Source organism: Myxocyprinus asiaticus, chromosome 33 (assembly GCF_019703515.2).
Source record: "Myxocyprinus asiaticus isolate MX2 ecotype Aquarium Trade chromosome 33, UBuf_Myxa_2, whole genome shotgun sequence".
NCBI classification, from domain to species: Eukaryota; Metazoa; Chordata; class Actinopteri; order Cypriniformes; family Catostomidae; genus Myxocyprinus; species Myxocyprinus asiaticus.
This window is the reverse complement of record NC_059376.1, coordinates 16,973,446-17,117,624: the sequence shown is the minus strand read 5'-3', so window position 1 is coordinate 17,117,624 and position 144,179 is coordinate 16,973,446.

Here is a 144,179-nt window from a genome sequence, read left to right as displayed (position 1 = left end):
GGACATTTGTGAGCAATTTCTTTACTTGCCTTTTTTTTTTTTTATCTTCAAGCTCAAGCTCTCAGCACTGTTAAAAGAAGATTTGGGATCAGACTTCCTAATATACATTTGGTCTGGGGAGTTATTGTAAGGTTTGTTAATACTGGCTTTGAATAATAAAAAGGTGCTGGAAGTGATTCTTTTTATTTTTTCATGGAATATTATGCAAAAAAAATTTCCTACTCCCTTAAAGATATCAATGAAATAAGTGTCCTGAGATATCTCACCTGTCTCTGTGACAGCTGTAGACTTTGTAAACAGCAAACAAAAATGTGTCAGCAGAACGTGGACACTGACGCTTTTCACCTCGTTCTCATAGTGTTGTATTTGAAGTGGATCATTGAGGCTATGATTCATAACGTTTGTCAGTTGAGGGTGCTATTGTGCCACTGTTGAATTTGACAGCCACAGTAACATACAATGCAGCACTTCAGCTCGGTTTTGGTCTCAAAATTATCTTTGGAGTGCGGGGTTTTGGAATGAGTGGGCATGGCTAATTCAACAGCTCAGTGAGTGAAAGCTTCAGAATGCTAAAATCGCTTACAGCACCTTTAGGCCTTAAAAATGATAGCTTGTGCTATACGGTATGGTTATTATTTGCAAGCATATTTCTAGGAACATATTTTTATCAAGGCTCACACTCTGCTTGAATATCAACAATGGACTGCAGAATTTTAGGTCTTTTCATAAATTAGAGGCTAATTAGTTTCTACTGCATGCAAAATGTATTCATACACTATTCACTCAGTGTATGTGATGCCACTACAAAGCAGTCTGTTGATACTCCAGACCGCAATACTGCCTCATTTGCAGCAAGAGCTAATGCTCTTTTATCTAGAATGTTATTCATTTAATCAATCAAATCTAAAAATGTCTTAGAGAGTGGAGATGAGAGACACATGACGAAAAGCTTCCAACCAACATCAGAATACAACTTGTGATTTTGTCTGCACTTGTGTTTAATTGTGCTGTCAAAAGTGATAAAACAAAAGACAGGGCAATCCAGTCCCCCTGCTGTGCAGACTGTTTGCTTCAGCCTTTGACAGCAGTTCTCACTTCGGGTTTCACTCAACTTTCTATCCAGCATGTCTGTGCATTTACCACTTTTGATTGTACAGCATGCAAATTATGTTTGGAGACCTTTAATGTTTTAAAAAAAATAAATAATTCTTACCATTTAACTATTAACCTGTAAAATAATTCAGAAGTAAAAGTTACTAATTCTTATTAGAGAAGCGAACAAATGAATGGCTCATTCCTGTTATGCGGTAACTTTGAATTATATTGGATACTTATATGATTGGGATGTGTAAATGTACTGCATAAATGACCCAAATACTACGTAGTCACTTTTGCTCTGATACTGACAAGCAGTGGGTGACAAGATTTAAAATTTTGACTTCACTAAGATGTCTTACCATCTAAGCCAGGCTCTGCATTTCTGTGCCTCTGCTCTGTGCCAGCTTATACTTCAGAAACACTTCCTGTGCCTCAGCTCTAAAAATGTTCCACTCAGCCGTGCACTTATTCATAAGGTGATCTAGCTATTCAGATCTTCTCTCAAACCTGCGAGACCTAAGCTTGGGAGATGTACAAGATTATTCCAAAATTACACTTGTTTAATGTATAAAACAGTGTTGACCAATAAGTCTAAGATAGCATCCCAACCTCATACATGAATGATTTGAAACGTTCTATATAGGCAGCAAATCTGCATGGCACACAAATAGCAATCCACAGAGAAGACTTGACATGCTATTTATATAAATAGAATTTGATGTTAAATGTTGCTAAGCTAGCGGAGCAACACTCTAATTAGCATATAAATATACAGCACATGCACATTGGTTTCAATAATCTATTTTAATCACATTTAAATCACAAAGACATTTTCTGTATTGAATAACATACACATTTATGATGCCTTAAACTGTTGCCTCCACAGGCAGCTCACTAAGCATTGGAACAGAGCAAATGACCCAAAGTCTACAATGAAGGTGAGAAAAAATAAAAATAATATTTTCACTTGCTGTGATGTCATGGTGACGTATGCCACAAAAGTCTAGTGAGAGTGAGCCATGTCCAGTTGGATTTTTCCAGCTGTGTAAACTGAAAGCATGATGGGAAACGGCTTGCTGACAACACAGCCTAATGCTTATTGGCTTAAACAACCATGATGAAAAACAAATAACAAAAAAGCACTGAAAACATTTCAAAAACATTACAAAGTTTTAAAAGAACTAAAATATATGTAAAATATTGTTCTTGGCAATGTAACTTATGTTATTATGGTGACTATGTATAAATACCTCTAGTTCGTATGGCATTGAAGAAAAAATGTGATGTGACGTTTCTTTCTCTTCTAAAATGTTTGATTTTTTATCTCTAATATCATGTTTTACGTATATTAATTATATATATTCCAACACTCTGACGATCTCCGTATGGGATATGTGATTTTTATTCTGAAATATCTAAAATACGTCTCTTTATTAAACAAAAAAATGGATGGAAAGACACATTTTATTGGCTAAATTAAATAACAGGTACATTTAGTGTCTTTTTCATCATATTTATTTTCATTTTCATTTTAAAGCAACATAATTTAAATTATATGCTCTTTATCAGCTACACCGCATGCACGTGAATCCTACGATATCTGCATCTGATCTCAAAGGTGTCTGATCCACTATGAGATGTGAGAATTGTCCGACTTGACAACACACATTTCACTCCTCCCCTGACTGCAGCTGTCTACTCTCATCTACTTTCAAGGCGAGGCGTTTGGCATCTCAAATGAGCCTAGTGACCAATGAGAACAAAAACAAATGAAACATGAGGGTCACATGACAAGACAAGGAAGTCACATGAAACAGGAACTACATTTTAAAATAAAAGACATTAAATCAAAACATGAAAACATGAAAGTGAATAAAAACACACAAACACGTGACAGTCTCCGTTCAAGTGAAATTGCTTGGAAAGTATACAAAGATTTTTTTAACAATCCAAGTTTTGTTCCTTCTAAAATAATTTGATTTTCTATATATCTTCTGCACTTTCAAATACTTTTTTACAATCTCCAGAAAAGTATGTCATTCAATCTTTGAGGTAATTTGTTCTACTGACAAAGCCACATAACAACCTTCAACGTTCTTCTGAAAACACATTATTTTCATAACTGAGATATTTCATGATTCATATTTTACCTTAAGGAAATATCTGACAATACTGAACTTTTATTTTTGACAGGTGGAAGTGAAATAATTCTGTTAATGATGAATATATATATATAATTTTTTTTTTTTAGCTGTTAACCAACTTTGACATGCATTTATGTTGGGGGAACAGATATGCTATTTGTGATGATGCAGACTCCTTTGTACTTTAAATATTTAGCTTCACAGACTGTGCATTGTTATCAAGCAATATGTTTTTTACAGTTTATGACTCGACTGCACTTTCTCATCAAAAAACAACATGCAAGACTATTTCTAGTACTGACAGCGAATGGTGTTGTTGCATGACGAAGTGCAGTGTTGTGGCTTTAATGAGTGTATATGAATATATGCTTATGTATGTGAATAATGCAGTGCTGTTCTGGGTAGTGGATGGTGCAGACTAAACATGTTTTATCCAGCACAAAACTGAACTAATTAACACTTCATCTGCCCGCTGAAACAATTAAGCTGAGTCAGACAGATACAAACACACACACATGTGCGTTTAAGATATAACTTGATACACACTCACACAAACACATGCCACATTTCACACATATATGCAAAAATCAGCAGTTCTGTATCAGGCCAATCCACTATCTAAAATGCTGACAGACCAAAATTGCTAGAGTCTGTTTGCATTTCATTTAAATTCCATTAAAAGTTCCATAAAATAGTGTGTAATATACAAAATACACAAACCATATTCAAACCATTAAAGATCTCAGTTTCATACATTTCTGTACAAACTAATTTAATAAAATAAGAAGTGAGTGTAATAGCAATGTCAAAATATAATTAACGTTGAAGTGTGTAATTTCTGTACCACAAAGGCTACGTCCAAATTAATCTGGATTAATTTGAAAACAGCATTTTTGTTTTCAAAATGCTCCGTCCACACTTACGTTTTCAAAACTTTTCAAAAAGTTGTTCATCCACACTGAAACGTATGAAAACGTTTAAATCCCCTTAAATTGGGGTTCCATGTACAGTATAAAACACAGTCGTGCTTGTGTTTCTCCGCAGGACACCAATTCAAGTAAACTTCCCGTCACCTTTGAAGCATTGCAATGTTAAGCTTGTACAAGGTAACATTTATCTTTAACAATGCTATCAAAGTTGATATCATACACACCAACGTCACTACAACATTAGCCTCCATCTTGATTGTTTTGGGTTGGATGGATCACATTACTGCATTACATGACAACAAATATGTCCTTGATTTCTAATGTCTCAGTTTTTCCAGTCTGCACAACACTGCGAAGACTGCGTTTTCAAATATTTCCACTAGGGAGAGTGTTTTCAAAAAGCTAAATTTTTGCTGGGCAAAAATGTGTCTTTGTGGACAGAAGGCCAAAACATAGAGAAAAAAAAAAAAAATGTTTTCAAACAAAAATGTAATAGTGTGGACGTGGCCACATTAACAAGCAGAATTGCAAAAATGATGTTTTCAAACATGTTTCCCCACACATTACCCCATTTGTCATTGGCTGAAAAACAGATAGTCCCACCCCAAACTCATGCTATTGGTTGAACCAATTTTGCCATGTCAGACTGATATGATTGCCAAGTCTATGCTGTTCCTAGCTGTCGCTGCGGGTTGTTTTTTTATTTATTTTTTTTTAATTTTTTTTTATTTGAAGGTTTGATATATTGCCTAAATTACATTTTTATGAAATGTTTGCAATTTTGCTCCACACAATATATATTTCACCAATGGTGGGATTTTCTAGCAAGATAACTGGGAGTGTAGGTAAGTGGTCTGGTAGGGAGAGGAATTTCAAAGCATCTGAATAAGACACTGAAACTATAGTGTTTTAACAATGAAAAAATAAATAAACAGTTTAATTTTTCTTCAGTGTGATTCACTTTCTGTATTTTGCTTCATTGCACTCGAAATGGTAAATTTAAATTAAAATATTATGTCTTATGGCATAAGAAACACCCCCAACCAACACTTAATATATCTGCTGACAAGAGTCACGTGTACCTCTGGTTCACTCATTTTTGTCCCTAACAACCAAAAGAAGGAAAAGAGGAAAAGATCCTTCTCGTTCTCCACCTGTATCATAAATATCTCATGACATCTGCAGAACAACAGTCCTCTTTCTGAGGGCACTCCGGTCTCAGTTTGAATAATTGATTTGCGTTTAAGCCCGTTGGGAGGAGTGCATGTCATACTTTCTTTTAACGAGACTGATAGGCTATGTGAGCTTGAAAAATGTACGAAGCATCAGTGTGTAACTAGAGTCTCCCATCCAGTGCAGAAACAAGTAGATAAGCCCTATCATGTCCAGCTTACTCAACACATTTCCTCTTATTTACTTTATATTTGTCTCCTTTGTACCCCCATACCTCTGATCCACAACATACCACATCAGTGATGCTCTCTTGCCTCCAACAATGCAGCGTGACCATGTGTGGGGTATTTAGGAAGTGGGGCTGTACATTATCTGAAATGTAATCCATTTCAAAAGATGAGCACGTCCCCCGAAATAGGTTTGCTATAGTGCTTTAAGGTTAAAGACCCCATGAAATAAAAATTGGAGGGGGTTTTTTAGCTTCATGTCCATGTCTATTAGGTTTAAAGCTAGATATAACAAAATAAACATTTTGCACATACAGTGCATTCAGAAAGTATTTAGACCCCTTTATTTATTTATTTATTTTTTTCATATTTTGTTATGTTGCAGCCTTATGCTAAAATGCTTTATATATTTTTTTTCACACCAATCTACAATCCATACCCCATTATGACAAAGCAAAAACCAGATTTTTGATAACTGCAAATTTATTAAAAAGTAAAAACATCCTGGTTACTTTCGTAACCTCCATTCCCTGATGGAGGGAACGAGATGTTGTGTCGATGTAGTGACACTAGGGGTCACTCTTGGGAGCCCGAAACACCTCTGGTCTTTGAAAAAAGGCCAATGGGAATTGGCGAGTGGTATTTGCATACCACTCCCCCGAACATACAGGTATAAAAGGAGCTGGTATGCAACCATTCATTCAGGTTTTGTGCTGAGGATCCGAGACAAGGTCCCGGCCATTTCAGCGGGTAGTCCAGCATTGTGGCAGGAGGGACACAACGTCTCGATCCCTCCATCAGGGAATGGAGGTTACGAAAGTAACCAGGATGTTCCCTATCTGTCACTCACTCGACATTGTGTTGATGTAGTGACACTAGGGGTCCCTATACGAAATGCCACAACTAGCTGAACTGTGTTACGTGAACTGGCGGTGCGAGACGGGCAGACCAATGTGTGCCTCCTAGCCAGTGCACCAGGCCGACACGTTGAATGGCCCTTCGGGGACGAGTCGACTGGACAAAAGATAGGGCTAACCCAGTCGTGGCATCTTATCCTCTTTTTTTCTCTCCCCAAAGAAAGAGTAAAATTTGTTAACCAACTGGGTCTACGTTGGGGGGGGTGTCACTCCCAAGGGGAAGACACCGCGGAGACCACACCCCGCCCAGAGGGGGGGTTTTAGTGGAAATACGTCACGTGTTCTTGCTGAGCCTTGTCAGAAGTATGTCATGTGGAGAAGTCCCATGGTAGGTCCTACCCAACGGGGGAGGAGTTTCTACAAACATGGTGACTGGGGAAGAGGGGCCTCTGCTCAAGGAAGATGCGGTTTACCAACAGGGAAACGATTTAGTGGAAGATATATGTCTCATGGGGTCACCTATGGGGAACCAACACATGCGGAGCACCTACCGCAGAACAGGGCTTAGTTAGCACATGTACTGAGCCGGCAGCGAGTTTCTCCGCTGTCATCCAGGGAACACACTTTGTGAACACTACTGGGAGTCAACAGCGCACATCTTCAGCTCAGGGGAGGTGAAAGGTGCTACGTGCAAGCGATACTCCCGGCCAGCTGTCCCGGACTTACCTGCTTGTGCCTGCCACCTCACGGGACGAAACCGGCTCAACCCGGAGATTGTAGAACCTCGCAAAAGTGTTGGGTGTTGCCCAGCCTGCTGCTCTGCAAATGTCTGTTAGAGAGGCGCCACTGGTCAAGGCCCAGGAGGCCGCCACACTCCTGGTAGAATGGGCTAGTAGCCCTGCAGGGGGCGGCACATCCTGATTGTGATATGCCATTGCTATGGCATCAATGAGCCAGTGGCGATCCTCTGCTTGGAGACAGTGCTTCCTTTCTGCTGTCCAACAAAGCAGACAAAGAGCTGCTCAGAGACGCTAAAGCTCTGCATGCGATCCAAATAGATGCGTAAAGCGCACACCGGACACAGCAATGTCAGGGCTGGGTCTGCCTCCTCCTGGGGCAGCACTTGCAGGTTCACCACCTGATCCCTAAATGGGGTCCTGGGAACCTTGGGCACATAGCCCAAGTGAGAGTAGCCCGGACCGAACTCCAGGCAAGTTTTGCTGACAGAGAAAGCTTGCAGGTCTCCTACCCTCTTGATGGAAGTGAGCGCAGTCAGGAGGGCAGTCTTTAAAGAGAGTGCCTTAAGCTCAGCTGACTCCAGGGGCTCAAAGGGGGCTCCCCGTAGACCCTGAAGAACTACAGAGAGGTCCCATGAGGGAATGAGGTGCGGTCTGGAGGGATTCAACCTCCTGGTGCCTCTCAAGAACCTGATGATCAGGTCGTGCTTCCCTAAGGACTTACCGTCCACTGTGTCGTGGTGTGCCACTATAGCGGCTACATACACCTTCAAGGTGGAAGGGGACAGCCGCCCTGGCGTGTTGGCCACGCGATGTGTCCCGTGGCACCATGCCCATCTCGGGACTCGAGTCTGGAGCCAGTGCTGAAGCGGTCTCATATGCATCAACCCGAACGGTGTGGCCACCGCTGAGGATGCCATATGCCCCAGGAGCCTCTGAAACAGTTTCAGTGGAACTGCTGTCTTTTGTCTGAACGCCTTCAAACAGGTCAGCACCGACTGTGCGCACTCGTTCGTGAGGCGCGCTGTCATCGAGACTGAGTCCAACTCCAAGCCGACAAAAGAGACGCTCTAAACCGGGAGGAGCTTGCTCTTTTCCCAGTTGACCCATAGCCCTAGTCAGCTGAGGTGTGAGAGCACCAGGTCCCTGTGAGCATGCAACACAAGCAAATCAGGGTAAGTTTCTTGCTGGCATGGTGTAGAGTACACTACTAAGAACAATGGCATGGTAACTTGATGTTAATTATGTATTTAAATTAATAGGTGTCATTAATGTTCCTTTTATTATGTCAATGTTAATGCAATGTCAGTTTATTTATATAGCACAGTTTAAAACAACAACAGTTGACCAAAGTGCTGTACAATCATTACAACAAAAAATAAAGGCAGAGGCTATTTGCACACTAGTGCAATAGTGGCAGATACACTTACACCCCTGTTAAAATACTAACATACAGCAGAGTCTACAAACAAAAAGGGAAAATTACAGAGTCCGTAATAAAACCTGAATCAACATCGGCTTGGCTTTTCAGAGGAGGCAGCAACTCTGAGATCTGAAAGGATTTAAAAGCGACCCAGAGATGGCTTTTATCTTACTCAACAGGTAAGATATTTTATTGGTAAGGTTTATGTATAATTGTGTAATCACATACACATCTGCGTGTGTAGTGAAATACAATAATTATTCTGTAATCGGTGCAGAACTTTTCACTTGCTAGCACACGTGTTTATTTTTCTTTATTACAGCAATAATTTATATAAATAAATCCTTTAGTCCTAGGCTTGCCAAGGACATGTGAGTCTTGAAATGATGTTGACCACTGGTTGGTAACAATGACAGTCTATAAATTAGTTACTGCCGTGGTCTATTTGGCCAGAATATCCTGCAGTTATAGAAACTTTACAACGTTTGACCTTATCAGACTAGCAATCGTTATGTCTAATGTTAACAAATGTTGCCTGACTTTTGTAACGTCATTTATTTCAAAACATCAATGTTTCCAATAAGTCAAAACAACAGCATAAGATATGGCACTTACCTGCTCAGATGACATATTTTTGGATATCCGTCTTTTCCTTTCTTTGATTATTTATTTGTCCATTCGCTCTGATATGATGTCCTGTATTCATCTGCAGAGGAGCAGAGCCGAACCACAACCAAAACAATGTCCTTCCGCAAGACGTATGCAGTTTTATTTTCTAACCACTAGAGGGCCAAAAGTTACATAGTGTAGATTTAAAGAGAAAGATACTCTACAAGTCAAGATGTATATCTAAGAAAAAAAGCTATTGAAAATAAATGACTTTTTAACTTTGATTTAAAATCATGTAATGTAGGGGCAGTTCTAATGAAAGCAGGTAAGCAGTTCCACAACTTAGGAGCCACTAATGCAAAGGCACGATCACCTCTCAGTTTCAATTTGGACCTGGGGACACTCAAGAGCCTCTGGTCAGAGGACCTCAGCGATCTTCCAGGTTGGTGAGCAGACAATAGATCAGACAAATAGGAAGGGGCTAAACCATTTAAAGACTTAAAAACAAATGATATTTTTAATTCAATTCTGTAGAGAATCGGCAGCCTATTAGGCTACTATGAAAATTGTTAATACTTTAATATTACTTAACTAATAAACTAATTCATAATACACAATAAACTGTTAAGCATTGTAGCTAATATGAGTGTAGTAATGTTCATGTTAACACATAATCTAGTATTACCATATACAGTATAGCCTACATAAAAATGAATGGTTATTTGTTTTATTTGTGTACTATTATGTGCTTTTCTGTGTATAGTGAAATTGTTTTCCTACTTAGAAATTTAAATTGAAATAATTTGATATCGTGAGAAAAAGGCACCACTGACAGCAGTAAAAGGCAAAAAAAAAAAAAAAAAAGCAACAAAAATTAGCAGTGATGCAATGACATGCAGTATTTTCACAAAGTTTAATTGCATAAGTTACATTTAAACATTGCTTTTTTATGATTGTTTTGGTGCAGTGGCTTCTTCCTTGCTGAGCAGCCTTTCAGGTTATGTCAATATAGGACTCGTTTTACTGTGGATATAGATACTTGTCTACCTGTTTTCTCCAGCATCTTCACAAGGTCCTTTGCTGTTGTTCTGGGATTGATTTGCACATTTTGCACCAAACTCTTTTTGCACGTTCATCTCTTGGAGACAGAATGCATCTCCTTCCTGAGCGGTATGATGGCTGCGTGGTCCCATGGTGTTTATACTTGCATACTACTGTTTCTACAGATACACGTGATACCTTCAGGCATTTGGAAATTTTCCAAAGGATGAACCAGACTTGTGGAGGTCCACAATTTTTCTGAGGTCTTGGCTGATTTCTTTTGATTTTCCCATGATGTCAAGAAAGAGGCACTGAGTTTGAAGGTAGACCTTAAAATACATCCACAGGTACACCTCCAATGGACTCCAATTAGCCTATCAGAGACTAATTGGCTAATTGCATAAAGACTTGACATCATTTTATGGAATTTTCCAAGCTGCTTAAAGGCACAGTTAACTTAGTCAATGTATACTTCTGACCCACTGGAATTGTGATATAGTCAATTAAAAGTGAAACAATCTGTCTGTAAACAATTGTTGGAAAAATTACTTATGTCATGCACAAAGTAGATGTCCTAAACGACTTGCCGAAATCTGTGGAGTGGTTAAGAAATTAGTTTTAATGACTTCAGCGGAGTGTGAGATCCAAGTGTATGTACATTTCTGACTTCAACTGTATATATATATATATATATATGCACAACTCCTTCAGCGGTGCCGTGGCATCATATTAGTACACTGAAAAAGTTCCGGGTCAAAAGACTACTTGTTGTTCTGGTGGCTAAACATATCATCACTTATTACAGATGGGTAACAGAGCATAAGTCACCTATGCAAAAATAATGAGCAACTTGCAAAGACAAAGCCTCTTGTGTTTTATGCGACTAGACAAAAGTTTACAGATGATAAATTAGGTAGTATAAACACTAGAAAACCATGTTTTGAAGGTGCACTCAGTAATTTCTTGTACTGTATATGATGTCCTGGCAAATATGTCAGTCATCTTGGACTTATACTGACACCTAGCACTATGGATACAGCATCACACAATAGCAAATGTTTAGGTTACCGATTATGTGAGCAAAAGTGTCAAATAATTGAGCAGTTACTGAGAAAATGTGAGCAGTAAACTGTCAAATACACTTCAAAATTTCACCAAAAATGCCTGTCTTTGCTAGGAATAATGTAAATACAGTTAGTAATATCTAAAGTAAACATTAACAGTGGGACAAAAAAGTGGTTTTGTATCAAAATATCAGACTTGCAGTATAAATGTAACCTTAATGTGCTATATAAATAAATAAAAAACTGGCTTTGCCTATAGACCTGCCGCTGATAAGTATGTCCTTAATATTAATCAAACAACAATAACAAGAAAACAAGAATAAATTGGCTGAATAAATTTAGTAACTTTAAGAAGTGTTAATGAAATATAATCAAACAGTGAATACCAGTAGCCAGTAGTTTGATGTGACATTTAATTTAATTCTGAATGTTTACTTGAATACTTGATAGGCAACTGCTGTTATATTTTTTTTAAGCTGTTAAAAAAGCACTGTTTTCTTCATTTTCTCTGTTCTATTGTTTCTTTTTATAGTTTTTATTTTCTTCATTCATTTGTTTCTTTGTTCTTATTTGATAACATACTGTTGATATCTTAAATAATTACTTGAGAACTTGAAGCAATACTTACATAATTAAAAAATAAGTCTTATTTCTTGTTGTGGTCTCAAAATAGGTGTAGAGGATCGTCAAATTTCACTACCGACTATGTTTATATTGAATATGGTAGATCTTTATATTATAACATTATGAAAAAGTGGATTTCATTCCATATAAGTGTGAGCACCCCTGGTATATAACCTGGTTGTTTGTTTTGGGAAGTAAAGTCTTTGTTCCTAGAACATTCCCGGTTAGTTGTCAAACACAGTCAAAACAACAATGAGGAGTTCACTCATAGCGGTAACGTTAATATGATTGTCATAAAGTGTCAACATAAAAATTTGGATCATGTTTTTCAGTAGCTGGGTGCTTCCCTGAATGAAATTATCTAGAAAAAAGAAAGGAAAAAAAACACGATTGGATGGATGGATTTCAGCAGTGAAGCGAGACGGCTGGATAGATACTAACAATTGTAGGGTATGTTGCACCCATTTTATTTCTGATTAGTGAACATCATTTTTGCCAAATAACTGTAAGTATGATAGGTAGAGACTAGCTGGGATGTGTTTCCCAAAAGCATTGTAGCCAACTATGGTTGCAAACATAGTTCAACGATTTGGTGTTTTCCAAAACCGTTGTTCCAAGTTCAACAAACATTCGCAAACAGCACTGCAAAGTTGTGTGGTTGGAACTACAGCTCTTTACCTGACATAGCAGAGGCATCTATATCTTTCATTCCATATACAGTATATCTTTCATTCTGTCAACACTTTAACCACATTTTCATGTATTTAAGTAAACGGCTTATTCCGAGGGTTAACAGGGTTTTGCAACATGTTCTCACTTCCAGAGGCATCAAAAACTGACGCTTGAGCAAGAGCCAGCGCGTTAATCTATAGATGGCAAAAGTGCCCTCTGGCGTCAGTTCCCTATCTGTCACTCACTCGAAGTTGTGTCGATGTAGTAACACTAGGGGTCACTCTTGGGAGCCCAAAACATCTCTGCTTTTCTGAAAAAGGCCAATGAGAATTGGCGAGTGGAATTTGCATGCCACTCCCCTGGACATACGGGTATAAAAGGAGCTGGTATGCAACCACTCATTCAGATTTTCTCTTCGGAGCCGAGCGGTTCTATTCATTGAGCTGAATTCATCCACCGAGATCATTCACCTCTCTCTGCTGGATCTTACGGCGCATTTCAGCGGCTTCTCCCCCTCTGCATCTGTGGTTTGCAGAGAACGCCCCTGGGTACTTCGGCAGATCATTTAAAAGAGTATATTCTAAAAGAGTATATTTTCTTTCTAAAAGAGCAGCACACACGGAATGTCTTTTAAAAAACACGTCTCTTTAAAGATGCCTTTCCGTTTGTGTGTTATTCCTGGTTGCGGTCGTTATCTCTCCGATTCCGATGGCCACGATTGATGTCTTACGTGTCTGGGCACTGCCCATGCGGAGACATCATTCATGGATGAGTCATGTCCTCATTGCGAAAAACATGACCATGGCAACATTGCGGTCACGGCTAGCCTTCGTAAGAAAGCAAGCCACCCCAGCGGCTCCCCGCATTGGTCCTTCTACCTACGGGTTTGAGGCCGCGTCGGTTAGCACTGGGGGCGATTTGGGGACCTCAATGGGACCACCTCCGCTGGGTATCCCCCCACGGACCTCCCATTCCCCAGCATGCTCGCTTGCCCTGATCGGGCTCTCGCACGAGACCGGCGGCTCGTTTCAGCGCGAGTTCGACTTCTCGTTTGGAGCTCTGGAAGACAATGAGTTAACGAGCGCAGCATCGGAGAGTGGCTCATCCAGTCTGACACAGAGGCTTCGGCTCGGCTTCCTCCTTCGGGAACGGTCGTCCAGCCTCACGTGACACGGAAATGACGGACGTGCTTTCCCGGGCAGCCGCGAGCATTGGGCTAGAGTGGAACCCTCCACTCTCCCGAACCCTCGCGGCTCGACGATTTGTTCCTGGGAACGGGGCACTGGCCATGGCCATGCCCTGCCCCCGTTCCTTTCTTCCCGGAAGTGCGTGAGGAGCTGACAAGATCCTGGAGGACACCTTTTACTGCCCGGTCCCTGTCTTTCAGCTCCCCCGCTCTCGCTACCCTCAATGGCGGAGTGGCCAGGGGGTATTCGGTGATCCCCCAGGTGGCTCGCAGTGCACTTGTGTCTGCAGAGCACAACCACCTGGCGTGGGCACCTGAGACTCCCGTCTGGGGCCTGTAGGTTTATGTCATCCCTGACGGCTGGAACCTACGGTGCCACTGGACAAGCTTCCTCTGCCCTGCACGCCATGGCTCTCCTGCAAGTACACCAAGCCAAGATGCCTTAAGCAGAGGGCCCTCTGCTCCGGTCACCATGCTTGTAGAAACTCCTCCCCCCTTGGGTAGGACCTACCATGCGACTCTCCACATGACATACTTCCGACAAGACTCGGTAAGACCATGTGATGTATTTCCACTTGAAGTACCCCCCCCCCCTTTTGGGTGGGGTGTGGTCTCCACAGTGTCTTCCCCTTGGGAGTGACACCCCCCCAACGTAGACACTTAGGGCTCCCAGTCAGTTAACAAATTCCACTCTTTTTGGGGAGAAAAGAGAAGGAAAATAGGCCTCGGCTGGGCCAGCCTGTCCCTATTTGTTGAGCAGTCGACTTGTTCCTGAAGGACTGTTTGATGCTCATAAAGAGCATTGGGGGAGGTTACAGCAGTCTGCACATCACACACCGCCACTTCACGTAACACAGTTCAGCAAGTTGTGGCGTTTTGTATAGGGACCCCTAGTGTCACTACATCGACACAATGTCAAGTGAATGACAGATAGGGAACGACATGGTTACTTTCGTAACCTCCGTTCCCTGATGGAGGTAACAAGATGTTGTGTCCCTCTTGCCACAATGATGAACTACCCGCTGAAATGGCCGGGACCTTGTCTCGGATCCTCAGCACAAAACCTGAATGAGTGGTTGCATACCACCTCCTTTTATACCCGTATGTCCGGGGGAGTGGCATGCAAATTCCACTCGCCAATTCTCATTGGCCTTTTTTCAAAAAAGCAGAGGTGTTTCGGGCTCCCAAGAGTGACTCCTAGTGTCACTTCATCGACACAACGTCTCGTTCCCTCCATCAGGGAACGGAGGTTATGAAAGTAACCTTGACGTTTTACGACGCATCTGGCAAGTGCGTTCTTTTTAACGAGAAACCTTCAACGTCAACTGACTGATGCAATGGGCATTCAAATTTTAGCATCGTTTAATAAAATGTTGAGGTACAATTTTGTCATAGTGACATATTTTGGGGTAAGATTTTCATTTCATTTGAAATCAGCAACATTTATTCACAGTGGTTAATATTTAATCTGTTGTTTATCTGTCTATTTAATCTGTCTGTACACATCCTGCACTGCTGAAGTGACCCGTTTCATTCTGGGTGTATTCCAAGTCTTACAATCATTTTATGTGAAGAAAAACCTAAATGTACGTTTTTAGTCACCGATCACGGTCACCCAGCATCCACCGTAACACATCTTGCATAAGTTTCGTAATAACACATTAAAAATGTGCTGCCTCAAGCATAATGACATGAGTTTGACATTAGAGACTCAGCGATTATGCCATTGGCTCTCATGTGTCTTGTGACCGACTGTCACAAGCTTAAGTACTAATCATTGGCTCTCGCATGTCTTGTGACCGATTGTCACGAGCTTAAGTACTTGTCATTGGCTCTCGCGTGTCTTGTGACTGATTACAAAGACCTCAAGTTTGGATGTACATGTATTTTTTGAATGAGATGTGCCAGTAGAATCAGGATGACTTCACATAGGGGGAATATTTTTATAGATTAAAACTTTCAGTTTCACTCTGCTACTCACACAATGCTATCGTATGTTTTGGAATATTATTATAGTGCATTTTTATAAATAAATGATCGTGACTGTAATTTATCTGCTTGTTACTTCTTTTCTATTGTTGAGAACTGGTTGAGTTTAGGCATAAATGTGTGGTTGGATGCTTAAAAATATCTATAAATAGTGTAATGTATATCAAACATTGTCTCTTTCATGTTTTATAATGTTGATTATCGGTAAGGTTTAGAAATGGGGTTGGGTTAGGGCATCTAAAATATTATATATGATTGTATAATGTAACACCTTCGTAAGAAAGCAAGCCACCCCAGAGGCTCCCCGCCTCAGTCCTTTTACCCACGGGTATGAGGCCAGCGCGGCTAGCACTGGGGGCAATTTGGGGACCCCAATGGGACCGCCTCCACCGGGTATCCCCCTGCGGACCTCCCATTTCCCAGCACGCTCGTCTGCCCCGATCGGGCTTCCGGATGAGTCCGCCGGCTCGTCTCACGGCGAGTTTGACCTCTTATTCGGAGCCCGCGAAAGTGATGAGCTCTCGAGCGCAGCATCGGAGAGCGGGCTCGTCCAGCCGGAAGCCTCAGCTGGGCTTCTCCCTTCGGGGACGGTTGCCCAGTCACAGGCTGATGCGGAGATGATGACATGCTTTCCCGGGCAACCGCGATTGTCAGCTAGAGCGGAACTCACTGCTCTTCCCTGAACCCTTGCGGCTCGGTGATTGGTTCCTGGGCTTGCAGCGCCGCTCAAAGCCATGCCCCACCCCCGTTCCTTACTTCCCGGAAGTGCATGAAGAGCTGACAAGGTCACGGGAGGCACTTTTTACTGTCTGGTCCCGATCTTTTCAGCTTCCCCACCCTCACTACCCTCGATGGTGGGGCAGCCAAGGGCTATTCGGCAATTCCCTGGTGGATAAAGGCGCTCGCGGTGCACCTATGCCCGCAGAGCACCACCACCTGGCGCGGGTGCCCAAAGCCCCCGTCCAAGGGCCAAGGCCTACGGTGCCACTGGACAAGCTGCCTCCGCCCTGCATGCCATGGCTCTCCTGCAAGTCCGCCAAGGCCCTAAAGGAACTGCACGAGGGTAGTTCCGCCCCGGGATTGATGCAGGAATTGGCACTTCTCTCAGTCTCTCGGGCAGACGATGGCCACACTAGCGGTCCAGGAGCACCACCTTTGGCTCAACCTGGTCGAGATGGGCGAGGCCGACAAGACATGATTCCTTGCTGCCCCCATTTCCCAGGCGGGCCTATTCGGTGACACCGTCGAGGACTTTGCCCAGCAGTTTTCGATGGTGGAGCAGTAGACGGATGCTTGCCGGCATATCCTGCCCCGGCGAGGCTCAAGATCCCACACCCCGTCTACTCATTGCCAAGGGCGTCCACCTGTGGTGACTGCACCGGCTCCGCCGCAGCCCGCCCCTTCGGCCCGGCCCTGTCGTGGAGCCCACTGCAGGAAGCAGACGCCACCCGTCTTGCGGCCGCCCAGAACCCGTGAAAGGCTTCAAAGCGCCCTTGAGACGGGCGACCCAGGGACAACGAAACCCACTGCTTTGGAGCTGGTAAGCAGATCTCTCCATCTTTTTGTTACCTTTTTGCATTTAATTGCGCTGCATGCCCAAGCGGCTGCAGTACTCAAGAGCTCAGCAAGAGCGGTTTCCTTGTTCCCTGGGTCACGTATCCGGAGTGCACAGCCGTCACAACGACCACCGTCCACCACTCTATTTGGCAGGTTTGGCGCTCCAGCGGCAGTCTCCCGCCCCTGAGCGCCCAGCTGTGGCACAAATCCGCCCCCTATGTGACAGTCTCCACGGGTCACGAGGACAGGCCTCTTCCTCCCCATCCCAGGCTGTTCCGGGGTGGTCACAAGGAGCCAGGTAAGTGCTTCGATGTCCTTAGATTCAGCACGGCCACGACATGGTGTGGCACCTTGAGCTCCGCCCCGCTGCGAGGCCCCACCTGCCGGTACGTATGATGACGTTGTCCCTTTGGTCCCCCTTGCGCGGAACTTGGATACATGGCTTGCACTTTCCAATCCGTCACGAGGGCTGTCCGGACCGTCCGACTCGGCTGCGCGATTAACTTAGCCAGGTGTCCGCCCAGGTTCAGCGGTGTCCACTTCACCTTGGTGAAGGATGAACGCTGCTACCTTGCATGGAGCTCGCTACCCTCCTATGGAAGGGTGCGATAGAACCTGTCCCTCCAGCCAAGATGAAGAAGGGGTTTTTCAGCCCCTACTTCATCATACCGAAAAAAGGCGGTGGGTTACGGCCAATTTTGGACCTGTGAGTTCTGAACTAGGCTTTACACAGACTCCTGTTCAAGATGCTGATGCAAAAATGCATTCTGGCTAGCATCTGGCATCAAGATTGGTTTGTGGAGGTAGACCTGAAGGATGTGTACTTCCATGTCTCGATCCTTCCTCGACACAGACCCTTCCTGCGGTTTGCGTCCGAGAGTCAGGCGTATCAGTACAAAGTCCTCCCTTTCGGCCTGTCCCTGTCTCCTCACATCTTTACGAAGGTCGCAGAGGCTGCTCTTGCCCCGGTTATGGAGGTGGGTGTTCGCATTCTCAACTATCTCGACGACTGGCTAATCCTAGCTCATTCTCGAGACATGTTGTGCACACACAGGGACCTGGTGCTCTCACACCTCAGCCGACTAGGGCTTCAGGTCAACTGGGAAAAGAGCAAGCTCCTCCCGGTTCAGAGCATCTCTTTTCTCGGTTTGGAGTTGGACTCAGTCTCCTTGATGGCACGCCTTACGAACGAGCGCACCCAGTCGGTGCTGGCCTGTTTGAAGGCATTCAAACAGAAAACAGCGATTCCACTGAAATTTTTCAGAGGCTCCTGGGGCATATGGCATCCTCGGCGGTGGCCACCCTGCTCGGGTTGATGCATATGAGGCCGCTTCAGCACTGGCTCCAGACTCGAGTCCCGAGATGGGCATGGCGCCACGGGACACGTAACGACAGGTTACCCTCAGGGGAGAGTGGAGACTCCACCCTCAGGTGGTCCAGCTGATTTGGAGTCGATTCGACAGGCACAGGTGCAGCTGTTTGCCTCCCAAGAATCCTCCCCACTGCCTGCTCTGGTACACCCTGACTGAGGCCCCCCACGGCATAGACGTGCTGGCACACAGCTGGCCCCCTGGCATGTGCAAATATGTGTTTCCCCCGGTGAGCCTGCTTGCACAGACCCTGTGCAAGGTCAGGGAGGACGAGGAGCAGGTCATCCTGGTAGCACCCTACTGGCCCACTCAGACGTGGTGCTTGGACCTCACGCTCCTCGCAACAGCTCCCCCTGGCGAATTCCCCTGAGGAAGGACCTTCTTTCTCAGGGACGGGGCACCATCTGGCACCCGCACCCAGACCTCTGGAATATCCATGTCTGGCCCCTGGACGGGACCTGTGGCAGTAGACATGATCGCTCAGGCTAGGGCCCCCTCTACGAGGCGCCTATAAGCCTTTAAGTGGCGTCTGTTCACTAAGTGGTGTTCTTCCCGTCGGGAAGACCCCCAGAGATGCGCAGTCTGACCAGTGCTTTCCTTCATGCAGGAGAGGTTGGAAGGGAGGCTGTCCCCTTCCACCTTGAAGGTGTACGTTGCCACCATAGCAGCACACCATGACGCAGTCGACGTTAAGTCCTTAGGGATGCACGACCTGATCATCAGGTTCCTAAGAGGTGCCAGGAGGCTGAATCCCTCCAGACCATGCCTCGTTCCCTCATGGGACCTCTCTGTAGTTCTTCAGGGTCTATAGAGAGCCCCATTTGAGCCTTTGCAGTCAGTCGAGCTTAAGGCACTCTCCTTGAAGACTGCCCTCCTGACTGCACTCACTTCCATCAAGAGGGTAGGTGACCTGCAAGCGTTCTCTGTCAGCGAAACGTGCCTGGAGTTCGGTCCAGGTTACTCTCACGTGATCCTGAGACCCTGACCGGGCTATGTGCCCAAGGTTCCCACCACCCCTTTAGGGACCAGGTGGTGAACCTGCAAGTGCTGCCCCAGGAGGAGGCAGACCCAGCCCTGTCGTTGCTGTGGCCGGTGTGCGCTTTATGCATCTATTTGGATCGCACGCAGAGCTTTAGAGTCTCTGAGCAGCTCTTTGTCTGCTTTGGTGCACAGTGGAAAGGAAGCACTGTCTCCAAGCAGAGGATCGCCCACTGGCTCATTGACACCATAACTATGGCATATGTCACCTAGGACATGCCGCTCCCGGTAGGGCTACAAGCCCATTCTACCAGGGGTGTAGCGGCTCCCTGGGCTCTGGCCAGGGGTGCCTCTCTAACAGACATTCGCAGAGCAGTGGGCTGGGCAACACCCAACACCTGTGCAAGGTTCTACAACCTCCGGGTGGAACCGGTTTCATCCCAGGTAGTGGCACGCAACACAAGCGGATAAGCCCGGGATAGCTGGCCGGGTATATCGCTTGCACATAGCGCTTTCCACCTCCCTTGGAGCTGAAGACATGCACCATTAATTCCCAGTAGTGTTCACAAACTTTGTTCCCTAGATGACTTCCTCAGAGCCCTGTGGCAGTCGAGTTCTCAGAGAGACTCACTGCCAGCCCAGTACACGCGCTAACTACGAGCCCTGTTCTGGGGTAGGTGCTCCCCATGTGGCGGTTCCCTGTAAGGCTAACTCCATGTGATTATATATCTTCCGCTAATTCGTTTCCCTGTTGGCAAACTGTGTCTTCCTTGGGCAGAGCCCCTCTGCCCCAGTTTCCATGTTTGTAGTAACTCCTCCCCATTGGGCAGGATCTACCTTAAATATCCACTTAAATATCCCCCCTCTCTTTTGGCGAGGTGTGGTCTCCGCAGTGTCTTCCCCTTGGGAGGGACACCCCCCGACTAGACCTGGCGGCCCAGTCGGATAATCCCCCTTCTTTTTTAGGGAGTGGAAAAAAAGAAGGGGAAAAGAGGCCACGACTGGGTTAAGCCTGTCTCTGTCTTTTGGGTAGTCAACTTGTCCCCAAAACGGGCCGTTCTACACTCATAAATACGTTGGAGAGGTTACGTGTCGACCTGGTGTGCTGGCTATGAGGCACACAATAGTCTGTCCACCACACACCGCCAGTTCACGTAACACAGTTCAGCCAATTGTGGCATTTCGTATAGGGACCCCTAGTGTCACTACATAAAACCTGAATGAGTGGTTTCATACCAGCTCCTTTTATACCCGTATGTCCGGGGGAGTGGCATGCAAATACCACTCGCCAATTTTCATTGGCCTTTTATCAAAGACCAGAGGTGTCTCGGGCTCCCAAGAGTGACCCCTAGTGTCACTACATCGACACAACGTCTCGTTCCCTCCATCAGGGAACGGAGGTTACACAAGTAACCATGACGTTTTCTCAGTGAAAACAATGGGGTTTCTCACTGCGTCAATGAGAGGACACGAAGGGGCACCTTTGGTGTCATCATGCAGATGCGGACAGCTTCTGCACAAGCATCAATTTGGACGCTTAGTGAATGAGAACGGGTTGTGTTTGAAGAAAAAGTGCTTTATAACACACGGTTTCTGTCAGAGAATGCGGCTTTTATGTGTTTATTTTAACGCATATGTGGTGTTTATATGTTTTTGAAGAGTTTGCATGTGCTCAAGTGCATTGGGGGAACACCAAAGTCTGATGTAGAAGAAAACCCATCTATTGCAGGGTGTGTACTACAGAAATCTGTAGTTTTAAACAGTGCATGCAGATTTGCTGTCTAGAACTGCTTTCTTGCATTTATTCAGCTTTCAGGAGTACGTGCAAATTAGCTTTTTATAAATTAATATTTGCAGAAATTATTACTCCACACCCTGCATAACGTCATTAACATCAGCACTATGTTGTTGAACCAACGTGGTTGGATGTGCAATGTACATAGTCACTAGGGTGTCGGGAAACAGTCTTGACTTGCTAGTTCATTTCTCCAACTATGCATCATGCTTTGGTGGTTAAGCAGTGAGTTATGTCATTAGTTACAGTATTTCACGATGGTTTCAGAGGCATATGAAGTGCTTAGTCCACACCAATCACTTCCCAGAATACAGCTGCATTAATCACACATGCCAGCACATTTCCATAAACACTGATTGTAGTCACAATATTGCACTTCTTCACACAACACTGTTCCCTAATGTAAGTGTCAGAAAGTTTTGCTCCTTGGTGCATGATGAAAAATGAAATCAAGATGATGCTTAATCATCTTAAAATCACTGAAGACATACTTGTTCCTGCAAAATGAATGCATATCAAACTCTGACAGCATAAACTCTATCAGTAAAATGGCATATGGCTCAATTAATGAAGGAATTGTGCGAACAAGTAACAAGCTGCAGTTTCTTCAGTCATGTTGTTGTTTTTTTTAAGAGCATTTATTTTGATAATTAAATTGTTTTGAATGTTCATGAACCTGCAAACAAAATAAATATGTCAATATATTTTCTTAAACATTTCTTGGAAGAAATAAATCAACAAAGGTCTTCTCTAGGCATATGGAACTTTGTTTTGGTGCTGTTTGGGAATTCAGCTCTGCTGGTGGAACAAATTGCTTCCAGATCAAGCCAAATACTGTCTTACATGCCTCTCTGAAGATTTGGCACTAAAATGAATCATTTATATGGAAGGGAAGAAAGGGAAGGAAGGGAAATATAATTTTAAACCATATATGGATCAAATAATTGTCTTTGCCTTATATATTTATTTATTTTTTATCTTTGCTTTTCCTCTCTACATTTTTGCATCTTATAGAAGTGGAGCAGCAAAAGAAATTTGCTGTCCTTTTGGTGTAATTAAGTCTTTCAGAAAGTTGTCTTTGGCAGACCTCTCAATGCAACAGGAGGCTATGGAAGAACCAATTAATGAGACCCATTTGATCTCAAGTCACTAACTCCATCTATCACTTACCCATCCCACCATTAAATATGTTAAGGCAATTAGGCTAAATTAATGAGCAAAGCTGAGACGCTGCCTACCAGAAGTAATTGCCTGAACTAATCCACTGCCTCTGCATCTGAGACAAATGAAACATTGGAAAACTATGCTGTCAATATTTTGCTTTATACACAAAATAGAAAGTCTTATCACATTTTTGTTTTATTTGAAGGAAGGTAGAACGATCGATTGATGGATCTATCTCATCCATCCATCTACAAATTAGGGCTGCAACAGTACACAAAATTCACAGTTCGGTACATACCTCGGTTTTGGGGTCACGGTTCGGTACGGTTTCGGTACAGCAGGGAAAACAAATAATCTTTCTTTGAATTATTTATTTTGAAAACACAGTGACTGATGGGCAACAATTCTTATTGTGAAGGCTCGTTTATACTTGACTGCACTATGCATATTTCTTCAACAAAATGACAGTACAAAACTTAAGAGCCTCTTCTATGCACATTGTATAAAAACATAAGTGATAAAAGTAAAAAAAAAGTACAATTATAATAACTGTAGCAAAATTAAGACATTAGCAAAGACTGTGTATTTTGCCTTTCAGCTCACCACTTGTATTTATCACTCAATTATAAATACTCCTATGGCGTTCACTTTAACTCTGAGCTTGCAGCGAGAGGCTGCTTGAATGCCGTCGCACATGCTGTTTATGCTTTGCTCCCGTAAGCTCAAGAGACACATGTGGATAATGTCACTGCAAATGAGTCATGTTAGATGTGCTTCCTAAACATGGCTGCTGAGAAGAGGGGACAACTGGACCTTTTGTCCTGGGCCCGGGATTTTCCATATTGTATATCGCATCTACGCATGTTCAGCGGGAGACGCGGATGTAAACATGGAGACAGGGCGTGAAAGACGCCAGGGCAGCGAGCGTGTTAATGAAAGAACTGTCCGCATAAAATTCACATGCATATATCTGATCCACAGTTTCTAGTGTGGCGCTCTGTTCTGTTAAGTTTTGGTTCAGTAAGGTCCCGTGTTGCTCAAAAAAAAAAAAAAAAAAAAATCATTTTAGTTCTATGCAGTTTTTGTTGTTCATTTTATGTTGTTTTAATATTGGTGTCACTCATGCTAAGATATACAATCATTCGTGTGACTGCGTGTACTGTACTTAAGCCCCTGTATCTGTTCAGTTCAGTTTTTAATCTAATTTAAATTTTATCAATTAAAAAGAAATTCAGGTTATCTATGGCATCTCTGACCTTTTCTGATTTTTACAACTCTTGAAAATTCCAGGTCTTATTGTGGTCATATATTTTCATCTAATTTTAACAAGCATATTTTTGGTATTCTCGTTGGCCACATCAACATGCTCTGCACGATAATACCCTCACAAACCATGCATGAATATAAAACCTACTCCAGTACTTTCTCCCTCTGGGTAAGACAGAGTTGTTCCTGTGTGTCTTTCAAAGAAACTTCCCCTCACACCAATGAAGGGAAAAGCCCAGTGGGTCCTCATTAACTCTGGGTTACATTTATGCTACACCCAAAACCACTCCCCCACACTTAGAGTCAAGACCCTTGAGGCTTTTTTTACATACTCGCCATGCAGGGAATAGCTCTGGGGCAGAGAAGCACTAAAGGCCAAATTCAAACTTATGTTACCTCAGTGGTGTTAATTAAAAGTGTTAACTATTGTAAGTTATTATCTTATCAAGGGCTGAAAGTAATAGCAATTAGCTTTTTCTTTCCAAAATCTCTAGGACTGAATATGTGTCAATACTGTTTATATAATGACATGTTAGAACTATGCAAGTCTGTTGATTAATCAAAAGAGTTTAAAAGCTGTCAAAGGTTGTTTTTTCAAAAGTTTTTCAACTATTTTGTTTTTCTCCCTTTGAAGTCATTGTGGATAATTCAACCTCTGTTTAATAGACCTATACCCTGCAGCATGTTTTCAATATACTTGTATTTCTCTTTCACTGCAATGAACAGGTCAACATTAAATGTCTCAATGAAACTATTCACATACATGTGAATATAAACAATAGAAGGTAAAAAAAAAAATAAAATAATAAAAAAAAAAAAACAGTGATAGTGAAGTGAGAATACATTTACATTTATTCATTTAACAGACATTTTTATCCAACACAACAAGCACGGAAATGAAAATAACTCAAGCACCCAAAACTAAAAATGGTGTCAAAATGTACAAACCTGTACATTATATTTACAGTAAATTCTTCTGAAGGCATACAATGGGGTTTGGTGAGGAACAAACCAAAATTCATTTTTCATGAAAAATAATTTTTCATTGAACATTGGTGTCCGTTCATTGGTTTTTGAGAAAAGTTGGTTTATAATTGCATGTGTGTTCACGTGGGAAAAAGCACCATAAAGTATCATAAAATATAGTGTATATGACTTATTCCATATATGTCATATTCCAAATCTTCTGAAGATATACAACTTTTTTTGTGTGTGTGAAACTCTTGATGTTTGTTGCATGGTTATGAGCACTGCAGAACATCTATGGAATGAAATATGTGCCACTGGGACTTCAAACTTGAATTTGAGGAATTTAATTTGAACATGTTCACTTGAAATTGAATTTGCAGTTTTAAACTTCAATTACATCAAACTTGAAATTAAAATGCATCTGACATAAGTTGTGATTGGTCAAGGAAGAGTTTGATTATATACAGGCACAATTGCTCTAAGTACCCCGGATGTCTTCATCAAATTTATCCGAATCTGAATATAAAACCTGAATCAGTGTATTAAAAAATACAATTTCAAGTAAATATGTCCAAATTAAAGTCCTAAAATTCAAGTTCAAGTCCCAATGGAACATATTCCATAAACTTCCCTTGTTCTTAGCACTAAATAACACAAGTTCAACAGTGCTCATGAATGTGCAACAAACGTCAAGATTTTCACTGTAAAATGACTTAAATTTTGGGTTGTTTCTCACCAAAACCTATCGTATGCCTTCGGAAAACTTGGAATATGATGAACAAGTCCCATGCGCTATACTTTATGAAACATTTGGGTGCTTTTGCAAGCTCTAAAGTGAGGCACTATTCACTGCCATTGTATTTAAAAGACAGCAATATACAGTATTTGTTAAAACATCTTTATTATAAAAAAATAAAAACCAAAAAAAAAAAAAAAAGTTTACATGAAGGTGAGTAAATTATGACAGAATTTTCATTTCTGGATGAGCTATTTCTTTAATCCAGTGGCGAACACAGTACAAGTAGCGCTACATACCAAATTTCTATAAAAATCAGAGTAGCACAACAATAGAGCAAAAGTGTATAATATATAGATGAGTTTTATTATTTTTACTATTGTTATTATTAAGGTGCAAAGAGGTTAGTACATTTTGTCTAATGACTGCAATGGATTTCGATGTTTGGGTGAAGCTTGGGAGATTGTTCCACTACTGTACTGTTCCAAGGGACAGTCAGTACAAACACAAGAATACATGGAAGAATTAATGAGACTGAATTTTAATTTTCACTCTTCACTTTATTTTCAAAACGTTTTGAATGGTCATTATTGTGAGCAGAAAGGAGCAAAATACTTATCAGCAAACTTTAATTCTCTTCATTCAAAGTTCTGCTTAAAGATGTAAGATGACTCAGACTTTTTTTTTTTAAGGTAAACGACTTGTGCAGTGAAGTACAGTGCCTAGAGCTTTTATTATCAGCTAGCTGACATTGTGACAATTATGACAGTGTTTCAGTGGACTAGGGCTGGCCAATAGGATGATGCAATCGGATATCGACGATATCTTACAAAGATCCCGATGCCGATTGCGAACAGACGATGATCGACAATATCGGGAAATGACAAAACCATGGATCTGGGAAGTTGGCAAATATATTAAACAGTGGCCAGGGTGTGAAACTAGCACCCGCCAAATGCGACGAGGCTGAATCCAGTTCGCAAGTTCCTCATCCAAATATATTTCATGCGCGGGTAATTTTGCTCATCTACCTACGACAGGCGTGCGACCTGTAAGACGTCTCAAGTGACACATGACAAGAAATGCTGTTAGTCAAAAAGACACGAACTAGAAGAAACACAATTTATTATATTTTTAAGAACAGACAAAAGAGAAGCCGTCAATGCTTGTGTCTGATTCGCTGTTTGTTCAGAGGCGTGCAGCACGAGCCTGTCATGTGGAACAAACATGTAAAGAGTTTTACAGGGTGTGAAACTAGCACCCGCCAAATGTGACGAGGCTGAATCCAGTTCGCAAGTTCCTCATTCAAATGTATTTCATGTGCGGGTAATTTTGTTCATCTACCCGCAACAGGCGGGCGACTTGTAAGACATCTCAGGTGACACATGACAAGAAATGCTGTTAGTCACAAAGACACGTGCTAGAAGAAACAAATTTATTATGTTTTTAAGAACAGACAAGAGAAGCCGTCAGTGCTTGTGTCTGATTCGCTGTTTGTTCAGAGGCGTGCAGCACGAGCCTGTCATGTGGAACAAACATGTAAAGAGTTTCACTCTTTTTTTCTCTGTTTCATTCATCTGAAAACTGTTTGCAAGAATAATGTCATCTATGAGAATGCTGCAAATTATCTCCGATCATTTCGGGAGGTGCTGTGAATTTAATTCGCTTTATGTCCTCGTGGTTGGAATGCACTGCGGATGCTTGCGAGATGGCAAATGCAGTCATTGGAGATGGTAAATGTTTGGATTTGGGGAGGTGGTTAAATAAGATTTTTTGATCACTTTGTTGTTTTACTGCTTTTTTTGTTTAGTTTAAAGTGCAATTTGAATTTAGAAATGTCTTTTGTTTGTTTTTCGTGTTTCAATAAATTAATTAATTTTTTAAAGCAAAATCAATAAAGAAAAAAACAAAAACAAAAAACAAACACCGACCCTCAACAGGGGGGTTGACGATGTAATCAGATATCACGATTTTTTTAAGGCAATTATCGCTAAAATATTTTTTTACATATCGCCCAGCCCTACAGTGGACTGAGACTATCAGAATAGGGACTGAGCACTGAAGTCAAAATGCCAGTGTTTATTTAAACTCTGACTGATTGGAAGGGTAAAACTTATCTAAATTACTTTACATATTATGTAAATGTACATTAAAAACAAGCAATGCTTTTTCATCAGTTGTCCACTTATAAAAAGTAACATGGTAGAATCATGTTTTTGGACATGTAACATGATAATACCATGGTATTCTTTGAACAACTTTGAAGTAACATGTTAGTACCATGGTATATGAAAATGGTGATCATTCAGTACGATGGTATACAGTACTGTAGTATTCACTGGTCTCAAAATGAATCCACTTTTCTTTCCCAGTTATTGCAATATTTTTTTTCTGGCTGAGGACTTTTAATTGGATGTCAGTAGTGAGTTTCCTTTAAGCTGGTACATGTGTTCTAACAGAGTGGGCCATCACATTTACTATGGACATGTTTCACTAAGAGAGGTAACCAGAAAGCATCCAAATATTTTTGTCTTTTTCAGTTGATCTATTGTTTTATATTCAACACTTATCAAACCTTTTTTTTTTTTTTAGCTTTATTGTTTCTCTTGAGAAGTGTGCTCATGCTGTTTTGTTTTCTTTAAAATAAATGCCACTTGGTTTCATATTTTGTTATATATGTCAAGAAAATTCATGCAAATGTGACCAAGTGTCCAAATATTTTTTGAGGTTAATTTACATTTATCAAAGTACTGCCACAATACTTTGTTTTTCTAAAGGTCTATTAAAGTAATTAAAGTAGTAAATGTGAAATAAGAAACAAAAGTTAAATACTGACTGAGAAGAATATACTGTACTTTAATAACTTTAATTTATTTAATTTATTAATTAAAGTCACTAAGCCTCAAGAAGTCTGATAAATGTGTCTTTCCTGTGGGGATATAAAAAGACCCAAATCATCAACAGCTTTGAGGAATTAATGATAGATAGGAGGGGGAAAGAGGGTTGCAAGAAAAAAAAAAAAAAAAAACAGACTAATAACTACCCAAATGTGCCACAACATTCACCACCCCGTGACAAAGGATTTGTATTTTTACTCTTACAGAACAGGAAAGGCAGATAGGTGGGTGGAATATATTACCTGTACTATGTTTGTGTGGTAGATAAGAGCCAGCTGGAACCATATCAGACTGTATATATATATATATATATATATATATATATATATATATATATATATATATATATATATATATATATATATATAAATAAATAAAAATAAAAAATAAATAAAAACATTTCATTGCTGATGATGAGAAGGTGCTTGAGGGGTCTTATTTAAACCTCTTATGAATAAAAATCAATTAACCGCGTCATAATAGACAAAAACCTGATTGATGGAAACAAGCATTCTCCAGAAATTCTGATATTGTTGCTGAGAGAGTTTTCCTAAACAGGATTATTTTTTACTGACACTGATTCTTCCAAAGTGCAGAAGCACATTAGGATGTGATTACCATAAATAACTTCAATATGTAGTATTAATTGGTAAATATTTATATTCAGAATCATCATGCAGAATGACTAAAGACACAAGATACACTCCTGCCAGTTTTCTTTTATCTCTCTACATTGCATTTTTTTTTTTTTTTTTTTGCCAACGGCATTAATTAGAACTGACATTTGGATGGATACCAGTCACATTTCTGAAAAGTATATGCCTACTTTGTGGTAAAACCAGGAATACAGATGGATACAGCTTTAATATTGTCTGCCTACAATGTTTTGATTAGGTCATCATAGCATCTACAATAATTTTATGGGAAATTACTGTTATTATTATTTTTTAAAACTACATCATAATCTTCATCACTCCCTTAGCACATAATATCTTTCTTTTTTTCTCCAGACAACAGATTAGAACTGCAAGCAAGGTTAAAGGGTTAGTTCACCCAAAAAATTAAAATTCTCTCATCATTTACTCCCCCTCATGCCATCCCAGATGTGTATGACTTTATTTCTTCTGCAGAACACAAAGATTTTCTGAAAAATATCTCACCTCTGTAGATCCTTACAATACAAGTGAATGAGTAACAAAATGTTAAGCTCCAAAAGCATATAATGGAAGCATAAAAGAAACCCATACTCCAGTAATTAAATCCATGTCTTTAGAAATTATATGATAGACGTGGGTGAGAAACAGAAATGAAAGACAACCACTCATTTCTCTTTAGAGCTGACCTGATAACTGTGTGTGTTATTGACAGAGCAGTAACATCCAGCCAGTATGTGTGTAGGGAAGCCCAACTTACTGCAGCACAAAAATCCTTTACGGACACGCCCCAAAATAAAGCTGACAAGGTGGCCATGCCCCTAGTGGAATGGGGTCTTCATCCCTTAGGGGGTTTCCACCACTATGCCTGAAATCTCCCACTCTGGCCAGAGTAAGGAAGTATGGGTTATCTCTCCTATTAATAATCCCCCGTTGGCCTGGGAGGTTATGGTTAGCGGAGATTGTTCAACTCCAACAGGGGAATCCCTGGCCCCTCCCATTATGCAGGGATCTCCGGATGAGCCAGTGCATCCACACCCAAAGGTACACCATTGTCCTCTTTGTCCTGTGAGAAGTACAGTGGACAATGCGCATTTGCTCGCAAGGTGAAGAGATCTACAACAGCTCTGCTGTATGTCTCCTATATCTGATCAACCACTTGCGGGTGAAGTCTCCATTCTTTGTACAGAGGTTTTCCTCTTGAGAGGAGATCTGCTCCTGTGTTCAGTACCTGGAACATGAGTGAGCTAAGGTGCGCACTGATCTTGCATGCTTAATTGAGAAGCTGAAGAGAGCACCTGACGATTAATGTATGCAATGACTATCGCATTGTCCATGACCAGTACGTGACAGCCGTGCTGCCATTAGAGAAATTGTTTCAGGGCTAGAAACACAGCCAATAATTTGTGGTTTATATAGACATTGCAGAACCTGGGTGGCCAGAGGCCATTGACAGACATGCTCAAATAAATCATCTCCCAGCCTGACAAAGATGCATCTGTTGTCACAATTTTTTTTTCATCACCACCATTTTCTAAGACATGACCCCCAAAGGGTGCCAGTTTTGAACATCATGGGTCCCTCCACTGAAGGAGAGCATTCACACACTGCTGATATGGTTATCATGTGAGCAAAATAACGATGGGGACATAAATGTAGCACGGCCACTGAGTGCTGAAAGTCTCTTATTTTCAATAGACCCAGAAGAGCCACTGCCAAGGTGGGGCCATAATGCCCAGCAGACAGAGGCAGGTCTTGAATGGTACCGAATTCCCTCTGTGGAACAGACAATGGATTAAGCCACTATTCATCTCTTTGACAGCATAGTGCGATGCAAAAAAAGAGATTGTCCGCAGACCCAGATGCTCTATTCCTTGAGAGGGCACTAAACAGATTATGAAACCCTGAAAATTTTGAAAATTGAGCAATAAAAATTGCTGTGTCCTGTCCGTTGAGATCTTGAGATCGACTGTTGTGAACCAGTCTCCTGGATGGATAGAGCGTGAGAGTGCTTTGTGAGTGAGCATCCTGAATTAGTATTTTCTCAATTGCCTGTTTAGGCCATGCAGATCCAATATTGGGTGCACCCCATCATCCAGTCGCAACTTTGGACCGCGCCTCATTGCAACGTTGCAGATCTCCTCCAAGATGGCTGTGTTTGGATTGCCGGGGTCCAGTTGCCATCACAACTCTTTCAGCAGCTTGGCCTGCTAAGATGTCATGAAAGGGGTAGATTTAAGTGCTCTCAATGACAGAGCTGAAGATTTGTACATCTTGTAAACTAACACTGTGAAGTGATCCAATTTCCCAGGAAGAGACTGGCTGGCAAAGGAGAGAGTTGCTCTCCTGTATGGATGCAGGCGGTGGGCCACCGAAAGCTCAACGATAGGTGAACTACAGAGCTCTAGCTCATCCTTACCGTTCACGTTAAGCGATGAATATCCCTTTGACGGGCACGCGATGGGAGAACAGCTTATTCCAAAAGCACTTAATTTTACTGAGACAAGCAGGCAGTGCTGGCAGCAGTTGTTTCACAAGTGGGGGACAAGAGGGGAGTCTCTAAATCTCCCTAGACTCATGGATCTCCCCGAGACACTGGTCAATCAATATTGAGCCTAGCCATGGCCCTTTTGCAGACCTCGATAAGAACACAGTCCACAGTGCTGAACACCATTTCACCACTCTGCCTGCTCACCAGCCTGGAGACCAGAGGTGAGGGAAGGATCACATCATCCTTATCTTCATCCTGGTCTTTCCAGAGAAGACACTCTTCATCATCCTCCTCCTCATTGTCACTGTCTGCCTCCCCACTCTCCGCGAGCAACTGCGGATCGAACAGAAAAGGTAAATTGGGGGGTTCAATATCTATAATGTCCCCCCAACTGGCAGGGACTTCACACCCTCTGTTGACGGTCTAACAGAGAGACACAGATTGTCCCTGGAAAACTGTTACACAAAACCGCCTCTCCAGAATCCTTAATTATGTCCATGGTGACTTTGGACAAAGCCATGCAGAACACTGCAAGGTAAGCTCCAAACAGAAAACTAACTATCTCACCTTTACGAATTAGTTATGTGGGACCTGAGGAGCTGGACAGAAGATTTAAGAGAGGACTTCACAGAAAAACCTATATAACAATATGCCAGCATAAAATTTCCAACCGTAGGGAGATGGCGAGGAGACACCAAGGAGTCTGGAATCGCCTCCCATAAATGAGCTAAAACCGCAAATGGCAAATGTGACTGCCAGGAAAACAAAGGTCTATCTGATTGAACACATGATTTAAGACAGAGAGGGTTCCATCCCCAAAACCCTCACAACTGGCAAGAACATTTCAAGAGATACAGTAGAGAGAGAACTAAAAAAAAAAAAACTTTCATTCAGTCAGAACACATGAACATTTAAAATTACATACATCTCCGTTGACCATCTTCTGCACACATCACAAAGAACATTCTTCAGACAGAGTCATTTCTGATCTAACACAAAACCAATGCTTTTCTCATCTATCCAAATGTACAAAACAAACTTTTCTTGTGTTTTACAATGAATTTACATATATTATGAACTGACACAATAACAAGACTAATTGTTATCATCATTTTATACTGCACAATACAGTCCATTTTTTTTATACCAAAAATGGACAAATTCATCTTACACAAATGACTTAAAATGAGGTAACCTTTAAAATATGTGTAGTGTCTTTTAATCATTGTTATAAATGACAAATTTGAACATTGTCTTTTTTAATCTTGTTTTATTCATTTTGTATCACTAGTAAGGTAATCGTTTATTTTAAGCAGATCATGTTTACTACATGCTGAGTTTCATTATGCAAGTCTCGAATGCTAATGAAGGTTATTTTCTGATATACCTTAGCGTATTAACGATATTAAAATGCATGATTAAAACATACATTTTCGAGTGGAAAACAGAGGGAATATTCACACAAAGGATGGTAAATCACCTTTGAGGATGAGGGAAAGAGGTGAACAAGTGACATATCAAAAGGCACTTCTGATTGGCTGAAGGGGTGTGGCCAACCTCAACTCAATAACACCCAACTTCATCAGAACTTAAATACCACTGAAACAAACAAACTTCGCCAAGCCAAGGGACATCAAAGATTTCAATGCCAAACAACGTAATGCAAGTACAATAACATCCAGTCTTTCACTGAAATATGGTGCTTTCATATAATTGAAGTAACCAGATCTCAAATCACGGCATACTAAATGAAATATTGATGGCTCTTACGGCAAGGTTTATAGACTCCATAAAGTTAATTTTTCTGTTACAGATCATTTTCATTTCTGTCAAAACTCATTCATTAACCTTTATTCATGTTTGTCTATATGTGTTTAGTTGTATGCTGTAGATTAGTCAGTAAAGTTTTGTTTGTATTCGAAGAGAAGTTGACTGTGGTATATTTTGGATAAATGATTTGTCCCTTGAATCTAAAAGAAAAGGTTACATTCTCAAACAATATTTCAACATATTTGTGAAATTATTTTCAATGGCCATGAGAATAGTATTAATCAAAAGAGTTAGCAGATACGTCAGATCAACTCAGTGCGGGCCACAGGTTGAAAAGATGCAAACATACATTGTTTTAGTATTCCCCGAATTAATCATAATTCCCTTCTTGAGCTAAATTCCTTTCATATCAATTATGAGCAGATACAACAAATCTGTTGTATCACATATTTAATGGTGGAGAACTTTTAGTCAAATTTCTAATCTGATCATTGGTAATTTATCCTACATATATTGGTGGAGAAACGCAGACAATTCCAAAACGAATTATTTATAATTCCTACAGTTAGCAAAACAAACCACAGTTTAATGAAAAGCAGGGAAAGTGCTTAATGAAAAGCATAAAAACACTGTGACAGTGCTCAGCAACGCTAGTGATGATGGTGTGTCAGCAGACAGTCAAACAGTGTAGTTCTGGTGCTGAGAAAAAGTCTTCATGGAGAATAAAGCAAGAATTTTGCTTCAGAGCATTACAGCAGTTATTTTAGGGAGGATGCGGGCTCCTTTAACCAGCTGTGATTGGTCTGCCCTTCAGACAGATGTGGTGTCATTGGTGCTTCCATAGTCTGTCATCCCTGAGGCCTTCCCCATAGTGAGACATGGAACAAATGTTTGAAAGAGAAGCAAACAGCACGAATGAACTCAATTAAATTGAACATGTTGGAGCACGTGGACACAGATAAAACTGCTCTTTAAACTCAACATATACTCATAACATACTCAACCTGGTGAAAGCGCAAAGTAGCCTAAGCACTAATATGCAACATTAACCTTATAAACTAACTAAACAACACCCAAAATAGCTTCTTACAGATAGCACTACTTTCTTGTTTGGCATTAATGATGATTCTTTTAGTTCACCAAATTGGACTAAATCAGTTGGAACAGTTTGTGTCTGGAGTCAACACTGACCCACAAATTACTTAATCAATGAACTGTCTCTTGACATGCCCAAAACTCCAAGAACCAGGAGTATTATGATCCTCGAATCAGTGATGTCTGCTTTTGCTAAATTGTCTTTGTTATGAATCTCAACAATACACTGAACTAAGGGGGAGGGGGAGGGGAGGGGGAAGGGGGAGGAGGAGGAGGAGGAGCATGCTCATCTAATCTGACAATCAACCTGCAATGGCTCCAGTGTACAACACATGGTTAAGATGTAAAAATATATATTTAAAAAACTATTTTTCTTTTTTTTTTAAGACTTTTTTTTCTTTTTTTTTAATAGAATGTACTGTAGCACTTCACTCCTTTACTGAACACTATTGTTAGATAATTAAAGACTTTACACTCTGGTTGGATGGATTAAATTAAAATAGCATGCTTTTCAGTGTGTCTGATGGAGTTGACAAATGACAGTAAGATGTAAGATATGAAGTGAATAAATGTAAATCTTCGGGGGGGGGGGGGGAGTGTTTTTATAAAAATCTGTTCCCTTACATGGTTCACTGGCAGATACCTTTATCTACAAATACATTTCAAATTAATTTAGTTTTAAAAAACACATATTTTTAAAGATTTTAAACATATTTTGTCCCCTATCTCAAGAATCAGTGTTGGATATCCCATCACTATTTTGCCTCATCTTATTACTTATATCACCCTCTAGTAGTTCTTCTAATTGGTTTCAGCAATACATGGCTTATTACTTATTTGCATGTTTTTCAATCAGAAGAGTCATTTTTTAATATACCATACAAACATTATTGCTTTGTTGAGAAAGCAACATAAGATACTGTAATATTATAAACATGGCCAAGGTCTGTCACATTACCTATATAGCAAACAGCATGACAATTTTCATATTTATTTATTATGCAAATGATCTAAATCAGCATTTCCCAATCGGGGTGCTGCTTTTGAGATCAGGGGTGCCATGTGAAAAATCATCAAACATTTCTAAAATCCAAAAATGCATATAAAACATTTAAAACAATGGAATATCATACATTTATCGTCATATAGTAGCAATTGAAAATAATAATAATAATAATAATAATAATAGTACGTCTCTATCTCTCTCTCGCACGTGTGCAGCAACTCATTGGACACTTGACAAGTGTGAAGTGAGCCAAGGATGCACATTGCTATACTGTGTCTCTGCAAGTGAGAGATGAGATAAAACAATCACTCCTGTTTATAAACAACGAAGATGTCTACAATGCAAGCATGTGACATTGGACTGATCTAGTTTTGCCTTGTCAAACCTTGGTGCTCGCTCGTATTACAGCACCTTTGACAACAAAGGCAGAAATGTGTAAAATGCCACCAGAACAGCTGCAGGGTGAAGAGAAATGCTTAAAACAGACTACCTCATCATCCTGTTAAACACCTGATACATCTCTCATCTCCATCTGACCTATACAGGTATTTATCTGCCTCAGTCATTTTAATCATAAGTAGGCCTTTTTAAGTACCAATTAACATAATATAAATACTATATTATTAATAATATAAATGCATAATAATATGTAGCCTATAATAAAGATAGATAAGATGATATTTTGAATCTTATCTATTTTCAATAAACTGATTTAGTAGCAAGTTCCCTCTTTCTGGATTTCATCTGTTAATTGTCAGTGTATTTTGTCAACTTTAAACTGGAGAGCACTGATTTATTAGGAGTCAATGAAGCAGTTGACCTAAAAATGAAAATTCTGTCATCACTTACTCACCTTCATGTTTTTCAAACCCATATTAATTAATATAATTAATATGGGCTTGAAACCACATATGGTTGAGTAATCATGAAAAAAACAAAAAACAATTTGGGGTGAACTATCCTTTTAACTACCTGTTGAAGTATTTGTTAAAGGTATTTGCCAAGAACAACAATATAAATGTGAGCAAGTATGAATAAAACTAGAGGTAAGAATTAGGGGGTGCCACAAGATTTTGTAAATTCTCTAAGGGTGCCTTGACTGAGAAAAGTTTGGGAAACACTGATCTAAATAATTGCCACAATAAACTGTTGATGTCCTCCTGTTGTCCTACAGATAATAACAGACAGAGATATTCATGTACTGTATATCATTATATTGTATCAGCTAAACTTTCCAGTTAGCAGTGAAGCAGTGTGCATAGTGAATGAGACACTGATATAATGATGTCTCGATCACTTATAATCACTCAGTCACACTGTTTCTATTCTATTATGTCCAAAAAGAGATTCAGAGTCAGGATGCTACATTGCTTGACAGATGAATTATAAGAGTCTAATTACAAAATTTAACAACCAAACTGCAACAAATAGAGAGCAGGGCAGGCCAGATATTTTATGTCTTAATCCGAGTGACAGTCACTGTTTCTAAAAATGGAATGTGAGTTTGAAAGCTATACCACCATATCATAATTTATATTTACCCACAAATTTAGCAGAAAGTAAATAATTAAAATGTCCTTGAACATCACAGTGGCATTAAACAGGTGCATTAAAGGAACAGTTCATCATGCTCTTTTGCATGTGTTATGCCTCTGTTCAAACTACCTATCAAATACCAAAATACAACATCATTAAGTCATGCAATGCCTTCTTTAAATCAATTGTGAAGGGCTACAGGAACAATGGAAAAGACACCAGTGTTCATCAGCCATGTATTGCTGAGACCAGTTAGAGGAAAACGTCCTGGTTACTTGCATAACCTCCGTTCCCTGATGGAGGGAACGAAATGTTGTGTCGATGTAGAGACACTAGGGGTCACTCTTGGGAGCCCGAGACACCTCTGGTCTTTGATAAAAGGCCAATGAAAATTGGTGAGTGGTATTTGCATACCACTCCCCTGGACATACGGGTATAAAAGGAGCTGGTATGCAACCACTCATTCAGGTTTTATGCTGAGGAGCCGAGACAAGGTCCCGGCCATTTCAGCGGGTAGTTCAGCGTTGTGGCAGGAGGGACACAACATCTCATTCCCTCCATCAGGCCACGGAGGTTATGCAAGTAACCAGGACGTTCTCTATCTGTCACTCACTCGACGTTGAATCGATGTAGTGACACTAGGGTTCCCTATACAAAACGCTGCAATTGGCTGAACTGTGTTACATGAACTGGTGGTGTGTGATGGGCAGACCACAGTGTGCCTCGTAGCCAGCACACCAGGCCGACACGTAACCTCCCCCAACACAGTTATGAGTGTCGAACGGCCTTTTGGGACAAGTCAACTACCTAAAAGATAGAGACGGGCTAGCCCAGTCGTGGCCCTTTATCAACTTTTTTTTCCACTCCCCAAAAAAAGGGGGATTAACCGACTGGGCCGACCAGGTTTAGTCGGGGGGTGTCCCTCCCGACTAAAGGGGAGGACACTGAGGAGACCACACCCCGCCCAGAGAGAGGACGGGGGGGACGGGGTATTTAAGTGGAAATACGTCAAATGGCCTTGCCGAGCTATGTCAGAAGTATGCCATGTGGAGAAGTCCCAAGGTAGGTCCTACCCTATGGGGGAGGACTTACTACAAGCATGGAGACTGGGGCAGAGGGGCCTCTGCCCAAGGAAGACGCAGTTTGCCAACAGGGAAACGAATTAGTGGAAGATATACATTGCATGGGGTTACCTACGGGGAACCGCCACATGCGGAGAACCTACCCCAGTACAGGGCTTTAGTTAGCACGTGTACTGGGCCGGCAGCGAGTCTCTCCGAAAACTCGTCTGCCACAGGGTTTGGAGGAAATCAACCAGGGAACACAGTTTGTGAACACTACTGGGAGTTAACAGCGCACGTCTTCAGCTCAGGGGAGGTGAAAGGCGCTATGCGCAAGTGATACACCCGGCTGGCTGTCCCGGACTTACCTGCTTGTGGACACTATACGGGACAAAACTGGTTCCACCCGGAGGTTGTAGAACCTCGCAAAGGTGTTGGGTGTTGCCCAGCCCGCTGCTCTGCAAATGTCTGTTAGAGAGGCACCCTGGTCAAGGCCCAGGAGGCAGCTACACCCCTGGTAGAATGGGCTCATAGCCCTACCGGGGGCGGCACATCCTGGGCATGATATGCCATAGTTATGATAACATGAACCTACAAGCCTTGGACAGGAGCTTTGGGCATCCACGCCAGGTGGCGGCACTCTGCAGACATAGGTGCACTGCGAGCGCCTTATCCACCGGAGGAAATCGCTGAATAGCCCCTGGCCGCCCCGCCATCGAGGGTAGTGAGGGCGGGGAAGCTGAAAGATTGGGACCGGGAAGTAAAAGGTGCCTCCCACTTTTTTGTCAGCTCCTCGCGCACTTCCGGGAAGAAAGGGACTGGAGCAGGGCGTGGCTACTTTGAGCGGCGCTGCGAGCCCAGGAACCAATCATTGAGCCACGAGGGTTCAGGGGAGAGCGGAGGGTTCCACTCTAGCCCGACACTCACAGCTGCCCGGGAAAGCATGTCCGTCATTCTGCATCAGCCTGTGACTGGGCAACTGTCCCGTGGGGGGGGGGTGAGCCCAGCTGAGACTTCTGCGTCCGACTGGACGAGCCCACTCTCCGATGCTGCGCTTGAGAACTCATCAGCTTCGCAGGCTCCGAACAAGAGGTCGAACTTGCCGTGAGACGAGCCGGCAGACTCATCCGGAAGCCCGATCGGGGCAGACGAGCGTGCTGAGGAATGGGATATCTGGCGGGGGTGGTCCCATTGGGGTCCCCAAATCACCCCCAGTGCTAGCCGCGCTGGCCTCATACCTGTAGGTAGAAGGATCGATGCAGGGAGCCGCTGGGGTGGTCATGGTCATGTTCTTGCAGTGAGTACATGATCCATCCACAAACGCTGTCTCCGCGTGGGTTGCACCCAGACACAAAAGACAGCGATCGTGACCGTCTGAAGTTGAGAGGTAACGACCGCAACCAGGAATAACACACAAACGGAAAGGCATCTTTAAAAAGATGCGTCTTTAAAAAAATGTTCCGTGTGTGCCGCTCTTTTAGAAAAATATACTCTCTTTTTTTCTGCTGAAGCGCCCAGGGGCGTTCTCCGCAGTGCACCAGTGCAGAGGAGGGAGAAGCCGCTGAAATGTGCCGTCGGATCCAGCAGAGATGAATGAACAGTCAGCTCAGTAAACATCGACCGTTTGGCTCCGAAGAGAAAATCTGAATGAGTGGTTGCATACCAGCTCCTTTTATACCCATATGTCTGGGGGAGTGGTATGTAAATACCACTTGCCAATTTTCATTGGCCTTTTATCAAAGACCAGAGGTGTCTCGGGCTCCCAAGAGTGACCCCTAGTGTCACTACATCAACACAACGTCGAGTGAGTGACAGATAGGGAACTAGAAATACACATGCATTTTCCCCTTTACTACACCTACTAGAGGGTGCTATTAATCTGTTTCTCACCCACACAGATCTCTCAGAGGTCAAAGTCTGCAGGTTTCAAAGCAATTTGGATGGACTCTCACATCCAAAACAGAGAGATGTCACATCTGTAACGCCAGTTTTTCCTCATTAATGTTAAAATGACAAAGAATGGAACTTAAATATTACATGTTCTTAGGAGTGCAAACCCTTTCTACACTCTGTGGCTATTATTATTTCTGGATTGTACAATTTTTCCAATTATTCATTTAACTTTTTATTGAACTAAAAATCAGAAAAAAAAATCAATGACAACTTTACCTAATCAGTGCTGGCAAAACCGTGGTATAAGGGGGAAAATTCACACTAGGTGTGAATTATAATATTTTTGTTAAACAATTGTAACATATAACACACTAAGGTCATGTGAGAACTGAAGGTGGTGGTGCAGAGGTCTCTGATTGCACTAATGAGAATAGATAGCTGCAGGCTGAATGTTTTCTGATCAAGTCCAGAGACGAGGGTCTTTTTCATTGCAGTCATTAATTGCTGATAAATTGCTGTGGTCTTCCCACTCACTGCCTTCTTCCATGCATGTTAAAATGGTAATCCTCTCTCTTAGCGCCTCTTATTGATTACGCTGATGGAAAAGCCAATTACAGGTTTTTAAAACTTTCTTAACAATGACAAAATCAGAAAGCTCCTGCGTAATTATAAACCTCTGGAAACCAAGCACTATTTTGACAACCTCCTACTTTTTTAGGGGTCATAATCGCATACAGTTACAAATAATAGTGTTTCTTCTACTACACTTTTAGCAGACTGATCTCACAGTGAATTCGGAAACAGTAGGTTGACTTTTCTTGAGTTAAACTTTGTCAGTGCTTATCAAAATTTGAAGCCGTGCCCCCAGTGGACAAAGCAGGTAAGTGTTTTTAAAAATAAGGGCAAGTTTGAGCTTCAGCTTACAGGTGAAATGCCCAAAGAGGGGCGCTAAAAGCAAGTTGTAAAGAAAGTTGTTTTTAGCTATAAAGCATGTGATACAGTGAAGAGGAATGCACATTTTATTAACTCTACCCCCAAACACAAACCCCAAGCATAAACCTAACAATCAGTAGAGTAAAAATGCAATCTTTCAGGGAAAACGGAACCTCCAAATCGTACTTGCCACTCATTATGCAAACACAATTACTTCCTGGTTTTAATGCAGGACTTAAACCTGGGTCTACCATGCCGCTGACGCAACAAGCTTCCGGTTGCACCATGGAAGAAGGTTAACATTGACAGTAACTCGACATGATTACATTTGGAACATTTGGAAGCAACATAGTGGCATTCCTAGTGATCATGTTGCTTTTGGACCTATGAACTTTTAAAAATTAAACTCCCTTAAAATTTACTTTTTAAACTCACTTATTAATTTAGTTATTTAATAAAACAAAAATCCAAGAGTTAAAGTGTGTTCCTTTACACTATCTATCAAACGTACCGCTTTTATAACCCATGCACCCTCATGAACTTGCTGACTAGTGCCTCATCTGTCTGCACTCGCTTACATCACCAAAGTCTGGACTCAGAAGAGGACTGCAAGGGTGGAGGGTGCCATTTGGGACAGGGCCATTGTGTCCTTGGTAAACAAGTTCACTAACTTTTGAATTTACTGTTTTAGGGGCTAAACTGTTACTTGTGGCAAAATGACACCATAACTGAAAGACAACCATGATGTGAATAAAATTGAAGTGGGGGGGTGGGTAATTGTCATAGGTTTAAAAATTTAATTATTAATATTTTTATGATGTATTTTCACATTTTAAGACTGACAGTCTTGGTCTGGTACAAGGGTTATACAATAAAACCTATCCAAAACAGGCATTTAAAAAGTAGCAAATAAATGCTAAAACATGGTAAAGGTTTTCAAGACAGTCTTAATGTTTTTCATATAACAAAAAGGTTTTACTAAACCTCAATCCCCTGGGACATAAAAGTTCCAGAATAAACACCCAGTAATAATAAAGTCAACTGGTCTCATTTCAAAATCATACTTTATTTTAACTTAGATTACCCTTAAATTTGCTGTTTTCACTCTGTAGGCTAAATCAAACAGCAGTGTATAAAGGAAGACAAAAAGAGATAAGTAACATGAAGATTGCCTCTGGATAAATAAAAGTACCTCAAAGTTCTTCTCAAATGCCACTGATTTAAAGGTAAGGTCCATCACCCTAAAGCAAGTTACGCTTTGAGGAGAACGTTTTAAGACAGCTACTCTTTCCACTGAAAAGCCAAAGAAGATGTGCCATTACAAAGAACAAACCTTTTACTTTTACTCGTTTCATTCTTTTTCTCCATCTTTCATCTATGGAGTACCATAAATGTTACATAAAGCACTTCCTTTAATTATTTTGCAAATCATTTCATGTAATATGTCAGGGAAGGTCAACATCAAATAGCATGAAAAGGTTGACAGGATAAAGAATCATACTAATGAAATTCTCCTCATCACTTATCCTTCTCAAATCGCAGAGAAATGTTGTTTAAAACCTAAATGAGAGAAATTAAGTTCAGGAGAACATACGCATGATAACAATTAAAACAATGGTAATGTTGATTGTTGTGGTCTTAAAGGGATACGTCACGTCAACCTTTACTGTTGAGAATGTTGTTCTGAACTTGTATGATGTTCTTTCTTCTGTGAAACACAAAGATGCTAGACAAAATGACAGCCTCAGTCACCATTCACTTTCATTGTGTGGAAAAAAGATGCAATAAAAGTGAATGGTGACTGAGGCTAACATTTTTGCCAAATATCTCCTTTTGTGTTCCACAGAAAAAGAAAGACATACAGATTTGGAACAACATGAAGGTGAGTAAAAGATGACAGAAATTGCATTTCTTGGTAAAATATCCCTTTAAAAAGTGCTCTATGCACTCTAAGCACTATTTTAATTAAAGTAGTAACAATTCAAATTGTTTGTATTTATGAATTATTGTGAAAAATGTACCTAAAATAACTCCTAGACCATTTCCCAAATGGGATCTGAGGGATTAAATAGCAGGACACCCTTCCTGGTGATTTAAACAAGGGGAACAGAGTGACAATAGGAAAATGGTTTCCTCTGGGGTTCAATTCACACTTTAATTACTCTTAATTAATCACAAATGTACAGAGTGGTGCATTCGCTATCAAATATGCAGTACAGTTTCATCTTACTCATTTTCACTTGTCTCTTGTCTTATATTCAGAATGTGATCTAACAAATTGAAAAGAAATTTAGCTCACAAATGTATATCGTATAGTGAACATAAATAAAATGCATACAATGACAAATAACGTGCAATCACAAGTGAATTAAACATCCTGTTAAAAAAAAAAATAACAATGTGCAAATGCTGCTGACAAGGTACTCCTTTGTCCATGCAGTGAAATTCAATTAAAAATGAAAAAAGGTATAGGAGATGTGCAGAAACATCAAAACCGTAGTCTAAGGATGAAATAGTGTATTTAAAAGTGCCTGTTATCATACGGATGCACATGGCTTGGAGTACTGGCAACATTTTGCAATTTGTCACAGCACAGTGGAAAAAGCAAAACTGAACTTTTATAACCAAACTGGACAAAATGCTTTCAAAGTGCAAACAATTTTTTTGAATAGCCTCTGATTATCTGAGCTTGAAAGGATGGAATTTGTTTGTGGCAAGTACACAGCTTAATTTTGTGTGCCAAGCAACAAACAACTATTCTGTGTCAGCAGATGTGTAAACCTAGCATATAAAAAGTGGTCAGTACATTCTCATTTAATCCATAACAGCCTTTGAGGTGTAGGCAGATACACAATGTGGACAGAGAGTGTTGAATACTGACCTGTACTATTAAATATTCATCTCGTCTTGATTCCAGAGAGCTTCAGTTTTGCAGTTCTGCCTGGTTAGTAATCTGAATCTTAAATAATAATAATCTAGTGAATCCTGACTGGTTGCAGCTGTTCTGATTAACTGCGGTACTGGCTAGACTTGTGCATTACAGTATGTTTACAAGCAGCTAGAAGATGGTAATGGAGCTCAACAGTAGGGTTACAGAAGTAATAATTCCATAGGCAAACTGATTTTTAATGATGATGTATAAAGACAAAACGTTTCAAGACAGACCTATCATGAGCTCCAGTATTGTTCAGAGGCGGTATATGCTTTTGTAGCAAGATGAAGCCATGACTCAGTGCGATTTCAAATTAATTTGATTGATTCGACTTGAAAAATGATGTTTAATTGCTGAATTCATGCTGAAAAACACTTAATCCTAAGAGAGAACCATTGATAAGAGAAGTTGTTGGTCATACTTTACAATAAGGCTATTTTCATTAACAATAGTTGACCACATTAGTTAAAGGGATAGTTCACCCAAAAATTTAAATTCTCTAATCATTTACTCATCCTCATGTCATCCCAGATATGTATGACCTTTTTCTTCTACAGAACACAAAGATTTTTAGAAGAATATATCAGATCTGCAGGCCCTTACAATGCAAGTGAATGGTGACCAGAAATTTGGAGTTCCAAAAAGCACATAAATGCAGCAATAAATTATTCCATAGGACTCCAGTGGTTTAATCCATGTCTTCACAAGCGGAAAGATAGGTATGGGTGAGAAACAGATCAATATTTAAGTCCCTTTTTACTATAAATCTCCATTTTCCCTTTCAAATTCTGAAAGTGCAGATTTATAGTAAAAGTCATATACATCTGGGATGGCATGAGTGTGAGTAAATGATGAGAGAATTTTAATTTTTGGGTGAACTATCCCTTTAATATGAACTAAAAATCATCAAAATAAGCATTTATTAATCTTGGTTAATGTTACTTTCAACATATAATTTTTAAATTGAATAGGTGAATATGTTTACATTGGTTAATACATTATAAACTGACATGAACTAACATTGAACAATTATTTTTTAATAAACTAACTTTAACCAAGAGGATTAAATGCCATACCTTGTTTATTGTTAGTGCATGATACCTAATGCATGTACTAATGTCAACAAATACAACCTTTTTGTAAAGTGTAATCAAGTTATTTTTGACATACTGTAAGTGTACAAAGGAGCTCAACTGCGACTGCCACATTAAATATTATGGATGTCGTAATTAGTTAAATATCAAATACTTATAGATTTATATACAGTGCATTCATAAAGTATTCAGACCCCTTCATTTTTTTCACATTTTGTTTTGTTGCAGCCTTATGCTAAAATGCTTTAAAAAGAAAAGAAAAAAACTCGGTTGAGCTCCAGAGATCATGTGTGGAGATGGGAGAACTTGCAGAAGGACAACCATCACTGAAACACTCCATCGATCTGGGCTTTATGGCAGAGTGGCCAGACAGAAGCCTCTCCTCAGTGCAAGACACATTAAAGGATGCTTGAAATTTGCAAAAAAGCACCTCTGATGGTGATTACACTTCAAAATTTAACCTAGGCCCTCTAGCTCCCGATAGTAAACCTATGGTGAAGAACTTAGGGGTACTATTTGACAATTGTCTTAAATTTGAAAGTTTTTTTTTTCCACTTAAGATTACTGGCCAAAGTTAAGCCTCTTCTTTCTTTTAATGATTTTGAGAGGGTGATGCACGCATTTGTCTATCGCGTCTAGGTAATTCCTTTTATATAGGAGGCAGCCAGTCATCTTTGTCATGATTGCAAATGGTTCAGAATGCTGCAGTTAGACTCTTGATGGGTACTCATAAATGAGACCACATCTCCCCAATATTAGCATCACTTCATTGGCTGCTGGTCCGTTATAGAATTGATTTTAAGATCTTATTGTTCGTTTTTAAATCTTTAAATGGGTTAGCACCCTGCTATCTTTCTGACCTTTTACACTTACACAAGATTTTGAGTGTCCCTAGAACCAGACGCAAACTAAAAAGAGACCGCGCATTTGCAGTAGTGGCCCAAAGCTTTGGAGCAGTTTACCCCTGCATATTAGAACAGCTCCAATGCTGTTATCTTTTAAATCTCAATTAAAAACTCATCTTTTCTCCGAGGCGTTTAATTAACTATGAGCTGAGATTTGTTTGTCCCCTTGTTTATTATGCTTATTTGATGTATTTATACTATGCTTGTTATTGTTTTTTTGTTTACTTTACTTATTTTATTGTACAGCACATTGGTCAACAGTCCGTTGTTTTTAAATGTGCTTTATAAATAAATTGCCTTGCCTTGCCTAAAGGACTCTCAGACTGTGAGAAACAAGATTCTCTGGTCTGATGAAATGAAGACTGAACTGTTTGTCCCCCATTCCAAGTGTCATGTCTGGAGGAACCCAGGCACCGCTCATCACCTGCGCATTACCATCCCAATTGTGAGACATGGTGGTGGTAGCATCATACCGCGGGGGTGTTTTTCAGCGGCAGGGACCGGGAGACTGGTCAGGGTTGAAGGAAAGATGAATGCAGCAAAATACAGAGATATCCTTAATGAAAACCTGGTTCAGAGTGCTCAGGACCTCAGACTGGGCCGAAGGTTCACCTTCCAACAGGCAGGGTTGGGGAGTAACGAAATACAAGTAACGGGATTACGAATTTAAAATACAAAATATAAGTAACTGTATTCCACAACAGTTACAATTTAAATCATTGGTATTTAGAATAGTTACATTCAAAAAGTATTTTGATTACTGAAGAGATTACTTTGCATTTTATTTGTAATTTGTTTCATTTAATATTTAGTCCTTTCAGATGGAAAACGTTTACACATATAAATGATGCAATCCAAAATGCATTTGAACAGCGGTAAAACACTTTCTTATGATGTGTTACATTCATATGAGCAGACAGAGAAGTAAGTTTAAAGTAAGTTTGGAGCACAAGAAACAGAAATAAACCTTGTGTACATTGTCAGCTTTATGCTAAGCTAAAATGCTATTTCTAGCCATTTTACATGCATGTTACCAGGCACGATCATATTTTTTTTTTTTTTATCAAGAAAATTCACGTTGGATCATAATTTCTTTTTTCTAGTAAGACCTTTGATATTAGGGCAAAAATCTATTTCTTGATATTTTTTGTATTGTTTTCCTGTAAAAATATCTAAAAATCCTTAAAACAAGATCAATTTGATTTATCTTGTTTTAGAAACAACATTGCATAAGATATTTAGCTTTTTCAGAGAATGTATTTTTAACATGTGTATATTGTCATACTGTACTGGCAGAGTTTTTATAGTCAAAACAAGTGAAAAAATCCACCAGTGCTGAAGAAGTAATCCAAAGTATTTAGAATACGTTACTGACCTTGAGTAATCTAATGAAATAGCATGTATTATGTAATCTGTAGTGGAATACATTTCAAAAGTAACCCTGCCAACAGGACAATGAACCTAAGCACACAACCAAGACGACGCAAGAGTGGCTTAGGGACAGCTCTGTGAATGTCCTTGAGTGGCCCAGCCAGAGTCCGAACTTGAACCCAGTCTAACATCTCTGGAGAGCCCTGAAAATGGCTGTCCACTGACAGTCCCCATCCAACCTGACATAGCTTGAGAGGATCTGCAGAGAAGAATGACAGAAAATCCCCAAATCCAGGTGTGCATAGCTTGTTGCATCATGCCCAAAAAAACTTGAGTCTGTAATCGCTGCCAAATGTGCTTCAAATAAGTACTGAGTTAAGGGGTCTGAATACTTATGTCAATGTGATATTTCATTTTTTTTTATTATTATTATTTTTTTTTTTATATATATACATTTGCAAAGTTATCAAAAATCTGGTTTTTGCTTTGTCATTATGGGGTATGGAGTGTAGATTGATGTGAAGGAAAAAAAATAAAGCATTTTAGCATAAGGCTGCAACAACAATATGTGAAAAAAAAATAAAAAATAAATGAAGGGGTCTGTATACTTTATGAAAGCCCTGTATCTGAATATGTTGCAATAAACTTAAAAAATTATGTTTTAAAACTTATAATCAATGACTTGTAATTATAAGTTTTATATTTAAGCCTACCATATGTTTTGATTTAAAGAATTTAATGAAATGTTATGTACACAGTACCTTTTTTCTTTTCATTTTTTTTCTTCAGATTTTTACACACTTCACTGCTTCAAAATCAAATGTTGTATTATTGTGAGTAATCTCAGAGCTCATTGGCTTAGTTCATGGCTCTTTAATAAGGTTTTTTTTTTTTTTTTTTTCAAATCCCAATGGAGAAAATGAATGGGAAAAATCCCAGAACCAAGGGCCCTGAAAATGTGGATGGGCACTCTATTGTTGAAGCCTGATGATATAAAATTAACATGTGCATGAACATATGCTTTACAATGGCTTCAAAAAACATCGAATGAATGCTAAGCTCAGTGATATGCCTCTACCTACGTAGACTATATAGTTTCTATTTAGCATTCATCAAATGCCTCTGATGACATACTGTCCAGCATTCCTCTCTGTCAAACAAATAGATTAATGACTTCAGTTTAAATGCATGTTCTGACCTACTGCTCTTCACCAGACGGCCATCAATAAAATGCGTGTGTCATTAAGTGAGTAGCGACCAAACCACTGAAAATGCCGTAAGTAAAAACATATTATTATGATCTCAGATTAAGGATATATTTTGTCTTGGCTGGTGGGGCCTGTTTTTTATATTAATAGACTATGGAGGTTTCCTGCAGGGATACTGCAGAAACATGCGCAGTTTACAAAAACCTCATGAAGGCAAAAAAGCAGTGCCTGTATGTTGCTTAACATTAGAAAATAAAACCAATTATGCTTCTCCTTTAATAAGGCTACACAAATATTAAGTTATACACAAATTATTATTATTATTTGCATAGCCAGTGGGCTGCAAATAATCACACTGGACACAAAACTATTTTGGGGGTGGGGTTTATCTGATGGCTGTTGGGGGTGGGGTTTATCTGATATGAAATACAGTAGAGGCTAATGTTAAAATAAAATACAAACAGGGCATTAGCCTACCCACATGCCCCAAAACATACTTAATACATGCGTAGACATGCTTAAACACTCACAGCATTTTATGCATTTAACACATGCTTAAATCACTCAAAGCATTTTATGCATTTTTAACCAGGCTTTAAGGACATGTACAACAGTTTAAAACAATAAATTATTCATTACATACGTTCTCATTACACATGTTCACTTATTCACTAAAACGGAAAAAACTCTGGGCAATAAATCATTAACAAGATATTATTAATACAAAATGTACATGCACTCCCTAGTCCTCAAATGTGTGGAAAACATAGTCAAACTCCACACATGCAATCCATGTGCATCCTTCAAAAAAATATAACAAAACAAACACTCAATTTTAACTTATGACTCTTGTGAACACATATTTTATGTAATTTATCAGAATTTTGTGTGAAATTTGATATTTACCCAAAGAATTATCATCCGATGAACACAACCGGAAGCTTTCTTGCACAGTGCATATTCTCACGTCTCCAACGTGAGAGTGTGCTGGAAAGCATGTGCCACAAAACTCTGGTTGTCACGAAACTCCGGTCTTAAAGGGGCCACGTCTAATTTATGACTAGAGTTAAGTTACATTAAATTTCTCCACTTGTCTACATTTAAGTTTATTCTTGTTTGGAAAGTCACATAATTACATATTGTGCACAAATAAATAAACTTTCTTAAGATAAAGCAACATAGGCACATTATTTCAATAATTTTAATACAGCATGCATATTCACCTTAATGTATATTAATCTTTCTTAAAACACACACATACACACTCACACACACACAGTATATATGGTACACACACACACGCGCGCGCGCGCACACACACACACACACACACATATATATATATATATATACTCTCAATGGACACTTTAGTAGGTACACATGTACAGCTACATATTCATGCGATTATCTAATCAGCCAATCGTTTGGCAGCGGTGTAATGTATAAAATCATGTGTATAGAGAATGGTGCGAAAAACAAAAAAACAACCAGCAAGTGGCAGTTCTGTGGACAAAAATGCCTTATTGGTCAGAGAGGTCAACAGAGAATGTCCAGACTGGTTCGAGCTGACAGAAAGGCTAAGGTAACTAAAATAACAGCAGAAATCCAGATTTGTCAGACCAGGCGATGTTTTTCCAATCATCAGTTTTGGTGAGCCTTTGCCCACTTCATCCTCAGTTTCCTGTTCTAAGCTGACAGTAGTGGTACTCGGAGGGGTCTCCTGCTGCTGTAGCCCAACCGTTTCAGTGTTCGACGTGTTGTATGTTCAGAAATGCTATTCTGCATAGCACTGTTGTAACATGTGGTTATTTGGGTTACTTGTCACCTTACTGTCAGCTTAGACCTGTCTGGCCATTCTCCTCTGACCTCTATTAACAAGCCATTTTTGCCCACAGAACTGCAGCTCGCTGGATGTTTTTTGTTTTTCGCACCATTCTCTTTACACTCTAAAGGGAGTTGTGCGTGAAAATCCCAGGAGATCAGCAGTTACAGAAATACTCAAACAAGCCCGTCTGGCACCAACAATCATGCCACGATCTAAATATCTGAGATCACATTTTTTCCCCATTCTGATGGTTGATGTGAACATTAACTGAAGCTCCTGACACATATCTGCATGATTTTATACATTACACTGCTGCAACATGATTGGCTGATTAGATAATCACATGAATAAGTAGATGTATAGGTTTACCTAATAAAGTCCTGTATTAAAGTTATTTCCATATCAAATCCAGATACAGAGCTATTTAACAAAAGTCATTTGTAGTCTATTATGGTGGAATTCTCATCAAAGTTCAACAAGTTTGCAATATAACTCATGCGCAAATACATAGTTATTCTGTACAAATTTTAATGAGAAGTTACGGCTTACAGGTAACAAAGACTTACAGGTTTAACAAAGAAAAATCGAACTCTTTCCAAGAACCCCCTGGATGTGCTTACGTAAGTAACTCCTTGGGTGGGAATCACTGACAGTCTTACAAAAATGGATTTTACATTTAACAAGAAAACAAAATGTTGTGGTCTGATGGACAATAATCGAAGTAGACAATAGTACAGAATGAAGTACATGATTGAACTTTGAAGAAACAGAAAATGCTGTCATTCTATGCTTTATTTAAGATGCAGTATGTATGATCCGTGCATTTCTGATCACTCCAGTTCTGTTAAGGGACCTTTCTAGAAAATGTTCAATGAAGGAAAATACTGAAGAATGTGGCCAATAACTGCAATGAAAGATGTACTTGTTTGAGAGTTGAATAGGACACAGCATAACATGAGATTTATGCAGGCACAGGTTGGGTCAATATTCTGTACATCAGCATGATTTTGCAGTTTTTTTCATTTTAATCCTGGGCTCTAGGTTTTATATATATAAATTTACTTACTGAAACATCTCAAACTTTCTCTACCTCTGACCCTAACCCAACCAAGCTTTCTGCATGTGTTTGTGTGTTTGTGTGAAATGTGAAGCATGACTGGCTCCACTGAGACAATACTAGCTGTGCAATGAGTTGATGATTTATGTGCGAGCTGCAGCCTCTCATGCAAAAGCACTAGCAGCGAACAGCTTTAGGACAGGTCTATACAGGGGAGTGTGTTTATTTCTGTGTCTCTGTACCTCTGTGCGTGTGCATGTACATGTAAGCATAAAACCAAAATCTAGATCTACTTGGATGGAATCTCACATGCCTTGACAGTGCTGAGTTCCTTACCCTCGCAAAGGAGTAATTTTTAACTTTATTGACAAATTCACTATAAAATAGAAGGTCTAGTTGTCAATCTTCACAGTAGGTTTATTTGAGTTTAAATTAAATGTATATAAGTTGAAAGTCAATTTACTTAGGCACATACGTACCTCGTCTGCAAAAAGCTATTTTAAATTTCCACAGTTATTTGCCTGGAAAAAAGATATAGTTCACTAAACACATGTTGACCTTTTGTGACAACATAACCAATAACTCAGAAATTGCTTACTTATAGTTGACCCCTGATGAGAATTTTAACACTGCAAAAAAAATAAAGAAATATAATAATAATAATAATTATTATTATTATAATATATATATATATATATATATAATTACACACATCAGCTTTAAGACTTTAAAGCTTTTAAGTCTCTGAAAACAATATAGAAAAGTCCTGGTTACTTTCGTAACCTCCATTCCCTGATGGAGGGAACGAGACGTTGTGTCGATGTAGTGACACTAGGGGTCACTCTTGAGAGCCCCAAACACCTCTGCTTTTTTGAAAAAAGTCCAATGAGAATTGGCGAGTGGAATCTGCATGCCACTCCCCCGGACATACGGGTATAAAAGGAGCTGGCATGCAACCACTCATTCAGGAGCTGAGACCAGGTCCCGGCCATTTCAGCGGGTAGTTCAGCGTTGTGGCAAGAGGGACACAATGTCTCGTTCCCTCCATCAGGGAACGGAACTTACGAAAGTAACCAGGACGTTCCCTATCTGTCACTCACTCGACATTGTGTCAATGTAGTGACACTAGGTGTCCCTATACAAAATGCCACAACTAGCTGAAATGTGTTGCGTGAACTGGCGGTGCGTGACGGGCAGACTGCTGTGTGCCTCATAGGCAGCGCACCAGGCCATCACGTAACCTCCCCCAACGCTCTGATAAGCGTCGAATGGTCCATCAGGATCAAGTTGACTGCCCAACTATAGTGACAGGATAGCCCAGCCGAGGCCTCTTTTCCCTCTATTTTCTCCCCAAAAAGAGTGGAATTTGTTAACTGACTGGGAGCCATAAGTGTCTGCATCGGAGGGTGTCCCTCCCAAGGGAAAGACACCGCGGAGACCACACCCCACCCAAAAAGGAAGGGGGGGGGGTTGAGTGGAATAAGTCACACGGTCTTGCCGAGTCTTGTCGGAAGTATGTCATGTGGAGAGGTCCCATGGTAGGTCCTACCCGAAGGGGGAGGAGTTTCTACAGAGCATGGCAACTGGGGGCAGAGGGGCCTCTGCCCAAGGAAGAAGCAGTTTGCCATCAGGGAAACAATTTTGCGGAAGATATCACATGGGATCGCCTTCGGTGAACCAGCACATGTGGAGCACCTACCTCAGTACAGGGGCTCATTAGCACACGTACTGGGCCGATCAGCAAGTTTCTCCACAAACTCAGCTGCAAGAGGGATAAGGAGGAAAGTCATCCAGGGATCGCAGTCTGTGAACACGACTGGCAGTCAAGAGCACACATCTTTACCTCAAGGGAGGGGAAAGGCGCTATGTGCAAGCGGTACACCCGGCCAGTTGTCCCAGAACTTACCTGCTCGTGCCTGCCAATACACGGGACGAGACCGGCTCAACGCGGAGATTGTAGAACCTCGCAAAGGTTTTGGGTGTTGCCCAGCCCACTGCTCTGAAGATGTTTGCCAAAGAGGTGCCACTGTCCAGGGCCCAGGAGGCCGCCACACTCCTGGTGGAGTGGTCTCGTAACCCCGCAGGGGGTGGCATGTCCTGAGCCTGATATGCCATCGTGATGGTTTCAATGACCCAGTGGGCGATCCTCTGTTTGGAGACAGTGCTTCCTTTCCGCTGTCCACCAAAGCAAACAAAGTGCTGCTCAGAGCTTCTAAGGCTCTGCATGCGATCCAAAATGTAAAGCTCGCACCGGACACAGCAACGCCAAGGCTGGGTCTGCCTCCTCCTGCGGCAGCGCTTGCAGGTTCACCACCTGATCCCTAAAAGGAGTCATGGGAACCTTGGGCACATAGCCTGGTCAGGGTCTCAGGATCACGTGAGAGTAACCCGGACCGAACTCCAGGCACAATTCTCTGACAGAGAATGCCTGCAGTTCCCCTACCCTTTTGATGGAAGTGAGCGCAGTCAGGAGGGCAGTCTTCAAAGAGAGTGCCTTAAGCTCAGCTGACACCAAGGGCTCAAAGGGAGCTCCCTGTAGACCCTGAAGGACTACGGAGAGGTCCCATGAGGGGACGAGGTGTGGTCTGGAGGGATTCAACCTCCTAGTGCATCTCAGAAACCTGATGATCAAGTCGTGCTTCCCCAAATACTTACCATCTTCTGGATTGTGATGTGCCAAAATAGCGGCTACATACACCTTCAGGGTGGAGGGGGACAGCCGCCCCTCCAGCCTCTCCTGCAGGAAGTAAAGCACTGATCCGACTGCGCATCTCTGGGGGTCTTCGCGTCGGGAAGAACACCACTTAGCGAACAGACACCACTTCAAGGCATACAGGCGCCTTGTAGAAGGAGCCCTAGCCTGAGTGATCGTGTCTACCACTGCGGGTGGTAGGCCACTTAGGTCTTCCACGTCCCGTCCAGGGGCCAGACATGGAGATTCCAGAGGTCTGGTCGTGGGTGCCAGATGGTGCCCCGTCCCTGAGAAAGAGGGTCCTTCCTCAGGGGACTTCGCCGGGGCGGCTGTCACAAGGAGCGTGAGATCCGAGAACCATGTCTGGGTGGGCCAGCAGGGTGCTACTAGGATAATCTGCTCCTCGTCCTCCCTGACCTCCATCAGGGACTGAGGTTACGAAAGTAACCATGACGTTACATTTAAAGGGAGAGTTCACCAAAAAGAAAACAGAATAGGAGATGATAGACAGAATGTTAGGGAATGAGAAATGCAGTCACCATTCAATTTCATGGTATTAAAAAGATGCAATAAAATTATGTGGTCAATCCCTAACATTCTGTCTCATTTTGTGTTCCATGAAAGAAAGAATGACAAAAGTAATATGAGGGTTTTTGAATAAAATGAGGGTAAGTAAATGATGATTTTTGGTTGATTTATCACTTCAAAGACTGTTAAAAGGTATGAATTAAAGTTATAAATACATTTTACTGGTGTAACATTCAAGTGCCTTCTATTTGTAATAAATATGCATATCTTGCCCTGGAAATGAAAGATAGATCGAACATTTTTACAACAAGAAAAGACGTCGTTTTTACAGGTCTACAATACTCTCATGGTGCATTTGAACTTGAGGTGACCTTTTTGATTCCAGGTTTGTTGGATGGCAGAGCATGGGGTGTCTTTCAAAGTAAAAAAAAAAAAAAAAAAGCAGTTTGTGTCTGTCAGAGGTGATGGATACCAGCAGTGGAAAGCAAAGAGCTGGCTGCATGAAGGACTCAGACTGAAGGAGAATGAATGTCTTTATATAGATTCTCTTCAATTGGAGCCCCAGACTCACAAGAGGAATGGGAGGGAGAAGTTGATGCTATTACGAATTGAGACCATTTTTCTTAAAAAACCAATGCGATGTCCTCAAATCCACTATTTGTATGTTTTTCATCATAATCAGTTAGGTGCTTTTAATACAGGTGGGTAATATTTCAGAGGTCACTCAATTAGTAAGGATTAGTTCACCCAAACATCAAAAATATTTTACTATTTACTCACCCTCATGTTGCTCCAAATCAGTATCAACTTTGTTTGCTTTTTCATTGAACACAAAATGAAGATTTTTAAAGATCATATTATTCGCTTTTTTATGCATTTACAAAGATTTGAGACTGAGGCATTCAAGCTTCAAAAAGGAATGCACCATCAAAGTCACAGCTACACTGATCAGTCACAACATTAAAACCACTGACAGGTGAAGTGAATAACATTTATTATCTCGTTACAATGGCCCCTGTCAAGAGGTGGGATATATTAGGCAGCAAGTGAACAGTCAGTTCTTGAATTTCATGTGTTGGAAGCAGGAAAAATAGGCAAGCGTAAGGATCTGACCGACTTTGACAAGGGCCAAATTGTGATGGCTAGAAGACTGGGTCAGAGCATCTCTAAAATGGCAGGTCTTGTGGGATATTCCTGGTATGCAGCAGTTAGTACCTACCAAAAGTGGTCCAAGGAAGGACAACCGGTGAACCGGCAACAGGGTCATGGGCGCCCAAGGCTTATTGGTGTGTGTGGGGAGTTAAGGTTAGCACGTCTGGTCATGATAGAAAGGTGTCAGAACACCGTGCATCGCAGCTTGCTGCGTATGGGGCTGCGTGGCCGCAGACTGGTCAGAGTTCCCGTGCTGATCCCTGTCTACTGACAAAAGTGCCTACAATGGGCACGTGAGCATCAAAACTGGACCATGGAGCAATGGAAGTAGGTGGCCTGGCCTGATGAATCACGTTTTCTTTTAGGACGGCCGGGTGCATGTGCGTCATTTATCTGGGGAAGAGATGGCAGCAGGAGGCATCATGGGAAGAAGGCAGGCCGGCGGAGACAGTGTGATGCTCTGGGCAATGTTCTGCTGGGAAACCGTGGGTCCTGGCATTCATGTGGATCTTTCTTTGACACGTACCACCTACCTAAAGATTGTTGCAGATCACATACATCCCTTCATTTCAACAGTATTCCCTGATGGCAGTAGCCTCTTTCAGCAGGATAATGAGCCCTGCCACACTGCAAAAATTGTTCAGGAATGGTTTGAGGAACATGACAAAGAGCCTCCAAATTCCCCAGATCTCAATCCAATTGAGCATCAATGGGATGTGCTGGACAACAAGTCCGATCCATGGAGGCCCCACCTCGCAACTTACAGGACTTCAAGGATCTGCAGCTAACGTCTTGGTGCCAGATACTACAGGACACCTTCAATGTCTGATGGAGTCCATCCCCCGATGGGTCAGAGCAGTTTTGGCGGCATGAGGGAGACCTACACGATATTAGGCAGGTGGTTTTAATGTTATGGCTGATCATGTTTATACTGTATATATTTGGCCCCATTTACACCTAGCATTTAGCATGCGTTTCATATCAGAATAGAATCTAGTTATTCTTTAGCTGGATTGCATTAACACCTTGCGGTCAAATGCACCTCCAGTGTGATCAGATAGAGGTCCAATCAAAGTCATCCGTGCAAACATGAAAAACACTTCTTACATGTTACATCTGAGACTGTGGTAACTAAAAATTCTCGCCCTTTTGCGAATTTTTAAAACATTGATGGATAATTCAAATGCTTTCCATCACTTTACAAGTAAGGTTTTGTTTTATTTTTTTATTTTTTTTATCAGTTAACATTTTTTTTTTTGGTGGCCACCAAAACTAAATTGAATGAAATGTATTTAGTTTTTGGTGATTTGTAAGAGCTAAATATGCTTCTCATTGAAATGCATGAGTGGCGCCTGGTTTCACCTGTGTCTTGCGTGAACCACATTCTGATTAGAAAACAGGAGAGAGGCACGAGTGAGTAGGGATTTGAGGAGAAAGATGAGATATTCCAAGTGTGTTCCAGTGGAATAATTCATAGGATTTTGTTCATTGTTCTTAGTGAAAAAAATGTTTTTCACTTTGCAATGGCAGAATAAACAGAAAAAAGCAAGAACACACAGTTAACAACTGATGACGTGACAGTGTAGCGTAACCTCATCACATGAACAGTTACTTATGTAGTCTTATCCAGATAACAAAAACACAGTTGCATTAACCTTTGTGACTGGATCATTAAGTAAGTGAGTTGAACTTGAGAACCGGATCAATCTGGTTCGTGATCAAATCATTCAGACCGGTTTTGTGAACTGGATTAACTTCAAATCATTGAACAGATCTGACTCAAAATAATGATTTGTTCATGAATTGTACATCAATATTTCTCTAATGAATTATCATTAATGAACCAGAGAGCAAGAGTGAATGCTAAGATTTTCATTGAATATTTTACCCCAAACATTTTAATTCTCTCATTATTTACCCTTATGCCGTGTCAAACTCATATGAATTTTTTCTTCTGCGGAACACAAAGGACATAAAGTCAGCATAAAGGTAATCCATATGACTCTACTGGTTTAATCCATTAATACTGAAGCAATACAACCAGTTTTGGGTGAGAAACGGACCAAAATATGATTTGGGTGAGAAACGGACCAAACTCCTTTTTTGCTTTTTTGAGTAAACTATTCCTTTAATTTTCAGAAGTAATCGGTTCACCACACAAAGCTATGGAATCAGAATCAGAATCAGCTTTATTGCCAAGTATGCTTACACATACAAGGGATTTGTCTTGGTGACAGGAGCTTCCAGTGCACAACAATACAAAACAGCAACAAGACATAGATAATAATAAAAATAATTGAAAATTGAATAAAAAAAAAAAAAAATAAAAATTGAATAGAAAATAAAGTACATGACATTGAATAAAGTCGTTTGGATCAATTTTATGATACTTTTATGGTGTTTTGCATCCTTTTTGAAGCTTGACAGCCACAGTCCTCATTCTCCGTAATTGCATGAAAAAGAATTACCAGTACAGTTTTATACAGTAAATCCTCTTTTTGTGTTCAAGCGAAGAAAGGAAGTCATATGGGTTTGGAATGACATGAGGGTAAGTAAATAATGTGAATCATTGAAAAGGTGAATAGGTATTTATCTCTTTTAAACCCATTCAAGGATAAGTGTCACATCATCACAGAGTTGATCTCAGTTTCACACACATAGTTTCACACCTCACAGCACACACACACACACACACACACACACACACACACTTATAGTGCTGAAATCAATCATATTTAAAGGTCAGTTACAGTATGGCCATCACCAGCTTGCCTAATGGTGTCCTAATGGAGAATAGCTCATGAAACATGAGACCCTTTCACAAAGGAAGTATATGCATACCTCAAACACTTTAAACTTGGAAAACTGTGTAATCAATACTGTATATCGCAGTGCACTCATTCATCTATCAATGCATCTATCATCCATTCATCTATCCATTGCAGTACTGATATCCAAGCGTTACAACAGAATTAAAACAATAAAACAAATTATATGGAATTAAACATTATTTGCTGTTGAAATGCAATATTATATAGGAGTGTTATTATGTAGGTAAAATAAAGATTTTTATTATATATATATATATATATATATATATATATATATATATATATATATATATATATATATATATATATATATATATATATTATTATTATTATTATTATTATTATTATTATTATTATTATTTATTTAAAAAAAAAAGAAAAAAGAGAGAGTTACTATGTTAAATTGCTATTACATAGAGATAGCACCAAAAATATACTGTTTTTATTTTTTATTACTACTGTAAGTTACTGAACGGATAAGGGTTTAAATATCTTTTTTCATTATCATACTTTTCTGCGATTATTGGAATAGTTGACAAATGTTTTTTGTTTTTTTTTTTAAATGCCATTATTTGCTGTCATTATTAGTGTAGTTATTAATTCATTGTGAAACCAAAAAGAACCATTCACATTTGATGTTGTGGACATTCAGTCAGTTTTGTAAGTACCATATTTGATTTATGCTATGGAAGAGAGCAAGATGTTAAAATAATGACTTAAATGCAGGTTTGCATCTACATAAGGGTGAGTAAGAACATAATTTTATGGTGCAAGAAAGTGAGGGGAAAAGTTAAATCAGTAAGTAACAATTACAAATCAGATTATTTTGCTCTCTCACTCTCTCTCTCTCTCTCTGTCTCCTTCTTTTCCTAACTCCAGAGAATGCTGAGCTGCAGAGATAACAGCAGCTGCAGGAGGAGAAAATCAGCTTCAAAGAGCTCAGCGTCTTTTCATCTCCCCCAAACACTTCAGATGAGCAGCAGAGAGAGGGAGGAATGAAACATAACCTTGATCAAAATGATGCATGTTCAACCGGTGCAATTTTGTTTGTGTATGTGTGCCCTGCATTGCAAAACGAGTTCCATGTTAATGTTTTCAGAGTAACATTTTAAATAATTTCAATGACAGTTATGATGATGTTGATGTTTATTATAATTTGATTGATATAGATTGGCCAGTCCCTGAAGGGATACCTCATAATTTTTAGGGAGATAAGACTGTTTCATATAACTGTTGAAATAAGTGGAAGTGCAGAACAAACTCAAATGCTTTTTCTTAGGATTATCTAAAAGCCAACGACTATTGCAAGACTTGCTGTTGCAAGCGGAACATTGTTTGAGGGACATTGGGACTGTGATCTTCATAGAATTTGTAGGTATTCATTCGTAAAGAGAGCATCTAGCACACATACATATGTGTTTGTTTAGATAGACACTGAAATGTATAATATCAATATATTGACAGTTAACAATTTAAAAATATAACAGTTTCATTCTCTTCTGTGTAATTTCTAAAGACTGGTCGGAACTGTTGTGACAGCGCACATGCACAAATCAATAAATGAGTGAAAAACATTAATGTGTTACAGCGAAACATTGACATTGTTACACTTATATTTTATTTTTATATTTTAGCCAATCGGCTCCAATGGTGCAAGTTGATAGGTTTTTTGACTTACACTGTAAAAGCTGATGCACTGTTAACTAAGTAAAAACACTTTCATCTCACATAATTTTTCCTAACCTGTTGACATTAGTCAATATGATTACGTTTTTTTCTACTTTGTAAGATGCAACTGATTCTTTCACATTATAATTAAGTTTACTGAACTTAATTATTGGTATTACTCTGAAGCAGTGGAAATGAGGATCTCTTCCGTTTTTGAGCATGTGCAGGAGCAGCCTGTTCAACACGCAGCCACACGCGTTCAAAAGCAACTTCGCTTCATTGAATGGTCTGGGATTGCATTCACGAATTTCCATTTTGTGTGGGTCAAACGGTGATAAGTTTTACACCAACTTCATCAGTACATAAATATATAAAGGAAAACGTCTTGGTTACTTTCGTAACCTCCATTACCTGATGGAGGGAACGAGATGTTGTGTCGATGTAGTGACACTAGGGGTCACTCTTGGGAGCCCCAAGCACCTCTGATCTTTGAGAAAAGACCAATGGGAATTGGTGAATGGAATTTGCATGCCACTGCCCTGGACATTCGGGTATAAAAGGAGGTGGCTCGCAACCACTCATTCAGGTTTTGTGCTGAGGAGCCGAGATAAGATCCCAGCCATTTCAGCGGGTAGTTCAGTGTTGTGGCAGGAGGGACACAACATTTCATTCCCTCCATCAGGGAACGGAGGTTACGAAAGTAAACAAGACATTCCCTATCTGTCACTCACTCAACGTTGTGTCGATGTAGTGACACTAGGGGTCCCTATACGAAACGCCTCAACAAGCTGAACTATGTTACATGGACTGGCAGTGCGAGACTGGCAGGTCATTGCGTGCCTCATAGCCAGCGCACCTGGCCATCACGTAACCTCCCCCAGTGCTCCTACAAGCATCGTACGGTCCCCTGCACCTCTGGGACAAGTCGACTGCCTAAAAATGGGGACAGGCTGCCGTGGCCTCTTATCTTTTTTTTTTCTCCCCAAAAAAGAATGGAAGTCTTGTTCATCTGGGGGCCATTAACTGTCCACATCAGGGAGGTGTCCCTTCCCAAGGGGAAGACACTGCGGAGACCACACCCTACCCAAAGGGGAGGTAATTGTGTGGAAATACGTCACATGGTCTTACCGAGTTTGTCGGCAGTGTCACACGTGGAGAAGTCCCCGTGGTAGGTCCTACCCAAAGGGGAGGAGCTCTATAACACGGCGACCGGTGGCAGAGGGAACTCTGCCCAAGGAAGACACGGGTTTACCAACGGGGAAACCATCTTGTGGAAGATACATCACACAGGGTTACATACAAGCAACCGGCACATATGGAGCACCTACCCCAGCACAGGGCCTATTAGCACATATGCTGGGCTGGTTCTCCACCAACTCGCCTGCCACAGGGCTAAGGAGGAAGGACATCCAGTGTCCACGACGTCGTGAACATGGCTGGGGGGTAAAAGCACACGTCTCCACCTCCAGGAGGGGGAATGCGCTATGCACAAACAGTACACCCGGCCAGTTATCCTGCAAACTTACCTGTTTGTACCTGACAACAAACGGTAGGCTCCGTAGGACCACGGAGAGATCCCATGAGGGAATGAGGTGCGGTCTGGGAGGGTTCAGCCTCCTCACACCTCTAAGGAACCTTATGATCAGGTCGTGCTTCCCAAGAGACTTACCATCAACTGCATCATGGTGCGCTGATATAGCGGCCACGTACACCTTCAAGGTGCACAAGTGCACCGCAACCTCCTTATCCACCTGGGGAATCACTGAGTACCCCCTGGCAACTCAACTGTTGAGGGTAATGAGAGCGGAGGAGCTCAGATATCAGGTCCGGGCAGTAAAAGGTGCCTGCCATGACTTCGTGAGCTCCTCATGCACCTCCAGGAAAAAAGGGACAGGGACGGGGCGCTCTGCACCCAGGAACCAATCATCAAGCCACGAGGGTTCAGGGCGGGGCGGAGGGGTCCACTCCAGCCCGATACTCGCAGCCGCCCGGGCAAGCATGTCTGTCAAATCTCCATGTTGGCCTACGACGGGGCAAGCGCACCCAAAGGTGGGAGACCCGTCGAGTCTTCGGCATCAGACTGAACCAGCCCGCTCTCCGATGCTGCAATCAAGAGCTCATCCACTTCGCGAGCCCCAAATATGATCGCGAACTCACCATGAGACAAGCCGGCGAACTCATCGCAGAACTCGACTGGGGCAAACCAGGGTGCTGGGGAATGGGAGGTCCGTGGGGGTTACCCGGCAGAGCGGCTCCCATTGGAATCCCCAAATCGCTCCCAGTGCTAACCGATGTGGCCTCAAACCCATAGGAAGAAGGACCGCGGCAGGGAGCCTCTGGGGTGGCTTTCCCTCTGAGGAAGGAAAACCGCGACCGCAACATTGCCATGGTCATGTTCTCACAGTGAGAACCTGAATGAGTGGTTGCGAGCCAGCTCCTTTTATACCCGTATGTCCGGGGGAGTGGCATGAAAATTCCACTCGCCAATTCCCATTGGCCTTTTCTCAAAGATCAGAGGTGTTTGGGGCTCCCAAGAGTGACCCCTAGTGTACCTACATTGACACAAAGTCAAGTGAGTGACAGATAGGGAACTGCAGTATATTAAATGAATAATGTGCAGTCAGTTGATCGTTCTCACAAAATATACTCCAACTGGGTGATTAGGCCCCGGACATGAAGTGAAACGATCTTGTTTTACTATAAAGATATTGGAGCATGATTTTTGTAAAGCCGTTGGGTGCTTTAAGATAATTCGCTTTTCAGTAGTGAAGCTATTTTCTTGATTTGGTTGAGGCATAGCATTGACAAAAGCTACACCGCTACATCATGTTGTGAAACCGGTGTTTACTGTCGCCATCAGTTTTGATTCAGAAATAAAGATGTCCAATTCACAATTGAATCATTCAAGTCAGTTCTTTATAATGAATAGGTCACACGTGACAGCAAAGCACTCTGAATCGGTTCGCGATTCAATCTGAGTGAGTCAGAAAGCTCACGCTCGCGCTGTTGAATCATTTGAAGCATTTTCTCACTGCCAGCACACTAACAAAAAGTTATCTGAAAAACTATATTGCTGATTGCAGTGGATATTTATCTACTATCAATGGAAACCAAACCTAGAAATGTGTCATAACTTTTGCCAGTGACAAAGAAGCTCTTTATTAAATTCAGCACGTGTACAGCTTGTGAACGATTACTGCAGGTAAAGACATTTCATTGCCAAAAGAGTATCACAACACTTAGTGGCCTTAGAGGTTAACTAATTTTCTGTTGAGAAGTTGGTAGCTTAACTAGCCACATTTTCTTGAGTAGCTTGCCCAACATGGGATAAGAGCTTGACTTGAAGAGGTTTATTTGTGATAAGACCAACTGACTGTACATTTATACCACTTATTTCACAGCTATTTACCAAAGAAATAAAATTATGCTTTGTTTTGAGTGAACATTATTTTATTATGTGAGAATACATAGTGCAGAGTGATATGAGAGACTTATAATAGAGACATATAAGTTAATTGGTCAATGACGAATTGTCAACATATTGAACTTGGTTTGTCCCTTGCATGATTTGGTTGGTTTATTTCTTCAGATTTCCGAAGAATTCCAAAGAGTTGCATCTAAAATATCTACAGCAGCTTTTCATTGGGTCATTGGACCACCATACTCCACGTTTATTGACATTTTCCAAATCCAAAAAGGGAATGCTTGACAAAACACTCTCAACTTTCTACACCAGGTTAATTCAAAGGTAGGTGAAATATTTTATGAATATTAACATTTTATTTCTACTAATTGAATTTATAGACTTATTTTACCTAATAAATGTTTGAAGCTGTCCGTACACATTTGTGAGTTGTAAATATATATTCTGCCATAAGTTCAACCAAAGTCATCTGTCACAGGCTCTTTATTACTCCCTATGGTTAATTTATAAAGCTAATGTGTTACTGTATCTCCATTTAACAGACACAGGATGTCGCTGCAATGCAAACTGTTGTGGTTCGTGTTCTTCCCATTATCCTTGGCGAAGAAGACTCAGCATTCTTTCTACTGCATTTTGTAAGTGTATATAATTTTGTTGGATATAATATCTGAATATATTGATTTGTTTAAAACCAAAGTCAGATTTATTGTCATTCTTAAAGGAATGGTTCACCCAAAAATTTAAATCTCTCATTATTCACTTACCCTGATGCCATCCCAGATGTGTATGACTGTCTTTCTATGGCAGAACACAAATGAAGATTTTTAGAAGAAGATAGAGCTCTGTCAGGTCCTTATAATGCAAGTAAACAGGTTCCAGCACTTTGCCATAACAAAATTCACAAGTAGGCAGAATAAAAGTAATCCACATGACTCCAGTCGATCAATGAGTGAATTCTGAAGCAAATCGATGGGTTTATCTAAGAAATAAGTTGATAATTAAACCCTAACCCTAAACGTTTTTAACTTTAAATCTGCGCTTCCGTCCAGGGCTCTTATGCTGTTTGAAATGGCTGAACTCTCTCGCGTGACATTCGTTCTTCTGTTGTAAATAGGCGCCGCTTCTGAATTCTCACGTGAACTCACAGACGCGCTTGAGACAGCTACCTGATGCATCAATTGCTGGAAGGAAGTGCTTTTTTAAGAGTTAATCACATTTTAATTATCCATTTATTTTTTACACAAACATATCAGTTTGCTTCAGAAGACATTCATTGATTGACTGGAGTCACATGGATTAATTTTATGCAGCCTAAATGTGACTTTTGGACCATCAAAGTGCTGGCACCTGTGTACTTTGTAAGTGTGCATTATAAGGACCTAACAGAGCTCTATCTTCTAAAAATCTTTATTTGTGTTCTGCTGAAGAAAAACAGTCATACACATCTAGGATAGCATCAGGGTAAATGAATAATGAGAGAATTTGAATTTTTTGGTGAACTATTCCTTTAATGCTTTGCAGAGCAGTGGGGGGAAAACAAGATAGGAAACTACAGTGCAGACATAATAAATGTTAAGAAAACTACTACAGTAACCTTACAGACAGTATATGCAGGAAAATCCAGCTTTAGCTGGTAGCTGTGTTTTGGAGCATGGGAGCTGGTCCAAGCTGGTCATGTGCTGGCCCAAGCTGGTTCGTAGCTGGTCGATCAGCTACCATGTTTCAAAAACCAGCTTGACCACCTTGAGCTGTATATATTATATATATTATATATTACTCATACACATATAATTATTGCACAATTGGGTGGAGTTATTGTTGTATTGTGCCGTCTTCACAACTCCATTGCTTTCCTGTAAGATGCAGAGCAGGTTTTTTTTTTCTTTGTTTTTTTCTGACAGATGGTAAGTCCACTCTTGAGGATGCATCTGTAAAACATGATGATGATGTGAGAAGGCAAGCCAGCTCTATTTAGCCTCCTTATGAATCAGTAGGCTTTGTTGTGTGTTCTTTACAAGGAGGAGATTTTATTGAAGTCACTATTTGAAGTCACTGGTAATGCAAAGACATTGATTCTTCTGTTCACATGCAGGACTGTGACAGAGAACTTCACACAGTTGCCTGTGGGAATAGTCATTCCCGAAGAACGTCCAAGGCCAGGACTAGCCCAGTTACACCTCCAGTAGTCTTCCATCACAAAAGTACTCTAAGGAGATGTTTTTCTTGATGGCCTGTCTATAGGCCTGTCATACAGTCGCCGATCCTAGGGTACCAAAACTATCAGAAACATCATGCCGACTTCACGTGTGATCATGTTGTGTGGAACATCATTTTGCAGCTCGCACCACATCAGATTATCGGCTCGCACCCAACGATCGTGGAACTATGAATAAAGCTGGCCCTGATTATGACATGAAAGTTGTTATGAGTGAAATTATTTTGCTATTACAAAGTTTCTCTCTCATTTACTAATTAATGAGATTCTCACTATGGGATTGTTTCTGGGTCATTTGCACTGATACCGTCACAAAGGTTCCTGCAATTTCAGTGCTGACCATTCTTCCGAGGATTTCTAAAGATTTTTAGTCTTTAAAGTTATACATTTTGTAAATGCATATACAAGGCATACTGTTTGCATTTTAGATGCTGTCAATATGTTGATATTATATGTTTCAGTGTCTATCTAAATGTACAAAATTGTTTGTGTACACTTTACGTATGGATACAAATGAGATCATCCTTGCGGGCCAGCTAACAAGATCCATGTCACTCTAAAGCTAAAAATAAAGAAGACAAAACTTCTAATTGAGGCACCACAGCTGTGTTTTAAATCAGCATTGTTCTACTGATCAGCGTCAGATATCCACTCTTGAGAGCTATGGATACATCAGCCGCAAAGTAATCGGAGTTGACATTTAATCAAGGACTTAAAAGTCTGGCCTTCTCTATCTGAAACTGGCATAATTGATTCACCATTCTGGACTGACTAAACTAGATGTTGTGAAAATACCGGATGCCCTTATTCACTCAACCTGTGCCTGACAACTGGACCTGACAAGCAGAGTGACCATTTAAATTTTTTTTAATACATTTACTACCTACATTTAAATGCAGTACTATGATATCTTTTTAATTCATATTATCTTTACAATTATTTATTGTAAATATGATGTCTTCACAAATTTGGATGATGCAGTCTTGAAAGAGAATCTCTTACAGTATATCCGCCATGCGTTTGCTCGATAAATCTTCAAGAGCTGTCTAGGCTTTACAAATCCAATTACAGTGTTGAAGAAAAGAGATTGGATCTGACTGCTGTTGTTAGTCGTGTGAAAGTGATTGCTTTATCAATAATCAATTGAGCAGGAAATCCAGCAAAGTAAGACACAGGAGTGGAAATCTATCTACAGCCAGAGGCGATCCTAGGGACTCTAGGGGCCCTAGGCAAAAAAAAAAAAAAAAAAAAAAAGCGGGCCCTTCTGAATGCCCCTTTAAAAAATAAAAACAATTGAATTAAAAGTGCACTCAGGTCTACTTTTTCACTATTTCACAGCACACAGCATCACCTGACACTTAGCCATAGTACGGGTCATCTGATATTATTAAAGAGATCTGACTGCCTTCTGTTGTTGTGGTGATGCCGCTAGGGATTGATGTGGCCTCTTTCTCTTTATGAGGTGTCGATGTGATGGAAGTCCCTGCTGTTGTGGTACTGCTGATGGCACTGCTGGATTTGTGAAGATCCTCTTGATCATGAGCAGAGCAGGAGGCTGCACTGGAAGTCCATAGTCCACTGTGTGACAATTATTTATTTTTATTTTTATTTTTTTATTTTTTTCCTGGTAGTAAGTGTTATTTCCTAATTGCTTATGCCTCAAAAGTATAGAAAATGGCTATTATTCCCCACAAACTATGCTTTTGTGACCAGGACAGTGATATTTTGAAATGTACCTATTTCCAATGAGAAAACAGGTGAATTTGTGTCTTTTCGTTCACATAAAGTCCGAAAAAAACAACATATGAATCCTTTGGCCACCTTTTCATGAGAAGGGTTAATTCAGTAAACATTACAAATTCTGTACCAGTCAGCACTGTCATGCTGCTCCTTCTCCTCCTTTTACTTTTTTCCTCCTCTGACTCCCAGATTGGTACATAGAACGTCCTATTCATGATTCCTGCATCCTGCTCTTGAATTTGTAGCTAAATGGATGGGGGCCCCTCTAGGGGGGTTTCGAAAGTGCCATTCTAGTCTGCTAAGCATTGCCAATCATTGGTTTCAAGTGTCGTTGCATTGAATTACTGTTATTGCCGCCCGCGGGGAGCCACCAACTTGGGGTCCCAGGCAACTGCCTGGCTTGTCCTGTAGGTCCACCTCTTTCCACAGCAAAAAAAAAAAAAAAAAAAAAAAAAACTTCTGTATTATTGTTTCAGTGCAGTGAGCTTTCATCCTTCAAATTCAATGTCCAGTCTGTCTTCAGTGGAGCAGAGAATTAAACAATGCAGAGTGCCAGAGCCATTTCACTTTCTTTTGGCAAGACCTCAATGCCAGTGACAAGAGCAGTCAGGTGCTGGTGGACTTGGTTATACTTTTCAGAGACGATTTATTATTATTATTATTATTATTATTATTATTATTATTATTTAAATGGATAGTTCACCCAAAAAGGACAATTCTGTAATCATTTACTCATCCTCAGAATGACAGCTTAAGTCACCATTACATTTCATTTTAATCAAAAGTTAGAATGAAAGTGAAAGGTGACTGAGACTGTCAGTCCCTAAAATTCTGCCTAACATTTCCTTTTATGTTCCACAGAAGACAGGTTTGGAAATACATGATGGTGAGTAAATGATGACAGGATATCAATACAGTTCTGCATGCCTAACAAACACTTTCATGTTGATTCCAATTGTTTCATTCTGCAGACCTAAGGAAAATGAAAACAGAAGGGGGCTGGTTGGATGCAAATATACTGGCTGACGCATGCAGTACCAAAAGAAATGTGAGATAGAGAGACTTTTTGAATTAATTTAACATGTGCAGTTCAGTGATAAGGAACATCATTCCTCTAGCTTATTACTTTAGTGTAAACGCCAACCTGTCATTTTGTGTCATAACCCCCCACCCACTCGTTACTACCATCAGGGGTGGACTGGTCATAGGGACAACCGGGACTTTTCCCGGTGGGCCTGCCTTGAAACGGGGCTGAACGAGCGGCGATAAGCTGAAACAGGCCGCAAAATGGCACCGCAATATGCAGAAAATGACAGCGACCAGTCTGGCCATTCTCTGTTGATCTCTCTCATCAACAAAACATTTCCATCCACAGAACTGCCGCTTTCCAGGAAATCAGCAGTTACAGAAATACTCAAACCAGCCCATCTGGCACAAACAATCATGCCACAGTCCAAATCATTGAGATCAAAAATTTTCCCCCATTCTGATGGTTGATGTGAACATTAAATGAAGCTTCTGACCCGTATATGCATTATTTTATGAACTGCTCTGCTGCCACACGATTGGCTGATTAGATAATCGCTTGGATGATTGTTGGTGCCAGATGGGCAGGTTTGAGTATTTCTGTAACTGCTGATCTCCTAGGAATTTACAGTCTCTAGAATTTAATCTGAATGGTGCCAAAAACAAAAAAACATCCAGTGAGGGGCAGTTCTGTGGATGGAAATGCCTTGTTGATGAGAGAGGTCAACAGAGAATGGCCAGACTTGTTAGAACTGACAAAGTCTACAGTAACTCAAATAACCATTCTGTACAATTGTGGTGAAAATATATCATCTCAGAATGCTATTCACTTTCATTACACTTCCATGGACACTTTCATTACAACCCAGTTTTAGGCAGCCAGCAAAGTAACAAATGCTGTATAAAGAAGGTGGTGTTGCCACGATTTGAGAAATCACATCCATATTGCAATTGATTTTTATTAAACCATCATCACTAATGCAGATTTCTTGTAGTAAAGTTGACAAAAAAAGATCTGAATTCAAAGACATTAAAAGAGATTGGTTCTTGTGTGAGAGATTCATCCTAAAAGCAACAATAAAAATAAATAAAAATAAAATAAAATAAACAATTATAGATTTGTAGCCGGTGGGTTGTATATAAACAACACAGATACAAAAATATATTTATCTGACAGCTGTTTTTTATTTAAGAATAAAAAAATAAAATAAATAAATAAATAAATAAAAAAAAACAACAACAACAGTGGTCGATGGCACCATATTGTATCGAAGAAGATAAAAAAGAATAAAGAAAATACAAAAATGAAATACAGAAATGAAACATGGAAATGAAATATGGTTATGAAATATGGTAGAGGCTTATGTCAAAAGAAAATACAAACAAGGCATTAGCTTACCCACAGACTTCAGCATACATCATCTTAATACATGCTTATATCATGCACAGCATTTTATACATTTAACACATGCTTAAACACTCACAGTATTTTATGCATTTAACACATGCTTAAATCACTCAAAGCATTTTATGCATTTCTAATCAGGATTTAAGGGCATGTACAACAGTTTAAATCAATAACATTCTCATTACACACACTCACTTAATTGGAAAACACTCTGGACTATAAATCATTAAAAAAAGATAGATTAATTATAAATTTACATACCTAGTTCTTGCACTCAATGCAGTTAATATTTCAGACTTTGTTTTTTTTTTTATTTTTTTTTTTTTTACTTTTTCACTTTTCCTTTTTTAGTTCAGTTCTGTTGAACAATTTTCAGCTTTGACACATAACAGAATCATGACTGTTAATAATTACAAAGACTGAAATAAAGCATGAGAGCACCAAGAGCATGATGTTAAACCTAATTTATGATGCATTATTATTATTACTATTATTATTATTATTATTATTATTATTATTATTATTATTATTATTATTTATATTTGAATAATTTATTTTTATTTATTTATTTATTATTTCTTGGCAAGCTATCACTCAACTAATTTTGGGGGATTGCTTTGTTTCATCATTCGAAGAATACACAGAATTCACATATATATATATATATTCATGTTTACGATGTATATACTTTGCTATTCAAAAAACAGTGATTTGGAAAAAGTGAATATGAATATGAAGTTATCAGATCTATGTAACTGAAAAATTATTGTATATATGGATGTGACACAGTTTATAACATGAAAAAAATAAAAAAAATAAAAATAATAAATCACGACTGCTAGGCAACCTGCAAGGAAATACTTTTTTTTATTATTTTTTATTTTTTTCTTTTAATTTCCCAACGTAAGCATTCATCGTTCTTATAATTCTAAATAGTTATGTATTGTAAAGCCACCTTTTCCTTATGTGCTATACATGAAACACTGGCAGTGCAATGCCACTGAATCACGGTCATTAAAATCGTGTTAATCACTTAAGCACCAAACCTCCCCATTTTTCACTCATCACATCCTCCAGAGGGAGGAATGTAATTAAATTAAGGATTTATTAACATCTCTGCTTTTTGTCCTGTGGTAATCAGAGGCTAATGAGGGCACTTTGGACTCTATGAGGCCTAAATGGACAAGTCATAAATACCGCATTAATATGCAGTTAGACTACTGTTTAAGCATCCTCTAAATGGGGATGAATACAAGGTGTGTGAGGAAAGGATGAGTCTAAATGGGCTCTTATTTCCACTAGGCCTGAGCGATGCATTTTCAAATTCATTTGAAATTCAGAGACAGGGAGATAGGACAGTTATGCTTTTGTTTTTGCGATTGCACTAATGTTGCTTTATATAATCAGATTGAGAAATCTTTTGAGTGAGATGGAACCGAGTCAATGGATCTTTTCTCAATGTTCGGCTGGCTTACGTTTTGACAGACACAACAGTGTCACCCCTCAGAGCTCGCAGTTCCTCAACAGCTTATAAAAATCATCTTTTATATGGCACTAATAACTTTATGAATAATAGAGAGTGAGAGAGAGAGAGAGAGACACACAAGCTGAAAAAAATGAAAGAGAGAAAATTTGATAATAAATCCCAACCATCTTTTAATGTATACAATAAATGTTAGCACAGTTAAATATAAAAAATGACAAATGTGTCTAATCTTACCCATGCGTTTTACACAGTAGCATCTGTCTGTCAAAAAGCAGCCTTGTTGCCATAGCACTAACAGTTCATATAAACTTCACAGTATTGAATAATACAATTACAGTAACAAGAAAGAAAACGAGTGAATAGACAACTTTAAACCTATCTGCAACCTACAAGCATTACACTCAGTATTATTCATTAAATGCTGTGCAACAGAGCTGAAAGTAAGCCCCAGTCAAGGTAACAATGTTATGTGACGTATAACCACAATGAGCACAGTGAAGTGGTTGTGAAGAGCCCTAGAGAGGCATTATTTAATAATAAAAATAAGGATTAATGGAGTGAGGGTGAAGGTATGCGGTCTAAATAAGAAAAATATATGCACAGACAGGTTTCAAGAGGTGGGATTCTGGGCTCTGTGTTGACACAAAGAGCCCTTTTCGGATATGATGGAAATTTATGGCATCCGTGATGAGGTGCACCAGGCCTCAGGTGTAAATCAAGCTTCATCTTGAGTTTTCAAGCCTTTTTCCATGGATGCAAGAGGGGAAGAACAACAATGATTACTGGTTTCACCATTACATATGATATGGTAATAAACCTCGGTGAGATATGCACTTCTTTGCATGAAGCAATGCAGACTAGAGGTTTCTAAGTGCTGAACCTTTATGATGAGAGAATATAAACAAATAAATGAAGAATACAGTCTGCCCACATTCTCTAGGTGAGCAAGAATATTCTTATTTGTTGAAACATCACACCCAAATACCAGATAATAAAGGTTGCTTTTGACAAGGGATATCCATGCTAATTTACAATTTAAATTTTCTAAGCTCTATCTACCCCTAACCGCTTGGGTAAGTTTATTTCCCTATCTGTCACTCACTCAACGTTGTGTCGATGTAGTGACACTAGGGGTCACTCTTGGGAGCCCCAGACACCTCTGCTTTTTTGAAAAAAGGCCAATGAGAATTGGCAAGTGGAATTTGCATGCCACTCCCCTGGACATACGGGTATAAAAGGAGCTGGTATGCAACCACTCATTCAGATTTTCTCTTCGGAGCCAAGCGGTTCTATTCATTGAAGCTGAATTCATCCGCGAAGTTCATTCACCTCATCTGCTGGATTCTATGGCGCGTTTCAGCGGCTTCTCCCCCTCTGCACCCGTGGAGTGCAGAGAACGCCCCTGGGAGCTTCGGCAGAAACAACTAAAAGAGCATATTCTAAAAAGAGTATATTTTCTTTCTAAAAGATGCCTTTCCGTTTCTGTGGTATTCCTGGTTGCGGTCGATATCTCTCCGCTTCTGACGGCCACGATCGCTGTCTTACGTATCTGGGCACTGCCCACGCGGAGACATCGTTCGTGGATGAGTCATGTCCTCATTGCGAAAGCAAGCCACCCCTGCAGCTCCCCGCACCGGTCCTTCTACCTACGGGTTTGAGGTCGCGTCGGTTAACACTGGGGGTGATTTGGGGACATCAATGGAACCACCTCCACCGGTTATCCCCCCACAGACCTCCCATTCCCCAGCATGCTCGCTTGCCCCGATCGGGCTCTCACACGAGACCGGCAGCTCGTCTCAGCACAAGTTTGACTTCTCGTTCGGAGCTCCGGAAGACGATGAGTTATTGAGCGCAGCATCGGAGAGCGGGCTTGGCCAGTCTGACGCAGAGGCTCCGACGCCGACGTGGAAATGACGGACATGCTTTCCCGGGCAGTCACGAGCATTGGGCTAGAGTGGAACCCTCCACTCTCTCCTGAAACTTCGAGGCTCGACAATCGGTTCCTGGGCATGGGGCGCCGCCCCAAGACTCCCGTCCAGGGCCTGTAGTTTACATCGTCCCTGATGGCTAGAGCCTACGGTGCCGCTGGACAAGCCACCTCCGCCCTGCACGCCATGGCTCTCCTGCAAGTACACCAAGCCAAGGCGCTAAAAGAACTGCACGAGGGTAGTTCTGACCCGGGATTGATGCAGGAACTGTGCTCAGCAACCGACCAAGCTCTCCGGGCGACGTCCACCCTGGTGGTCCAGGAGCGCCACCTTTGGCTCAACTTGGTCGAGATGGGAGAGGCGGACAAGGCACGGTTCCTTGACACCCCCATTTCCCAGATTGGCCTGTTTGGCGACGCCGTCGAGGACTTTGCCCAGCAGTTCTCGGTGGTGAAGAAGCAGACGGAGGTTTTACAACATATCCTGCCCCGGCGCGGCTTAAGACCCTGCACCCTGTCTGCTTGTCGCCAAGAGCGTCCTCCTGCAGCAACAACACCGGCTCTGCCACAGCCCGCCCCATGGCCTGGCTCTGGCGTGGAGCCCTACGCAGGAAGCAGACGCCACCTGTCTCATGGCCGGCCGCTAAGAATATGAGGAAGGCTTCAAAGCGCCCCCGAGATGGGTAACCCAGGGGTGAGGAGGCCCACTTCTCTGGGGCTGATCGACAGACCACTCCATCCCCCGGTGGAGGGCCGGGAGGAGAATCTATTGTCACCACATGCACAGGAGGCTGCGGCACCCAAAAGCCTGACAAAAGAATGGTTCCCTCGTCTCCAAGGTCACAAATCCGGTGCGCACGGCCGTCGTCACGACCACCGTCCACCGTCCCATTTTGGAAGGTATGGCGCTCCAGCGGCGTAGCCCCCGACCCTGTGTGCCCAGCTGTGGCACAAACGCCCACATGGGATTGGTTCCAGTGGACTACGGGGATGAGATTCAACCCTCAGGTGGTCCAGCTGATTTGGAGTCGATTCGGTCGAGCACAGGTTTGCTTCCCGGAAATCAAACCTGATTTGTTTGCTTCCCGGGAATCCTCCCACTGCCCGCTTTGGTATGCCCTGACCGAGGCACCCCTCGGTATAGATGCGCTGGCACACAGCTGGCCCCCTGGCCTATGAAAATACGCATTTACCCCATTGAGCCTACTTGCACAGACCCTGTGCAAGGTCAGGGAGGACGAGGAGCAGATCATCCTAGTAGCACCCTACTGGCCCACCCAGACGTGGTTCTCGGATCTCACGCTCCTCGCGACAACCCCCCCCCCGGTGAATTCTCCTGAGGAAGGACCTTCTTTCTCAGGGACAGGGCATCATCTGGCACCCGCGACCAGACCACTGGAATCTCCACGTCTGGCCCCTGGACGGGACGCGGAAGACCTAAGTGGCCTACCACCTCACTCAGGCTAGGGCTCCCTCTACCAGGTGCCTGTATGCCTTGAAGTGGCGTCTGTTTGCTAAGTGGTGTTCTTCCCGAAGCAAAGACCCCCCAGAGATGCGCAGTCGGATCAGTGCTTTCCTTCCTGCAGGAGAGGCTGGAGGGGTGGCTGTCCCCCTCCACCTTGAAGGTGTACGTGGCTACTATTGTGGCACACCACGATGCAGTTGATGGTAGGTCTCTTGGGAAGCACGACCTGATCATCAGTTTCCTTAGAGGCGCGAGTTGGTTGCCGCTATGTAACCCCGTGTTATGTATCTTCTGCGAGATGGTTTCCCCGTTGGTAATCCCACATCTTCCTTGGGCAGACAACTCCTCTGCCACCTGTCGCCGTGTTTGTAGAGCTCCATCCCCTCTGGGTAGGACCTACCTCGGGGACTTCTCCACATGCAACACTGCCGACAAGAATCGGTAAGACTATGTGACGTATTTCCACACATTTGCCTCCCCTTCAGGCAGGGTGTGATCTCCGCAGTGTCTTCCCCTTGGGAAAGGACACCCCCCAACGCAGACACTTATGGCCCCCAGCTGAACAATTTCCACTCTTTTTTGGGGATAAAAAAGAAGAGAAGAGGCCACTGCTGGGGGCAGCCTGTCCCCATTTTGGGCAGTCGACTTGTCCCCGAGGTGCTGTGGACCATACTACACTCGTAGCAGCATTGGGGGAGGTTACGTGACGGCCAGGTGTGCTGGCTACGAGGCACGCAATGGTTTGCCTGTCTCGCACTGCCAGTCCATGTAACACAGTTCATCTAGCTGTGCCGTTTCGTATAGGGACCCCTAGTGTCACTACATCAACACAACCTCGAGTGAGTGACAGATAGGGAACGTCCTGGTTACTATCGTAACCTCCGTTCCCTGATGGAGGGAATGAAATGTTGTGTCCCTCCTGCCACAACACTGAACTACTCACTGAAATGGCCGGGACCCGGTCTCGGCTCCTCATCACAAATCCTGAATGAGTGGTTGCGAGCCAGCTCCTTTTATACCCGTATGTCCGGGGGAGTGGCATGCAAATTCCACTTGCCAATTCCCATTAGCCTTTCTCAAAGATCAGGGCTCCCAAGGGTGACCCCTACTACCACTACATCGTCTCATTCCCTCCATCAGGGAACGGAGGTTACAAAAGTAACCAGGACGTTCAATATACTGTAGTTGAATGGAAAGTGAGTTAAAGTTCAGTTTTTATTCATGCTTGTACTGTCAACATGACAGAATTGATGTTGTTTGTGTACACAGAAAGAACATGTCTGGCTAGTTATTGAATTAATGAAATGCTAAGGGTAACAAAATTGGCAGCCATTCTCTTCAGTTTTCACAGAATTTGTGCTTCATTGTTCAGTTTCCTGTGAAATGTTCTGACACCTACCAAGATAAATAAAGCACATAAAACCTTAAATGCATGGGTGTTTCACCAAACATTATGACATCCTTCAGGTCTTAGCGACCCGGCAAGTATATCTATCACAAATGGATCTATGAAATGCCAATATAGTGTCAATTTTTCAAAAATATTTTCAAGACAATTAGAAAATAATAGAATAGAATATATTCTGACATATTTTGTTTTTATATTTTCAATAGTACACCAAAATGACAGTAGTCAAATCATACTGTTCATGTGTTAAACTTGCCATAGTTTACTTCCATGTTGCTTCTTTGTCAAATAGCAATGTCATCAGTGCCACCTTGAGAAAGAAATATCATATCAAATATGTGTGTACATGCATTTGAAATACTGATAATTCATTATTGTCACACAGAAAATCAACTTCATTTAGTCATTATTTTTATGAATATAGTACTCATTTGTTTTGTAATAAACAAATAAATATATATCCCGTGATAGTAAACTTGCATATATATGAAATAATCATTAAAATATGATTTATGGAAGTGCAAAAAAAAGTGACACTATTACATGTCTCAGGTCTTTAATGACCCTATACACTTTTGGTAACTAAGCAGTCATAAAGAATATATACATTTTTCGCAAAATGTTTTTTTTTTTTTTTTTGCTACACTATTCCAAAGAGAAAGTTACAGTTACATATATTATTTTATGGTTACAGTAAGTGTCTGATAACTGTTATGCAGAATTGACTGGGTGCTATTCTTTAGAGACCCATCAGATAGGGCCATTTATCTGTAAATATGATATTACTTAAAGGACCGATAACTGAATAAGTGGAAAAATGTGAATGCATTACAAATATAGGTTGATTAACTAGTCAGCTCTACAGCTAGTGCCATAACTCCTTCAAAAACATCTCTGTTCTCCGCCATCACTGATTATTGCCTCATGATGTGAATATCACATTGGAAGGAATTAATTTTACTGCAATATTTCTCAGACTGGCCTTCCTCATTGAAGAGAAATGGAGTATCCAGAACATTAGGTTGTTTGGTTAGGCTCTTCCAATCAAGAAAGAGAGAGAGAGCAATACAGTTAAGTGAGAACAAGTGAGAAGGCAAGGAAGAGAAAGAGAGAGTGTGATAGTTAAATAAAGACTATGCCGGGCTCTCTTCTATGTGAGTGACAGGTAGAATGAGATGTGTCCTCACTATCTCAGGCATTTTAACAGTGATAAATACCTGCCACAATGGTGTGTTTTGACACTTCAAAAGAGCTTTAACGGCCAGAATCTGACAGCTATGCTAAGCAAATCACTGAAACTGCTTGTTTTATTTCATTTGTTTTATCGCATCAAACAATACTGTCCTCTTTCAACTGTCTATCTCTATCCTCAACACAAACTGAAGTGGCAAATGGAAGGATGAAGCTTTATATTGAAAAAGTTTTCCCGAACAAAAGAGCAAAGTTGTGTCAGATTGTTTTTATAACAATCCTTTTATTTGCCATGACATAAGAGGAATTAACAGTGTGTGTGTGTGTGTGTGTGTGTGTGTGTGTGTGTGTGTGTAATAATAGCCTGGTGGAACTACAGAAATATACAACAAACTGACCAATAGACATCGGTGCAGTGGTGTGGGGAGTAAAGACGGTGTGTGATTGTGTAGTGTTGTCCTAGTGACAGACGAACCTGAGTTTTGTCCCACTTTTTTCCCCATCCGATTCCTGTTTCCACTCTTAATATTGCCTTTAATACTAGTTAAAATAATAGATTAAAATTAATATAAATTTTGATATCATTGCAGTGATTTGGTCACGGTGAATGTTGGGGAGTGCAGAGAAGGGTTTGATCCGGAGGCAGGGTCTGTCAAACGCACTCGTTCCTGCGTGAAACCATGGTTACTGAATGAATGAATGAATGTTACATTTATAAAGTGCTTTATCTGACACTACACTCAAAGCGCTTACTGTTGTAAAACCAAGGTTATTTTTTTCTAAGGGATGGGTAAGGTTAGGTTTAGGGGTAGGGGTTAATGTAGTTTGTCTGTGGGACTCTAAATAAACACAATAAGCACACTGCAGTGATGTCCATACTGTATGTTAGTGTTAAATACGGGTGCAAATAGTATCTAAAACTGTTTGCACCAGGGTACAATTAGTATCTATCATTATTTGCACCAGGGTTGGGGTGCAAATAATATTTACCACTATTTGTACTGGGTGTAAATATCTGTAGTGGACAGTCGTTAAGGAGGACACGGGAGGCAGGTTGCTCTACTCACAGGTAAGGCTTTTTAATGACCACACTGATCTCAGCTTCACAATAATAAATTCTTGGCTTCACAATAATAATCTCTTCAACTTCACAATATGATCTCTTTAGTGTCACAATAATAAAACAGCTTCACAGTAATAACTCTGGGGACCCAGGCTCTCTCTCTCATCTACTGGCGGTGTGGATCTTTTATGCCGCTCTCCCCATGCTCACTGAAATTAGAGACAGGTGTTAGACATAATTTAGCTCAGGTGTAAGTGCCCTTACCGCTTTCTCTCTCTACAGAGAGATGCTTGACCATGCCCCTGCTGCCACATATCCCAACCGCCCGACTCAGGCCGGGGAGGCATCCGGCCTGCCTACCACTCCCCCACCCATTCCTGGAAAGGAAGTCAGCGACAGCCATCTGCGCTCCCGGTCTGTGGACCACCTTGAACTTAAACGGCTGAAGAGCCAGATACCAACGGGTGATCTGCGCGTTGGTATCTTTCATATGGTGGAGCCACTGGAGCGGAGCATGATCGGAACAGAGGGTGAAGGCCCACCCCAACAGGTAGTATCAGAGAGTGAGGACCACCCACTTGATGGCGAGACACTCCTTTTCCACGGTGCTGTACTTAGTTTCCCTCAACGAGAGCTTTCGGCTAATGTACAGCACCGGGCGCTCCTCCCCCTCCACCACCTGCGAGAGTACGGCCCCCAGCCCCCTGTCTGAAGCATCTGTCTGTAAAACAAAAGGGAGAGAGAAGTCAGGTGAATGTAAAAGCAGCCCCCCGCAAAGTGCGGCTTTAACTTGCGTGAACGCCCGCTGACACTGCTCCGTCCACTGGACCGGGTCTGGAGCTCCCTTTTTAGTGAGATCAGTCAGCAGGCTGGTGACGTCCGAATAATTAGGCACGAACCTTCTATAATAGCCAGCCAGCCCCAGGAAAAGTCTCACCCCCTTTTTGGTCTTGGGCCTCGGGCAGGTCGCAATCGCCGCTGTCTTGTCAATTTGGGGATGCACCTGCCTGTGGCCCAAGTGGAACCCCAGATACCATACCTCCACCCGCCCAATCGCGCATTTCTTTGGGTTTGCTGTGAGTCCCGCTCGGTGCAGCGATCTCAGAACCGCCCTCAGATGTTGCATGTGCTGCTGCCAATCATTGCTGTAAATGATGATGTCATCTAAATAGGTAGCGGCGTACGCTGAATGCGGTCGGAGGATTTGGTCCATGAGACGATGAAACGTAGCCGGGGCTCCAAACAAACTGAACGGAAGGGTCACAAACTGGTGTAATCCAAACGGTGTGGAGAAGGCAGTTTTTCACGGGAAATTAGTGTCAAGGGGATCTGCCAATAACCCTCCATCAAATCCAATGTTGAATAAAATCGAGCAGTGTCCAACCGATCGAGCAACTCATCAACGCGAGGCATTGGATACGCATCAAATTTAGACACCACGTTGACTTTCCTATAATCCACACAGAACTGTACAGACCCGTCACTCTTAGGCACTAGAACAACTGGGCTGGACCAGTCGCTGTGGGATTCTTCTATTACCCCCATATCGAGCATTGCATCCAATTCTTCCCGAACGATTTTCTTCTTGTGTTCAGGTAATCGGTAGGAGCGGCTACGTACCACGACCCCCGGCTCGGTCTCGATGTGGTGGTGAATGAGGTTTGTACGCCCCGGTAGAGGGGAGAATACATCTGCAAACTCCTGTTGCAACCTAGCAACCTCCGCGAGTTGACTCGGTGAGAGGTGGTCTCTGCAAGTGACCGGGGTGAACTGTTTATGTTTTGAACTCACCTCCGGTCCGAGCTCCGCCTTCTCAGGAACTACCGTAGCCAACGTCACAGGGACCTCCTCCCTCCACAATTTCAGGAGATTAAGGTGGTATATTTGACGTGCGCCCCCTCAATCTGTTCGTTTAACCTCACAATCGAGATCTCCCACTCGTCGTGTGACCTCAAAGGGTCCTTGCCACTTGGCGAATAATTTAGAGCTCGATGTGGGAAGCAATACAAGCACTCTATCTCCCGGTGCAAATTCCCTTAGCTGAGTTCCCCTGTCATACAGTCGGCGCTGTCGTTCTTGAGCTTGGAGCAAATTCTCCTGTGTTAGCTGCCCCAAAGTGTGGAGTTTTGCTCTAAGATCAAGAACGTATTGAATTTCATTTTTGATGTTTGAAGGTCCCTCCTCCCAGGCCTCTCGCAATACATCAAACACACCTAGTGGGCTTCGCCCATACAGCAGCTCGAATGGGGAGAAGCCAGTGAAGGCTTGCGGGACCTCTCGTACTGCAAATAACAGGGGGTCGAGCCATTTATCCCAATTTCTAGCATCGTCGTGCACAAACTTACGAATCATGTTTTTGAGGGTTTTATTAAATCGTTCCACCAGGCCATCCATTTGAGGTTGGTACAAGCTAGTGCGAACTGATTTAAATACAGCTCGCGTAGTGTCCGTGACATAAACGTTGTGCCCTGATCAGTGAGGATTTCTTTCGGAATCCCCACCCGGGAGATTATTTTGAAGAGTGCCTCCGCAACACTGCATGCTGAGATTTTGCGAAGAGACACTGCTTCCGGATATCGCGTTGCCTAATCCACTAGGACCAATACAAAGCAATGTCCGCGTGCTGACCATTCTAATGGCCCGACGAGGTCCATTCCAATTCTCTCAAAGGGGACCTTGATCAACGGAAGAGGGCACAATGGTGCTTTTGGGGTGGCTGGTGGGTTAACCAGCTGGCATTTGCGGCATGCCGCACACCACCTGCGGACATCGCCGCGAATGCCCGGCCAATAGAAGCGGGCTAATAGACGGTTCAGTGTTTTCCTTTCTCCTAAGTGACCCGCCATGGGATTATAATGAGCCGCCTGGAATACCATTTCCCGACGGCTCCGTGGAATCAAAAGTTGTGTTGTATCCTCTTTAGTCTGAGCGTCCTGTGTCACTCTATACAACCGCTCATTTATAATTGCAAAATAGAGGTATGAAAGGGTGATGTCAGGCTGGAGTCGTTGACCATCGATGGCTCTCTCTCTCGTCTACTGGCAGTGTGGCTCTTTTATGCCACTCTCCCCATGCTCACTGAAATTAGAGACAGGTGTTAGACATAATTTAGCTCAGGCGCAAGCGCCCTTACCGCTTTCTCTCTCTCCAGAGAGATGCTTGACCACGCCCCCGCTGCCACAATACAATATATCATTATTTGCACCAATGTGCACATAGCATCTGATACTATGTGCACCAGGGTGCAATTAGAAACTCCCATTATATGCACCGGGGTCGGGGTGCAAATAATATCTTGCAGACATCTACCTTCTTTTTTGACGTTCGTATTTTTTTGTCCTGCACCTGAGCCCTACTTGGGTTTTGGATGTGCTCACCTATTTGACAATCTTTTCTGCAAATAATATCAGCCACTATTTGCACTGGGCTGTAAATAGCATATACCATTATTTGCTCCCTTGCCATAGTTTACTTCCATGTTGCTTCTTTGTCAAATAGCAATGTCAAATGTAAATCAAGTCAATTACTGAATCATCAGTGCCACCTTGAGAAAGAAATATCATATCAAATATGTATGTGTACACGCATTTGAAATACTGATAATTCATTATTGTCACACAGAAAATCAACTTCATTTAGTCATCATTTTTATGAATATAGTACTCAGTTGTCTTGTAATAAACAAATAAATATCCTCTGATAGTAAACTTGCATAGATATGATATAATCATAAAAATATGATTTATGGAACTGCAAAAAAAAAAAAAAAAAAAAAAAAGTGATACTATTACATGTCTCAGGTCTTTAATGACCCTATACACTTTTGGTAACTAAGCAGTCATAAAGAATATATGCATTTTTCGCCAATTTTTTTTTTTTTTTTTTTTGCTGCACTATTCCGAAGAGAAAGATACAGTTACAGATATTATTTTTATGGTTAGAGTAAGTGTCTGATAACTGTTATGCAGAATCGACTGAGTGCTATCCATTTATCTGTCAATATGATATTACTTATAGGACCGATAACTGAATAAGTGGAAAAATGTGAATGCATTACAAATATAGGTTGATTAACTAGTCAGCTCTACAGCTAGTGCCATAACTCCTTCAAAAACATCTATTCTCCTCCATCACTGATTATTCCTTCATGGTGTGAATATCACATGGGAAGGAATTAATTTCACTGCAATATTTCTCAGACTGGCCTTCCTCATTGAAGAGAAATGGAGCATCCAGAACATTAGGTTGTTTGGTTAGGCTCTTCCAATCAAGAAAGAGAGAGAGAGAGCAATACAGTGAAGTGAGAACAAGTGAGAAAGCAAGGAAGAGACAAAGAGAGTGTGATAGTTAAATAAAGACTATGCCGGGCTCTCTTCTATGGGAGTGACAGGTAGAATGAGATGTGTCCACACCATCTCAGGCATTTTAACAGTGATAAATACCTGCAACAATGGCGTGTTTTGACACTTCAAAAGAGTTTTAACGGCCAGAATCTGACAGCTATGCTAAGCAAATCACTGAAACTGCTTGTTTTATTTCATTTGTTTTATTGTACCAAACAATACTGTCCTCTTTCAACTGTCCATCTCTATCCTCAACACAAACTGAAGTGGCAGACAACAAAGTTGTGTCAGATTGCTTTTATAACAATCCTTTTATTTGCCATGACATAAGAGGAATGAACAGGGAGTGTGTGTGTGTGTGTGTGTGTGTGTGTGTGTGTGTGTGTGTGTGTGTGTGTGTGTGTGTGTGTGTAAATATAGCCTGGTGGAACTACAGAAATATACAACAAACTAACCAATACGTTGTTGCAGTGTCGCGGGAAGTAAAGACGGTGTGTGATTGTGTACTGTCGATCGCACTCGTTCCTGTGGTTACTAGTCATGGTTACTGAATGAATGAATGAATGTTACATTTATATAGTGCTTTATCTGACACTACACTCAAAGCGCTTACTGTTGTATAACCAAGGTTATGTTTTCTAAGGGAAGGGTAAGGTTTAGTGGTAGGGGTTAATGTAGTGTCTGTGGGACTCACACATATAATCACACTGCAGTGATGCCCATACTGTTAGTATTTAAATATGGGTGCAAATATTATCTAAAACTATTTGCACCAGGGTGCAATTAGTATCTACCATTATTTGCACCAGGGTTGGGGTGCAAATAATATTTACCACTATTTGTACTGGGTGTAAATAGCATATATCATTACGTGCACCAGTGTGCACATAGCATCTGATACTATGTGCACCAGGGTGCAATTAGACTCTACCATTTTTGCACCGGGGTTGGGGTGCAAATAATATCTTGCAGACGTCTTCTAACTGGGTTTTGGATGTCCTCACCTATTTGACATTTTTTTTCTGCAAATAATATCAGCCACTATTTGCACTGTGGTGTAAATAGCATATACCATTATTTGCACCAGTGTGCAAATAGTATCTGCCTTATTTTTATCGGTCAGATCAGGCAGAAATAAGGTAACAGCTGCATATTTCCACTTTTTAAAGTGCTTGAAATAACCAAAACTCTGCACTCTCCATAACCTAGCTATATATGTACTTTAAGTACTTTAAAGGATTTTTAGTTATAACAAAATATCAGGCTAATAAAAACGCTGCCAGGAACAATTGAATGGCATAATGGGAAAGTAAAATAAATCTATTATCCACACATAAGTTAGTAAAACCACAAAGAAAAGGTACAGTTTTATGATTGATTTACTTAAATGTAATGCTTAAAAAAATATTCTAAATTTTAAAGTGTCATGCAGCTCAACTGGTAGAATAAACAACTACAGCAACTTCAAGGTAATGGATTTGATTCACATGGAAAACATGTAATGACAACATGTACTGCATACCTGGAATGCACTAAATCTGCCAAATGAATACATGTTAATGTTATCTAAAGGTATAGAACATTTATTTTACAAAAATATACTAGATGCAAACTCTTTGCTCTGTCCCACCAATGTGTAAGGCTTTTCATAGCAGTTTAAAGAAACATTTCTACATTTAGACTGTTCAGACTGAACACATTTTTGTGAAACTTAGGTAATGTGTAAGTTTTTGTCCCTCATTCCAAGACATCATACTACAAAAATGTTCTATCCATTTTCCATCATCCATATTGTAGGGCTTAACTGGTTGTTTAGATCAGTGTTACTATCAGAAATAATTAATAATTATTTCTTTAGTTATTAATTAATATTTAAATTAATTAATTTAATCGAACTCATTAAAACCTCATATGGGGCTCCAGTAAATGTAGTGTGCTACGTTTAGGAGCGGGTTTGGTTATTAGCAATAATTAATAATTATCAAATACAATTATTAATTATTAAAATCAATAGAACATTGACGAGAATCAATGTTAGCTTTTTCTAATCCTTTAAGTCAACAATTATCAAAGATAATCGTTAATTGTTAACATCGATGAAATATTAATTAAAATTAACACTAGCTTATTGATCATTCAAATTCAACAATCATCAAAGATAATTATCAATTATCAAAAATCAATAGAATATTAATAAGGATTAACATGGACGGGGCACCACCCTGGAATCAGGGACTAATAACCAGATAGTAAAATAGTCTCAATATTAGATTGTTTTCTTAGGAAAATCGACATCCGAAAAATATCGATTTTCGGAAAAAAACAATGAATGAAGGCTTGAATCCGAGCACTGACATCCCGTCAGCATGACACAGGCGTATGCAAAACAAACCAAAATGCTTCTCTTTGTAATATAAACAAAGTTTATTTATGCAGTAATATCAATTAATAATTAATACAATGCAGTCAATAAACTTCCGACTTACAACTACAAACTAAACAGTGATATGATTAGATATGGAAACTAAAATAATCCTATAACACACAAGGTGTGTGTTTGACAGTGTGTGTGTGTGTAAGGAGGGATGCGCACAAAATGGAGGACGTGACTCTCGTGGAGAGTATGTCACGCGAGACTTCCGGCCAGGTAATATGACCGTGAATGGGGGCGGAGAGAAACCAGTCAATGGCGTCTACCAGTTACCGCGTGTATTCCCTTGTACGATAGCTTAGGGACAAAGCTGGGCTTTAGCATTAAGCTATCTAGGAGCCAAAAATGTGTGCCAGAATGTTTGTGAGGGGTCGCGTGCCTGTATGTGTGTGTGTGTGTGTGTGTGTGGTTAGTACGAGAGAGAGAGAATTGACGGCCCTAAAGCCGACTTCACGATCGTGGGAGAGAAAGTAGCTGTTAGTTCATCGCTCAGAGACGCGGTGGACGGCTCGTAAACAGTCCCGCATTCTTTGACTCTTTAATGGATGAACCCAGTTTACCTGTCTCACCCGCGATGGTGAAATTGCACAACAGTCCAATTTGGTTGGACCACAATACAGCAAAACAATTTCGTGATAATTGATATCCTGAGTATTAATAATGAGCGGACATGGCGGTCTGTAAACTGTACAAGCAAAAACCTTGAAACACAAGAATAATACACTATAATATTCTATCTCTGCCCAGACGTAAACCTCTTACTTGAATCGCATGAGGACACAGGTAGAATGTGTTTTCCTCCGTCCTTTAACTCTGACTCGGTTCCTTGAGGCTCGGGTGATGACGGGAGGCTGTTTCCTCGCTTTGTTGGCGGGCACGGCTGTTGATTCTCGGCGGGCTGGCGGAGAACTCAGAAATGTCGACTTGATTGAAGATGTAAGAGAAATCTTTAATCTCTTCACTTCTGCAGGCAAACGGATGAAGATGCTCTAGACCTAGATTGCTCGGCGGTCTCCTTCAGATCCGTTAGAGTGTTCGGTTGAACACAGAGTAATCTCAACTCGTCCAGTGAGATGGAGATTGTATGGCCACAGTTTCAAGTCGGACGTTACTTCCTTGTGCCACGAGGTTGCACCTGAGAACAGCGATGAGCTGCATCTACACACTGCAAACAAAGTTGCTGGAAGCAAATCCCGGAAGCATTTCAGAGGTATTTCAACTCCTGATGATGTCATGGTTTGAGGTGCGTTCTGTTGTGTGCCTCATCCAATAGGAGTTGAGAGTTCGATCCTTTAGTGAGCAAGGCTTCATGGGATTTGTAGTCTGTTTTGGACTCCCTTTGTTTGATTTTGGCGCGATTTTTATCAGTATAATTTACGACTTGGAATGTGGGGGCTTGAGTTAGGTTTTTACGACTGTGTTAGGCCTGCCTTTGTCTTCTATCTGAATACATGAGGCCCAACAATATTCCGCATTCTTTCCAATAAAAGGAAACTTAATTCTGTTAGAATTCAGTGGAGGAAATGTATGTTAGAATAGCTCAATATATTCAAGAATATATTCAAATAGCTCATTTGAATATTACTGATGAAAAATGCCATATCCATGGACTGGGTTCAAATGAATGGATTAAAATGAATGCCAAGCTGCACTGCAGCCATACAGTCCAAGCATCACAATGGTAAATATTTTCTTTTAATCTGTAGGAAATAGATTTACCCTTAGAAAAGAGCGTGGCAGCAGGCAATAAAAACTGGACTGATCTCGTCCTAGCTTCCATATCAGTTGTATGGAATTACCTTGCACCTGAAGTCAAATAACTTCCAAAAAAATCCAAGGTTAATAGTGTAAACATGACTTCTCTGTGACACTTTTAATTGCTTGGGTTTGCCAAAGTAGACTGTATGTTGATTAGGCAAAATATCTATTGGCAGCATTTGGAAGACTAATTAGTTTGGCATAAATTAGTCTAACCAGTTCAAAAAGTGTCAAGAGTGAAACTGTCACAGATTTAGACCTACTGATGTAAAAAGCAAGAATGAACAATCAGTGGGTCTTTTAAATGATGTCCTTGAAAGTTCTGTCTGGACCATTAAAGTCACCTCGCTAAATACTTATTTGATAATAAAGTACATTTAAAATAATTTCAAAGACTGTCATTCTGCCTAATATCCCTTTAGTGTCCCATGGAAGAAATAAAGTCAAAGATTTGAAACAATATGAAGGTGAGTAAATTATGACAGAATTTCATTTTTAACTGACCTAACCCTTTTAGGGCTTCTGACAATTTAAGTTTGCCACTGCTGTTTTGTGAACCCCAATATTTCACCCTACTTCAACCACTGTCGATTTAAACCCATGACAGAAATTTTATTTTTGGGTGAACTATACCAGTTTTGATGTATAGTCTTCACTGCATCTTCATCTGCTGTAATACTTGGAGTTATATCTTAGCATCAGTCATACTTTCTACTTATCTGTCTAAAGAGCCAACACAAACACAGTAATTCATCCCATGATAGGCCAATCCCCATCCTTCTCAGTCATCTTCTGGTTTGTTTGCAATTTATATGATGAAAGAACTGCTCGCAGTCATGTTTTATTACCCCACAAGAGACTATGCCCTGTCTTAAGCAACAAGCAACTCTTGAGAATGAATAATCTGATATGCAAATGTGGGGAGACTACTAACAGTGGTTTAGAAGCTCTATTTATTCAAAGGATTAAATTAAAGAAGTCTAAAATTTGCACAAACACACACAAAAAAAAATAAAAATAAATAAGGACTTTGATTGACAGTAACATATTAAGAATTATACAACACAGGGGGCCTGGGTAGCTCAGCAAGTAAAGACGCTGACTACCACACCTGGAGTCACAAGTTTGAATCCAGGGCATGCTGAGTGACTCCAGTCAGGCTTCCTAAGCAACCAACTGGCCCAGTTGCTAGGGTGGGTAGAGTCACGTTGGGTTAACCTCCTCGTAGTCACTATAATGTGGTTCTCGCTCTCGGTGGGGCACATGGTGAGTTGTGTGTGGATGCCACGGAGGATAGTGTGAAGCCTCCACAAGCGCTAGTTCCCCGCGGTAATGTGTTCAACAAGCCATGTGATAAAATGTGCAGATTGACTGTCTCAACTGAGATTTGTCCTCCACGACCCGGATTGAGGCAAGTCACTACACCACCACGGGGACTTAGAGCGCATTGGGATTTGGGCATACCGCATTGGGATTTGGGCATACCAAATTGGGCAGAAAAGGGGAGAAAATCCCCCCCAAAAAAAGAATTATGTAACAGAAATCATTTTTGAAGTTGGGCACGTGATTCACTTTATTAAGCTTCTGGAGTTTTAGGCTGTTTATGAACTTGTTTGAATTGCTTGTCCGAAGTTCGATTCCATATATCTTTCACATCGTATTAATTGGGTCCAAACTGTGGATTGTTTGTTTTGTCAACCTGAGAACAACATGAAAAGTGGCAGCTGTCTATACTGTAACTAGGTAACGACTAAGGAGGAAAAGACAGTTTCACTGTTATCAATTAAGGTATTTATTCTTTTGCATTTGCCACCAACTTTTTGCATTTGTCTGTGAACTTTAGACTATCTTTTGAAGTAGACTGGGGTGTGGTTTGCTGATGCACCAACATTATCACATGAAGTTGACAAGTCGTTTCTGAGAGTTCTTGTACCCTAGGATCGGCCACATTATGCTGACTAAATGTTTTGGCACCAATTTCCTATCAGACATTTTTGCATCAGCTCCAGCGTGTTCACCTTGCCTTGTGGTGTGACCAAAAGCTCACTGAGTCAGCAGCGTGGGAGACCCTGGCTTGGATCCTGCAATGAAACCAGGAAGTAATCGTGCTTGCATAATTGGTGACAAGCGCAATTCAGAGGTTGAATTTTTCCCACCAACATTACATTTTTACTCTAGTGATGGTTAGGTTTAGGGTTTGGGTTGGGGGGTACATTTTAAAAAATATGCATTCCTCTTCACTGTACAGCTGTAACAGCCTGTACAGCTGAAAACAACTCGCTTTACAGCTCGCTTTTGTCACACCTTTCTGGACATTTCAGCTAACACGTGCCCATACACTCAACAACATTTGTGGCAGTGTTTCAAATTTTGGTAAGCTCAGACCGATTTCAGCTAAAGAAAACTCAATCTACTGCTCCCGGTTTCACTGTGAGATCAGTATGAATGCGCAACAGATAATAAAAATAAAAAAAAAACACTTTCACACCAACCAAATGGAGCACACTCTGACATCTAACAGACTCGACTCTGCACCAAAAGCTCTAGTTTGAAAGCATCCTACAGATATAACACTTGTGAGCAATAGTTATGAGTTAAACTTAAAAATATCAAGAAAATTATACGTTGCCTCACAGATGGCTTTTTTTTTTTTTTTAAGAATTTAATTTTATTCATCAGAAAGGTTAATCGAGTGTATAACAACTTTAATTTAAAACAGTCTCCGCTGAGTTGTTTGATATTAAAGCACATTACCTCAAGATACCCTCCATTACACTTGCATATCTTTTAAAAGATGCACATTTAAAGGTGTGTGCTCAACCTCAGGCTCCCACACAGACAGAGAGAAGGTCTTCTTCGAGGGATGTGTAATTGCACTGTTGGAAAGGCCTTCTTTGATTATCAAGCACTGAAAAATCCTTTGGGAGGACTTATGAGCCTTTGTTATATAAAGTTCTGATGAAATAATTTTGGGTGGTAAACTGATTTGTCTGTGTACAGTAAGGGTATTGCAATATGTCTTAATTTGCGACAATAGATCTTTTTATTTTTTTCCAAGAATATTTACTCTTTTATCACAGACCCACACAATAGAGTTGATTTCAAAGGATACTATAAAGATATGCATTAGCATAAGCATCCTTTCTCCCAAGCAAAGCCAATGCAAAGCCAGTGACTTGCCTCAATCCGGGTGGCGGAGGACGAATCACAGTTGCCTCCGCGTCTGAGACCGTCAGTTCACACATTTTATCACATGGCTTTTTGAGCGCGTTACCGCGGAGAATAGCATGGGCCGCACAACTCACCACGCACCCCACTGAGAGCAAGAACCACACATTATAGCGTCCACGAGGAGGTTACCCCATGTGACTCTACCCTCCCTAGCATCCGGAGCAATTTGGTTGCTTAGGAGACCTGGCTAGAGTCACTCAGCACACCCTGGATTCGAACTCGCAACTCCAGGGGTGGTAGTCAGTGTCAATACTCGCTGAGCTACCCAGGCCCCTGTAAAAAACTTTTCTGAGCAAACATAAAAATATGCCTTATGTGGTAAGATCTAAATCATATAGTGCTTGCCATGACATAAGAGGTTTTATTCAATTAAAAAATTGGATTCCATCTGACTAAATTTATCTGACAAATTAGGTAACATCAGTGATGTTACATAATGGGTTAGATGAAGTAGAAATACATCTTTGAGGTAACAATTGCAGGTTATAAAACAATAGAAAAACATTATATATATATTTACAAACGCTGCATTCAGCTCACACTTTAACAAAAAGTTGCAGAGGAGTCACATGACGCTATGCGAGTGTTGGCCGCTTAGAGGCAAGCTCCACTTCATTTTGCTACAATTATCCTTTTAATTATTATTAACTGGTGAGAACTGAAATAGTTTTGATTATTAAACTGTGCTGGGAGTTTAAGATGTAGAAACATTTTAAATTGTTGGCCTGTGGGGACATTAAAAAGCACTTAAAAAGCACTTACGTTCTCACACGTCTGACGCCTCGAAGGATCAAGATGGCAGGTGTGATAATGACAGCGAGCCTCATGACATGGGTCAAGATATTGCGAACATTTATGCAGCACTTACGAAAATCTTGACTGACACGGATGGCCTTGCAGAAATACATGGAGGCAAAACCTTCCACCCTGATTATTCCACAAGAATAGATGATGTTGAAAAGCAAGTCGAGTTTCTGGAGTCGGCCAGGAAAGAGCTACAGGCTAACCCACCTGACACCAAGGCTGATATGGACCAGGTGTGGGGAAAAAAATAGAGGATATGGAAAATCGGAGCAGATGTAATAATGTTTGTTTCATTGGAATCCCCGAAGGGGAAGGAAAGTCAAGATATGGGGAAGTTTTTGGAGAAGCTTATCCCAAATTTGATCGACACAGCAAGCTGCTAGCTCGAGATAAAGCATGTGCATGGAGCTCTCGGTCAGTTTCCCAAAACAGGCCATTTTTGCAAGATTCTTGCGGTCGGCAGACAGAGACTTTGTTCTACGAGTGGCAAGGAATAAAGGCAAGTTGTGCTGGGAGGACTGCAGCATTATGGTTTTTCCGGACTTTGCCAAAGCTACACAAGCAAAGCGGGATAGTTTCAAAGAATTTAAGAAATTTCTGCACGAACAGAAGGTGAGCTTTGCATTGCTTTACCCTGCTAAGCTGAGAATTGACACCAGGGATTGATGTAAGACATTTACATGCCCACAACAAGCTATGGCTTTCATTAAATCAATGGTGTGCGTGGGTAACTTTGCCTGCACGTAATCAATAATATAAACTACACATCTTACATTTTGCTGATACAGTCTGAGAGGGTTTGTTATTCTTTTGGCTGCCCACTGACTCTTGCTTTTTTCCCCTCTTTCTCCCTTTATTGACTTATTATTGAGTTCATTTGTTAATTTTGTGGGTTTGATATTATTTACTAGGGCCTATTTTATTGAAAACATTTATGTGCAATTTAATGGCCCGGTTTAAGTAAAAAAAAGTAATCTTGTAGCAAAGTTGTCGTGGAAAATCTTGTGAGTATGCATGGACCGTTGGATTTCCGGTGGATGGACGCCAGTTGGAACTGTTGTGCGTGGGGTTGAAGCACATCTTTTTCTGTGGGTTATTAAGGATTTTATGGTTACATCAATGTTGAATAGTGATCTATATAATTTAGCCTTGGGTACATTATTTTTCTTTGCATGTTAATATGTCACACTTTAATATAGGTAAAATGTTTCTCTCCACATGGAATGTTAATAGGCTGGGGCAACCAGCGGAAGGCTTCGAAGCGCCCCTGAGATGGGCGACCCAGGCACGTGGAGACCTGCTGCAGGCCTAGACATGGTAAGCAGACCACTCCATCCCCCGGTGGAGGGCCGGGAGGAGAATCCTTTGCCTTTTCTTTAATTCGGGAGCGGTTTCCTCATTCTCTGGGTCACATATCCGGTGCTCACAGCCATCATTATCATGACCACCGGCCACCGTTCCTTTATGGCAGGTATGGCGCTCCCGGGGGCGGCCGCCCCGCCCCTGCGCGCCCAGCTGTTGCACAAACACGCCCATGCCAGGCCGGTTCTGATGGACTGCAGGGATGACTTTCCTCCTCCCCCCTCCCTGACCGGCCATATGGTGGGAATTCGGAGCCAGGTAAGTGCTTCAACGTTCCCAGACTCAGCACGGCCATGAAGTCGGGGCTCCAGCCCCCTCGACGTGGAGCCTCAGGCTCCGACCTGTTGCGAGGCCCCACCCACTGGCACGTCTGACGAGATTGTCCCCTTGGTCCCCCTCGCCCGGAGCTTGGGTTCACGGCAGTAGACCTGAAGGACGTGTACTTCCACGTCTCGGTTTTACTTCGACACAGACCCTTCCTGCGGTTTGCTTTCGAGGGCCGGGCGTACCAGTACAAGGTCTTCCCTTTTGGCCTGTCCTTGTCCCCTCGCATCTTCACGAAGGTCGCAGAGGCAGCCCTTTCTCCGCTAAGGGAAGTGGGCATCCGCATCCTCAACTATCTCGACAACTGGCTAATCCTAGCTCACTCTCGGGATGTGTTGTTTGCGCACAGGAACCTGGTGCTCACGTACCTCAGCCGGCTGGGGAATCGGGTCAACTGGGAAAAAAGCAAGCTCTCCCCGGTTCAGAGCATCTCTTTTCTCAGTTGGACTCAGTCTCGCTGACGGCACACCTCACGAACGAGCGTGCACAGTCAGTGCTGAACTGTCTGAAGGTGTTCAGACAGAAAACAGCGGTCCCACTGAAACTTTTTCAGAGGCTCCTGGGGCATATGGCATTCTCAGCGGTGGCCACACCGCTCTGGTTGAAGTATATGAGACCGCTTCAGCACTGGCTTCAGACTCGAGTCTCAAGATGGGCATGGCACCTCGGGACACATCGCGTGGTCGTCACACGCCTTCTCCTTCTCTGGAGTCAGCAGCACCTCAAGTCGCTACGAGCCACTCACATCCCAGGTGACCTAAACACCGCAGCGGACGCGCTGTCACGACAGGTTACGCTCAGGGTAGAGTGGAGACTCCACCCCCAGGTGGTCCAGCTGATTTGGAGTTGATTCGGTCAAGCGCAGGTAGACCTGTTTGTTTCCCGGTAATCCTCCCATTGCCCGCTATGTATGCCCTGACCAAGGCAACCCTCGGTATAGACGCACTGACACACAGCTGGCCCCCCGGACTACACAAATATGCGTTTCCACCAGTGAGCCTACTTGCACAGACCGTGTGCAAGGTCAGGGAGGACGAGGAGCATGTCGCCGTAGTAGCACCCTACTGGCCCACCCAGACATGGTTCTCGGACCTCATGCTCCTCGCGACAGTCCCACCCCCCCCCCGGCGAATTCCCCTGAGGAAGGACCTTCTTTCTCAGGGATGGGGCACCATCTGGCACCCGTGACAAGACCTCTGGAATCTCCACATCTGGCCCTTGGATGGGACGCAAAAGACCTAAGTGGCCTACCACCCGCAGTGGTAGGCATGATCACTTAGGCTAGGGCTCCCTCTATGAGGCATCTGTATGGCTTGAAGTAGCGTCTGGTCGCTAAGTGGTGTTCTACCTGACGCGAAGACCCCCAGAGATGCGCAGTCGGATCAGTACTTTCCTTCCTGCAGGAGAGGCTGGAGGGGCGGCTGTCCCCCTCCACCTTGAAGGTGTATGTAGCCACCATTTTGGCACATCACGATGCAATAGATGGTAAGTATTTGGGGAAGCACTACTTGATCATCAGGTTCCTGAGAGGTGCTAGGAGGTTGAATCCCCCCAGACCGTGCCTCATCCCCTCGTGGGACCTCTCGGTAGTCCTTCGGGGTATACAGGGAGCTCCCTTCAAGCCCCTGGAGTCAGTTGAGCTAAAGGCTCTCTCTTTGAAGACTGCCCTCCTGACTGCGCTCACTTCCATCAAGAGGGTAGGGGACCTGCAGGCGTTCTCTGTCAGCGAAACGTGCTTGGAGTTTGGTCCGGGCTACTCTCACGTGATCCTGAGACCCCAACCGGGCTATGTGCCCAAGGTTCCCACTACCCCGTTTAGGGATCAGGTGGTGAACCTGCAAGCACTGCCACAGGAGGAGGCAGACCCAGCCTTGGTGTTGCTGTGTCCAGTGCGTGCTTTACACATCTATTTGGATCGCACGCAGAGCTTTAGAAGCTCTGAGCAGCTTTTGTCTGCTTTGGTGGTCAGCGGAAAGGGAGCACTGTCTCCAAACAGAGGATCGCCCACTGGGTCATTGACGTCATCATGATGGCATATCACGCTCAGGGCTACGACCCCACTCTACTAGGAGTGTGGCGGCCTCCTGGTCCCTGACCAATGGCACCTCTTTAGCAGACATCTGCAGAGCAGCGGGCTGGGCAACACCCAACACCTTTGCGAGGTTCTACAATCTCCGGGTTGAGCCGGTCTCGTCCAGTATATTATCAGGTATGAGCAGGTAAGTTCCGGGACAGCTGGCCGGGTGTACCGCTTACGCATAGCACCTTTCCCCTCCCCTGAGGTGAAGATGTGTGCTTTGACTCTCAGTGGTGTTCACAAATTTGTGATCCCTGGATGACTTTCCTCCTTAGCCCTGTGGCAGACAAGAACATGCTGCCAGCCTAGAACATGTGCTAACTAAGCCCTTTACTGGGGTAGGTGCTCCACATGCGCTGGTTCCCCATAGGTGACTCCATGTGATATATCTTCCGCTAAATTGTTTCCTTGTCGGTAAACTGCGTCTTCCTTGGGCAGAGGTTCCACTGCCCCCAGTCACCGTGTTTCTAGAGCTCCTCCCCCCTTGGGTAGGACCTACCATGGGACTTCTCCACATGACAAGACTCGGTAAGACCATTTGATGTATTTCCACTCAAAATACCCCCCCCCCCCCCCATGTTCCCAAGACAGACAAACTTTGAGTTGAATGATTAGGCAGAGAAACTTCATGGCAGATACATAAAACAGAGAGAGTTTTTTTCCACCATTCTTTCAGTGAAGTCTTCTGGAGTCAATATATTTATCTCTGCCACAGATATTAATAAGGCCTTTAAAGAATTCTATTTTGATCTTTATAGTTCCACGTCTTCGTCTACTGATAAAGATATTAGCAACTTCGTAGAGCCATTAGAACTTCCTAAATTGACGAATGATCAAAAATACTTTCTTGACTTGGATATTACTTTGGAGGAGCTTGCTGAGGTAATTAAAGCATTGCCAACAAGTGAGGCACTGGGGCCAGATGGTTTTGCCACCAGATTTTTTAGATCTTATGTCACAGAACTGGCTCCACTTATGTTAGAAGTTTACACAGAGTCATTAAAGAAAGGTGAACTACCACCAACCATGGCGTAAGCCCTAATCAGTCTCATTCTTAAAAAGATAAAGACCCAAATTAAAGAAAAAGTTATCGTCCAATTTCCCTGATCCAGTTAGATGTAAAAATATTGTCTAAAATTCTGGCTAATCAATTAAGCAGAGTAATTGCATCTCTTATACATAAAGATCAGAAGTCAGGTTTATTCATGGTCATAGTCCTTCTGATAATATTAGACGTTTTATAAACATTGTGTGGTCAGTTGCGAATGATCAGACCCGAGAGGGCATTACTATCTTTTTAAGATTTTGGAAATTTACGGGTTTGGGAATACTTTTATTGGGTGGATTAAGTTACACTATAAACATCTGTCAGCAGCAGTGCAAACTAATGGATTAATTTCAGATAATTTTTGTCTTGGTAGGGGAACCCGGCAAGACTGTCCTCTATCCCCTTTGCTGTTATGTCTTGCCCTGGAACCATTAGCAGCCTCAATAAGAAAAGAGGATGATTTTCCTGGTATTTTAGCAGGTGGTGTGGTGCATAAACTTTTACTCTACACAGATTATGTATTATTATTTGTCTCCGACCCTAAAAGATCTATCCCTAATCTCCATATATTTATTTATTCTTTCTCCAAATTTTTAGGATACAGGGTGAATTGGTCTAAATCGGAAGCTCTTGCTCTGACAGCATATTGCCCTACCACAGCTTTCCAATCTGGCGCTTTTCAATGGCCCAAGCAAGGCATTAGGTATTTAGGCATTTCATTTCCAGCAAATTTGAGAGATTATTTAGAGTTAATTTTGACCCATTAATTAAAAAGTTCTCATGTGAGTTTGATAGGTGGGCTTCACTACATTTCTCTATGGCTGGGAAGGTCAATGTTATAAAAATGAATTATATCCCCAAATTCAATTACTTACTGCAGTCTCTCCCTCTAGAAGTTTCCTATATGTTCAATTTTGAATTTTTTAAATCAACCATGCTCAAGATGGCGCCGAGTATGGCTGCTGCGTTGCGAGCTCCGACACAACATGGTAGTGTTTTGTTTGTTTTGTTTACAATTCTTATGTTTTTTGTCTTGGATGTTGTCTGCCTTATTGTCTATGACAGACAAACACTTTTGGACATTGGTTCTGCAATTTCACACCGTAAACCAGACTTCAAATACCTCAATGCCGACCCACTGTTTACAAACATGCAAGCGGAGCCCTTTGTCTGTGCTGCTCAGCCGCGGAAATGCAGGAGGAAAAGGGGAAACAGAGCCGGCTTTCTCATCAGAGTAAGACGCCGTGCAAATCGACCCCCGCTACCCAGTATTCTACTGGCAAATGTTCAGTCTCTGGATAACAAGCTCTGCGAGCTGAAAGCGCAGATTTCTTTACAACGAGAGACGAGGGACTGCTGCATTATCTGACTTACGGAAACTTGGATGTCTGCGGAGATTCCAGACTCAGCCATTGAACCCGCGGGGTTCTCCGTGCACCAAGCGGACAGAGCGAAAGACCTCTCAGGTAAAAGCAGAGGTGGTGGTGTATGTTTTATGATCAACAAATCCTGGTGTGATCAGAGGAACGTACATTCTATCAAGTCTTTCTGCTCTCCTGATCTGGAATTTCTCATGCTTCTGTGTTGACCATTCTGGCTACCGAGGGAATTCACAGCGGTCATTATCACTGCTGTGTACATCCCGCCACAAGCAGACACAGACCGGGCACTGAAGGAACTGTATGGGACTATAAGCAAGCAGGAAACCACGCACCCTGAGGCCGTGTTCATTGTGACAGGGGACTTTAATAAAGCCAGTTTCAAATCAGTTGCACCAAAATACCACCAGCACACTAGTTTCAACACACGAAGGGATCGGGTTTTGGACCATTGCTACTCTCCTTTCCGGGATGGCTACAAATCCCTCCCCCACCCACCATTTGGCAAATCGGACCACTCTTCCATTCTGCTTCTGCCCGCTTACAGGCAGAAACTGAAACAGGAAGCACCCACCCTCAGAACAATCCAGTGCTGGTCGGACCAATAAAACTCTACGCTACAAGACTGTTTTGATCACACGGACTGGGAGATGTTCCGGTCCGCCTCTGATGACGACATCGAGCTTTACGCTGATAGCGTAATGTGTTTCATCAGAAAGTGCGTAGAGGATGTTGTTCTGACCAGAACAACACGGATCTATCCAAACCAGAAGCCATGGATAAATAGCAATGTTTGCGCGGCACTTAATGTGCAGACCTCCTGCTTTTAATTCTGGGAACGTGGAGGAGCATAAACATGCCAGTTATGCCCTCCGAAAAACAGAACAGCAAAACGCCAGTACAGGAACAAGATTGAAGGACAGTTTAACACCACCAACTCTAGAAGCATGTGGCAGGGAATAACATCATCACGGACTTTAAAGGGAATAAAAACTCTGCCATGAACACCGCTGCCTCTCTCCCGGATGAGCTAAATACTTTTTATGCTCGTTTTGAGGGAAATAACACCGCCCTCCTGGAGAGAGCTCTCGCGGCCGAAGCTACAGAGGTTAGTTCACTCTCCATCTCTGTAGTGGATGTAACCCGATCCTTCCGATGGGTGAATATCCGCAAAGCCGCAGGCCCAGACGGCATTCCAGGCCGCGTCATCAGAGTGTGCGTGAACCAGCTGGCTGATGTTTTCATGGACATTTTCAACCTTTCCCTCTCTTTGTCTGTAGTCCCCACATGCTTTAAAACTTCCACCATTGTGCCTGCTCCAAAGCAATCAAAAATAACTTGCTTAAATGACTGGCATCCTGTTGCTCTGACCCCCATAATCAGCAAATGCTTTGAGAGACTAATCAGAGATTACATCTGCTCTGTGCTGCCTCTCTCTCTAGACCCATTGCAGTTTGCTTACTGCAACAACCGCACCACTGATGATGCTGTTGCATCTACAATACACATTGCTCTCTCCCACCTGGAAAAAAAGAACACTTATGTGAGAATGTTGTTTGTAGACTACAGCTCAGCATTCAACACCATAGTGCCCTCCAAGCTAGATGAGAAACTCTGGGCTCTGGGCTTACACAGCTTGCTGTGCAGCTGGATCCTGGACTTCCTGTCAAGCAGGGGAATAGAATAGGCAGCAACATCTCCTCATCACTGACCCTCAACACTGGAGCCCCACAGGGCTGTGTTCTCAGCCCACTCTTGAATTCCTTGTACACACATGACTGTGTGGCAACACATAGCTCCAATGCCATCATTAAGTTTGCTGATGACACGACGGTGGTAGGTCTGATCACTGATAATGATGAAACAGCCTACAGAGAGGAGGTGCACACTCTGACACACTGGTGTCAGGAGCACAACCTCTCCCTCAATGTCAGTAAGACAAAGGAGCTTGTGGTGGACTTCAGAAGAAGAGACAGAGAACACAGTCCCATCACCATCAATGGAGCACCAGTGGAGAGAGTCAGCAGCTTCAAGTTCCTGGGTGTCCACATCACTGAGGAACTCACATAGTCCATCCACACTGAAGTCGTTGTGAAGAAGGCTCATCAGTGCCTCTTCTTCCTGAGATGGCTGAGGAAGTTTGGAATGAACCGCCACATCCTCACACGGTTCTACACCTGCACTGTAGAGAGCATCCTGACTGGCTGCATCTCCGCCTGGTACGGCAATAGCACAGCCCACAACCGTAAAGCACTGCAAAGGGTGGTGCAAACTGCCAGACACATCATCGGAGGTGAGCTTCCCTTCCTCCAAGACATATATACCAGGCGGTATGTGAAAAAAGCTCGGAGGATCATCAGAGACTCCAGCCACCTGAGCCATGGGCTGTTCTCACTGCTACCATCAGGCAGGCGGTATCGCAGCATCAGGACCCGCACCAGCAGACTCCATGATAGCTTCTTCCCCCAAGCAATCAGACTTTTGAACTCTTGATCTCCCACGATCAAATACATCAGCACTGCACTTTATAACTCTTACTCTTATATCTCACACCGGACTGTCATAAATTATATTATTATTATATTATATTCTCTCTTAACAACTTACTATCAACCGACAGCCTGAATGTCAATACAGTACAATACAACCTACTGTACATTCTATATATACTATATATATTTTTTTATTGAATAATGTGTATCTATATTGTGTGTATTGTATATTGTACAGTGTATATTATTATTTGTATATTGTTTTGTGTGTAATTATGTGTATATTAGACTTTAAATTGTGTTGTGTTAATTTGATGTTATTGTAAATTGGTATATGTCTCATCACTGTCACGACTGATATGTTGATCGGAAATGCACCCAAGAATTTCACACACCATTCCACTTGTGTATATGGCTGTGTGACAATAAAAGTGATTTTGATTTGATTTGATTTTGATACTTACCTAAATGTTTCCTTAAGTATATGTCCCAAATTATGTATCAAGTCCCCCTTTTGCTTAAATTAATAAATGGAGAGGGGTGTTGCTACACTTGGTGACCTTTATGAAAATGGAGCTTTGAGATAATTTGAAAATATAACACAGCAAAATTCTACGTCTCAATTTGTCAGGTATTTACAGTTGCGCCATTTACTTTTACAGTTGTGCCATTTACACAGCCCCCTAAGGCTGCAGACACTCTTTGTATGGTGCTCACAGCCTTTGGAAAGGGTCATGAAGTGTCAGTGTACTACTCCTCGTTGATTCAGAGTCTGGGTGATGGGAATGTAGGGCTTTACTGGTTGTTTAGATCAGTGTTACTATCAGAAATAATTAATAATTATTTCTTTAGTTATTAATTAATATTTAAATTAATTAATTGAATCTAACTCATTAAAACCTCATATGGGGCTCCAGTAAATGTAGTGTGCTACGTTTAGGAGCGGGTTTGGTTATAGGTTGAGGACTGTGAGGGGGATAGGGAATTAATGGGGGTTAAAGGGGGATAACGGTTGACTCTGTGCATGTATATTTTGCTTTATTCTGTGTTGTGTTTGTGAATCAACCATTAAAAAATGTTAATCTGAAAAAAAAAAAAAAAAGTTGCAAACAGCAAAACCTCTAGATCATTTAAACTCACTTTACACCCTCTCTCCCCTAAGGCTGAGAGAGACTGACTTAAATAGCCTAAACTTCTTCCAACATGCACAGGAATACACCAGCTCAGACCATGGGGTGAAACAAACACAAACTGTAACAATACAGTAAATTACTAATGACAAAAATTAAATAAATAAATAAATACTCAGTATAAACAATGATCAAATTTGGGATATTATGAATTAAGAATGTGATCAAATCGAAACAATTCTTTACCTTAATATTTTAGAATAACTGCAATAAATGGCCTTGCACACCCTTTAAATGTGCACCCCTATGGGCTATAAATGCCCGCACCTTCCAGGGAAACATGCAGCCCACCCAGAAGTAGTGAGAGCACTAGAATGCCAGAAACTTTATAAACATGATGGTATAAACAGAAAGGATAATGGCAACTAAAGAATGAACAATGTCAATAAAAGGTCAACTGAACGCAGATTGTCTTAATATCATTTGAGAATGGGAGTAATGATGGAACCTATTATGATATCCGCGGACATGTGCACCTATCCTGAATATACACAACAGTGCCTCCACCTAGATACCTAACTGTAAAAACATATAAATATTGCAGATAAACTCAAATGCAACAGCTAACATGACCAGAGTGTATTCTTTTATGATATAGCCAGGTAGATCATTTGTGGGTATTAATAAACAGACTCATGCAGCTGACTATCATCACACTGTGATTTAAAACTATTATTATTATTATTATTATTATTAAAGCATTTAGTTTTTCAGTACTGTGGAAATGTGTAAAAGCATGTATTTATCATGGTATGATAAAGAAAGAGTTGAATAATGTAAAAAAACAAAAAAACAAAAAACAGTGGTTATGCATAAATCTATTACGCGTATTGCAAAATCTGCCCAATTTATTTTTGTAGTTACGAGCCACTACTGGTCAAACCTTTGACTTTTGACTCATGCAAGCAGACTGGTGCAGCCCAGTTCCTCGGAAGTTATTGAGCCAGCCAGTCAGATTGAAAAAGGTGATTTTTACCCTTATGTTGTTTTCGGTCATTTTGACCTGGAAGACTTTTTTTTTTTCTTTTTTTTCTTTTTTTTTTCTTCTTACAATTTGTTTATTTATTTAATCGAATTGGAATAAAATTCCTTGACTTTGTTCACATATGGTATCTGAAAACACACAAACGTACACAAAAGTGACCATTTGCTTCACATATTTTTTTAGTTTTATTTCACTTTGTTACACTTGTGTTCCCAGTCAGAAATGACCAGCCATTGGGAATGAATGGATTAGAATATAAAATACAGAAATATTAAGTGTTCAGGAGCATCCCAGTCTTTTAGATGAGCACATATGTGGATGAGTGTTTGCAAATACAAAGTATATATATAATATTAATATTGCATACACCCCCGGAAATAGGTAGTTTCACTTGGATGGATGGATGGATGGATGGATGGATGGATGGATGGATGGATGGATGGATGGATGGGTGGGTGGTGGGTGGATGGATGGATGCTGATGCTGTGCGATCTGCAGTCAGAAATAAAATTTGTTCCAAATGTGTTTATCAGGATTGAGGTCATGGATTGACTCTGCAAGTCTACCCTCACTTACCACAAAGTAACATTTCAGTAAAGATTTCTCACTGTTATCTTGAAATAGTAAAATGAGTTTCCCAAAATGTTGTCAACAGTTTGGAAATGCTTCTAGAAAACATTTCCCTTCCACTGAACTAAAGCTACATTCACACAGTCTGTGTTTTGGAATGACAACCGTATTTACAAACGAGTGTGACATTTTTCCCTCTTGAACGTTAATTCAGTGCCCCCTATTGTGTGGCACCCCTGAAGGGTGTCACTTCAGTATGATCACAGGAAACCAATATGTTGCTGCCGAATGTTCTGATACCCTGAAATAAACCCAATTTTGATGAATTATTGACATGCGGCATCACACATCAAACATATTTGCATCAGTTCAACTGTATCAACCTTTTCCTGTGGTGCTACTGATAGTATGTTGTGCGAGCAGCCTCAGAAACATTGGTTCTGGTCCCATGGAAACAAGGAAGTAATAGCATTCAAAATAACAATGATGAGCACAATTCACTCTATCAGGCATTTTCACTCTAAAATGTATTTGTTTTTACTCCACTGATATTTAGGTTTAGGGTTGGGAATTGGGTTAGGGAGTAGGGTTAATAAAATATGCATTTATAATGACTATATTACATCATTTAAACTGACCTAAACAGACTGAATTTTTGCAGCAGAACTTTCAATCTACTTTCACTGAATTCACTGAAATCAGTCAAGTCACATTTCTTACTCACTTTCGTTCATAACCGAACTGTGTGTAAACATAATCGTACTATATTTAGCAACCTAAAACAGAACTGACAACCATATTCTGCTGCTATGCAAATGTAACCTAAGAGACCATGCATCAAACCTTGAAAAACACACAAACTATTATTCAATCTCCACCAAATTTTACAGTTTGTTCTACCCATTCAGGCATGTAGTGTTTCTCTGACATCTGCCAAACCCATATTCGTCTGTCAGACTGCCATATGGTAAAACATAAATCATCACTCCAGAGAGTGTATTTTCACTGCTCCGGTGCAATAGCAATGAGCTTCACACCACTCCAATTGACACTTGCCATTTTGCATGATGATTTTAAGCTTGTGTGCAACTACACGGCAAAGGAAACCCATTCGTGATGCTCCTAACAAACAGTTCTGACATTGTTTATGTACAGGGCAGGGCAGATCACATCTAGATATGAAAGGACTGCACTGGTTAGACTATAAGGAAAGAAAGGCTGCAAACAGGATGTCAAATTGTTAGAAAACATTGAATTTTGGGCAAGTTGTGATAAAATCTTTTCATTATATAATACTGTTCTTTTTATACTGTTTCACATACTATGTAAAGTGGCATTCAGTAGTTCTCTAGCTAGCGTAAACACTGCTCTTCTTCGTGTACTATAAGTACTGATACGACAGTGGTGTTAGATGCTGTACTGCCATTTATCGATGTGGATAAGCATGATCATCTCTATTGCCCCCACCAGATTTGGAATATCATTTGCATCTGGAAAATGTCAGAGTTTGGGGTAATTTCTAAAGTTATTTATGACTACTGTAATATAATTGCTTTGCCTAAAAACAAATGTCAGATTTCAAGCAAACAGACTTCTACAGTTAAGGACAGATTATTATTGTTCCTCATACCAATAATCTTTGGAGACTGTCTACGTTTCACGTAATTTCTAAAGACAGTTATTACCTTTATTAGAGAACTGCTTAGCATGAAATAAACCTCAATTATAATTATAATTATAATTATAATTATAATTAATTAATGATACAGAATGTTATGGTAAAGGAAAGATTAGAATTGTTTTTGATGATCAAATTTAGCATGTCCATGAATACTGTATTTGAAGAACTCGTTTTGTTTACAAGCAAACCAACGTCATGGTTTACTCAAAATCCACAACAATCGCTGAGCCAAGCTACTAAACGAATGAAGACGTATACCATTTCATACAGCTGGAGGTAGATGGGCCCCCCTTACTATAGCTGTGATAACAAAGAAAATAAAATTACACGTTGCTTTCCGGTTGTGTTTGAAAACACCGCTGAAAATTGTCCATTACTAACATACGTCGGACTACAAAGTTTGAGGGAAACTTGTATGAGTTTTCTGTAAATTCCACTGATACTATTTTAGAGAACAATTAATAATGTCTTGCCTGTCCAACAAAAAAGAAGCAACATCGGCATCACTATGTTTTTCTCTGTCATCAAATCTTTCCACCTTGTGTATGCCGTATCAATGTTTACTCTAGTTTTTTACCTTTGCCGGTCTTTCTGTTTTCTTGCTTCTGACCTTTTTCGCTTCTTCGGCAGTACAGCTACTGAATCTTCTTTTGTCTCTGCTTCTAAAGCACGATAATAAGTATGATCCATTGTATTATTTTTTGCTCTTCGCTTCACCAAACAACACTGCGCTAAGCATAGACACGCATATCTACATAGGCAGCAGCCAATGAGCGTGAGGATTTTCTTCTTCTACGTTTAGTGAAACACAGCGGACCATATCATTTTAACATGACAATACACACTGAAGGGGTGACCCATTCCATGTATAATAAAAACACTTTATAGAAAACTATAATGAGTAATGTCTTCATCTCATGCAAGTGTACACCATTCAGATCACTCTTCACAAAAACAATTAATTTGTTAATGTGTAAAACATTTTAAATTAGCCCCAAATTACTGAATGCACCATTAAAACATAATAGGCAGCATGCCGTTCTTGTTTTTATACCTTACACAGTTTTGGTTCCTTTTTCTTTCACCCTTAGACTGAAGATGAATATAGGATTAGATGAGCACTTTAGTCCAACTTTCGATGTACTCATCTTTTTTTAAACAAACGGTTAAATGAGAGCAGGCTATTTTGTCCTGTCATTTCAAATGGACCTGCATGCCATATCTTTTGTTAGTGTTTCAAATGTATCCAATTTGCATGTGAAGGTAGCCGTGCAATGATGGGGTAATGGAGAGAGTGGAAGGGGTTCCTGATTATAGTGCAGCTGAATTAGCACAATGCTGCCACATCAGCTGGTATCAAAAGCTCAGAGAATTAGGGCTGGCTGCATGCCACAGCTCTACAATAGCTAGTAGATGGTGGATACTGCTTTTCCACCATTGGGCCGAACATACTGTTTCGTGCCGACCCATGCCAGTTGGCTCGGTAACAGTTTCTTTTTCCACTATGGTGTGGTGAAATCAGGAGAATATATGTAACAGATCCATCAGTTGGCGACAGAGTGAAAGGTAAACACTGGACCGAGTGTGCTATGGAGGATAATTGCATGTTCCAGTTTTTAGGACTGCTTATTTCCCTGGTTTTTACCCTGCTAATAGCCTACACAGGAAAGACACTGTCTGTGTTGCAAAAAGGAAAGCAAAGAGAAAAAGGCGAGTGGTTTACCTTCATTTGCTGAGGGCTTGTGTATGCCACTGGACATGAACACACAGAAAGGTAAAAGTTACGAAACTAGCTAAAACGGATATTTATTAACAAAATATTATATAAGTATTACATGAAAATAGTATATGAGAATATATTGATACATTTTCAGTTTTAATGAGCAAGTAATCTACTTCCCTAGCATAAAAGGCAAGTAGAATAAGAAATGTAGGCTACAGTACTAGTTAAACCATCATCATAAAATCATGAAGATGCACTAAACCAGGGGTACTCAATAGGCGGACTCCAGTCTGGATTCGGACCGAAGGACAATTAAATCCAGACTGAGATCTAAATCTTTGTGCTAGTTATCTGACACCTGGCTAAGTGACTGTGTAGGCGTATGCGCGCAGAGCGGGAATAAAGAGCGCTCAGTGCTAGAGAGAAATATTTCTCTCTAGAGCGGGAATAAAGAGCGCCCAGCGCTACACGCTTATTCGCACGCTTATCCCTGCACAGAACGTGCTTTATTCCTGCTCTGCACGCGTTGCCTCTCTCCCCGCTATAGAGGTGCGGCATAAAGCCTGAACTGTACATAGTTGAAGGCACTGTTATTTTAACAACAGTAGCGGAGACACCGCTACAGATACTGACATCTTTTGCTTAAACATACTGCAGAAAACAAAAATTAAGCAAAGTGAAATTATCTTCATCTGTCTGATGTGTGATTCAGATGGTTCATCAAAGCCAGGTTTGTGTCAGGACAAGTTAACCTTTAGTTTTTTTTGTTTTGTTTTTGTTTTGTCTAAATTTAGCTTCATTAATCAGCATGTTAGCCTTTCATAATAAACAAACAGATTTTTGTTCTAATTTTGTGAAAATTAATCAGAGATGTCATCATGGCATGGGTGGCAAGGAAACTTAAATTAAGCAAACAATATTTTTATGCTTCACTGTTGTTATATAAATTGTTTGTTTGTTTGTTTGTTTGTTTGTAGATTCTCACTTTTAGGAAAATATAAAAATGGTCCATTCAGACTTTTACATGTTTAGTAATTTTCTCTCAGAGGACACCTTTGAACCCCCATACAGAATTTTTTATTTGTCAATAGGCCTCCTATGACATGTCCCATACATATATATTCTGAATGTAAAAACTATTTAAACACAAAAACTGGACTGCTGTCATTCAGCTTTAAAACGAACTGTTAATCTTATTCTGAGAGTTTTGAAGAGACTATTTTGATTGTTTAGGATTTTTTTTTTTCAAAGAACTATTTATTGCTGCCATTGTGGTAAGATATAAAAACTATTCAAAAATATATATTATATCATTTCATAGCCATATGACACTATATAAGCTATATATTATTATTTGGACCTTTGCTGGGAAGGAAATGTAAATGACCTGCAAAAGAGAGATGGACTCCATCCCTCCAGGGAAGGTGCCTCTCCTCTCTCTAGTAATTTGGCTCATAGTCTTAATAATGATAGTATTTGACTAACTGGGGCCCAGGTGAGGAAGCAGACAAACTGGTTAATCCGAACATCTGCTAGCTGCCTTGAGACATCACACAGGTCACATAAACTACAACACATAGAGACTGTATCAACTATATATCACATAGAGACTGTGTCTGTTCCCCGAACTACCAAACACAAAACCCTCACTAAATAATTTAGAAAAAATTTGATTAAGGTCAAACTTGAACAAAACAAACAAATTAAAGATAAACACCACATAAAGATAGGGTTACTAAACGTCCTGGTTACTTTTGTAACCTCCGTTCCCTGATGGAGGGAATGAGACATTGTGTCGATGTAGTGACACTAGGGGTCACTCTTGGGAGCCCCAAACACCTCTGCTTTTTGAAAAAAGGCCAAGGGGAATTGGCGAGTGGAATTTGCATGCCACTCCACCGGACATACGGGTATAAAAGGAGCTGGTATGCAACCACTCATTCAGGTTTTGTGCTGAGGAGCCAAGACAAGGTCCTGGCCATTTCAGCAGGTAGTTCAGTGTTGTGGCAAGAGGGACACAATGTCTCGTTCCCTCCATCAGGGAACGGAGGTTACGAAAGTAACCAAGACGTTCCCTATCTGTCACTCACTCGACGTTGTGTCGATATAGTGACACTAGTGGTCCCTATACAAAACGCCACAACTAGCTGAAGTGTGTTACGTGGACTGGCAGTGCGAGACAGGCAGACCGCTGTGTGCCTCATGGCCAGCGCACCAGGCCATCATGTAACCTCCCCCAACACTCTTATGAGTGTCGAACGGTCCTTCAGGAACAAGTCGACTGCCCAACAAATAGGGATAGGCTAGCTCAACCGTGGACTCTTTTCCTCTTTTTTCCCAAAAAGAGTGGAATTTGTTAACTGACTGGGGGCCATAAATGTCTATGTCGGGGGGTGTCACTCCCAAGGGGAAGACACTGCGGAGACCACACCCCACCCAGAGAAGGGGGGGATTTTGAGTGGAAATACATCACATGGTCTTACCAAGTCTTGTCGAAAGTATGTCATGTGGAGAAGTCCCATGGTAGGTCCTACCCGAGGGTGGAGGTGTTTCTACATACATGGTGACCGGGAGCAGAGGGGCCTCTGCTCAAGGAAGACACAGTTTACTGACAGGGAAATGATTTAGCGGAAGATATCACATGGGGTTACCTACGGGGAACCACCACATGTGGAGCACCTACCTCAGTACAGGGCCTAATTAGCACACGTACTGGGCCGGCAGCGAGTTTCTCCGCAAACTCGTCTGTCACAGGGCTAAGGAGGAAAGCCATGCAGGGATCACAACTTGTGAACACAACTGGGAGTCAAAAGTGCACGTCTTCACCTCATGGGAAGGGAAAGGCACTATGCGCAAGTGGTACACCTGGCCAGCTGTCCCTGGACTTAGCTGTTCGGACCTGACAACACATGGGAAGAAACCGGCTGAACCCGGAGATTATAGAACCTTGCAAAGGTGTTGGGTGTTGCCCAGCCCGCTGCTCTGCAGATGTCTGCCAAAGAGGTGCCACTGGTCAAGGCCCAGGAGGCCGCTACACTTCTAGCAGAGTGGGCTCGTAACCCTACGGGGGGCGGCATGGTCTGGGCGTGATATGCCATCATGATGGCGTCAACGACCCAGTGGGCAATCCTCTGTTTGGAGACAGCACTTCCTTTCCGCTGTCCACCAAAGCAGACAAAGAGCTGCTTGGAGCTCCTAAAGCTCTGTGTGTGATCCAAATAGATGCGTAAAGCACGCACCGGACACAGCAATGCCAAAGCTGGGTCTGCCTCCTCCTGGGGCAGCGCTTGCAGGTTCACCACCTGTTCCCTAAAAGGACAGGCCGAAGGAGAGGATCTTGATGCCGAATGCTAAAAAAATGCGTTTTGCGTCAGCATCTTGAACAGGAGTCTGGGCAAGGCCCGGTTCAGTACTCGCAGGTCCAAGTTGGCCACAACCCACCACCTTTCTTCGGTACAATGAAATAGGGGCTGTAAAACCCCTTCTTCATCTCGGCCGGAGGGACAGGCTCTATCGCACCTGGAGGGACAGGCTCTATCGCACCCTTCCATCATAACCCCAAGGGGGGCAGCATGTCCTGGGTGTGATATGCCATCACGATGGTGTCAACGACCCAGTGGGTGATCCTCTGTTTGGAGACATCGCTTTCTTTCCGCTGTCCACCAAAGCAGACAAAGAGCTGCTCGGAGCTCCTAAAGCTCTGTGTGTGATCCAAATAGATGCGTAAAGCATGCACCGGACACAGCAATGCCAAAGCTGGGTCTGCCTCCTCCTGGGGCAGCACTTGCAGGTTCACCACCTAATCCCTAAACGGGGTGGTGGGAAGCTTGGGCACATAGCCCGGTCGGGGTCTCAGAATCACGTGAGAGTAACCCAGACCAAACTCCAGGCATGATTCGCTGACAGAGAACGCCTGCAGGTCCCCTACCCTCTTGATGGAAGTGAGTGCAGTCAGGAGGTCAGTCTTCAAAGAGAGTGCCTTAAGCTCAACTGACTCCAGGGGCTCAAAGGGAGCACCCCATAGACCCCGAAGGACTACAGAAAGGTCCCACGAGGGCATGAGGCGTGGTCTGGAGGGATTCAACCTCCTAGCGCCACTCAGGAACCTGATGATCAAGTCGTGCTTCCCCAAATACTTACCATCCATTGCCTTGTGATGTGCTGAAATGGCGGCTACATACACCTTCAAGGTGGAGGGGGACAGCCGCCCTTCCAGCCTCTCCTGCAGGAAGGATAGTGCCGATCCAACTGTGCATCTCTGGAGGTCTTCGCATCAGGAAGAACAACATTTAGCAAACAGATGCCACTTCAAGGCATACAGGCACCTCGTAGAGGGAGCCCTAGCCTGAGTGATCGTGTCTACCACCGCGGGTGGTAGGCCACTTAGGTCTTCTGCGTCCCATCCAAGGGCCAGACGTGGAGATTCCAGAGGTCTGGTAGTGGGTGCCAGATGGTGCCCCATCCCTGAGAAAGAAGGTCCTTCCTCAGGGGAATTCGCCGGGGGGAGCTGTTGCGAGGAGCGTGAGGTCCGAGAACCACATCTGGGTGGGCCAGTAGGGTGCTACTAGGGCAATCTGCTCCTCATCCTCCCTGACCTTGCACAGGGTCTGTGCAAGTAGGCTCACTGGGGGAAACGCGTATTTGCGTAGTGTGCAGGCGCGTCTATACCGAGGAGTGCCTCAGTCATGAACATGAATCCTCTATGGTGTCGCAGAACAGGCTGACCTGGGAAATGGTGGTGACCAGGTTGTGCCATAGGTGGTGCTCCTGGACCACCTGGGTAGACATCGCTTGCCCGAGAGACCTCACCGTGACCTTCGTCGCCCGGAGAGCGAGGTCGGTCGCCGAGCGCAGCTCCTGCCTCAATCCCGGGTCAGAACTACCCTCGTGCAATTCTCTTAGCGCCTTGGCTTGGTCCACTTGCAGGAGAGCCATGGCGTGCAGGGCAGAGGCGACCTGTCCAGCGGAACCGCAGGCCTTAGTCACCAGAGATGACATAACCCTACAGGTGCTGGATGGGGGTTTCAGGTGGCCCCGCCAGGTGGTGGAGTTTTGCGGGCACAGGTGCACCGCAACCGCCTTATCCACCTGGGGAATCGCCGAGTACACCCTGGCAGCCCCACCATCGAGGGTAGTGAGAGCAGAGGAGCTCAGAGACTGGGTCCAAGCAGTGAAAGGTGCCCGCCACGACCTCGTGAGCTCCTCATGCACCTCCGGGAAGAAAGGGACCGGGGCGGGGCACGGCCGTGAGCGGCGCTCCGGGCCCAGGTACCAATCGTCAGGCTGCGAGGGTTCAGGGGGGGTGGAGGGTTCCACTCCAGCCCGAAACACACAGCCACCCGGGCAAGCATGGCTGCCAGCTGTACGTCAGGCTGCGACTGGGCGACCACACCCGAAGGTGGGAGCCCAGTCAAGTCCTCAGCGTCAGACTGGACAGCCCACTCTCTGATGCTGCAATCGAGAGCTCATCCACTTACCGAGCGCCAAAACGATATCGTGAACTCGCCCTGAGACGAGCTGGCGGTCTCATCCCAGCGGGGCAAAAGAGCGTACTGGGGAATGGGAGGTCCGTGGGGAGTTACCCGGTGGAGTGGCTCCCATTGGGGCTAGTGCTAACCGACACGGCCTCAAACCCGTAGGTAGGAGGACCGAGGCAGGGAGCCACAAGGGTGGTCTTTCCCTCTAACGAACGAAAAACCACGACCGCAACATTGCCATGGTCACACTCTCGCAGTGAGAACATGACCCGTCCATGAACGCTGTCTCCGCGTGGGCAGCGCCCAAGCACGTAAGACTGTGATCGTGGCCATCGGAAGTGGAGAGGTAATGTCCGCAACCAGGAAATACACTCAAACGGAGAGGCATCTTTAAAAAGACGCTCTCCGTTAATGCCACTCTTTTAAGAAGGGAAAATATACTCTTTTAGTAGGAAGAATATACTCTTTTAGCTGCTGAAGCGCCCAGGGGTGTTCTCTGCACTTCATCAGTGCAAGAGGGGGAGAGGCCACTGTAATGCGGCGTAAATCCAACAGATTTTCGAGGTGAATGGATCAGCAGAGTAATTCAGCTCGCTGAACACAACCGCTTGGCTCCGAAGAGAAAATCTGAATGAGTGGTTGATCAAAAGCCACAACATGTTTGTTAGATCCAGTACCAACCAAGCTCTTAAAAGAAGTATTCCCAGTAATCTCAGAACCTCTTCTTAATATTATTAACTCCTCAATATCATTAGGACATGTCCCAAGAAACTTTAAAATGGCAGTTATCAAACCGCTTATTAAGAAGCCACAACTTGAACCTGGAGAACTGGCTAATTATAGACCAATTTCAAATCTCCCGTTTATGTCGAAAATATTAGAAAAGGTAGTATCCTCCCAAATATGTTCATTTCTACAGAGAAATAGTATATGTGAACAACTTCACTTATCAGAGTTACAAATGACTTTCTCTTATCATCTGATCGCGGCAGCATTTCACTTCTGGTGCTTTTAGATCTTAGTGCTGCATTCGACACGATAGATCACAACATTCTCTGGAATAGGTTGGAGAATTATATTGCCATTTGTGGAGTTGCATTAGCATGGTTTAGGTCCTATTTAGCAGACCGCTACCACTTTGTCTGTGTAAATGAGGAATTGTCAAACCAAACAAAAGTAAAGTATGGAGTGCCACAGGGGTCAGTTTTAGGGCCTCTGCTTTTCTCCTTGTATATGCTTCCCCTGGGAGATATTATCAAGAATTGTGGAATAAGTTTCCACTGTTATGCTGATGATACCCAACTTTATATCTCTTCAAAACCTGATGAGATTTCACAATTCTCCAAATTAGCAGAGTGTATCAATGAAATAAATTGTGGCTGATGGTTTTTTATTAGACAACATTTTTTTTAATTTTTTTTATTTATTTATTTTTTTACAATTTCTCTGCATTGTAGTTTCACAAATTCATGTGTGTGTGTGTGTGTGTGTGTGTGTGTGTCAGATGGCAAGTGGAGGAAACGTTACCAAACCTTGTACTGCTCTGAGGAAGGAAACATCAATTTTAAAAACAAAGGTCAAATGGGCTTTTAATGGGGACCTTTAGCCCCTCCACCAAGGAGGCTTAAATACTATCCTGTCACTTACTGGACAGCTATTGAAAAACTTTGGATTTAATCTTCTTGAACAAAACTGACAAAATAGTATTTTGCCTGAAAATAAATTCAGGGTTTTAATTTGCTACTGTTTATAAATCTATTTACCCTATATCTGTTATTTATCATTTAAAGCCTAACAATTTTTTGTAAAATGTTTTGCTTGAGAATTTGTTTCAATAAATTTCATTTTGTTTTTAAAACTTTTTTCGCAAATGCAATGACATTCGTACATTTTTAGTTGTGACTTAAGTGTCCAAATACATTTTGGGGCCACTGTATATTTCTAACAAGTCATACTTTACTATAATTTCAAAACATACATCAGATATATGTGTATACTCTTAATAGAAAGAAATGGCTTATTTTTGGCTTCTTTGTGTTTGTGATAGAGGGAATGAGAAAGTCACGCTAGTCAGGAATGGAGAGAGATAATTAAACTCGCATGAGAGAAATGGCATAAAGAGAGAAACACCCCTCCTCGGGCCCATCATCAATTCCCCATCCCCGGTAATTCAATGCAATCTATTGTTAATTCACATGGAAGGAGACTTCTGATTAATACAGTCCTAGTGGACCACCACACTCCCTTTAATTAGGACACAACAGTCAGCAATACATTTCTCAGATTTCATTAGCATTCAAGTGGCCTCCCTATTCGGTCCCAAAGGACAACCAGGCAGTGCTGCGATCAGTTGTGTCAAAGCTAAAGGAACCACATGCCGCCACAATGCGGCCAAATGCATACATACATATATATATATATATATATATATATATATATATATATATATATACATACTGTATATACTACATGTGGCCAAATGTATACATATATATACATACTGTATATATATATATATATATATATATATACAGGGTTGGGGAGTAACGAAATACATGTTATAGTTATTTATGCTATTATAGGTATAGGTATATAGATTACGTATTTAAAATACTAAATATAAGTAACTGTATTCCACTGCAGTTACAATTTAAAAAATTGGTATTTAGAACACAGTTACATTCAAAAAGTATTTTGATTACTGAAGAGATTACTTTACTTTATATTGTCATTTGCTTCATTTAATATTTAGTCCTTTCAGATGGAAAACATTTATACATATAAATGATGCGATCCTAAATGCATTTGAACAGCGGTGAAACACTTTCTTATGATATGTTACATTCATACGAGCAGACAGAGAAGTAAGTTTGAAGTAAGTTTGGAGCAGAAGAAATAGAAATAAACTTTGTGTAAATTGTCAGCTTTATGCTAAGCTAAAATGCTATTTCTAGCCATTTTACATGCACATGTTACCAGGCATGATCATATTTTTTATCAAGAAAATTCACGATGGATCATTATTTCTTTTTTTCTAGTAAGACCTTTGACATTAGGACAAAAATCGTATTCTTGATAATTTTTGTATTGTTTTCCTGTAAAAATATCTAAAAATCCTTAAAACAATATCAATTTGATTGATCTTGTTTTAGAAACAATGCCGCTGGTTTTTCAGAGAATGTATTTTTAACATGTATTTTGTCTTACTGTACTGGCAGAGTTTTTATAGTCAAAACAAGTGAAAAAATCTACCAGTGCTGAAGAAGTAATCCAAAGTATTTAGAATACGTTACTGACCTTGAGTAATCTAACAGAATACGTTACAAATTACATTTTACAGCATGTATTCTGTAGTGGAATACATTTCAAAAGTAACCCTCCCAACTCTGTATGTATATATATATATATATATATATATATATATTTAAGCAATATCACACTCACAATCGTGCTATATGGCCCTAAATCAGCACTGCTGTGATTACCTGCTGCACTCCGCCTGTGGCCGAATCACAGCAGTGCTGATTTAGGGCCAAATAGCACGATTGCGAGTGTGATATTGCTTATATACAACAGTTCAATGAACAAGTACATTTTTACAAAATTTGGAAAAACTGAGTACGATCATAAAAACGCATTTGTGCATGGGACTACTTTGTTGTATATATATATATATATATATATATATATATATATATATATATGTATATATATATTTATATATATATAGTATGCTTGAACGTAAAATTGCGAGCACTTTACTGAAGAACACTTCAGTCGTGTTTCCACATGCTCTTCTGGCAGATGAATCTCATGATTTCAGCTTACCTGGACATCATCGCCTGTGTGTGATCATGACTAGAAAATATTCAGAACCGGAGACAAAACATGTTGTTTTCATGTTGATATTATGCTATACGATTAAACATTTACTGAAATATAACTTATTTTGAAATGGAAGAATTTATTATTTTTACATTATGTACAACCCAGTGTTAATCGTCAACGAAATCACTGCCAAAAACATTCGTTGATGAAGGGTTTTTTGATTTTGTCAACGATAACGAAGACGAGATGAAAAAGGCACATCATGGCGATAATTAAATGATTTTATTAAACCATACTGATACTTCAAGATATTAACAGTGCAAGATATAAACAGAGGAAGAAACATCTTGAGAATCTGTATATAGAAGAAGATGTAAGATATGGATTAATCTAATTTATAAATCCAGTATGTTAGGCATTTCTCCACTTGAGCTGCATGAGTTAAATGCGCTGGCAAAATGAACTGCTTTAACACAGTAAATATACCTCATTCAAACGCATCCTATTTATACATGAATCCTATTTTCATCAGTATACTGTATTTACAACATTTATGGAACAACTTACATCTGCACAGTGAAGCGAATGAACATGCGTAATTGCATTGCATAAATACACGGTTTCCATAAGAAATACAACATGCTATGTGATATCCTTTCACGGAATATTAATACGTTTCTAAAGCATGAAGAATTCAGAATACAGGTTAACTTCTAAAAAGTAGCTAATACTTCATTCTATGCATTATTTAATTTTTCACAACTAGGACAGTATGTACATACTGTATGTTTGATACATTTTTACATTGGAAAATGTTTATAATTTTTTGTCTAAATGTTTGAATATTTGATTAAAGTTTGGTCTGTTACTGTTTGACACTTTTTGTCCATTTTGCACGTCATCAAATAAAATATATTATTTTTATTGACTAAAATTATCATTTTTTGTAAAAGTAAAACTGACTAAAATTATGTAAATGACATGATGACGAAATATTGACTATTTGTAAAGGACATTTTCGTCAAAAGACTAAAACTATGACTAAAACAAAAAACTGTGAAAAAACAAAAAATGAACAGCCTCAGCTGATAATGCAAGTGAAACCATAACATCGTAAACTAAAAACATAAAATGAGGATTCCTTAGTGATTGGAATAAAATATACTTTATTAAAAAAATAAAATAATATGCTTAAATATGCATAATTACAAGAATTACAAACAATTGAAAAAAAAAATTACAAGAAGTCAGTTTCAGAAGTCATACATATTAGTAAACATGTCACAGCAACTTCACCAGACAATGTTGATTCATCGCGATCGGTTAACACACAAGTAATATTCGATTCATAAAAGCATGTCAACCCTATCAGACATTACTAATTGTTTTCACAGTTTTTTGTTTTATTCGTAGTTTAAGTTTTTTGACGAAAATGTCCTTTAAAAATAGTCAATATTTCGTCATGTCCTTTTCATAATTTTAGTCAGTTTTACTCTGACTAAAATTGTCACTTTCGTAAATGAAAATAACATCTTTTACTTGATGTGCAAAATGGACAAAAAAAATGTAAAACAGTAACAGACCAAACTTTAATCAAATATTCAAACATTTAGAAAAAAAAATAAAAAATACTTTCTCCAAGCAGAAGGTACACAACTTCGCCAAACAGATAACAGATACAGTATACATCCATCCAGACTGCAGCGATGCTGTCCTGAACTGGGAGTGTGACTGAACACGAGACAGCTGGTACTTCTTTCCTGTGTTTACAGACATGACATTATGACGCAAGTATGAACGACATAAGCCAGCGATTTTGCGCCACATCCGACCTGACAGCTCAAAATACAAATCATTTTTACAGGCTCACCGTATTGAATCGAGGTAGGTAAGAACTCTGATAATGGAATTTGTTAATTTTTAACAAAAACTCTTCAATTCAATTCAGCATTCAATATGTTTTATATCTGTATGTATAGTGTCTAATACTGCATTGGCAATGTACACTTAATTTTCTCTTGCCAATAAAGTTTGATATGAATTGAATCTGCCCATTTGATCCCATTATAAAGTCCATTGGAAAAGGCCAGAAGACTGCCCAAATTTTAATTACAACATGTCCACTGATTTTATGGCATATATACATATACTTGTATCAAAGATTACTACCTGTAAAAATGTGTTTATTAGCTCAAAAAAAATAAATAATAATAAAAAAAAATTAACGTACATATTTAAATAATTAAAATAAATGATGACTATATACTGTGCACATGCCAGGACTGGTATGCAAATTTAGAATTAATCATATCTTATTTAATGATTTATAGCCCAGAGTGTTTTCCAATTAAGTGAACGTGTAATGAGAATTCTATTGTTTTAAACTGTTATACATGTCGGGACTCTGGGCCGATGGGCCATTGCTGTGTGAGTCACTGTGTTTGTGTGTGTGCATGCAGGCTGCGTGCCACCACGTGCTCTTTGTTGTGTTTGGTGTTTTTGAAAGTTGTCAGGTGCCGGCGCACATGTGTTTCCCGTTGGGGTAATTAGCACGATGGTCAGAGGTGTTATTGTCATCACCTGTGTCTCATTTGCCGGCATGTATTTATTTCCCCTGCCTTTGCCAGCTTGTTGCTGGTTTATCTCCAGACTGCATCAGTTTGTGTCAGTCTCTCTGAAGAGTTTAGCCATTAATGTTACTGAGCGATCTCTTGCTCTCTGTTTATTCTGTCTACTCTGATGGCGATAATTCGCTTCTTGTATTTATTTTTGTCCTTTTTATTTTTATTTACTATTTACACTGTTTTCCTCTCTGTTGCCAGCCCAGTGTCTGCCTTCTTTGTTTCCAGCCAGACCCCATGGACCCGCTGGTGGTGACACTTCAATGGGTGCTTTCTCTCCCTAGATGTCCTTCCATTCCACTCTGTAGGCCATCCAAGGACCTTACTTTCAATACTGCTTACTCTGAGTTTCATTGACTGTTTCATTAACGTTTTGGTCACCTGCATTTGAGTCCTGTGTCTCAATACCATGACAGATAAACCAGCCAGGATGGACCAAGCCACACTCGCTCAGCAGGCAGAATTGCTGGAGCAGCATTCCGAGCTACTGGCTGGATCCCATGAGGCATGGATGTCGATGTGGTCAAGCTGTCTGAGCTCTCCACCCAGGTGGAGGAGCTTCGCCTTTCTCCCATTGTGGCAGCAAACTCCTCCGTTCTGTTGTCGGTGCCTAGTCTGGAACAACTCGCCGCGCTCATCAGGGGACCCTGCCTCAATCCGCTGGCTCCTTACTCCATCGAGCCAGATGGATGCTGTGCGTTCCTGTCGCAGTGCTCGCTGGTCTTCATGCTTCAGCACTCTTCCTTCCCGACCAAGACGTCCAGGGTGGCTTAAGTGATCATGCACCTGGCAGGGCAGGCTCGTGACTGGGGAATGGCTGCCTGGGAGAATAAGTTGCTGTGCTGTGAGTTGTTCCAGGCCTTTTCAGAAGAATTGTGAAAGGTTTTTGAACATGTGGCTCACAGTCAGGAGGTGGTCTTCAGTAGATCCCAGGCCACATCTCTACTTCCGTGTTGCCCATACGACTGTGCTATTGATCTCCTCCTAGGCACTTCTCCATCTCATGGGTGACTTTTCTCTCTCTCTGCTCCAGAGCGTGAGGCTATGGAGAAGTACATCAGGGAGTCACTAGCAGCCAGCCTCATCTGGCCATCCTCTGCCCCGGCCCATGTGGGATTCTTCTTTGTGAGTAAAAAGGATGATTCTTTGCACGCCTGTATTGATTATCGGGGGTTGAATGACATCACTATTAAGAATAGGTATCCGGGGGCCTGGGTAGCTCAGTGAGTAATTGATGCTGACTACAATCCCTCGAATTCGAATCCAGGGTGTGCTGAGTGACTCCAGCCAGGTCTCCTAAGCAACCAAATTGGCCTGGTTGCTAGGGAGGGTAGAGTCATATAGGGTAACCTCCTTGTGGTCGCAATTAGTAGTTCTCGCTCTCAGTTGGGTGCGTGGTAAGTTAAGCGTGGATCACGGAGAACAGCATGAGCCTCTACATGCTGTGAGTCTCTGCAGTGTCATGCACAGCGAGCCACGTGATAAGATGCGCGGATTGACTATCTCAGAAGCGGAGGCAACTGAGACTTGTCCTCCGCCACCCGGATTGAGGTGAGTAACCACGCCACCATGAGGACCTAGTAAGTAGTGGGAATTGGGCATGCCAAATTGGGGAGAAAAGGGGATAAAAAAAATAGCTATCCGTTACCTCTGATGCCTTCAGCCTTCAAGTTGCTGCAGGGGGTGACCGTTTCCACAAAGTTGGATCTCGACAACGCGTACCACCTTGTGAGGATCAGAAAGGGGGATGAGTGGAAGACGGCTTTCAACACCCCCACGGGGAACTTTAAATAATTGGTGATGTCGTTCGGCCTCACCAACGCCCCAGCTGTCTTCCAGGCGCACATTAACGATGTGGTCTGGGACATGATTAACAAGTTTTCTTCGTTTACGTGGACAACGTCTTGATTGTTTCTCCATCTCTTTGGGTACACACAGGGCACATCAGGCTGGTGCTGCAGAGGCTGCTAGAGAACAATCTCTTCAGGAAGGCGGAGAAGTGTGTGTTCCATGCACATTCGCTTCCATTCATGGGGTATGTCCTGTCGTCTGAGGGTGTATGCATGGACTCTTCCAAGGTGAGAACCATCACCAATTGGCCAATCCCAGAATCCCACAAAGCTTTGCAAAGGTTTCTGGGATTTGCCAATTTCTACTGACTTTTCATACATAATTTTAATTTTAGAAGAAGTTTACTTCTGCCACCATTTTAGTCATTCCGGATCCAACCTGTCAATTTGTGATGGAGGTAGACTTGTCAGACTTGGGCGTGGGTGCAGTTCTCTCTCAGCACTCATTCAAGGACGGCAGGATTCACCCCTGTGCATTCTATTTGCACCACCTCACGCCAGCAGAACAGAATTACAACATCGGCAACCGTGAGCTGTTGGCCGTCAAGCTCGCTTTGGAGGAGTGGCACCACTGGTTGGAGGGGGAAGGTACACACTTTCTGGTATGGACTGACCACAAAAATCTTGAGTACATTCGGTCAGCCAAGAGATTAAATTTGTAAAAAGGGATCATTTTCTATCCGTTCCGGAGTGGAACTTCAATAAATTGCCCTTGAAGGTCTCTGCGTTGTTCTGTCTTTTCTGAGCACTGAAGTAAAGCAATTATTGTTATTTACACTTTACAAATTGATTCCGTCATTTTATCTGACTCCAATTTTATATTAATCTGACTCCAATTTAAGTTGACCTCTAATTTAGATTACAGCTCTAATTAACTTCTGATCATTCTTTTAATTTGATATTTTTAAATTATTGATTACTCTGAATCATCTTAATTTTCATTATTCTTTCATTCGGGTCCCGATTGTCGCTTAGAGTCATATGCCGGCCGATTAATTGCATAGATCTCATGGACACAAAATAGCCAGCCCGTTCATAGTCAGCGGTTGCAGGGTTTACTAATATCATTTGGTTCGGCCGCCTACTTGCTTATAACCAGATGATAGTTGTATTTAGTCACATTTCATACAACTTGCTAAGACGGTGATAAGCAGTGACTGGTAGTCTTACGTGGTTTTCTCCTATTCATAAGCTCCAGTAATGATCATTATCCTGGACATAAGTTTGCGGTAACAAAAGGCATCCCTCGAATCTACCAGTGATAAATGATTTTGGATGAATACAGAATAAATCAAAAAGTAACAATTTATTTGCCAGGTAGGATTTAAAATGTAAGTTACAAAATCAAAGCCAATTTCACACATGATCAGAATAAATAAACATTTCTAAAAATAAAAGACAAGTCAAAGAAACATACCTGACAAAACTACATGCAGCGGTACAGCATGCAAGATCTGCTTACAGATTCCTGGTGAAAACTACTACACACATCAATTGCACAGGATATCTGCTTACAGATTCCCCGAGATTCTTGTCAACTTTCCTTAAATACCCAGACAGTGTACCAAATGGTATTATCCTTTGAACAATAGGAATTTGGGGGTAAATGGGTTCTTGACTTCCTGGGGTTTAACCTTTTTAACATAACCTCCAGAATTATGCAGTATTTGGCAAAGACCTTATAACTTTGTTACCATTAGTTTTATCAACATGGGAAAGAGACCACTATACCAGTCACATAGAGACCTCTTAAATGATATCAAACACATACAGTTGCATTCTTTGTTTTCATGGTATTTGTTATATTTTTACATATAAATCTTGTGTCATGTGTTGGTCCAGAGCTGTTGAAGGGGAGAAGGGGGAGAGAGAAGAGGGGGCAGCAAGGTGATTTGCAATTTATCACACTGTGGTGATATTCAGGTGAAGATTTCAGCTTTGTAAAACAGTGCAAAGGCGATTTGCAATTTATCACACGTGGTGATATTCATGTGTAGATTTCAGCTTTTGTGAGAGAGTTCTATGATGTTGATTCTTGCAGAGTTCTTTGACTTTTACCGGAAATGGCGCCTTTTGGTTGTAGACATCCTGGTGCCAGCCTTACAAATCCTTCTTGCTCGGATCCTCCCGACACAGTCATTCCTTGCCACCGAGTGGTGCCTGCTGTTTCTGGGAGGTCGAATCAGAGGTACGGAGGGTGCTTGATGGCCCCGGAGGGAGTACCTGCAGGTCCGTTATTTGTGCCGAGGTCAGGACTATCCACCTCCCATGGATTTACGGTTGTGTTGTAAGGTGGTGGACAGGTTCTCGAAGGCTGCCCACTTTATTCCGCTTCCTGAACTCCCCTCAGCTCGCGGGACAGTGACTGCTATCTTGGATCATGTCTTTCAGATTCATGGCATTCCGACGGACGTGGTTTCTGACAGGGGTCCCCAGTTCATGTCCTGGTTCTGGAGGGAGGTATGTCACCAGCTGGGGGCTTCGGTTAGTTTGTCATCTGGGTTTCACCCCTTGTCCAATGGCCAGACTGAGCAGGATAACCAGACTCTAGAGGGGATGCTTCATTGTGTGGCCACTAGGAACCCCTCATCCTGGAGCAAACATCTTACATGGGTCAAGCGTGCTTACAACTCACAGTCGGCATTGTCTATAGGCCTCTCCCCATTTCAGTGCTGTGTCGGGTACCAACCACCACTATTCCTCTAGCTCGAACCCTCGAACCCCTCGCACTAAGTGGTGCCCTCAGTCCATACATTTCTATCACGTTGTCGGTGGAGACTGGCTTGACAGGCACTTCTCAGGGCCAGGAAATGTATCAAGACACAGGCAGATTGGCATCAGTTGGAACCTCCCAGGTACACAGTCGGCCACAAGGTCTGGCTGTCTGCCAAAGATATACCACTCAATGTCCTCTCGTAAACTCTCTCCCAGATTTATTGGCCCTTTTTTTGTGGCTAAGGTGCTCAGTCTAGTGTCTGTCCGCCTGAAGCTTCCCTATGCCCTGTGACGCATACACCTGTTCTTCCACGTCTCCAAAGTCAAACCCATCTTGTGTCCCCCGTTTCAGAGCAACGACACTCCCGGACCCCCTCCCCCTAGACTTATTGATGGGGGCCCGGCTTATACATCAGTCGATTACTCGACATCAGGCAACGGGGCAGGGGACATCAGTATTTGCTTAATTGGGAGGGGTATGGTCCGGAGGAGAGAAGTTAGGTTCCAGCCCAGGACATCTTGGACCGCTCTCTCATCCGTGAGTTCCACCGACATCGCAGGGCCGTGTCCTTTGAAGTGCCAGGTGATGCTTCATCGGTGGGGGGTACTGTAGAGACTCTGGGCCGATCGGCCATTGCTGTGTGATCCGCTGTGTTTGTGTGTGGGTGTGTGTGTGTGTGTGTGTGTGTGTGTGTGTGTGTGTGCAGGTGGCGTGCTGCCTCATGTTCTTTGTTTTGTTTGGTGTTTTTGACAGTTGTCACGTGCCGGTGCACATGTGTTACCCGTCAGAGGTGTGTCTCGTTTGTCCACGTGTATTTCTTTCCGCTCCGTTCGCCAATTTATTGCTGGTTTATCTCAAGACTGCATCATTTTGTGTCAGTCTCTCTGAAGAGTTCTAGCTGTTAATGTTATTGAGCGATCTCCCGCTCTTTGTTTATTCTGTCTACTCTGACGGCGATTATTCGCTTCTTGTAATTATTATTGTCCTTTTTATTTTTGTTTACTATTTACACTGTTCTCCTCTCTGCTGCCAGCCTGTCTGCCTCCTCTGTTTCCAACCAGACCCTGCAGACCTGCTGGTGTGTGTTCTTCCTGGGTGTCCTTCCATTCTGTGAGCCATCCACAGACCTTACCCTCCAATACTGCTTACAGTTTCATTGGTGGTTTCACTACATTTTTGATCACTTGCATTTGAGTCCTACATCTCAATACCCTGACAATACATGTCCTTAATGCCTGATTAAAAATGCATAAAATGCTTTGATTTAAGCACGTGTTAAATGTGTAAAATGCTGTGAATGATATAATCATGTATTAAGGTGATGTATGCTGATGCGTATGGGTAAGATAATGCCGTTTGTGTTTTCATTTAACATTAGTCTCTACCGTATTTTGTTGTAGCATATTTAATTTTTGTATTTCATTTTTTGTAATTATTACAATAATTTTATTTTTTTGTAAACGGCTCCATCGACCGCTTTTTTTTTTTTTTTTTTTTTTTTTTCTTCTTCTTCTTCTTAAAAGCAGCCATCAGAATAAAACCCCAAAAGATATTTGTGTATCCATGGTGATTATTTACCGGCTACATTTTTGGTACCAGGAGTGCGGTATCTGACTGTTGGGAGCCTATTTTAACGTTGGTGTCTAGAAGTGGAAAGGAAGAGAGGAGATGCAGGAATAGAATCTTTCAATCCTTTAATTACAATCACTGGAGTGGAACAAAACGCTGGAGTAGAACAAACACTGGACTAGTACACACTAATAAACTAATCAATAGTAATTGATGGAGTGGAACAAATGCTAAAGCTCAAAATGCAAACTTAACACTACATAACACTTCAATAACTCAACGTAACACTTCAAGAACTGACAAATGACTGAACAAATCTAGAGGGTATTTATACATAGAAAACTAATGAGGGAATGGGAGGCAGGTGAGGATGACGATGAACAGATGGAAGTGATTAGGGAAGTGTAATCTGGGAAAAATAGTGCATGGGAAAACTTCAAATAAGAGTCCTTGAAGAAGATGAGGGAGACAGACTGTGACACCTATAAGTCAGTTTATTTTTTTTTTATTTATTTTTTTTTTTATTTTTTTCGTGTCCATCTTGAAATATGGTAGAGGTGAAGATAGGTGCCTGTGGGACACAGAGTGGAGATAAAACCCAAAATATATTTTTGTATCTGTGGTGATTATTTACAACCCACCGGCTACATAATCTTTATAGAAAATTATAATAAAGCAAGGAAGTTTATTATACCTGGAGAAGACTCTCAGTTAGCGTTCCCATTTATCACAATGGTAGTTGCTCATCTGGCACATGACTCCCCTGGAAGTACATGATTGGATGCTGCCATTTTTGCTCATGAGCACTCAGTTCTGGGCACATAAATGTTTGAGCTAATCACCTGAGCCAAACAGTCACAATATAACAAAATAATTGTGATTCATGATTATTTTGAAATGTTTTATTTTCTACAGAATGTGTGGCTACTTTTGAGAATAGTGAGTGTTTACGTAATAGGCCAACTTGACCATGTTAATCACCCTAACTTGATCCCTTGCTAGAAAATATATTATAACAGGTTTTTAGAGGCATTTTTTCAGAAGTATTACACAGTGGATTTGGAGAGTAAAGCTGGGATTCAGACAATGTATGGTATATACAGTATATCATAGTTCAAATAATAACTAGAATAAGCAGATGAAAATAACAAGAAAAAAATTAATGTGCTAAGCTAAACAACTTGCCTAATTCAACATAATCATTAAAAACAAGTTCTTCATGCTACATTTCAGTCTCTGTAAAAGAGCAGTCAAATCTGTCGAGATAAAATAAGCTGTAGATTTATTAATTATATTTTTGCACCTTTCAACTTTAAAAGCCACCATTTATAGCCTTTCTAATGGCTCCCTTTTAACAACATCAAAACCACTGCTGATGTAATGATGTGTAAAAGCAAGAAAATTAGATGATTTAGCCCAATTTAAGAGATGAGTGAAAATCAAATGCAGTCTGGCTGTTTGTCTGAGTTTTTGTCAAAGTTATGGACAAGTCACATGAGACAGTTAATGAGCAAAAAGAAACAGCAATCAACAAATATTAGCAAGACAAAAAATAAAAAATAAAAATAAAAAATAAAACCTAATTATAAACATCCTGACAACAAAATTTAACATTTAAGTGTGTCTGTGGACCCAAAACTATGGACAACAACTAAACAGTATTAACAGGAGTATGTATCACTATTTTGTCCTGACAGTCCAGTTGGGCTCTGGGGCAAACATGCATCAGTCTGTCCCACTATGTAAGATTTTCTGTATTTCTGCCATGACTGCCCAGATGAGGCACACTGGGTTTTTATCCTGTGGTTTCAGTGTGTGTCTGTCCTGTTACATATGTAAAGGCCTCAGGCAAGAATCAGTGTTGTATATTTAAGCTGTGAATGTAGACTGTCTATCACTGACTGGTGGCACACACTCACCACCTCCTGTGAGGAGCTGTCATCAGTGTGACAAACCACTCAAATATCTTGCTGCTATGCTGACTATGTAAAAAAGAACTAGAACAAGGTTTGAAATAATAACAGGACAAAAGTTCATGTGCAAATGCATCCTGAATCCTGATGTTATTATTAGGGATGCTCTGATCGATCGGCCACCAATTGGTATCGGCTGATATCCACGTCCTATGACTCGACCGGTGATCTGTTATTTGGCAGATCGCATAAAACGATCGCTCATGTCGCAAAACACTTGCGGCTCCTTTTCCTTTAAGACTTCAGCAGCACAGTCATGGCATGACGGAGTGTGGGGAATACTGGCATAGTGTCAAGACAACAAACTTGATTCAGCAGTTAAGAATAATGCGGTGGGAGAGGTATGGCGAATATGAAAAGTTTGTATACTGTACTGTTAAATTGCGTTTCACACGCAACCAGGCAAAGGGAAAAAAGCGCAAGCTGTAAAACAGTCCTTTATCTGGTTTATGGCTGCAGCTTCTCAGTCTCTGCCGGGCGTGAGCATCTCAGTAATAACATCAGTTACAAGATGTGGTATAATTCAAACATTTTTATTAAATATCTCCCAATTAAAAGGCATTAACAATAGTAGCACCTGTAGAGTCCAGAAAAATACACACTTTCTCTGCTTTCCTTTAATCTCTTTCCCTCATGAGAGAGCGTGTGTTGCCCTAATTAAAGTTTTAGCAGCAACAAGTGAAAAAAGAACTATTAATACAATCACCCAACTAAATGAAAAGGCAAGGAAGGAATTTATAAATATAATAATTCTTTATACAATATTAAGATACCATAATATAATAGATCAAATATAATGCAAAAATAAAATATAAATAAAATAAAATAAGTAATAATAATAACCCTGCAAACACACAACATTCACCTAATGTTAGCACATGGTTCCGTTTGGTATTTTTATAACCATAAACTAACATTCCCAGAACGTTGCAGGGTAGTTTTTGTCAGATAACCTAAAAATAATGTATACAGAACGTTCTCTTATTGTTATTTTTGTTTTATATTTACTATATACTATACTATATTTTTAATGTTATATTCTGCGTCTAATACATGGTCCGCACACGCTTTATTTGGGCATCTTCCAAATAGCTTTTTTGCATCCTTGAAGGACACTGCAGAAGAGTATGAATCTCAAATCGTTGTCCCCAGTCAAAGTAAGAAAAAACAAATTTCCATGAAGGGCCTTTCTACAAGACTGCTAGTGAAGAGTACATTCATACAGTAATGCCATGCTCCCTTCAGAGTGCCCAGATCAAGAGCTGAGTGAATAGGGCATAGGGAGGATCAGTTTCTATTGGAAATCGCCCTTGCTCTATATAAATCTGCATGCTGCTGAATTAAAAAATGAACCAGAAAAAAAAAAAAAAAAAAAAAAAAGATTGTTGGAACTTTTTTGTTGTTTTTATTGTTTATTGGCAACTAATGACGAGAAGCACAGATGTCACTTCTAAAGGCCTGCGCGTCAGAGGTAAGAAATGAATCTAATGTTAGCCTTGTAGGATCTAAGTGTATATTTACACGACAATGATGTACTAAAAAAAGAAACGTTTTTCCTTTGTGTTTTTGAAAAGTTTTGCGTACAGACGACAACGTTGTCAAAACGATCCCTGTTCACACGGATCCGCGAAAACGACTAAAAGCGCTGTATTATGCATGCCAGGCCAGTAGTTGACGATGTCACTTTGTAAAGAAACACTACGCACCTGTGCACATAAGCATTCTTCTACAGAGCGGTGAATACAAACAATGAAGATGGTGAAAGCATCGAGCAATTTTGTCTGGACAAAATCTTGAGCAGCACAAACACAGTCCTGTAGTCCGCCATTGTAGTTTTGAATGTCTTGCGCGTTGTTTTGAAGAACTCGCACGCATGTTTATAGACTGAACATGTAATACGCGTGTGACATCATCGTTTTCACAAATTCAAGTTTTTGTATGTTTACACGGAGATGATAACGGCATCGTTTTCAAAAACGTTCACTTTGAAACCCATTTTCAAAAGTTTGCGTTTTCAGGCCCCAAAACGCCATTGTCGTGTAAACGAACAGCCAAAACGCATAAAAAGTTTTCAGTTTTTATTTGAAAACTTTGTTGTGTAAACGGCACCCGAGTAGCCGGGCAGAAGGAAATGAAGATGAATTGAGACTGAATTAAACTAAGATGGCCTATAATTCCGGGAAATTCCTCTAAGCATTAAAAAGATAGAAATTCGGACTGGCACCAAGGAGTCTGAGCTGACCCGCATCTAGCCAATGTAACTGTTACAAAACAAGGGAGGGTGTCCAGAAAAACACATACTTTACCCAAAACCCTCACAACTGGCAAGCACATTCCAGAGAAAGAACTGTGACCATGGAAGCCTGGGGTTTCCAGAAATCAAAAGAAGCTCCTTTGTTCCATTCATTCAGTCAGAACACACGAACACTTAAAATTATATACTGAATGATCATCATGGGTAACTCTTTATTTTGATGGTCCCAAATAGATATTTAACTGACTATAAGTGACTTATCAACTGGCTTGCTATAGCTAGTAAACAGTGTTTCAACAAACATTCAGTAGCCTGTATATAGATCTTTATTAATGACCTACTTACATTATTGTTGAGAACATCAGTTCATTAAAAGGTCATTAATAGAGATCTATATACAGGCTACTGAAAGACTACTGAATGTTTGTTGAAACACTGTTTACTACCTATAGCAAGTCAGTCGATAAGCTGTTATTTTGCTGCTGTTATACAGGCTATTGAAAGTCTACTGAATGTTTGTTGAAACATTGTTTACTAGCTATAGCAAGCCAGTTGATAAGTCACTTATAGTCAGTTAAATATCTATTTGGGACCATAAAAATAAACTGTTACCCCATCATGTGACAGTCAGCCATTATACCATCACATGCTTAAAACTCATTGTTCAAGACAGAGAGATTGAACAGACTCTCACTGGATCTGAACTTTTGGAAACCATCTTTAGCCAGACCAAAATGGCCTTTTTGAATTTTAAAAGGCCTTTACATAAAGGATTGTAAATCAACTTTGAAAAGAGAGGGAAAGAGGTGTCCATGTAACATTGTAAAGTCACATGTGACTGGCTTAGAGCCTTGTCAGGGTTGGACCAAACCAAAAGGGTTAAAAGGCCATGCCTGACCACCTCTCTCTCTCTCTCTCCCGTTCCTCCACACTTATCATCATTTGCCATCATCAATCCAGCGTGTATAGTCAAATTCTGCTGAAACCGACCCTCCAACTTCTTCAGAACTTCAAGACCAACTAAACCCAAACTTCCACAAGCCAAGCCAAAGGACATCAAGGTTTTCAATGCCATACAATGTAACACAAGTACAGACCTCCAAGCTTTTGCTGAAAGTGCTGATGTTTCTTTAATTTATAATTTGAGTAACCCTATCTCAATTCACAGCATACTAAATGAAGTATTAAGGGTTCTAAAGGCATGGTGTAAGAACTCTCAGGAATTAATTTTCCTGTTACAGGTAATTTCATTCATTCTCTGTCAAAACTCATTCATTAATCTATGTTCATGTATCATCTGTGTATTAGTTTAGTTTATGATGTAGTTTAGTCATTAAAGTTTTGTTTTATTCAAAGAGAAGTTGACTATGGTATATTTTGATAAGTAACTCATCACTTGATTCTTAAGATCTACGCTCCATGCTCAAACAATATTTCAACATATTTGTGATATTATTTTCAATGGCCATGAGAATAATATTACTCTGAAGAGTTAACAGATACGTCATATCAACTCAGCGTGGGCCACAGAGTGATCAGACTTAAACCTTAATTCTTTCAATATTCCCCGAATTAATCAATTCCCTTCTTGAGCTAAATTCCTCACATATAAATTGTGAGCAGATGAAATGAGACAGTTGTATTACATATTTAATGGTGGAGAATTTTTAAACAGATTTCTAATCTGATTATTTGTCATTTATCCTACATTTATTGGTGGTTGAATGTGGCCAAGATTAATTAACTAATTATTTACATATAAAACCCTACACATTATTTGTGAAGATACGCAAGTTGAATTTAAATTGTGAGCATATTGCAAATCACTTAGTCTTTGTGCTGTATTTTATATTTTTTTCCTTACAACCTATAAGATTATTTGAATGTTTATAAAATTTTTAATGTATGACAATACATTTCTGATTTCAAAAATCCTCAAAATCATTGATTATTTGGAATAATTTACTTTAATATCTGTATAATGTCCGGTGCTGAGGTACCTGAAGAAACACAAAAATCATAGCTCAGTTTTCAGTATGTTAGACAATGTTAGATAAAAAATACATGTTTCAGCAAATCTTACATATTAATGGAAATCTTACATGTTAATTAAATACACCTGTTAGTGTTTCCCTGACTTAATTCCGTCCGAGGTACCGCAGCCTTACACAAGTGGGTAAAAATAATGAATAGATGGATATTAATTTATCCATTAATTTATCACTCCATATCATGTGTGATGATGTGTTTAACTTATTTTGTAACTTACATTGCATATAAACATCCTTAAAAATAAATACAGTACATTAATCTGAGAACCAAACTGCAGAGGATTAAGTTTATTTTATCTTCAATTGACAAGATTCATGACAAAATACACAAAACAACTCTTAATGTGTAATGCATGTTTGCTTCTCATGTTAATTTATATTTTTAAGAAGATTTAGATATTTTTACTGAAAATATATATTTGTTTCCTGTTGTGCATAACATCGTACCACAAGACGTGACCGTGCGCACACTTCGTGATATTAAAGGCCTATACAGGTGCATCTCAATAAATTAGAATGTCGTGGAAAAGTTCATTTATTTCAGTAATTCAACTCAAATTGTGAAGCTCGTGTATTAAATAAATTCAGTGCACACAGACTGAAGTAGTTTAAGTCTTTGGTTCTTTTAATTGTGATGATTTTGGCTCACATTTAACAAAAACCCACCAATTCACTATCTCAAAAAATTAGAATATGGTGACATGCCAATCAGCTAATCAAATCAAAGCACCTGCAAAGGTTTCCTGAGCCTTCAAAATGGTCTCTCAGTTTGGTTCACAAGGCTACACAATCATGGGGAAGACTGCTGATCTGACAGTTGTCCAGAAAACAATCATTGACACCCTTCACAAGGAGGGTAAGCCACGAACATTCATTGCCAAAGAAGTTGGCTGTTCACAGAGTGCTGTATCCAAGCATGTTAACAGAAAGTTGAGTGGAAGGAAAAAGTGTGGAAGAAAAAGATGCACAACCAACCGAGAGAACCGCAGCCTTATGAGGATTGTCAAGCAAAATCAATTCAAGAATTTGGGTGAACTTCACAAGGAATGGACTGAGGCTGGGGTCAAGGCATCAAGAGCCACCACACACAGACGTGTCAAGGAATTTGGCTACAGTTGTCGTATTCCTCTTGTTAAGCCACTCCTGAACCACAGACAATGTCAGAGGCGTCTTACCTGGGCTAAGGAGAAGAAGAACTGGACTGTTGCCCAGTGGTCCAAAGTCCTCTTTTCAGATGAGAGCAAGTTTTGTATTTCATTTGGAAACCAAGGTCCTAGAGTCTGGAGGAAGGGTGGAGAAGCTCATAGCCCAAGTTGCTTGAAGTCCAGTGTTAAGTTTCCACAGTCTGTGATGATTTGGGGTGCAGTGTCATCTGCTGGTGTTGGTCCATTGTGTTCTTTGAAAACCAAAGTCACTGCACCCGTTTACCAAGAAATTTTGGAGCACTTCATGCTTCCTTCTGCTGACCAGCTTTTTAAAGATGCTGATTTCATTTTCCAGCAGGGTTTGGCACCTGCCCACACTGCCAAAAGCACCAAAAGTTGGTTAAATGACCATGGTGTTGGTGTGCTTGACTGGCCAGCAAACTCACCAGACCTGAACCCCATAGAGAATCTATGGGGTATTGTCAAGAGGAGAATGAGAAACAAGAGACCAAAAAATGCAGATGAGCTGAAGGCCACTGTCAAAGAAACCTGGGCTTCCATACCACCTCGGCAGTGCCACAAACTGATCACATCCATGCCACGCCAAATTGAGGCAGTAATTAAAGCAAAAGGAGCCCCTACCAAGTATTGAGTACATATACAGTAAATGAACATACTTTCCAGAAGGCCAACAATTCACTAAAAATGTTTTTTTTATTGGTCTTATGATGTATTCTAATTTTTTGAGATAGTGAATTGGTGGGTTTTTGTTAAATGTGAGCCAAAATCATCACAATTAAAAGAACCAAAGACTTAAACTACTTCAGTCTGTGTGCATTGAATTTATTTAATACACGAGTTTCACAATTTGAGTTGAATTACTGAAATAAATGAACTTTTCCACGACATTCTAATTTATTGAGATGCACCTGTATACAGTAGTAGAATATTATTTATTTAATTGTTCTTCGAATTGTTTAATGTAATGTCCATATAACTCACATTGCCTTTTTTATTTCTTTGTTAAATTTGCAGATGGCAATTGTGGAAGATGTTCACCTGTTATTTCAAGTGGAGAACTTTACCAAAAACTTATCAGATTTTACAGTTACAATTAATTTTTTAATGTTACAATGTTCTTGCACATTTGTATCTATGAAAATGTTTTCATGTTTTTGTATTAAATGATAATTAAATGTTTTGAATTAAACAATGGTGTGGTGGTGGCGTAGTGGGCTAAAGCACAGAACTGGTACTCAGAAGGTTGTTGGTTCAATCCCCACAGCCACCACCATTGTGTCCTTGGGCAAGGCACTTTACTCTAGGTTGCTCCAGGGGGATTGTCCCTGAAATAAATGCATTGTAAGTTGCATTGGATAAAAGTGTCTACCAAATGCATAAAAATTGTTAGCCAGGAATTATATGAAAAAATTACAATGAATCAAAAACTCACATTATATTTAATTGCACCTATGGGTTATCAGTTTGTCTTCAGTTTGACTCTGCTTCATTTTTTATAGAGCTATCTATCGTAATATAGAGGACATTTTGTTAGCCTATACTTATTTTAAAGTCTCACAAAAAAACCTTTTAATAAAGCCTTTTAAACTTTTCTTAAATTTTTTAAACTTTTTTTTTTCAGCATAAACTAATCAAAGTTCTATTACTGGGAAGAGGAAATCAACGCTCTTAGGCAGCTATACAAATGGCTTTCTGCGTGGGCGACTCCACTCGCCTATTGCTTTCAGTGTAGAGTTTGATGTTAGCATGTTGCAAAGCCAATGACATGATACTCTAATAAGCATAAAAATACATAGCACATAAAAAATATTGTGTACAATAATCTATTTGAATTATAAAAAATAATTTTATCAGTACTTTTCACTATTAAATGCAATTTAAGTTTATTTCTAGTTGACATTTCTCTCGACCTCGGAATTATTTTCCTCCTCACAATGCATTCTGTGATTGTTCCCTATCTGTCACTCACTCGATGTTGTGTCAATGTAGTGACACTAGGGGTCACTCTTGGGAGCCCCAAACACCTCTGCTTTTTTTTAAAAAGGCCAATGAGAATTGGTGAGTGGAATTTGCATGCCACTCCCCCAGACATACGGGTATAAAAGGAGCTGGTATGCAACCACTCATTCAGATTTTCTCTTCGGAGCCAAGAAGCTATTCATTGAAGCTGAATTCATCTGCGAAGTTCATTCACCTCATCTGCTGGATTCTACAATGCATTTCAGCGGCTTCTCCCCCTCTGCACCCATGGAGTGCAGAGAACGCCCCTGGGCGCTTCGGCAGAAACAACTAAAAGAGTATATTATAAAAAAAAAAAGAGTATATTTTCTTTCTAAAAGAGCGGCACACACGGAACATCTTTTTAAAGATGCCTTTCCGTCTGTGTGTTATTCCTGGTTGCGGTCGATATCCCTCTGCTTCTGACGGCCACGATCACTGTCTTTTGTGTCTGGGCGCTGCCCACGCGGAGACATCGTTCATGGATGGGTCTTGTCCTCACTGCGAGAACATGACCATGGCAACGTTGCGGTAGCGGCTTGCATTCGTAAGAAAGCAAGCCACCCCAGCGGCTCCCCGCCTCGGTCCTTCTACCTACGGGTATGAGGCCGTGCCGGTTAGCACTGGGGGCGATTAGGGAACCACAATGGGACCACCTCTGCCGGGTATCCCCCCACAGACCTCCCATTCCCCAGCATGCTCGCTTGCTCTGGTCGGGCGCTCGGACGAGATCGCCAGCTCGTCTCGGGGTGAGTTCGACATCTCGTTCGGAGCCCAGGAAGAAGACGAGTTATCGAGCACAGTATCGGAGAGCGGGCTCATCCAGTCGGACGCAGAGGCTTCGACTGGGCTTCCTCCTTCGGGAGTGGTCGCCAAGTCCCAGGCCAACGCAGAAATGACAGACATGCTTTCCCGGGTGGCCGCGAGCATCGGGCTAGAGTGGAACCCTTCGCTCTCCACTGAACCCTCACGGCTCGACGATTGGTTCCTGGGATTGGGGCGCCGCCCACGGCCATGGCTACGCCCCGCCCCCCCGTTCCTTTCTTCCCGGAAGTGCATGAGGAGCTGACAAGATCGTGGGAGGCACCTTTTACTGCCCGGTCCCGGCTTTTTCTTGTTCCCTGGGTCACATGTTCGGTGTGCACAGCCGTTGTCACGTCCACCGTCCCATCTTTGCAGGTATGGCGCTCCAATGGCAGTCCCCCCTCCCCTGTGCACCCAACTGTGGCACAGACACGCCCACATGGGATTGGGTCCGGTGGACTACAGGGAAGAGACTCCTCCTCCCCCCCCTCGGCCAATCTTATGGTGGGTGGCAGGAGCCAGGTAAGTGCTTCAATGTCCCTGGACTCAGCACAGCCACAGGGCTCGAATCCCCTCGACGTGGCATCTCGAGCTCCGCCCTGCCACAAGGCCCCACCCGCCGGTACGTCTGACGTGATCATTCCCCGTGGCTCGTGCTTTCCAACACGTCGCGGTGGCTGACCCGGACCATCCGACTCGGCTACGTGATTCAGTTCACCAGGCACCCGCTCAGGTTCAGTGGTGTCCACTTCACCTCAGTGAGGGGCGAGAACGCCGCTACCTTGCATGAGGAGATCGCTACCCTTCTGCGCAAGGGCGTGATAGAGCCTGTCCCTCCAGCCGAGATGAAGACAGGGTTCTACAGCCCTTACTTCATCGTACCGAAGAAAGGCGGTGGGTTGCGACCAATCCTGGACCTGCGAGTACTGAACCGGGCTTTGCACAGACTCCCATTCAAGATGCTGACGCAAAAATGCATTCTAGCGAGCTTCTGGCATCAAGAATGGTTCGTGACAGTAGACCTGAAGGACATGTACTTTCACGTCTTGGTCTTACCTCGACACAGACCCTTCCTGCGGTTTGCCTTCGAAGGCAAGGTGTACCAGTACAAGGTCCTCCCCTTCGGCCTGTCTCTGTCCCATCACATCTTCATGAAGGTCACAGAGGTGGCCCTTGCCCCGCTAAGGGAAGTGGGCGTCCGCATCCTCAACTATCTCGACGACTGGCAAATCCTAGCTCCCTACCCCGCCGTCTCCTTCTCTGGAGTTAGCAGCGCCTCAAGTTGCCACTCACATCCCGGGCGACATCAACACTGCAGCGGACGCGCTGTCATGTCAGGTTACCCTAAGGGGAGAGTGGAGACTCCAACCTCAGGTGGTCCAGCTGATTTGGAGTCAATTCGGTCGAGCACAGGTAGACCTGTTTGCTTCCCGGGAATCCTCCCACTGCCCACTTTGGTATGCCCTGACCGAGGCACCCCTCGGTATAGATGTGCTGGCACACAGCTGGCCACCTGGACTACGCAAATACACGTTTCCCCCAGTGAGCCTACTTGCACAGACCCTGTGCAAGGTCAGGGAGGACGAGGAGCATGTCATCCCAGTAGCTCCCTGCTGGCCCACCCAGATGTGGTTCTCAGATCTCACGCTCCTCACGGCAGCCCTCCCACCTGGCGAATCCCCCTGAGGAAGGACCTTCTTTCTCATGGACGGGGCACCATCTGGCACCCGTGACCAGACCTCTGGAATCTCCACATCTGGCCCCTGGATGGGACGCGTAAGACCTAAGTGGCCTACCACCCGCGGTGGTAGACACAGTCACTCAGGCTAGGGCTCCCTCTATGAGGCGCCTGTATGCCTTGAAGTGCCGTCTGTTTGCTAAGTGGTGTTCTTCCCGATGCGAAGACCCCCAGAGATGCGCAATCGGATCAGTGCTTTTCTTCCTGCAGGAGAGGCTGGAGGGGCGGCTGTCCCCCTCCACCCTGAAGGTGTATGTAGCCGCTATTTCGGTGCATCATGATGCAGTAGATGGTAAGTATTTGGGGAAGCACGACTTGATAATCAGGTTCCTGAGAGGCGCTAGGAGGTTGAATCCCTCCAGACCGCACCTCGTCACCTCATGGGACCTCTCCGTAGTCCTTCGGGGTCTACAGGGAGCTCCCTTTGAGCCCTTGGAGTCAGCTGAGCTTAAGGCACTCTCTTGAAGACTGCCCTCCTGACTGCACTCACTTCCATCAAAAGGGTAGGGGAACTGCAGGCATTCTCTGTCAGCGAATCATGCCTGGAGTTCGGTCCGGGTTACTCTCACGTGATCCTGAGACCCCGACCGGGCTATGTGCCCAAGGTTCCCACGACTCCTTTTAGGGATCAGGTGGTGAACCTGCAAGCGCTGCCCCAGGAGGAGGCAGACCCAGCCTTGGCATTGCTGTGTCTGGTGCGATCTTTAAGCATCTATTTGGATCGCACGCAGAGCCTTAGAAGCTCTGAGCAGCTCTTTGTTTGCTTTGGTGGACAGCGGAAAGGAAGCGCTGTCTCCAAACAGAGGATCGCCCACTGGGTCATCGACGCCATCACGATGGCATATCAGGGTCAGGATGTGCCACCCCCTGCGGGGTTACAAGCCCACTCCACCAGGAGTGTGGTGGCCTCCTGGGCCCTGGCCAGTGGTGCCTCTTTGGCAGACATCTGCAGAGCAGCAGGCTGGGCAACACTTAACACCTTTGCGAGGTTCTACAATCTCCAGGTTGAGCCGGTCTCATCCCGTGTATTGGCAGGCACGAGCAGGTAAGTTCCGGGACAACTGGCTGGGTGTACCGCTTGCGCATAGCGCCTTTCCCCTCCCTTGAGGTGAAGACGTGCACTCTTGACTCCCAGTCGTGTTCACAGACTGTGATCCCTGGATGACTTTCCTCCTTAGCCCTCTGGCAGCTGAGTTTGCGGAGAAACTCGCTGACCAACTCAGTACGTGCGCTAATGAGCCCCAGTACTGAGGTTGGTGCTTCACATGTGCTGGTTTGCCCCCATGTGATATCTTCCGCAAAACTGTTTCCCTGATGGCAAACTGCATCTTCCTTGGGCAGAGGCCCCTCTGCCCCTGGTCACCATGCTTTGTAGAAACTCCTCCCCCTTTGGGTAGGACCTACCATGGGACCTCTCCACATGACAAACTTCTGACAAGACTCAGTAAGACCATGTGACGTATTCCACTCAACATACCCCCCCCCCCCTTTGGGTGGGGTGTGGTCTCCGCGGTGTCATCCCCTTGGGAGAGACACCCCCCGACGCAGACACTTATGGCTCCCATTCAGTTAACAAATTCCACTCTTTTTGGGGAGAAAAGAGAGGGAAAAGAGGCCTCGGCTGGGCTAGCCTGTCCCTATAGTTGGGCAGTCGACTTGTTCCTGATGGACCAATCGACGCTTATGAGAGCATTGGGGGAGGTTACGTGATGGCCTGGTGTACTGGCTATGAGGCACACAGCAGTCTGCCCGTCACACACCGCCAGTTCATGCAACACAGTTCAGCTAGTTGTGTGTTTTGTATAGGGACCCCTAGTGTCACTACATAAACACAACGTCGAGTGAGTGACAGATAGGGAACGTCCTGGTTACTTTTGTAACCTCCATTCCCTGATGGAGGGAATGAGACGTTGTGTCCTTCTTGCCACAACAATGAACTACCCGCTGAAAAGGCCGGGACCTGGTCTCGGCTCCTCAGCACAAAACCTGAATGAGTGGTTGCATACCAGCTCCTTTTATACCTGTATGTCCGGGGGAGTGGCATGCAAATTCCACTCGCCAATTGTCATTGGCCTTTTTTCAAAAAAGCAGAGGTGTTTGGGGCTCCCAAGAGTGACCCCTAGTGTCACTACATCGACACAATGTCTTGTTCCCGCCATCAGGGAACGGAGGTTACGAAAGTAACCAGGACGTTTTCTCCATAAAGGATTCTCATTTTAAATTTGGGCAAAACAAGTTATCTAAGGAAGCTGTGTAATTAAGATTTAGGAACCTTTTTGGAATAATGTTCAGAATGGGAGTGCTCCTAAACTATGATGCCTTAAAATGCAGCTCACTAGTTTTTGGAACAAAGCATATCTGTTTCGTGTGATTAATCCTGCTGTTACCAAGGGTAATATAGAGTTGTTGTTTTTTTTTTTTTTTTTTTTTTTTGTGGTTAATTTATGCGGTTTATGTGTCTTAGAAAACATGCTGCCTATGATATTAGTTTGTGATAATGGTTAAAAATTTATATTTACATGGACAAGATGTCTTCAGAGTTCATTGGGATCAGTTTTAACCAACCACATTAATTATGAATTTCATGAATTTATAATGTTATGAATGATCGATTTTGCTATAATACACAAGTGTTCTAACCCACTTCACATTCTCAGCTTGTATTTAATGAAATAATAATCTGTGGGTTTTAAAAGTGCTCCTCTGTTCTTTTAAAATAATTCTCTTTACATCTAAAGGAGGCTAAGGTTTAATTTTACATATTAAACAGCATAAAGTATTTAAAGGCTACTTGAATACAACAAAAAACAAGTTTACTTCTCAGCTACTTTTCAGTTTGCTGGGTAAGTCACAAAGAGACATACACAGCCATGACATCTAAGTGCAATGTATAATTTGAATAATTAAACATTACTGGCTGTGCATGTCTTCTGACTTGATGTGATCGCTCTGTGAGAGTGCCTCCCCTGGAGGAGAGTGTAGTATAATATAAGTTATACAGCCCCTCAGGACATCAAAGAGCATGACATTGTCCTCACCAAATCTCAACGGGAGGGTATACAGGCTCATGATATAATGAGACAGAAAGCCACATAAAACAATATCTCGATGACTGAAATTAACTCCATGCATGTATCCAGGCAATGAGACAATGTGAGTGCGAAGAGGCTTTTAATTTCTTACAATGCTGTGGTTTCCTGCATGTTTTTGAACTCTTGTTCTAAGTAACAAGAGTGTCTTGTAATATCAGAGGGTATAGTATTATGAAGTATCTCACTGTATTTAAAAGCACACTTCCATTGGTAGAAATAGAGACAAAAAGACATTTTCGCCCTTTCTGTTGGCACAAATAAGATGGGAGTGGCACAACAGATCCTTAATTTGGACAGAGGTAATAAATAAATAATTAAATTATGAAAGGATGAGCCGCAAATACTGCTGTTTGTGCAAAAGCCCAGCATGTCAATCTACAGACGCCAGAAGCACCCACTAGTGTCTGTTTTTCAATGCGTCCGGCAAGCGCATTGCTTTAAATGAGAAACCTTTGGCATCAGTAGGCTGATGCGAAGAGCATCAGATATTATCATTGTTGAAATTACGTATATGTTGGGGTACAACTTTGTCATCATGACATGATATGTTGGGGTATGATTTTTTCTTTTACCTCAGCAACATTTATTCACAGTTGTTGAAGTTTCATCAACAATATTTATTTCTTTGCAGTGTTTAATGTTTAATCCATTGTTTTCTCACAGTCCCCCAGCATCCGCCTAAACAGATCTCACACTCGTTTTAGCATTCAGAAATTGCCGCTTCTTCCTCAAAAGCATTACAAATCAGGTTTGATGTCAAAGGCCATTGGCTTTCGCAATGCCGATTACATCAAGCTCAAGTTCAAGTATCTTTTGACCGGTATTGTAGAACTCCTTCGATGTCACTGCCTTCACGGAGGCAGAACATTTTCAGCAATTAAAACCTTCTGTTTCACTCTGTATTAACCAAATGTCAATCCTTTGAGTCACATAGGGGCTGTTGAAAGGGGTAGTTTCTGATATGTGTTTCCACTGAGTTCCCTATCTGTCACTCACTCGAAGTTGTGTCGATGTAGTGACACTAGGGGTCACTCTTGGGAGCCCCAAACACCTCTGATTTTGAAAAAAGGCCAATGGGAATTGGCGAGTGGAATTTGCATTCCATTCCAGGCCGCCTCCGCCCTGCACGCCATGGCTCTCCTGCAAGTGCACCAAGCCAAGGCGCAAAGAGAACTGCACGAGGGTAGTTCTGACCCGGGATTGATGCAGGAGCTGCGCTCGGCGACCGACCTCACTCTCCGGGCGACAAAGGACACGGCGCGGACTCTCGGGCAGGCGATGTCCACCCTGGTGGTCCAGGAGCGTCACCTATGGCTCAACTTGGTCGAGATGTGGGAAGCTGACAAGGTACAGTTCCTTGACGCCCCCGTCTCCCAGGTCAGCCTGTTCGGCGACAACGTCGAGGACTTCGCCCAGCAGTTCTTGGCGGTGAAACAGCAGATGGAGGCTATTCAGCACATCCTGCATCGGCGCTGTTCAAGACCTCGCACCTTGTCTGCTCATCGCCAAGGGCGTCCTCCTGCCGCAACAACACCGGCTCCGTTGCAGCCTGCCCCCACGGCCCGGCCCCGGCATGGAGCCACTCGCAGGAAGCAGACACCACCCGTCTCAGAATACATGCTGTAAAATGTCATTTGTAACGTATTCCGTTAGATTACTCGAGGTGAGTAACATGTTCTAAATACTTTGGATTACTTCTTCAGCGCTGGTAGATTTTTTCACTTGTTTTGACTATAAAAACTCTGCCAGTACAGTAAGACAAAACACACGTTAAAAATACATTCTCTAAAAAACCTAAATATCTTATGCAGTGTTGTTTCTAAAACAAGATTAATCAAATTGATCTTGTTTTAAGGATTTTTAGATATTTTTACAGGAAAACAATACAAAAATTATTATCAAGAATATGATTTTTGCCCTAATATCAAAGGTCTTACTAGAAAAAAATTAATTATGATCTAACGTGAATTTTCTTGATAAACAAATATGATCGTGCCTGGTAACGTGCATGTAAAATGCCTAGAAATAGCATTTTAGCTTAGCGTAAAACTGACAATTTACACAAGGTTTATTTCTATTTCTTCTGCTCCAATCTTACTTCAGACTTACTTCAAACTTACTTCTCTGTCTGCTCGTATGAATGTAACACATCATAAGAAAGTGTTTCACCGTTGTTCAAATGCACTTTGGATCACATCATTTATATGTATAAATGTTTCCATCTGAAAGGACTAAATATTAAATGAAACAAATGACAATAAAAGGCAAAGTAATCTCTTCAGTAATCAAAATACTTTTTGAATGTAACTGTATTCTAAATACCAATGATTTAAATTGTTACTGCAGTGGAATACAGTTACTTATATTTTGTATTTTAAATACATATTCCCGTTACATGTATTTCGTTACTCTCCAACCCTGACTACAAGCACACTCATTAACACAATAGAAACGATAGACATGGTCAAAAATGTTTGTGCTTTCCTGCCAACAACACCTGACTTCCACTTCCCCTGTGCTCAACTAAATAACACCTGCTATGCCATCAAACACCACCGAGTGTGTAACAATTAAATAAAAAAAAATAAAAAAACAAAAAAAACAAGCAAAAAAAAAAACAATACAAAATACAAATGCAGTCAAATAAAGAAATGGCTCCTTACACACTTTGTTCCTAAGACAAAGCTATTGTATTGTTGAGAATACTATTATTGTGCTTTTATGTCATATTTTTTCAAATAAATTACTGTGACTACTTGTATCTACTTGGCTTCCCAAACACCCCATTTCTGCCATTGGTTAAACAGATAGTCTCACCAGTGTTGCTGTGTTTGAATACTCAAAGAGAGCACTGTTTTCATAGCGCTACTGAGCTTATCCTTATGGTTGTTTCTGAATTTTAAGGCCGGGATAGAATAGAAAAAAAGTATTTTTACAAAATTACACACTAGCTGAAAAAAAAACAAAAACAAAAAAAAAACACTTCAACTTTAAGAAAATAATTATTGTAGTGTTTTCTTCTTTGCCATAGATGTACTGTTAAGTAAATAGTAGCAGGTAAGACCCCCACAATAAAAATGATTAGAGAGTTACGAATTAATTTTTAAACAAAAAACAGTACAAATTAAAACAATTAAATACCTCACAAATGGGTATAAACATTAATATTAACAATGTTGGGAAGTGCATGTTATGGTTTCTTAAGTAGGCATCATAAAGGAGTATCACCATAATATAAATAAACTTAATGTAAAGTGCACGTAAACCAAACCAAGTGGTCTCAGATGTTCAAAAAAACATGTACTCATTACTGGGGAGTCTGGGGCCCATCAAGTACACAATCTATTGTACCATGATGTTTTAGGGGGGTCTGGAGGCATGATCCCCTGGGAGATTTTTAATTCTTTATTTATTTTTGCAAAAACAGCACCAAAGCATTAATTTCCGGTGATTTTAGGAGCATCTTTTGAACATTTTCTTTAGTAGTAAGTAGGGTTGCAACGGTATGAGATTTTCACAGTACGATAACCGTCTAAGAAAATATCACGGTTTCACGGTATCACGGTATACGGTATTACACAATTATTATTATCAGTTACAATGACCCTTAAAGGAGTGAAAACAGATTTGTTTGTTTTTTTTTTTTTGGTTTTTGGTTGAACAAACACTTTATTATAATTGAAACTTGAAACCATTTTTTTTTTTTTTTTATGGAAGTATGTGTAAAAAAAGTTTCCCTTTTGAAAATAAATAGAAAAAAATAAGAAAGCTAACAGAATGATTATAATAAACTGAATTATAAACATGATAAAATAAATAAAATAAATAGCATGTAACTATAACATGTTATATAACTAAAGAATGTTAGTTTACATGTTAGCATAGCATGTTAAATTAACTACTAAATGAAAAATAACATCAGCTGTGTGAGCTTTTAAAGTAATGTCCTATGATTATTAACAATTAACATATACTGTAGGTATGCGACAGCACAGCCAGACTGCTTCTGTCTGTACATTTAACTCAGTGGTTCTCAACTGGTTTTGCTTCAGGATCCAGATTTTACATTGGAAGTGAAGTGGTGACCCACCATAGTAAATATGTAACCTATATTTAGTGTATCCTGGGTCGCAGTTCCTTTTATGTTGCATAGTTTTGTTCATGGTTTTCAAGTACAAGGACATGCATCAAGTGACATTATTTTTGCTGTTGACATCAGCAACAAAAGCGACAGGAAGTTTTCTCTCCCCCTTTTAAAAATTGAAGAGCATATTTACTTATATGGGCCCATTATTATCCCGTTTCTTTCCTAATTTCAAACATAATTCAAACAGAACATACATATTACACAGGAGGAAAGGCTCCTCATTACCATGGTTAGGTAAGTGTAGCTAGTCTTAAATAACAGTAATAATAATAACAAATTATATTATTTATGAAAAAATAAATACTAGCTGAAACACATCTTGAAACTTTAACTACAACTGCCACTGTTGATATAAAATGAGGTCTAATAGATTCTTCCTTTAGATTATTTCATAAGAAACTATAACATTTTGTAAAAATATAACAGTTACTTTTATTCATGTAAAATCGTTAAACAATTTTGTAAAGGTGATGATGCATAATGAAAAAAATTAAAAATAGCGCATAGCACAGTGTTGCTCTTTTCCTCCCCAGTGCTGTTTGGCAAGTCATTTCGACTTGACTTCCTCTGTAACACTTTAAACTAGAAAGGTCTCACTAGAATTGAAATTGGTCACATCAGATTTGAGGTCTGTGCTCCGCAATATCGAGGGAAGCCCGGTTGTTGCGGGCGCGCCAGAGAGAAGAGTATATCATGATCGCGAGCTGGTTCTGTTACACTCGTGGGAAAGTGCAGATTAGAAGCCTTTAGCTGATTGCGAGATTATCATTAAATCTGCCTCGCCAGTCCTAAATAGGCTATCACTTGGGCAGCCGCCGAAATGTCTTCAATGGGAGAACCATGGCATTGTTCTTTCCCTGCTGTCCGCGACCCAGTCCGAATAGACCCGCAACCCACTTTTGAGTCGCGACCCACCAGTTGAGAAACACTGCTTTAAC